This window comes from Schistocerca cancellata, chromosome 1, assembly GCF_023864275.1.
Source record: "Schistocerca cancellata isolate TAMUIC-IGC-003103 chromosome 1, iqSchCanc2.1, whole genome shotgun sequence".
Lineage (NCBI taxonomy): Eukaryota > Metazoa > Arthropoda > Insecta > Orthoptera > Acrididae > Schistocerca > Schistocerca cancellata.
Window position 1 is genome coordinate 432,980,064 of NC_064626.1, and position 144,179 is coordinate 433,124,242.

The window sequence follows — 144,179 nt, forward strand, 5'->3', positions numbered from 1 at the left end:
AGCCAGCTAATCTGTATCCTGGTAAAGGAAGCCTCTGAATTGTCAGATTATTTAAGTGGTGCTCTGATATACCAAAAAATTCATAGTCAACATCTATAAGCAGTTCACTAACTTTATCTCTAATACCTCTTATATTTTGATGAAATATGCTAATTCCTTCTCTACTTGGAAACGTGATGTCCTTTGAAGGTGATCTCTTAGAGCGACTTCCTTTAAGCAAGTATATATGTCAGCTGACTTCAATGTAAAAAAGGTGCAGCTCTGACATCAACTACTTCAGGAATTTTTCCATGAGTGATCCCACCACCACCCACTACACTGTCACCTAGAAGTTCTGCCATCCTTCCCTTCCCATACCTATTGAGGTATGCCTAATAAAACCTGATCTACTGATAGACCCAACTGTCACTACTGAAATGTGATCCATGCCCTCTGCTATCAGCACTCTCTCCAGCTCATGTTAACATGTCTAATGGCCAATTATTTGACAGTAGTCAGGGTGATTTCTGTTTACAAACATTAACTTACTCATCTCATATTCAAGAACAGCATTCACAGAGGGGCTGTATCATGGCTGCTGCAATTTTTTTACAAGACAATGGACTAATAACTTTAAACTAAGCCTGCTGCTCATCTTTTAATCTGTTGAGCTAAAACTATTACCAATTCCCTTTAAGAACTGAAGCAGTTAATACATAAAATGATATTTCTATTAAGGCAACATAAAAACCTGTGGTAAAAATTACTAGTTTTCTAAAACTCTCTGAGGTTATAGTGAGTAAAAAATTTGAAACTAGCCCTAATTTATGGTTATTGTAGACAATACACACTCTTCTTGAAAGGGAACACTAGATATGACCTTTTATATGTTAGTTATATAATATATGGTACAGTAACTAAATCACAATTGCCAATTTACTATGAAATAGCTCATCCATACAACAATAACTTTCAAAAATTCTCAAAAATGTATGTTTATTTGTGCTGATATACACTGCAGTTCTGACTTAACTATTTTTTGACACTAACTGTAAATAAGAAATACCAATTTTCTATGAATAAGTTATCGACAACACTCATAATTAATGAAAATTTTCAAAAATATGCTTTTGTAAGAAAGTGATATTTCTGTATGCTCCATAGTTAGTAATAGTTTTGTGTTAACCTCACTCGCTAGTATCAAGCTTCATTCCGCAAGCCTCCCACCACCAGAATTCCACACAAGTACAGCAAATGCCATTTACATATTCAATGGCTAATTTCTTATTCAAATAGTATTTCATGTGATTTCATAACTTGTCTCAGAATTTAGCAACTGTTGATGATAGTGTTATATTTAGTTTTGTTGAAAACTTTATTAATCAACAGAAATGGATAACTGAAATTGTTGCAACAATGTTCAATGGTGAAATCCATATAAGCTAATTGGTGTTCTGAGAGAACTGACACCACTTAATGGAAAGTCCTCGTATCATTGTTTCTGGTAACCTGTTTCATTTTTCTGAAAGCTAGTTAAGTTGAATGATAATTATAGTTAAAGATTAGTCATGCCCAGATTTACTATTGCCAGTTGAACCATAATGCTTGTTAAATTTCACGATCTGATTTTATATTTCTGTTACGCTAATTTTTGTGAACTAGATAATTCACTTCACTGATCAATTATGCCCTTGATCAAAAATATGCATAACTTAGCAGAATTGCATACACGGCAACTTTACATGAAAATAGGTAATCAACCATGAAGGCAAACAGTTTGCTAAGCAGATAGTATTGAGAACTTTTATAATTTTACAGCCAACTATCTTTTTGTTAAACTAAATAACTGCTTGAACCTGTAGGTTGTTGACATTATTAAATGTTCACCCTGAAGTTTTATAAACTGTAATGTTATTATCATGATTACAAAATACACTTGTCTTCACATACCAACCACACCACAAAAATCTTCAGTCCACATCGAGTTCACACTCAGTTCACATCTAATGAGAGTCTACGCAAGGCAGTCAACTGGTTAATTCCATATCTCTCATTTCAATAAAACCCTATAACATCAGTATCACTGGAGTCCCTATACCACCACATCAAGCTAACATTTTGATACAAATACGTGACCACTTATGATCATAAAAACAGTCAGTGATATTTGTATCAATGAAAATCAACGGCTCACTTTGTACAGTAATGTTTATTACAGACTGTATGGAGCTAGTGTCATTAACTTTTCTACTGGAAACATCAGGGCACATATGGGCAAACGATAAAGAGGTGTTTTACTATTTTTGGCAAACTGTGACTTGAAAGATACTTAGGCTCACTGTCACTAAATATTGAACTGGGGCAAAACACACCCTGATAGGTAATTTGGCAGTTTAGCAGTTTAGGTTTGGAGAGAATATCTTCAAAATGATGATATAAGAAAAAATGTTTCTTATGTAATAGCTCATACATAATTAACATTCTTGAAAACTGTACAATCAAATTTTGTAATAATTTGAAATTTTGCACTACCATTAATTAATTTTTAAAAATGAAAACTTTTGTTATAACATAAATTAAAGTAGCTTTCAAGCTACATATGTACAGGTACAGTAAAGCTGGTTTTTGAATAAGTTGTACACAATGTGGTGACAGAGTTTTTTCAACATATCTAATTAAATATCTAAATATCCATTATCAATTGAGTTATTTACTTTAGTTATATTTGTTTTATATTTTAAATTATTTTATGTATTACATTCTTCTTTTCTTGTTTTTTAGTTTACCATTTCATACGTGCATTTTGTTAACTTAAAATAATAAGTAACTCATTATTATGATACAAAATCAGTACAATAATGACAATCTATATTTATATGTAAAAGGCAACGTCTTGACTGACCCATCATTGCCCAGCTCAATCCACTAAGGGTAGAAACTTAAAATTTGGGGCGGTTGTCGAGCTTGAACTGTAGATGTCATTTAGGAAGGAATGTTTCAAAATTCCACTCCTAAGGGCATGAAGTATGGGATGAAACATTTTCTGAAAATACATCACTATTAAGGGAATTTCCAAGCTAGAGTGAAGAGTGGTGTCTGATTTGTCAGTCAGAAATAAAGAAATATGTTTTTCAGCATTTTTTGAAATTTTACCCACATGGAGATGAAGTAGTGGGTGAAAGGGTTTATTTTTTTAATAAATGATTATTAAAGAACCTTTCAAGCTACATCTATGAAAATTGTTATACTCAGCAAGAAATAAACACACACCGTAAAATGGGGTTACTTTGAACAGTGGTGTAACACTGAACAGTTTTCTAGAAAGTTGTATATACTACTATAAATACTATTCAAACAATATTCGAAGATAAATTTCTCTTTGGGATATTTAGGGTAATTATATTGAACATGTTGGTACCAATGTCTGTGTATGTTAGCATTTGTATATATATTCTTTGGCTGGAATTTGAAATGATGTTAACACTTGCCTAATTTTTTCACACGTGACCTCTTTTATGTGCATACAGCTTAGCATTGACTTTAACCTTCTGAAAATATTTGTATAATAACCTTTAATAAGTTCTTTAAATGTAGCATGCATGAGTTTTGCATTGAATTTGTGTATCTTCAGGTTATGTCAAAAAATATTTATTGGGGGAAGTTTCTAACTCAAAATGGGGTAACAATGAACACTTTTCAAAGCTACCCCACAAGTTAAATTATCTGCCTCTCACATTTCCTGCCATTTTGTATGAAGTTAATTGTTACTTTATACTAAAGTTAGTGTTTTTTTGGCATTACATGGTGGATTTTTTGTGTTTCAGTTTTAAAATGCCAAGGATATACCTCTGTAAAGTTGATTCCTGTCCATACAAAAGGTACTCTATGCAGATCTTGGAGGAAGCTGTGAATGTAGTAAGAAATGGTAAATGATTATAAGAACAGCTAGCAGACATTTTTCCATTTACATAGGAACTCTCAGCAATAAATTGAGAAACAAACACACCAACAATATTGGGTGGCCACTGGTATTTTCTGATGAGGAGGAAAGCAGCTTTGTTGATCATTTCTCAACTGTGTCCAACTGGGAATTTCCATTGGACCTGGTAGACTTACAAATGATAGCAAACTTCTATTTGACAGCACAGGGATGTAAGTTACCTGCATTTAAAAATAATGTGCCAGGTACAGATTGGGTTCTTGGATTTCCGAAAAGACATTTGGACAGAATTTCACTGCGCATGAGTCATAACATTACAGCAAACAGTGCTTCCTTATCTGCAGGAACTGTTTAAGATTACTTTAACAAGCTGAGTTTCACTCTGCAAAATGATAATGGCTCTGATGTACCACATGATAATATATTTGATTATGACAAGACCAGTTTATTAGATGACCCTGGCCAGAGACATTGTATATTTAAGAGAGGAGTCAAATGCCGAGATAGAATCTGGAACAGTATCAAAAGCTACATTTCACTCATGTTTTGTGGTTCAACCTCTCGGGTTTCATTACAAGCTTACATTGTATATAAGGCAGAGCAAGCTGGTCTACTTGGACAGAAGGTGGTCCACCAAATACATGGTATAATCAGAGTAAGAGTGGCTGGTTCAATGTAGTTGCATTCAGTGACTGTTTTGAAACAGTTTTTGTTCCTCATGTCCGAAGTAGTCCAGGGAGAAAAGTACTAATAGGTGACAGTTTCAGCAGTCATTTCAAATAATATGTTCTGAAACAGGCACAAGAAAATAATATTATATTCACAGTTATCAGCAAATGGAACACACCTGCTGCAACCACAGGATGTTGCCTTTTATGGATCTTTATAACTTTGCTGGCGAAATGTACTAGACACTTGGAAATCATCTGGATGAAAGAAATTTCAAACACTCAGCAAAAATCAATTTTCATGATTCCTCAATCAACTTTACAAGGAGTTATATTTAACACAACATGAAATAAGTGAAAATCTAGTGTCTGGTTTTGACAAATATGGAGTATGTCCTCTCAATGCCAACAAGGTGCTGATGCACCTACCAGATGAAATTCATGACCAGTCCTCCAGCAGTTCTGGAAATGGTGAAAAATATTCACCATCACATACTGTGTCCCAGATAGTAATTGACATGCTGTGAAAGTGAGAGGGCTGGAAGAACCAATAAAGATGCAGAGAAAGAGAAGAATTAATGTTACTGCTGAGAGAAGTGTCAATGCTGAAGAAAAAGCAGTACTCTTTGGAAGGAGATTTAAAAAAAAAAAAAAAAACAAAAAAACAGTACTCTTTGCAAGGAGATGACTCTACTAGTACAAGTACTGATGAACATGAGAGAAAACTCCTGGAACTCAGTGATGATGAGTACAGACTGTCAATCAGTGATGATTCCAACAAAAATTCTGGAAAATGCTCTTTGGGTACTAACAATATTCCTGAAATTGGAGACATTTGTTTGGTTCATTCTATTGCCAAAAAGACTCCGAAACACTATGTAGGTAAAATTCTAAACATCAGTCAAGGTAATGAGTGAATAAGTTATAATTTAGCTTTTCTTTGTCACAGTCATATAGTACAGTTTAAATTTTACTGGCCTAACATATCTGATGAAGAAACTGCCAGTGAGAAGGATGTTGAAAGGTTTTGTGGTGCTCCACATGTTGATAGGCAGGGATTTTTACTTTTCAGCATGAAAGAATTTAAAGTGTACCAAAATACAATTCTATATACAGCAGCAAACTAATAATTTTATTTTACTGTGTTCTATTTTAGGACATCAAAAATGACTGCTAAACATTTTTTACAAAGTTTATTTTCCAATTTTAATTAAGTTAAATTAAATTGTGATGGTATTTCATCTTAATAAAGTATTATTAAATCACTAATTTCATTTAAAAGCAATATTGTTCCACAAAGTTACTGTCAAAGACTTAAATTCTGAACAGCATTACAAAGGTACTGTGTGTTCAAAGTTACCCCATCTCAGGGTAACTTTAAACACTGCCTTTTATTTTTATTACATATAATAAGCTCATGTATGATTATTTTTGGCATGAACAATCTTTTGAGGTCTCTAGTCCCCTTGCATAGCTACACTCCTTACGTTAAAATAATAAAAACTATTTCTGTGGTAATGTCTCTAGTCCCCTTGCATAGCTACACTCCTTACGTTAAAATAATAAAAACTATTTCTGTGGTAATGAAAGTGTTCAAAGTAACCCCATTTTACAGTACATGTTTAAGCATTATTGGAAATTCAAACCTTAAGAGGGTGAAACAGGGGATGAAATGTTTCACGAAAATATTTCATTATGAAAGCATTTTTAAAGCTAAATCAATGGAAATTTGAATTTGAATGAAAATTTAAAAAAATAAGTATTTCGCTGCTTTTGGAAATTCAACCCCTAAGGTGTGAATAAGGGATGAAATATTTCATGAATGTATTTCATTGCACAGGCATTTTTGAAGCTCTCTCTATGAAAATTTGTATTTGGCTTCTCTATCAGAAATAAAATAATATGTATTCACTGTTTTTGGAAATTCAGTCCCAAAGGAGGTGCATTAGGGGGTGAAATGTTTTATGAAAATATTTCACTGTGAAAACATATTTAAAACCAAGTCTTTGAAGACTGGCATTGGATCCTTGGTTAAAAAAAAAATAATAAAAAATAAATAAAAAATTTAAAAAAATAAAAAATGGACATTTCACTGTTTTTGGAAATTCAGCTTCTAAGGCAGTGAAACAGAGCCAGACTGATTCACTGACTCATCATTGCCCATCCCAGATGACCAAGGATAGAAAATAGAAATTTGGAAAGGATGTTGATTTTATACTATATGCATCATTTAAGAAGAAATTGCTTGAATTCCACTCCCAAGGGGGTGAAATAGACGATAAAAGGCTTTGTGAAAATATGTCACTATTAAGGCAGTTTTGAAGGTAGAACTATGAAAATTGATTAATAAAATCCTCTCAGTTTTCAAGCCATGTCAATTCAAATAAAATTCTTGAGCTTTCTGCCATCATTGTCAGGAGTAAAACTACAGACTGCCAGGGCTGGGTCACTATTATGGCTACTGGCACCAATCACAGAGGGCAGAAATGATGCATGCACAGAAGGTGAGTTGGGCAGCTCATAGCAGCTCTGGCCTGCCACAAGACTGGATGACATGACATGGCGCAAAGGGACCACGCCACATTTTAAATTGCTACTCCCAACTCCCTTCAAGTGTTAAGCATATGTTATTGCTTCCTTTCAACATCCAAAGCCCGCCCCCATGCCCTACTTAGTGTATACCTCTGGTCTCTGTTAAAATTGTTGCTGTTCATTGTAATCTCAGCTGCCTCTTTTGTAACAGGACCCCAGTATGGTGATGCATGAGCCAAGACTCTCGTTTTCTCAAGCTATATTTTGTGTCCATTTTCTAACGGCTCAGCTATGGCCAACTTGTCAAGCTCCTTTGTTTAATATTCTCTTGGTACAGCACTCTGCAACTGCATGAATTGTCTGGCCTATATAGATGCTGCCTCATTCACAAGGGACACCACACACACTGGGCACACAAAGAGCTAAGACATCTTTAACAGGGGGCAACATATCTCGTATCTTGGGGGTGGGCCACAACACGAGTCTGCTGTACACATCCTAACTTGCTGCTTGTTGACACACAGCATGATAGGAAAGCTGCCAGCTTGGCTTCTTCTGCCAATTCACAAGGTGTCCTTCTTTGGTGGCACCTGAAAGCATTTGCAATGTCTCTTCTGCTATAACCATTATCTCTGTGTCTCAAGTGCTGCAATTCAGACTATAGGTGGTGATCGTCAGAAATAACTTTGGCTCTGTATATTAACATGTTCATGACTACTTTCTTGTGTACAGGGGGTTTAAAACTATTGGCACTCAAATATCGATCAATGTGCATTGGTTTTCTGTACACTGAATGAGCCAGCCAGCCTCCTGCCTTACACTAAACTAAAACATCAAAGAATGGTAGTTTGCCATCCTCCATCTCGATGGTAAATTTAATGTTGGGATGGACACCGTCCATGTGACCCATGAACTGCTACAGTGTATTTTCACTGTGGAGCCATATCTGGAAGGTGTGATTGACATGCCTTAGGAAGCAATATGAATGCAACACCACAGAGTTCAGAGCCTGCTCCTCAAAGTGCTCCATGAATAAATTTGCAACTGCAGGAGACAGTGGTGAGCCACTTGATGTGCCATCTGTCATTTCATAATATTCATCACAGTACAGGAAGATAATTGTCATTAGAACATGGTGGAACAACTTGACAATTCCAGGTGGAAACTGCTGGGCCAAAAGATCCAGCATGACTTATATTGACACCTTCAGAAAAAGTGACACCATGTCCAGATCAACCAATGTTGTAGTGGTTGATATGGACCAAACTCAAATTTGTCAGAAGCTTAAACCTAGTGCAGTCACTCATATCACAGTGGCTATGTGATCCACTAAATATTTAATATAAAAGAAATAAATTCCTTACAAACAATTTTTATGAAGATTCATTAACATCATAATAAAATAATGAAGATAAAAATGAAAAAAAGCTGATTTAACCAGGAACATTTAATACAACAAACAAACGCCTTCTATTGACATAAAACTTCATACATGAACATATTGTGTAGTTGCAACTGCTTTATGCTGTTTGCAGAAAGATGATAAAACAAACTGCCATTTTACCTATTGTTTAGACTAAAACTGAATAATGATTTACTTATTTGGTGGTAAAATAGATGTAGCATTGGGTAGCACCAACAAAATGAAAAACACCATGATTCTCTAATAATAATGATCCTCTAATAATAATAAATTATATTCTCACATATTATCATGCCAAGATCTGTCTTTTTAAAGGCAGGCTGAAATTCCTATATCAGCTCCCTTCTGGGTCCTGACATCTCTTGCAATGACACTCACGTGCTTCATGGCAAGAGGCATCACATCCCAGGGGGGAGCTGATATGGGAATTTTGGCCTGTCTTTAAAAAGACAGAACTTGTCATGGTAATATGTGAGAACATAATTTATTATTATTAGAGGATCATTTTGTCTTCCATTTTGATGGTACTATCTAATGCTATATCTATGTTACCACCAAACATGTAAATCGCTATGCAAAAAATGGTTCAAATGGCTCTGAGGACTATGGGACTTAACAGCTGTGGTCATCAGTCCTCTAGAACTTAGAACTACTTAAACCTAACTAACCTAAGGACATCACACACATCCATGCCCGAGGCAGGATTCGAACCTGCGACCATAGCAGTCGCGCGGTTCTGGATCGTTATGCAATTTTAGCCTAAAGGATAGGGGATAGGTATAATGGCAGTTTATTTTATTGCCTTTGTGGAAACACTAAAAAGGAGTTGCAACTGCTCAATATGTTTATGTATGCAGTTTACATCAGTAGAGGGGATTTGTATATTTTATTAAATGTACCTGGTTAAATCAGCCTTGTCATTTTTATCTTCATTATTTTATTATGATGTTAACAGATCTTCATAAAAATTGTTTGAAAGGACTTTATTTCATTTTTATTAAATATTTTGTGGACCACATAACCATGATGATATGAGTGACTACACTAGGTTTTAGCTTCTGATGAATTTCAGTTTGGTATGTAACTTTATTTTATCAAGACAGTTATCAACAAAAACTTTTTAATTCGTTAATTTTTATTTCTAAAGTGATGTAATAATTCTGTGTAAGATAATTATATGAGTTTATTAATGATCCTTTGATTACTTCACCACTAAGATATGAGAAAGTACATTGTAATTTGGCATTTCTAGTATATTTAAAAGTGATATGCAAATATACTTTTTGATTTTATACAGGGTGTTACAAAAAGGTACGGCCAAACTTTCAGGAAACATTCCTCACACACAAAGAAAGAAAACATGTTATGTGGACATGTGCCTGGAAACGCTTACTTTCCATGTTAGAGCTCATTTTATTACTTCTCTTCAAATTACATTAATCATGGAATGGAAACACACAGCAACAGAACGTACCATCGTGACTTCAAACACTTTGTTACAGGAAATGTTCAAAATGTCCTCCGTTAGTGAGGATACATGCATCCACCCTCCGTCGCATGGAATCCCTGATGCGCTGATGGAGCTCTGGAGAATGGTGTGTTGTAACATAGCCATCCACAATACGAGCACAAAGAGTCTCTACATTTGGTACTGCGGTTGCGTAGACAAGAGCTTTCAAATGCCCCCATAAATGAAAGTCAAGAGGGTTGAGGTCAGGAGAGTGTGGAGGCCATGGAATTGGTCCGCTTCTACCAATCCATTGGTCACCAAATCTTTTGTTGAGAAGCGTATGAACACTTCAACTGAAATGTGCAGGAGCTCCATCATGCATGAACCACATGTTGTGTTGTACTTGTAAAGGCACATGTTCTAGCAGCACAGGTTGAGTATCCCGTATGAAATCATGATAATGTGCTCCATTGAGTGTAGGTGGAAGAGCATGGGGCCCAATCAAGACATCACAAACAATGCCTGCCCAAACGTTCACAGAAAATCTGTGTTGATGACATGATTGCACAATTGCGTGCGGATTCTCGTCAGCCCACACATGTTCATTGTGAAAATTTACAATTTGATCATGTTGGAATGAAGCCTCATCCATAAAGAGAACATTTGCACTGAAATGAGGATTGACACATTGTTGGATGAACCATTTGCATAAGTGTACCCGTGGAGGCCAATCAGCTGCTGATAGTGCCTGCACACACTGTACATGGTATGGAAACAACTGGTTCCCCCATAGCACTCTCCATACAGTGACGTGGTCAGCATTACCTTGTACAGCAGCAACTTCTCTGATGCTGACATTAGGGTTATCGTCAACTGCACAAAGAATTGCCTTGTCCATTGCAGGTGTCCTCGTCGTTCTAGGTCTTCCCCAGTCACGAGTCATAGGCTGGAATGTTCCGTGCTCCCTAAGACGCCGATCAATTGTTTTGAACGTCTTCCTGTCGGGACACCTTCGTTCAGGAAATCTGTCTCGATACAAACATACCGCGTCATGGCTATTGCCCCGTGCTAATCCATACATCAAATGGGCATCTGCCAACTCCACATTTGTAAAGATTGCACTGACTGCAAAACCACGTTTGTGATGAACACTAACCTGTTGATCCTAGGTACTGATGTGCTTGATGCTAGTACTGTAGAACAATGAGTTGCATGCCAAAACAAGCACCGAAGTCAACATTACCTTCCTTCAATTGGGCCAACTGGCGGTGAATCGAGTAAGTACAGTACATACTGACGAAACTGAAATGAGCTCTAACATGGAAATTAAGTGTTTCCGGACACATGTCCACAAAAAATCTTTTCTTTATTTGTGTGTGAGGAATGTTTCCTGAAAGTTTGGCTGTACCTTTTTGTAACACCCTGTATATTATATAAAAAGGCTTTCTAAACTATTGTATTGAAACAAATTATGTTACATAATTCATAACGTAGAGGGTGTTTCTTGTATTACATGATGTAAACTAAGTCTATTGTACTTGCTGTAAACAACCACCTCAGTTTCCTTCTACCTATACACCTGTAAGAACATATGGTGACATGAACTGCAACAAGTCTGTTGAACTGTAACAAAAATGGTATGTTGACCAGAGTGGATAGCTGCTAGTGAATGACATGGTGTTTACTTATGGTCCTATATAAGATAAATTAATTTTGTTTCTGTAATTTTTCCTTGTATTTTAGCACTAAATATGGCTATTTATAGCCTAAATCTAGATTTGCAAGAATAATAAAAAGTAATGAGATTGCTATGTACCTCTCCTTCCTGATCCTCTATATCCTAATTTGTATCAGACATATTTCAGGACACTGTTTAGCACTGACAAAAAGAATTGATTATGTACTAGTGACTGCAGTTTAATTACATTGTTTCTCAAGTGGAAAATGACATCAAAATCATGAAAATCTTCTCACAAGCTTCTGCCCACTTTGAAAGACATATACGTACCACATCTGACTTGTAATGTCGAGTCTTTTGGGATCACAATATGAACAAGTTTCTTATTCTCAGGTATGATAGTTATCATTATTTTTTTCAAACTGACTACCCACTGTTTCATAGTTTTAAAAGAAAGTAATGGTGAGTTTGGACCAAGAATTTGAGAGTCTCTTTTTGAAACCCCAAATATCCCTTGACAACATTGAAATATTGTCAACAAACATCTGACCAGGTCGAAACATATTTGAAAATGACTTATACAAATCAGGATACTTAGAAGATCACCCACAACAACTTGAAATCCTGCTGAAATTTGCTTTATGAGTATATTGTTCTCTCTGCCGTGTATATTATGTGAAGAAATTTCATTCATTTTATGCACATGGACTAAGAAGAAGGTAAGTTTTAAGTATGTATTTACAGATTATCATTATTGAAACGATTTTGTGTTATAATAATGACTTTCTTACATTTTCAGTTAGAAAAATACAAACATGTGAAATCTTAAAGTAAAAAGCTAAAAAAAGAATGTAAAATAATCATTTAAAACATAAAACAAATATAAGTAAATTAAAGAACTAGGCTAATAATGAGTGTTTAGCTGTTTTAACTATGTTTGCTGAAAATATTCTGACAGCACATTGTGTACAGCTTATTTACCAAAAATTGTGTTTCAGAAACCAGCATTGTTACACATGGATCTATGTAGTTTGAAAATTTGTTTAATTTATGTTATAACAAAAGCTCTATTTTTTCACAATTAATTAATGACAGTGCAGTATTTTTCAAAATTTCAAATTATTACAAAATTTGATTATGCAGTTTTCAAGAATGTTAACTGCGTATCAACTCTTACACGAGAAATATTTTCTGTATATTATTGTTCTGAAAATATTCCCTCCAAACCTAATATGCCAAATTACCTTTCAGGGTGTGTTTTACAACTTAAAAGTGAAACTGGGCACAAACAATAAATACATATTGCATTATTTTGCCCCCTCTTCACACCTGTCAAGTTTCCTATAGATTGTTTATTGACACTTGGGAATGTTCTCTTAGTATTGTTGCTTTTATTTAAAACTTCAAGAAGTAAGGATGCTTTGCTTGATGGCTTCACAACAATGTTTTGTTCAAAGTTTGACAGGACAATTTTTATGATATCTACTAGTCGATGATAGGTTACTGTCAATCATTAGAGACTGGACATCAGTCAATTCTGTGTTGTAAAGAATAAATTTGCATACCAGTGAATCTGAAATCACATGGTGTTGCAGTCATTATTGCTGAACTTAATTAGAATTTCCAAATACATTTTCCAGTTTGATACTACAGGCTTTTGGTGTCACCAAGGAAGAAGACATCACAGCCAACTAGACGTACAAGTTAAATTCTTGGTGGTGACATGTGGCTGACTTTGTTCCATTTATTAGTATGCTAATGTCATCAGTTGTTGGAAAGCACTTTAGTATCATTGGTGGACTATTTATACGGGACAAAACTGGAAGCAAACCAACAACCAAACCTTACTTGATGCTCTGAGAACATGCTTATTCCTACAGTGAAGTCTGTTGTCTTGAAGTTTCATTTCCTGTTCAGGAGGTAAGATTCCAGCCACACAAATGGGGTTTTGCTGTAGCATAACAGTGTATCTATGTATTAAAATATTGTTCATTCATTTATTCATTCATCACAGCCCACAGGGGAGTAGAACAACATGAGATATAAAGTGAAGCAGCCATTACAAGCAGCATTAACAGTTAGCTATCAATAAACCATGGAAACTCTAAAAAAAACTTCAGCTTTTCCACTTAAATAAAACAAGCTGTTGTTTATTGTCCTTGTCCTAGTACTTGCTTCATATGTCCATGACTGTATTACATTTATTATAGAGTAGTGTGTGGGCTATCTGTTTGTCATCCAATCAATGCCTATTAACAATGAGCATTGCAAATATCATGCAGCTGACATGAATCACCAATTCTTGAATTTAGATAATCAGATAACTTCAAGAAAAAGAAGGTAATAAGGCATGCTTTTGATTTGCTTTGAATTTATTTCTCAATTTCTTGTTTTACATCAAACAGGAGTTTGTTGAAGATGTCTTTTCTTTAAAGAATAGCAGTTGTATATTATGCTCCTTATGATTTATTAGTTATATATTAATCTTTGGCAATGGAGAGTCTTTAGCTTGTTCTGTACACTGAGTACATATTTTTAATGTTGTAAAGTATGCCTAATGTGTTGAGCTTTCTTCAGTGAACAAATTAATTAAAACTGAAGTTTCTCACTCACAGCTACACTCCTGTACCAGGAAGTTTAAAAATTTTTGCTATTGCACAAGCATTTTTGTATTTTTGTTCCATGACCTTCGAATGCCAAGAAGTCAGAAGAATGTTAAAGTAAACATTGAGTTCCACTTTTTGATGAATACAGTTTTGGAAATTGGAAATTTTGGATGCAATGTATGCTACACAAATTAGATTTGCAGGATCTCACTGCAGAAGAATACACAGATAGCGACACAGAATAGCAACAAACTCAGAAAGACTACCAACTCAATTCTTACAGAGCGTGATAAATGTGTCATTCAAAAACAACACAACAAACTGCAGACAGCCACCTGGAATACATGGAAGATTGCAGCATTACATTTTAATGTAGAAAAGCTTGTGTGACACATCTAGAAAAAAGCATTGTCAATAACCTCTAGGTAAATAGTTACTGTAACTGAAAATCCATAAAGCAAGAAAGTACATTGGGTGACCATTCTCTAGAGTGTGACAAGCTGCTTTGTAATCTTCAGTGGGAAGGAGTGACAGCTGAAGAAACAGATGTTTTGTGCCATCTTTTGTTAATAATGCTACAAGTATATGATAATGCTGTAAATGGAATCAAGATATTGTTGTTGTTGTTGCAGTCTTCAGCCCTAAGATTGGTTTGATGCAGCTCTCCATGCTACTCTAGCCTGAGCAAACCTCTTCATCTCCAAATAAGTACTGCAACCTACGTCCTTCTGAAACAGGTTGCTGTATTTGTCTCTTGGTCACCCTCTACAATTTTTACCCTCCACACTTACCTCCAACATTGAATTGGTGATCCCTTGATGTCTCAGAATGTGTACCACCAACTGATCCATGCTTCTGGTCAGGTTATGCCTCAAATTTCTTGTCTCCCCAGTTCTGTTCAGTATCTCCTTATTAGTTATGTGATCTACCCATCTAATCTTCAGCATTCTTCTGTAGGAGCACATTTCAAAAGCTTCTACTCTCTTCTTGTCTAAACTGTTTATCATGGATGTTTCACTTCCATACATGGCTACATTCCAGACAAATGCTGTCAGAAAAGGCTTCCTAGCACTTAAATCTATAATTAATTTTAACAAATTTCTCTTCTTCAAAAATACTTTTCTTGCCATTGCCAGTCTACATTTTAAATCCTCTGTACTTCAGCCACTGATTTTGCTGCTCTGCTTTAAATGTCTCATTTCCTAATCTAATTCCCTTAGCATCACCTGACAGCTGACGACTGTCACTATATAACTAGCTGGTCCTTGGCTCGAGATGGTGCAGTTTAGATGGAATTGTTATTCCTACAGTTCCTAAGGGGGAGGGATTCAATATTACCTGTGTTCCTGATTTGTTCTTGCTGGTAGAAACCTGTAGACAATGTAAACACACTCTGTTGGGCGATTAGTAAAACTTAATCCTTCAGCAGGTCAGGCCAATGCATGGTTGGCCTGTGGTGTGGTTGTTGGCCCAGTCTCCTTATGAGTCGGTTGCAGGAGCGGCTCGCTTTCTGGTAGAGCCTCCTAGCAATGGCACGGATCCTATCTCAGAGCAGCAGGATCCCAGTGTCCTCATGGAGACTCCTCGGAAGATGCGTGGTAGTCTTCAGGGTGCGATTCTGTATCCGCTGCAGAGTCACAATGTGAACATCTGCGGCATTCCCCCAGACCATGGCCACATACTCTAACAGTGGGTGAACCAATGTTAGGTATAGCATGATGCCGTGTTGCAGTGGCAATGATGACTGTGGGTTTAGCGGTGGATACAGTTCACGAAGGCATCCTATTGCTCTCCCTTTGACTCGCATTTGGGAGGACGATGGTTCAATCCTGCGTCCGGCCATCCTTATTTAGGTTTTCCGTGATTTCCCTAAATCACTCCAGGCAAATGCCAGGATGGATCCTTTGAAAGGGCATGACCGACTTCCTTCCCCATCCTTCCCTAATCCGATGAGATCGATGACCTCACTGTCTGGTCTCCTTCCCCAAACAACCCAACAACTCACTCTCCCTTTGACATCAAGAATGTGATGCTTCCAGGTGAGCCTGCAGTAACCCATAGGCATTTCGCCGTCCCACTCCATGGGATAGGTTCTCCCAGGATTTCGACTGGCATAAGCCCTGGCGGCAGGAGACTTCGGGTGAAGACAGCTGCCTGGCTCCTCATGGCATTGAATTTCAGCTGCCACTTTGTTGTACATAAGCCCAAGGCATCAAACCCACATTGGAGGTGGTTTCTCAGCACTTGGACATTCATTCTGTGAGTGAACAGGGCTGTATCATCTGTGTACAGTGCCAGTTCAACTCCTGCCACTTTTGGGGCATGTCAGCAGTGTAATAGGTTAATAGCAAGGGACAAGGTGCCATCCCCTGTGGCGCCCCTGCACATATCTGCCAATCTGTGGACGTACCATCGTTGACCCTCACGTGGGAGGTTCATTCAGACAAGTACAACCACAGTAGCATCATATGGGATGTCGGTATCCTGTGTTCAAAAAGTTTGAACTCAAGACCATCAAGCCACACTGAAGCAAATGCTTGAGAAACATCGAGGAACACTGCCCCAAGATATTCCCTTGTTTCCAGTGCTCTCATCACTGGTTCTACCACTCACAGGGGCTGGTGGGAAGTAGCATGTTCTTCTAGAAAACCGAACTGTTCATCCAGGATTATGCCCTTCTGGGTGACATGCTGCATCTGTCTTCTCGCGTACAGCTTCTCGAAAGCCTTCAGGAGGGACGGGAGCAAGCTGATGGGTTGCAGGCTGATGGTTCAGTAGCTCTTAGCACCACTTGATTTAATTCGACTAGATGCCATTATCTTTGTTTTGTTGATGTTCATCTTACATCTTCCTTTCAAGACAATGTCAATTCCATTCAATTGCTCTTCCCAGTCCTTTACTGTCTCTGACAGAAATGCAATGTCATTGGCAAACTTCAACGTTTTTATTTCTTTGCCTTGAACTTTAATTCCTACTCCAAATTTTTCTTTCTTTTCACCTTTGCTGCTTGCTCAATGTACAGTTTGAATAACATCAGGGATAGGCTACAAACCTGTCTCACTCCCTTCTCAACCACTGCTTCCCTTTCATGCCCTGGACTATTATAACTGCCTTCTGGTTTCCGTACAAGTTGTATATAACCTTTTGCTCCCTCTATTTTACCCCTGCTACCTTCAGAATTTCAAAGAGTGTATTCCAGTCAACATTGTCAAAAGCTTTCTCAAAGTCTACAAATAATTGTCCCCAAAGTCGATTTCTACCAGTTTTTTCATTCTTCTGTAAAGAATTCATGTTAGTAGTTTCAATTCATGTTAGTATTTTGCAACCATGACTTATTAAACTGATAGTTCAATGATTTTCACACCTGTCAGCAAGTGCTGTCTTTGGAATCGTAATTACTACATTCTTCTTGAAGTATGGGGTATTTCACCTGTCTTATACATGTTGCACACCAGATGGAAGAGTTTTGTCATTGATGGTTCTCCCAAGACTATCAGTAGTTCTGATTGAATATCATCTATTCCTGGGGTCTTTTCTCAACTTAGATCTTTCCTCTTATAGTATCATATCTCCCATGTAATCTTCATCTATGTCCACTTTCTTTTCTGTAAGCTTGCCTTCTAGTTTGTCTCCCTTGTATAGACCCTCTATATACTCCTTCCATCTTTCAGATTTCTCTTCTTTTCTTAGAACTGTTTTCCCATCTGAACTCTTTATATTTGCACAGCTGCTTCCCTTTTCTCCAAATGCCTCTTTAATTTTCTTATAGGTGGTATCTACCATTCCCTTAGTGAAATATGCTTCTAAATCCTTACTTTTTCCTCTAACCATTCCTGCTTAGTCATTTTGCACTTCCTGCCAGCTCATTTTTTAAACATTTGTATTCCCTTTCATCTGCTTCATTTGATGCATTTTTATATTTTCTCCTTTTAATGATTAAATTCAATCTCTCTTGTGTTATCCAAGAATTCCTACTGGGCCTTGTCTTAATACCTATTTGATCCTCTGCTGCTTTCACTATTTCATCTCTTACAGCAACCCCTTCATCTTCTGCTATATTCCTTTCCCCACTTCTAATCAACATTGCCTAATGCTCCATCTGAAACTCTCAGCAACCTCTGGATCTTTCAACTTATCCAGATCCCATCTCCTTAATTTCCTATATTTTTCCTCTTTCTTAAGTTTTAATCTACAGTTCATAACAAACCCACTGTGATCAGAGTCTACATCTGCCAGTGGAAATGTCTTACAATTTGAAATCTCACTCTGTAATCTTTGTATTACCTTTATATAATCAATATGATACCTTCTGGTGTTCCAGGTCTCTTCCATGTATACAATATACTTTGATGATTCTTAAACCAGGTGTTAGTGAGGATTAAATTATGCTCTATTCAAAATTCTATCAGGTGGCTTCCTCTTTCATTCTTTTCCCATCGGCGTATCCATCGCCTCGGACGGGCACGGCGATACCGGCTCATCATCCTCATCCGACGATATACATACAATTTCCTCTTCGGCCTCAATGTCCGACGCGTCCGACGCCATCTCCTCCTTCACATTCAAACAATGAATTATATGGCAATCGGCATGTACTACATGAAGTCTCGATATTAATGCTTCATCACCAATATTGAACTCATTAGACACAAATATGACAGGTCCTCTATGTTTAATTGTCAATCCAGGCTTGTTTTTAACATTAACTGTAACAGGCCGCCCTTCAACAATTCGTTTCAATATAGACGCATACGGACGCCAACGCAACCAATCAAACTCCTCGAATAATATTACATGATGAATACGGGCATCATAACCCCCAAATCCGAATTCGGAACAGAAGGGCATATACATATGCTGCTTCCGAGACAAAACTTTCTCAATCAAAGTGGATTTGCCAATGTTTGTGTCTCCGTACAAGTAAAGCTGTTTCTTACGTACCACTTTGGACCGAAAGGCCTCATTATACCACCGGACCACGCGACCCGCCCAACCATTATAAGTGGATTTGCCAATGTTTGTGTCTCCGTACAAGTAAAGCTGTTTCTTGCGTACCACTTTGGACCGAAAGGCCTCATTATATCACCGGACCACGCGACCCGCCCAACCATTATACGTAAGATGGCACTCGGTTAGGCTACGTGCTACACACTTCTTAGCCTGAAACGATTCAAAATACTTTTCTATAAAATGAACACGTGACCAATTATTTACAAGAAAAGGATCGGTGTAATCAATATAATCAGTACGCTCGGCCCAATGGCGGATACGTACATTAAAGAAAAATGCAGATTCATTACAGTTCGTTATTGGTACGGCATCCGATTTTGTTATGTAAATTAATGCATTCTTTCTACTTTTGCATTTCTGAACATCAAACATGCCATTTATAGAACCGAACATAAATTCTAAACCGCAACGAACTTCCGACAACAATTTACTTTCAGCTAATTTAAGATACGCATGAATATGCGACGAATTACCTTTCGCAAAAAGTTCTTTTGCAACACAATACTCCAAAATATTCCAAACAGACAAAACAGTGTTGATAAAATGTTGCTTGCCACCAACAGAACCAGAGTCAACTGTAAGTAAAAAGACATCGCCACGTCTTTTATACCTGCCCCTAGTGCCGGTGCTGCAAGCGTCTGGAACGTGTCCAAGCCTGTCCGGCACGTCTAAACCTGCGTGCGGCCTTGAAACAGTTGCGCAATCGTGAAAACGCGTACTCGGGCCACTGGTAATACTAGATGGCCCGGAGTCGCTTTCTAAAGGGGCCCCCACTGGGGCCACCGGCGCGGGTGCCTCTCCATCTCCGAATAGGTACGCTGGCAGGCGCGACATCGGCACGTCCCATCCATCGTCAGATCCAAGTTGTGTAGTGTCTTCTTCAACCCCATCTGCCTCTGAACTAGAATTTGAGTGATGTTCTTGGGCTTCGGCTTGTTGTACACCACGGGAAGCATCTTCATACATTCCTCTTCTGTATCCCACAGCGGGACGCAGGTGGTAAGCCATCCTGAAATGTCCAAAACATAAAATAACCTAGACAACCACTGCACACGGTAATGAAGACATAATTCGTAGCTACATTTGCAATGCCACTTCTTCTTCTCAGTAGACAACTTGTGTACAAGCCTATATTTTTGTTTATCCTGGCAAGGAGACCTCACTACCCGTGAGGCCATTTTCTAGGATGGCCTACGGCTGTGTGTCTGAGAAGGACTTTGTGCAATACTACTGAGGTTCTAATATGTGTACCACAGAGGTCTGTATCTACCCTGCCTAAAGTCAAAGTAACGGTGAGCACATCTTATACCGTTTGGCATAAATGCAAATTCCCTATACGCTTCTCTAAACTGATTAATTAATTCTTGCAGATTAGGCTTGTAAAACCATAGTTCTTCAAGAACAATCACAGCAGCAGAATAATTAATTTTGTTTCCATAAAATGTTAAGGCAAGGTCGTCGATACGCTGCTGATTGGTAGGTACCAGGAAGGCGAGGCGCAGGTCGTCAGGATAGTTTCGGATGTGCTCCCAATTTGAATAAAAAAACTCCAACGCAGACATGAGCTGTAAGAAAAACCTTTATTTAGAACGTGACCATTCCCTTCCTTTTACAAAATGTCATATAGACTCTATTACGTACAATAAAAGTAACATATTTAACTTCACTCTGCACAACATCTGTCTTATCAGGTTCATCACCAGCAACTTGTACACCTATATAAAACGGATTCACACCTTGAAATAATTTGTTTTTACACTTACATTGATTCTCTAAATCTACCCATGATTTAATTTTTGCAACTTCTGCACTGGTTTCAGGTTTACAATACGTTACAAATTTAAAAGCATTACGCCTACTATACTTTCTCCATGGTACACCAAACGACTTGTCCGGTTTCAAACAAAACGGACCTAACTTATTAGTACAAGCTATTCTGACTTTTTCTATTGCCCCTTGATCCTCATAAAACTTTTTGTTAGCCCTATCATCCAGTGTTAGTCGCTCCACTCTTACGTTAATTCTATACACATATGTAACGATTTTATTAATAATAACACCATTATACTTGTTAGCAAAAAACTTAAACTCATCCGATATGTCATAGTGCTTAAAGGTACTAAAGTTTTGAGCATTCTCGTCATATTTTTCAATTGTTCCCATTTTTCCATATTCGAATCTTGCTGCATCAGATTGTGTATATTCAGTACGCCATTTGCACATACGTCCGAAAACCGGTCTAGTCAGAATGTTCCGTCGGCGTATCCATCGCCTCGGACGGGCACAGCGATACCGGCTCATCATCCTCATCCGACGATATACATACAATTTCCTCTTCGGCCTCAACGTCCGACGCCATCTCCTCCTTCACATTCAAACAATGAATTATATGGCAATACCAAATATGGCAACCAAATTTTCATCTCGTTTAATTATCTGAATAATTTCTTTTATCTCATCATACATTTCTTCAATCTCTTCATCATCTGTGGAGCTAGTTGACATGTAAAGTTGTGCTAGTGTGGTAGGCATTAGCTTTGTATCCATCATGAATATGATAATGCATTCACTATGCTGTTTATAGAAGCCTACCAGCATTCCTGTTTTCTAATTCATTATTAAACCCATCCTTGTGTTACCGCTATTTGATTTTGCTGTTGGGCTGGGGGGGACTGCAGTGAAAATATATGTTCTGAAATTTTCTGTAGACACCTGTGCAACTTTTCTATTGAAACTCTGGCACTAAAGGTTAGGATATTTGAATTAGACCTATCTAAAAGTGCTTGCAAAATATGTGTAAGGAATGAACATTGAAGATATGGAGACACCATAATCGTGCATCACTTGCATGTAAGGCAAGCAAAGCAAACTTTCACGCATTATAAGAGCACAAGGGTAAAACGTCCACTGGAGCTAGCTCGCAATAGCACCATGGATACTATTAGTCTAACAAATTACAATCGAAAGAGGAACATAAATATGTTTATGGATGATTATACCCATTTCACAGCTGTATATATAAAGAAATTTGAAGTAATGGAATACATTAAACAATATGAAGTTATAGCACCTGCTCATTTTGAACACGAGAATTGGTAGACTCCCCTTTGATAGTGTGAATGTCAATGGTTTTAGTACTGTTTGAATTGTTTGTGGAAGTGTTTTCGTGGAACTGTGTGTAGCTTGCGTGATTTTGACTGAGCAGCTATTTTAATGCTGTCTGAATGCTGCATACAGTGAGTTGGTTGGGATGGTGCAGCAAGCAAGTCTCCAGGGTGGGAGGCCAAGCCGGGGCCACTGGCGGTGTGCACGCGCTGTCGGATCGTGAGGCGCTAGCTGCAAGAGCGACAAGTTCATTGCTCACTGAACCTGCATGCTGAATTTGAGTGATCAGTTAATCTGTTATGAAACCTCAACTATTGTGAGATTTCTTCGTTCATTTGCAGGTTGCTACCCCCTTGGCCGTTCGGGCTAGCAGCATCATATGATGTGTTAGAGTCGATGAAATCTTGCAGCCATCTTCCTATGTTGTGATTAATTATTAAATTGACTATTACTTATAAGTGAAGTGCACCAGCGGTATTTTCTGCCCTGTGGCCATTAACACTCCAGTTACCTGCCCTGATCATTAACGTAGTTTGTAGACAGTGTGCCTTTTCCTAGTCATGTTTTTGCTGTCCAGCACGGTGTGTAGTTCGACAGCCTTTAAGTTGTTTGCTTCATATTTGCTTAGAGTGGTTATTGTTCCCCTGGCTGTTTTTAGACACCAATTTCTGTAGGCATAGTGCTGTCCGTATTCTCGTTCTCGGCTGATATTCTCCATCATCACGGGCGCTAATGACCGTAGCAGTTTTGCGGGAAAAAAAAAAGAAAAAAAAAAAAAAAATCTCCATCGTGGTACCATTGGTCAGATGGAAGGGAACTGGTTAAATTGTTGGTCAGTCCTTGGGCCATACCTAGTTTGGGTTGCCATCCGATTACCTAACTTCAACTCTTGGCTGCCTGTCTCACCTCATCTTAAGTTTGAGCTACCTTCCCAGGCCGACCCTTGGAACACTTCTGAGTACCACTTGTTCTGTTTGTTTTAAATTGTGATTTTCATTTTAGTTGAAGTATTGTGCAAGGCCATTGGCACTGTGTTAATTCAGTTTTTTTTTATTTTACATAAAGGCCTTCAGCCATGTAAACTAAAATTTTGAGCATTGATTGTTTTAGAATTTTTTTTTTTAATTCTTAGAAATTATTCTATCTGAAATTGTTTGTAATCCTCGTCCTAAGCCTTTAGTTGGTCCCTGTGTTATGTATGGCTTTCAGCCGAGGATTGCGTGAACCCCTCAACAAGGCCTTCAGCCACGTGTATTCTCTAAAGGAAATTTTTTTTATAAGGAGCAAGGGGTTTATTCTAATTTATTTATCTGACTTGTTTTTCAGGCCTTCAGCCATTGTTTCAAATTTGTTTGTGGTCTTCAGCCGTGCAATAAGTTAATCAGGCTTTGGCCGTTCTGTTGTAAGTTTAAAACGAAATTTTCTTGCTTAGAAAAAAATTGTTTATTAATGTGCCTTAATTATAGTTGTCTTTCAGATGTGTAGTGTAGGCCATCAGCCGTTAATTGTTTCCATTGCATGTTTTTTTAAATTTTTTTACCTTTTATTTTTAATTGCTTTTGATTTCTAAGGCAAGCCTTCAGCTATTCTTGGGTTCGCTCTGTGGTTTTGGGCCTTCAGCCCAGAAAGCATCTCAAGTTTTCTTTAATTAGGCCTTCAGCTGTATTGTTTAGTTGTGATCTTTTAAGCCAATGTGTAAATAAGCGGTTCTTAGAAAAATAAAGTTGTATGTTTGATTGTGCAACTCACATAATTTTTTACAGCCCCATCCACGACCGTAACCTTATCCTGTGAGCTCTCTGACTACCTACCAATCAGGTCTTGTAGATGTTGTTGAATTGAAAAATTGTAAAATCATTTTGTCAGAAGCAGTACAGACTGCTGTTTACTTGATAAACAGACAGTGAGTGCATTAAAATGACAGTTCCTGGTTCTCTGTGGTATGGTGAAATACCAAAGGGGAAGAAACTGAAAGTGTTTGGTTGTGTGGTATATTTGTGGGTTCCTTGAGAACCGATTGTGGGAGGTTTGATTCCAGAGTAAAGAAGTGCTTCATGCTTGGATGTTGTGTTTAGGGATATCAGCTGCAATTTCTGGAAGAGAGACGCATCTTTTTTGGAAGAGATATCAAGAAGACAAAAACTATTATATTATTACTGATGAAGAAAATGTCAAGTCTCCAAGAATGCAGCTGAAGATATGAAATCTCCTGCACTCTGCACAATTGTAAAGAACTAAACTATCTGGTGTGGACGGAAGACCATGCTGTATTAGTACTGAATGCAGGAATGAACATTTACAATATTCTGAGGTCAGTGACGTCCACAGCATATCGGATAAAGAGGAGTGGCATCATGCTGTGGCAGAAGAAATGCAAGCAATTGATGAAAACAATACATGGACAGTGTGTGTCTGGTCTAAAAACAAGATGACTACTGACATTAAGTGGGTTTTTGAAGTGAAACACTATGATGTAGGCAACATCAGTAGTTATGAAGCTAAACTAGTTGCTTGTAGTTTATCTCAAAGAAGAGGTTTTGACTATAATGAATGTAATATATTTATATTTGTCCTACACACGCAAATGAAAGTGATGGGTGCCTTTACATATGTACTGGCTTTTTAGTCAAGCTTGAAGATTGCGATAAGTGCTTGAAATTACTAACCCTAGCTAATAGCACAGAAAGTAAATATATTACAGCCTGAATGGACCATGTTCTCTTTCCTATAATGAAACATATGCCCCTGCAGCAAGATTGACAACTTGCTGCTATGAATAAAAAAAAATCGATTGCAAATCGAATGGATGTAAAAGGTGCTCTTCTCCATGGAAATTTAGGTGAAGAGATACGTAAAGATATCAGTAAGATTCAATGTAGAACCAGGTAACTCACTTAGTGGTAAACTAAGTAAACTAAACAAAGCAAGTTGTAGTTTCAAGCATGCCTCAATATCTTGGCATTTAATGTTTGACAAGTCTGTTTATGATCTAGACTTTCTTCGAATTTGAGTACTAAGATTTGGGTTTTGTTATTTGTAGATGATGCTTATCATTTTAGGAAATTACAAGTTAAAATTTTAAGAACTCCAATCAACTTTAAGAAATAAATTTAAAATGAAAAATGAGAGTGCTCTTAGGGATTAAGGTACATAAAAGGGAGGATGAAACAATTTTGAGTTGCAAAACTTATTTGGATACTCCGTTGAATGGCTGTGGTATGAATGAATGCAAGCCAAGTAATACATCCATGTAACTGAATCACGAAGAAGTTGAGGGTGATAAGATACCACAGGAGAAAGCGCCTTACAGAGAATTATCAAGATGTTTGTTTAATGGAACTCAAACTACACAACTGTTAATTATTTGAATAATTATCAAAGTCATCCAAAGGAATCACATGGGAAAAGTTTAAAGAGAATACTGCTGTAATAATGAATTAAATGTGATCTGTAAAAAAATGTTTGAACAAAATCAGAATGTTGTGTCTGGAACTCTGCTTGTGAGTGTAATTTTATCCTACCAATTGTGTTTCCAACTTGTATCATTAATCTTTGTTTATTGTCCTTATGGAAAGTAATGTAATAATGAACTAAATGTTTTTGACTTGTTCCACATCCATGCATTAACATGCAGAACTGGATCTACAGAATACATATTGCAATAAATAAAAACAAATAAAATTAAATAAAAGCCACCCTAGATTATGGGATGCATTATAAAAATGAAGAAAACCATGAAACTGTAGTAGCTTATGCTGATGCTAGTTGAGACAATAGCTCTTTGTCAGACAGAAAAACAGCATCAATTTCACAACAATATGTTGGGGAGCTAAACATTAAGTACTGTGACATTCTCTTCTAGAGATGCAAAACCTGTTTTACTTCAACTTGCATGTTGCAGGATATTTGTGATTTGAGAAGCTGTTCAATAACCTAAAAATTTTGAAAACTGAGAAACTTATAAGTTATGGGACAATCAATTTTGTATTGCCTCTCTTTGTGAGTAAGTATATAAATTATTAATACACATAAATGTTAAGTATGAGTTTGTTGTGAGGCTTACTTTTTAAAAGCAAAATAGATGTTAAGTACATTGCTAAAGAAAATCAATTAACTGACATTTTTACAAAATTGCTGTGCAAACAAAAATTTCAAAACCTGTCATGAGGATCGGGATTGTATAAAGTTGTACACTGGAATTATACAGCACAGAGGCCAAGTGAAAGAATAACAATTTTATATTAAAATCTTTATTTGTTTGCTGTGCATTCATCTTTGGTAATGGACAGCCTTTGACTTGTTCTGTACACTGAGTGTATATTTTTGTTATTGTTATAAACGCATCTAATGTATTGTTCTTTCTTCAGTAAATAAATCACTTAAAACTAAAGTCTCTTGCCTCTCATGACAAAACTTTACTCTGAATGCTAGACAAGAAAGCAAAGTCTTTGTGGAAATTATTTTTCTGCCTTGTCTTGAACACTTTTGTCCACAAGTAAATCATGATAATACTAGAGATTTACAGCTGAAGCTGTTAGACTTTCAGCCTCTTCTGGATCATTTCACTGATTTGGCAGGCTTAACCCCAAATCAGCCATCTGACCCAACCAGATACCCATGCGTGTGAAAGTGCTACTTCTGGGGTGACAAGATGTTCCAGCCCAGGATCAAATCAACCTGGTGGATTTACGAGGGTGGTGTGCCGGCTGCCTGGATGTAGTTTTTGGGTGATTTCCTAGATCCCACTAAGTGAGTACCAGGTTCATACCTGAGCCAAGCAAAGCATACATGATTTGCAAATGCTCGAAAACTTTTACCCGCTTTCACATGAATAATACTGCATGCAGACAGTTGAGATACGCACATTGTCCTTGGGGGTAACAGGGTGGCAGCAAGAAGGGCATCCAGCCACCCCTTAAACCAACCATGTCAAATTCATTAATAACCATGCCGACCCTACATGACTGTGGGACAGTGCCACAAGAAAAAGAAACACAATTAAGCCATATCACCTATCCCTAAAAGTACTGATGCAAGTCGCAGGCGTAACTGTGTTAACTTCGCATGCAAAGTTCAAATTTGAGTTGCTCTTTTTCTGGTATTATCAAGGAATAGTGACAATAACTGCATCACCAACAATGGCAAGCAATGTTCATGTGGGTTGCAGTACAATATCCCACCGACACATTAAAATATGGGCAAAATTAGGCACACTTATAGTTCACATCATGTAGGAAGGCGGCCCTACTTTTGGCCATTCTGTGCATCCCTCGCCATTAACTGCTAGCAGCCAATAAGATTTATTCTCTTTCCAAGCAGCTAGCCATGAGTTACAAACTAGACTGCGAGAACCTCTCTGCTGTGTGCTGTGCTGTTGCTGTATTTTACGACAATGCAGTTTCATTCACAGAGCAGCTGAATTATTCATTCAGATGTTGATGTTACTTTCTTGTAGCAATATAGCTGTGAATGTATATCCGTAAATGTTTTAGTGTGATTTAAAAATGAATATGTCAGGTGACGGCAATGAACGTGAAGTTCCTCACAAACGATTTTAATTTAATTGCACGCCTGTGGAGTATCGTCGTCTTTGTGAGACTGGATTCATGATTTCCTGCCAGAAAGGTCATAGTATGTAGCAAACAATGGAAAATCATCAAGTAAACTAGAAGTGATATCTAGCGTTTGTAAGGAAGTGTTATAGGCACTCTGCTGTTCCTGATCTAATAAACGATTTAGAAGACAATCTGAGCAGCAGCACCCTTACACTGTTTGCAGATGATACTGTGATTTACCATTTTATAAAGTCATCAGATGATTAAAACAAATTACAAAATGATATGAATATAATAGAGGGAAACATTCCACATGGGAAAAATATATCTAAAAACAAAGATGATGTAACTTACCAAACGAAAGTGTTGGCATGTTGATAGACACACAAACAAACACAAACACACACACAAAATTCAAGCTTTCGCAACCAACGGTTGCTTCATCAGGAAAGAGGGAAGGAGAGGGAAAGACGAAAGGGTGCACTCTAATTACTCGCAAGAATGCAGATGGATAAATTCATCAAAAACTCCAATATTTTGACATGAAAACCACTGCCATTTTCAAGGCACGAATTGGGAAGTGCCTTAAAATGAAAGGGAGGGTTACCTGTTGAGATACTGGTGGTTTCTGATGTTATTGGTGAGCATTCCATCAAGTTATTCACAGAAGATGGTTAATTGTTGGCTTGTTCAATGGATCATGAATGAATGCGTTCTCCTACTGCCATGTGTAATGAATTAGTTTAAACTCACAATGTCACAATGCCTGTTGACACTGAAAAAATATGATCAGATACCGACAATTTTTACGGTAGTCTTTTGCACTAGTCTCTGCTACCATTAATTCTTTTTTATACATAGTGATATACACTGAACTGCAGTGAAACATACCCACATACGTTCATTATATACAAAGCAAATATAATGTTTTGGTTTGAATTTGAAGTTTATTTTGTTGTGTATTGCAGTTTCACTTGTTGTATAGTCCAAATTGCAGTAAACAGCAATTATTGCAACCATTTTTGATAATCTTGTCATTACACAATCATCATTTTGAGAAAAATTGTACTTGATGTCTTCACAAAGCTGCGTCAGCTCTCCTCACCTTCCGACATCACACGGACAATTGCTGTGGAGCAGTGGACACACCTTCAAGACGAAGTAAGATTTCTTGCATGTAGACGACTGATCATAATTGGTTTTAAAATGTATTATGCCCTCATAGATTTGAATGTATGAGATGATGTGCCAAAGGCAAAAGAACCTGATTGCTGTCCACAGCAACACAGTTTGGCAACATGGACTTCGTTTGCCCACACTCCGCCGGCAGACACACGCAACCTCATTCCTTCCACACTTTGCTATCACCCTGCCACAATGCGTGAAAAGCGCCATGCTACATAATGCGGGCTATAGGAGCTCATCATGAGCATTTAATGCACGACAGCATCAGCATTGCAATCATCATCAAATCCTAGCAAAAGACCACTGACCAGCAGGGGACATTAAATGACTGGCAATGCCACTGCTGTGTTTTTGATGAATGTCTACTTGCTTGCTCCACTACAAATATTGTTACCAACTTAGTAGTTGTTTGGAAGAGTTTACTGTTAACTTGGCAATGCTTTTCAGTTACAGATATGGACTGCCTTTGTTCTCATTAGGATAAGATAGTGCATTAGTATAATATAGATCTAAGTAATCTGTCTTTTTTTGCCTTTGGTACATCATCTCATACATTCAGATTTGTTACCACTGTCTAGTCATTTAAGTACACATAAGACTTAGTGGCCACCTAGGTCAAATTTATGAAACACTATGAAGGAAAGATGAATAGGAGTTGATGTCCCATCAACAACTATGTCATTACGGACCTGTCACATTCCAAGATTGGGAAAGAATAGAAAGGAAATAGGCCATGCCCTTTCAAAGAAATCATCCTGAATAATTGCAAAAAACCTTCACTGTACTGTGCTGCCTGGATTACAGACTTCAGGAGAGACTGTCAATTCGGATGTCAAAATTCTTTGAGCAGTCTCTTAAAGGCAACCACTTTCAGGGACAAAATAATCTGCCTGGCATCCAATGCTGAGATTAGAGGCCTGGCAGACTAGCTTGGTACTCATTAGAAGATATGAGTGCATTAGTATCTGATGTGATAGCAATTCACCTTCTGTAAAGTGCTGTTCTGTCACTTTTCAAGGCTGGTGATGATGGAACTGTGGAATATAACAATTATGAAAAGTAAAGTTGCTACTCACCATATAGCAGAGATGCCGAGTTGCAGATAGGAACCACAAAAAGAAACTCACAAATAAAGCTTTTGGCTGTTAAGGCCTTCAGCAACAATAAAAAATGGACAGAGAAACACACACATGCACAACTGCAGTCTCAGGCAACCAAGTATGGTTTCAATTGCCTGCCTGAGACTGCAGCAGGTGTGTGTGTGTGTGTGTGTGTGTGTGTGTGTGTGTGTGTGTGTGTGTGTGTGTGTGTGTCATTTATTGTTGACAAAGGCCTTAATGGCCAAAAGCTTTAATTGTGAGAGTCTTTTTGTGGTTCCATCCATGACTCAGCATCTCCGCTATATGTTTAGTAGCAAATTTACTTTTCATAATTGTTGGATATGAAATATCCTGAATTCCTCACACTGGTTTCCATTACTGATATTCTGCTGCAGTGTCCACAATTACTCATTTTGACAGTAAAAATATTGTTCTAAATCAGTTAAAAATGGTTATTCAATGTAAAATGATACCTCTGGAATTTCGAGGCCTGAATATATTATTTCAAAATAGTTCTTAAGTGAAGTACGTACTCAAATGTGTTGGAAAAGTCAGATCAAACTCCAACTGGTTAAGAGTTGCATTAAGATTAGAATAGTGGCTTAACCTTATCAAGTAGTTGAAACAACATTTTCAATCACATTGAAATGAGAACACAGAGGTATTATAGGAGAAATAATAATAATAAAGACTCCTCAGAAAAAATAATTTATTTTAGCTGTAGCTGATTTGTTCCATATATTCTGCACAAAAATATAGCTAATCTTTCACGTAATGTTTGGTAATTTGACAAACTGTTTTTCAAAGCAATTTCAGAGATCAAGATATGTACATTATTCCATAAAATACAAAAACTTTTATATCCTAGCATCAGTACACAGCCACTGGAATGAAAATTGTGCAAATCAAAATTTCATAATCATTAGTGAGATTCTTCATGTTGCAGTGAAATATACTAAATAAAATGATTTAGTGCTTTCAGAAGACTGTGCAAAAGTTTGTACTCCATATCATATTATAGCTAGCTCTTAAGCAACCAATGCAACAGATACTGGTTTTCTCCATCTGCACAATAAAACAGGAAGTCCAAGAATAGTTTTAATAGAACAAGTACCAAACGTAAATGTAATTTTAATATCTACAGTAAACACTCTTCATTTATATAGCTTGAATTTTTGCTGATGGTTAGTATTATAAGAACAAAATGTTACTCTCAATTACTTCACAACACACAGGTCCTTCATTTCTGAAAGGAGAGTCTGGTCATAAATCACAATTTTTGGTCAAATAACTTTTTTAAATTAATAATAATAATAAGCTTGAATGCAGCAAATGTCAATTTCCAACAGTTACTGAGCAAAGAATATTGTAAAACTGCACTCTGCTACCATAAATTCACTGTGTTCTGAGGATAACTTGTGTCAACAATTTTTAGGACAAACCTTATTTGTGCAACAATCAGGTGAAAAGCAACAGTGACCCATTACATTTTTGCTACATGGAAACAGAATGTAATGTTTTTCCTCTTAAGATAAATTTATCATCATGTCATTAACAAGGCACCTTCCAGAAACATATTGGTACTGTAATTAGCAAAAGGAACTGCTTTCACATCAAGGCACTAGTGGTGTAACATGGAAAACGGGACTGGGGAAAACCATAATTCAAAATGCAGCTATTTTTGTAGTTTTACAGTCAATAAAAAGATTTGGCACCAACAGATAGTTTTGGCGACAATATTGTCACACATGACAAAGTAAATGAATTTCAAATAAAAATGAGAAATGTGAAGAATTATTTTTTTTCCTGCTGAGCAAAGCAGAGCTTAATAAGTACATGTTTGGTAAATGTGCATTTCTCAAAGAAATCTGAATGCAGCTTTAAATAATCTATAAACAGTGCACAACATCTAAATGCAAAAATATTATACAACAATTATTTCTCATAATTTCAGCTTGTTTCTACCATTCAATATCACAGTAATCAGCAGTATTTCTATATACAATCATCTGAAAATTCAGTACAAAATAATAATAATAATATAGTACACTTTTATTGAAAATAATGTAATTATATAATCTAATGTGACACCTGAAAAATAAATATACACCCCTCCAGTAAAAGCACCAAACTGAAGAAAAAATTGGAATTTTTCTTTTTAAACATAGTAATTTATTAAATAAACCATTTCTTCTTTGTCTTTTTCTCCTTAGTGTTTTCAGTCAGCACTTCTGCCTCATCAATATCCTTATCAGCATCAACAGGAGCTTTTGTGGCTTTCTTATGAAGAGCCTTTTCTTTAAGTTTTTTAAGTTTCTTGTCCTTTTTTATTGCTTTTGTTTCTGCCTTTACATTACTGATGACTTTTTTCTCATTTGCAGCCTTGTTCTTGGCTGGAAAAAATATTACAGTATTTGTAGTAATTTGATACACAAATGAAAAGACAGGACATGAAACATAAGATGAGCAACAAAACTGCAAGTTTCGCAAATTACAGTGGTTTAACCCCCCCCCCCCCCAATAAATAGTGATGATACAGATATGCCATGACAATAAAAGTCTCAACTTTACAGTAAGTTAGCAAACTGTCATCTTGGTGTCATTTCTTGTTTTTTTGTAATAAATTTTAGTGTCCACATACATATCTTCTATTCAAGTAAAGATACTAGTAATTTTAAACAACAACCATTCACCTGAAGAAATGCAATTACTTCAAAATGTCAGCTGCTCTTAAAGTAGCTGGCAGTTAATTGCATTACACTTTAATATTGTCTGCAAAAGGTTCAGAACACAAAATATGCAGTGTCTCATTAAAGTGTGATGTGGAACTGGGTGTAAAGGGGCTGACCAATCACTTCCCCATTATTTATTACTTATGAGAATATCAACAAGCACATATAAGATTACCGGGTTTTTGTGATTCTAGTGTTCAGGCAGACAACATTACTAAAAATTTTCTATAGATTAAATTAAGAATGGCTAGCCATCATCCCCAAAAATGAGAGACAGTCTACACACAACTGTTCCCACTCTTTCCGTGGTCGTATTGCATCACCTATTCAATCTATGAAGTAATGCAGTCTGTCCTTACATCATATTTAATACCAAACCCCATGCCACATACCACATTGTATGGACTATAAGAAGCACTTTCTTCAATTTTATACTCAAAATTAATGAAAAATGTCCACTGTTTGATTTAAATTTTCCACAAGTCTTAAAAATGGCGATATATTTGATGTTACAGGAAACCTATCTCTATCTGGCAACAATGGATTCAACTGGCAGCAGCAGTGCACAGTTGCTATGAACATGAATTGTGGGGATTAACAAGCTTGCTAACACTACGAGGTCTGTCTAAAAAGTATCCAAACTTTGATTTTCCTGCACAAAATAGAGACGATAGCATGGCGCCACTCGCAGTAAAGGAAGAGACCTTTATGCACAAGCGTGAATTTTGTCCCTGCCTTCCAGAGCGTCAGTTGCTGCCTAATTAAGAGACTAATGATTATGCTACCTTTGCATGGTCAAAATACTGCGGCTCTTTAAAAATCCGCTCAGAGTGAGGTGCTACACAGCGTATTCATCAGGTTACCGATTCTCTTAAGATGACTGAGCATGTTGAGCAAAGATACTGCATCAAATTTTGTCAAAAGCTTGGTGATTCTCAAAGCGAAACAGTTTGTAAGATTCAGCAGGTGTTTGGAGAAGATGCGATGGGTGTAACACAAATTAAGGAGTGGTTCAACCAATTCAAAAATGGCCGCACATCAGCGGAGAGTAACCAGCGTTCTGGCAGGCCCCAAATTGCTTTTAGTGCAGCTGTTGTTGAGAGGGTGCAAAATTTGGTGATGGCACATTGTTGCTTGAGCATACAGGAGATTGCCCAAGAGGTTGGAGTAAGTAAATATGCTGCACATGCAATTTTGCATGATAATTTGAACATGAACTAAGTGGCCGTGAAATTCATGCCCAAGTTGTCATCACCAGAGCAAAAAGATCTGTTTTGATGCTGCACAGGGCCTTCTGGACACCACCAACACTGATCCTGAGTTTCTGAACACTGTGACAACTGGAGATAGTCATGGGGTATGGGTGCGACCTAGAAACAAAAAGGCAGTGGTTGCAATGGAAGCATCCCGAGTCTCCAAGGCCGAAGAACGTGCGGCAGGTGCAAAGCAAAATCAAGGTGATGTTGACTGTTTTCTTTTATGTCCATGGAATTGTGCATCACGAATACGCACTGGAAGGACAAACAGTGACAAAAGAGTACTATCAAGTTGTTCTCCGCCAACTCGGTGATGCAGTTCAGGGAAAAAGACCAGAAATGTGGACGGGGAAAAACTGCAACTGCATTACAACAATGCCCCCGCACATTCATCCCACTTGATCCAAAATTTCTTGGCTGAACATGGAATTACAACCATTTGCCAACGTCCCTACTCTCCAGGCATGGCTCCTTGCAACTTTTGGTTGTTTCCAAAATTGAAGACACCACTGAAAGGATCCTGTTTTGAAAGCAGAGAAGAGAGAGTGCGGAACACGACGACGGAGCTGGACATCATTCCAAACGTGGACTTCCAGAGGTGTTTCCAGCAGTGGAAGGATCGGTGGGCTAAGTGTGCGCAAGCACAAGGGGCCTACTTTGAAGGGGATTAGGATCCCAAGCCTGTCAGGTATTCGAAATATTTTTTTTTTTTTTTTGGCCATTGCAGTCTTTGGTGCCAGTGAACCTGAATTGAAAGTGATTTGTGTTATTGGTCAAAGTACAATATTTTTGTTAGTAGCTAGTTTTGCAGTGGAAAAAAAATATTCATTTTATGTGGGCTAGAAACTGAAAGTAATAGCATATGCAAAAGGACATGGAAACACAGCAGCTGAGTGGAATTTTGGGCCTCCATCAACAGAAAAAAACCAGTCGCAACTGGTGGGCTATTAAAGAAGAACTGGAAAAAATGAGGAAGATTAAATGTGCAGAGTACTGAATGCAAAATGGCCAAAACTAAAATATGGCAAACTGAAAAGGATTTAAGGACACTGTCCAAATTACATTGGAATTAATATAAAAATGATTCAAATGCATGCTTGTAAGCTAGCACTATAGTGAAACTTCACAGACTTTGAGGATGGAATTGGTTGGTGCTACAGGTTTATGAAGCATCATGGACTTTGCATGCAAACCACAGCCAAAATATATCAGAAAATTCCACAAGAGTATAAAGTGAAAATATTATCTTTCCATCGCTTCATTAATCAAAATCGTTAGAAAACTAATGTGGAAACAAGCTGAACAGTGAATATGGACGAAACTTCTCTGACATTTGATGTGCTGAGTAACAATAGTTCCGTTATGAAAGGTGCGAAAACTGTAACTATAAAAGCAAGTAAACATGAAAAATTTCACTATAATATTGTACTTTCATGACATGCTGGTGGTGTGTTGTGTTGTAGTCCTCAGTCCTGAGACTAGTTTGATGCAGCTCTCCATGCTACTCTATCCTGTGCAAGCTTTTTCATCTCCCAGTACCTACTGCAGCCTACATCCTTCGGAATCTGCTTAGTGTATTCAACTCTTGGTCTCCCTCTATGATTTTTACCCTCCACGCTGCCCTCCAATACTAAATTGGTGATCCCTCGATGTCTCAGAACATGTCCTACCAACCGATCCCTTCTTCTAGTCAAGTTGTGCCACAAGCTCCTCTTCTTCCCAATTCCATTCAATATCTCTTCATTAGTTATGTAATCTACCCATCTAATCTTGAGCATTCTTCTGTAGCACCACATTTCGAAAGCTTCTATTCTCTTCTTGTCTAAACTATTTATCATCCATGTTTCACTTCCATACATGGCTACACTCCATACAAATACTTTCATAAACGACTTCCTGACACTTAAATCTATACTTGATGTTAAGAAATTTCTCTTCTTCAGAAACGCTTTCCTTGCCATTGCCAGTCTACATTTTATATCCTCTCTACTGCGAACATCATCAGTTATTTTGCTCCCCAAATAGCAAAACTCCTTTACTACTTTAACGTCTCATTTCCTAATCCAATTCCCTCAGCATCACCCGACTTATTTCGACTACATTCCATTATCCTCATTTTGCTTTTGTTGATGTTCATCTTATATCCTCCTTTCAAGACACTGTCCATTCCATACAACTGCTCTTTCAAGTCCTTTGCTGTCTCTGACAGAATTACAATGTCATCGGCGAATCTCAAAGTTTTTATTTCTTCTCCATGCATTTTAATACCTACTCCAAACTTTTCTTTTGTTTCTTTTATTGCTTGCTCAATATACAGATTGAATACCATCGGGGATAGGCTACAGCCCTGTCTCACTCCCTTCCCAACCACTGCTTCCCTTTCATACCTCTTGACTCTTGTAACTGCCATCTGGTTTCTGTACAAATTGTAAATAGCCTTTCGCTCCCTGTATTTTACCCCTGCCACCTTCAAAATTTGAAAGAGAGTATTCCAATCAATATTGTTAAAAGCTTTCTCTAAGTCTACAAATGCTAGAAGCATAGGTTTGCCTTTCATTAATCTTTCTTCTAAGAGAAGTCGTAGGGTCAGTATTGCCTCGTGTTCCAATATTTCTATGGAATCCAAACTGATCTTCCCCGTGGTCAGCTTCTATCAGTTTTTCCATTCGTCTGTAAAGAATTCACGTTAGTATTTTGCAGCTGTGTCTTATTAAACCGATAGTTCGGTAATTTTCACATCTGTCAACACCTGGTTTCTTTGGGATTGGAATTATTGTATTCTTCTTGAAGTCTGAGGGTATTTCGCCTGTCTCGTACATCTTGCTCACCAGGTGGTAGAGTTTTGTCAGGACTGGCTCTCCCAAGGCCGTCAATAGTTCAAATGGAATGTTGTCTACTCCCGGGGTCTTGTTTCAACTCAGGTCTTTCAGTGCTCTGTCAAACTCTTGACGCAGTATCATATCTCCCATTTCATCTTCATCTACAACCTCTTCCATTTCCATAATAATGCCCTCAAGTTCATCGCCCTTGTCTGATTGTACTAAACTTAATTCAATGACCATCTTCAAATGCAAAACAATGTCAGGTGTTGTCGATGATGTGTATGACAAGGGTTGGATGGAAGAGGCTACTATGAAATTATGGATTACCAGAGTGAGAGAGAGAGAAGGAGAGGGGTTCTATAGCAGAAGAGTGCTCTTCTTGTATTAGATCAGTCTAGTACTCATTTGAAAAATTTTGGGAAATACAGAGCTTGCTGTTATTCTGGGAGGACTCTCCACAATTGCAACCTCTTGATGTCTTGATAAATAAATCATTTAAAATGTATATGAGAGAGGAATGTAACAAATGGACAATGGATGAAACCCAACATGAATTCGTGTCCAAGAGAGCTTTAAAATGACCTACAATGAAACAAGTGTGTCAGTGGGTAAAATGTTCATGGTCTAGAGTGGGGAAATACATTATTGTTAAATCTTTCAAGAAGTGCAGCATAATTAATGCTCTAAATGGCAGTGGAGACCACCTTATATATGACTATGACTATGACTATGACTATGACGATGACGAGGAGGAGGAGGAGGAGGAGGAGGAAGAAGAAGAAGAAAGTTAAGATTACAATTATTTTAGAGAGGTCAGTTCAGTTTCGTAAACAAAGAAGTTTTTTGTCTGGCTTTGCAACCTAATAATAAAAATGGTAAAAACGTGTATTTTTTTTTACAAAAATTGCTGAAAAATTAAGGTGCATCTTATAGTCTGTAAAATACAGTAGAGCAAATTACTGTGGAAGCTCCAGGCACAAGACCTGTCTCATAAAACTATCCAGCACATCTGCTTCCAGTACCATCACAGGCATATCCCATCCTATCACAGGTCAGGCCACCTGTGAAAGCAGTCACATCACATACAACCTCTGGTGTAACTTCCATACAGTTTTCTGTATGGGCATGACCAACAAGCAACTTTTCAAACACAATGAATGGTCATTACCAAACTGCGGCCAACAACAGTACTGACTATCCATGATCAACTTCAATGGCTGCCACAGGGCCTCTGCCATCTAGATCAGTCCCTCAGAGATGCATTCGCCAAATTATGTAGATGGGATTTGTCCTTACACTATATCCTTTGTTCCTGGAATCTCGTGCCTGCAATCTCCACAAGCCATTGTCTTACACCTGCCCATTCCTATATCTGTGACCTGCGCTTCACTGATTCTATATTCACATCATCCTTTCCTCAGTCTCCCTCTTCGTCATTCTATCCCCCCATTCCCCTATCCACATCATTGTGGGCCACATACAATTCCTCATGCCTGCACCACAATGAGGTCACTGGTGCCACATTCCTATTTTGTGCACTTGCTAGCTCTCCCTTCCAGCCAGATGTCAGTTGCTCCTTCCTCCTCCTTCCCTCCAATTCCCTGCCTCCTTTTTCAACTTCTCCACTGCACCCGATACACCTTCTCTGCTCTGTTAAGTTGCAGGCCTGTACAAGTGTACTTGGGACAACATAGTGCCCCCCCCCCCCCCCCCCGCCCCCCGCCCTCTGCACATACTTGTGTGAGTGTGCGTTTTCTTTTTCCTGTTAGCCCTGAAGAAAGATTTTGTGGAAGCTTAGGAATATTCTTAATTTTGTTTATGGGCCTGTCAATGATTCAACACCTCATTTACAGAGTGAGTTGTTACCTTTACTTCTTCCATTGTATCTAAATAGTTTAATAAGTTACAAATAAAGAATCAGTTATTAATTTACTTTTTCTGGAAAAAAATGAAATCAAAGAAGAACTGCCAACAAAGGGTTGCTCTGTGAGAAAATTTCATAGGTATACAGTTCTGTTGGGAGATCATTCTCCTGTATCATACTCTATGAAAATTTTTTTATGAGAATTTCCTTTGCCTTCTACTTCCTATTTCATATTTATGCAAATCAAGCAACAATAGGTGGGCACTGATGCAGATTTCCTTCTACCTGTGTTGAAAGATGAAACGAAACCAAGTCACTCAAATTTTTAATAATGTTCTCCAATATTTTATTTGTGGGTCCACAGTTGATGATGCCAAAGTTATAGCTTGATCATTTGGCTGGCAAAAAGGATGAGTGTTAAAGTGAAGCAGCAGCAGCAGCAGAAGAAGAAGAAGAAGAAGAAGAACAGGGGGAAAAAAGAGTCACTGAAAACTTATCAGTACTCATGTCTTGTATAGGGCGGGTGTGTTTTCCCGTAGAAAGAAAATTGCTTTGAAAGCAAAACTGAATTAGATTTAGTGTTGATGGACCAATCCAATGTGAGACATCATCTTTCCACAGTGCTTGCTTGTCTCTACAAGGAAACCCATTTTCTGTAACCTAGATGGAACATATACCCACACTGGATAACACACTACAGAGGCTATATAACAATAAAAGTACTAGTAATGATGATACTGTCAGAAATGTACCCATGTCATGCAACAAGTGAAACATCAGACTACTTGCTGTATGTGAGCTTCTGTGAAATAATGTGATGATAGTTGATTTGACAGGTTTACCTGCAAAGATGCCGAGCTGTGTGTGAATACTCTGGTCCTCTTCTGCTTCACGTATACGATCCATTTCAAGACATTCAACAATTTCATTTCGTCTTTCTACTACTTCCACAAGGCGTTGAATCAGCTCTTCCTCACGTGCTTTGTCTGAGTCTGTCTTTGTATGTTCTGGCCTCTCTAACAAGCAGCGTATCTGATATTCCAGATCTGCATGTTCCTCTTCCAAACGTTGTTGTCTGCGTCTAAAACAATGTACAATACAATGCTAAGGAATATAATTGTGTGTACAGCTATTTTGTAAAGCTGAAAAACTTAGCTTTATGGGAAATATTGTAGTGTGATTTGATAATGGACAACTGAGATCTATAACAGAGATAATTTATACTGCCGGTATACACAATTAAATTTCGTTATGAATATCAGTAACTTCCTAGATTCCTGCTCTACATTTGCTAGTAGCCTGTTAATCTTTGTTTTAAAAATAAAAAACATTGACTTAGATTTTGTATCCTTGCTAGCTAAATCAGAACCTGTAGATCAGTAGTGTTCTCTGTTACTCACACTGACACATTCAATGTTCTTCCACACAAGTATAAAAATGTTAATGGTGCCTTGAAAGGGCCACTGCATGTGTCTAGTGTGTTTTACATAAGATTCTTAATGGTTACCTTTCCACATCAAATATGTGATCTACAAGCCAGCTGAATGAGAAATTCTTATATGTGAAACATAAATTAAACTTTCTTCAAACCATATGATAATTTTCTGCATTTTTAGGCCAATAAGGGTGCACTTATTATCCAGTACGTACCTTCCACAGGTCCCCAGGTGGAAGACCGTCTCTCTCTCTCTCTCTCTCTCTCTCTCTCTCTCTCTCTCTCTCCCTCCCCCTCCCCCCCCCCCTCCTTTTTTAGTGAACATTATATGAAATGATCATTTCACAACATTTATTTACTAAGATCGCATTAATGCACTGAATTTTAAAAAAAAACTTTTATTTATTTATAAGGTAATAAACATATAACAGAACTACTACAATACTTATTTACAATGAACACATTACTGCACTGAAATGGTGCAGAAGTTAGATTGTACTTTAGACACACACACACACACACACACACACACACACACATACATACATACAAATCAAATGAAGCTAGGTTTGCTACCTTTCTGTCTGTACCCAGTAACATGGAAAAATTCTGTCTCGCCAGTCATTCCTTGCAATTTTTAAATTAGATAACTACCTGTTACTGACAGCTTTTAGTTGTTTACCAAACAAAAGCTTTTAAGTAGCACAGAAACAGGAACCTAAATTTGCTTATTCAATTCACACATTACTTGGATCCCTTCTGTAAATATGATTGTCCCTTGAGGCTAGTGGTATCCTCTCACAAGAGCACTGCTGATTTTGAAGCAATTGCAAACTATAATATTGATTTCTGCACTTGACCATCCTTCAGCTATATTCCTTGATATACAACAAACAGCTATCCAGATCCAGAGAGAAGTAACATGATGTGGTATGATAACAAGGAAAAGAAGCCTTGCAATCACTGTGTGGCTGTCATTCACTCACAATTTAAAGTCAGGCGCAAAAGGCTGTGCATAGCACCAAAGCTGAGTAATGAGCTAAGCACTACAAAATGAACAAAGTCTGTGCCTTTTTCCGCATAGTGAAAGTTGAACGCCCCACAGCCATTATACTGTATAATTGTACACACCCAAATCTAATTACCTGTACCTACATCCAACTCTGAGCCACTTGTAAAATATTACAGCTGAATCTCTATGACTACTGGCTTTCGCATTCAGAAATTTGATTTTACTTTTTAATGTTTATTCTTGCTAGAGTTTTGTCTCATAATTGTTTAAATAACTGGAAATTAATACCATACTCATTTGAAATTAACATATGACTTCTTCTGCTGTCATACTTACAGGTACATCAATTCTGCCTGCCTTCTGAACAGTTCATTTTTCTCATTTACTAACTCAAATAACTGCAGGACTAAGTCTTCAACATCAGGTGTCATGCTGGCCTCTGCAAATCAAAAGGATATGAGAAGATACAACCAAGCATTTGTCAGGCAAATACAAATAAATGTATAATTGAATGATAGGTCAATATTAAAATGCACTACCTTCTTCAGTTGCTGTCATTTCAAACTTGTCTCTGATGGTTTTTTCCAGTTTCACTCCTTGTCTTTCAAGCTCTTGTTGTTTCACTTCAATGTCCTCCAGTTCACGCTTGACTTCCAGCATAGGCATCGATTTTATCTAGGAGAACAACAAACAATATAACAGATAACATAAGGAAAAAGAAAATCTCGTTATGAAATGTTATTGATTGGAAAATACAAAAACACCACTTTATTAATAAAGTGGTTTTACTTCTAACATATTGCAAGTTGCTTCTATCACTGTCGAACATCACATGATTGAGAACAAAGTTTTTTGATGACACACTTGTATCAAACATTCTCAAACTTCTCTCCCATCATTTCTGGGTAATGTCTCAAGCTCTACACATTACCACCATCCTGTTCATCAGCGGGCAGCCACAACAATCAGCTGATCCTAACAAACACAATAGTGGTAATCATCAAGAGTTTGAGGTTTTACACAGAACTGACGTGGCAATAAGTTAAATAATGTTTTACACAAGCATGAGATATAGTCCAGAACCAGAATTTATTGTGGGACAGAAAATTATGTGAAATGGGAGACAGGATTAGTCCACAAAGATGTGGGGAAAAAAAGATAAAGAAAAAGAAGAAGAAGAAGAAGAAGAAGAAGAAGAAGAAGAAAAATAAAAGAAAAAAGAAAGGAAAAGTAAGATATGGTTAAGAACTGTCGATAAATGAGAGTTATGCACTCTTGGGGCAAGAGAGTTATGTCCAAAAAAGATAAGAAACTGAGGAAGCAAGGCAGGTAATACAACCATGGTCAGATCAAAAGAAGGATGAATGCATAATACATTTAAGCAACATGAATAATTTATGTGAAATGAATCATAAATCAAAGAGGAGACACTGATAAATTATTAATTATTAACAAATGACAGTACCAAGTTGTAATCACTAAAACACCAGACTGTGGAACAAATTATACAGAATGTTGTTTAAATACTGAGATTTGAAGAAAAAGTGAGGAAATAAATGAAACTGCTATATGTGCAACACCAGAATGAAGGAAGGAAAAAGAAGATTTAACACCTTGTCAATGTTGAGGTAATTAAAACCAGATTCATGTTCTGATTGAGGACTATGATGGCCACTGGCAAGCTTTTGCCTTTATTGATTTCAAGACATCACATAAAAACTAAATCTAGATAGTCTCATGCAGATTTCGGCCTCACTCCTCCTGACAGTGAGTTTAGTAGGTAAACCAGTGCACCATGTACAGAAGATGATTTGATAGCACAGAAGTGTAGGATGAGCAGGAGCACTGTAGCATTCAAAATTAAAAAAACTGTAACTTAGTTAAACTCCACCCAAGTCTGATAATGAAGACAGCAAAGTGCTATGATGAACTACGAGTGTAAATAGATGGAAGAATGTTGCTTACTGGAGACGTGAAAAATAAAAAAAAAAAAAATTGAAGAAGGGCTGTGAACATTGTAATGTTGTTCCAAATTGTATTGGTGTCCCTTCAGGTATGCACCTGGTCTGGCTATAGTAGACTTTATAAATAGAAATACTATACTTTTACATATATTTTATAGTTATTTTTATATATTAAATTATTGTTACTAGCTTTGTGATCAACTATCAGAAAATTAAGAAATGTTATGCAGATTTATGTATACTTTACCTGTCTCCTCTGTGGCACTGGTCTTGGAGGTGCAGGACCTTTCTTTCTCTTCCACTGCCCAAAAGTACTTTTGTTTGGTGCTGATGGTGACTGGTCAGTAAGAGATGTTGAATCTGAATTCAGGAAGAGAATATTGTTCTTTCACTATCAAACTGATATAATCTTGTTACAAAAAGTATTATGCCTTAATTTTATAAAAATATTTACCACCTGACTTCTTCTGATGTAATATTACAACTTACACTGCATTCACTTTTGAGATGAAATTTTCTGTTATGATGCAGGACTCTAAGAGATACCTATAATGACTATACTAGATTTTCTAGTGCCATATAATTATGAAAAGAATGTAAAATATTTTTACCTAGTGTTACACTGGTTTGACTCTGCCGGTTTCGATTAGCTGCTTCTTTCTCAGTCTTTTCCCATTCAGCACCTGGTGTCGCATTTGGTGGCAATGATGATGGCAGTGGTGGCGGAGGAGCTGGTCTCGACTTACGTTGCTTACGTGCACTTCGTGGTGAGAGTGTCTGATAATTATTAACGTAAACATTATTCACAAGATTGGAATTATATTAACTGCTTGTGGAACAGGTTGAAACAAAAATTTAATAATCTATAGGTTCTTCATTTTCTGGTGTTCATTTTTATATGTTTGTTATAATATGTACATCATATGTTCGACAAATTTAAATCATGAAAATACACAATAAAAATGAGAAAATTATGGCAGCACATACAGGGCAGTTATAATTACACTTGTGGCACCTGAGAGCCCCCCCCCCCCCCCTCCCCCGCAAAAAATGAATGAATGTAGGAGAATGAAACTTAATGGAAAAAATTTGTAAGGTCATGCAGAAGAGAAATAATGACTGACAGAAACACATTTTAATTTCCACACGAGTGGGTAAATTTGTTAATTGTGTACATGTTTATGTTCTAGGTTATAAATGTTGCTTAATGTGACAAACATCTGCATCCACAAAATCCTGGAACCACACTAGAGATTGGTCTGCTGCTGCCCAAAAAATCTCAGTTCGGATGTGGAGCACGGAATGTTCAGCTGTCAGGACAAAGTTTGTACACTGCTTGAAGAGCAAACACGTACATCCAGCATTGTCAGCCACAGCAACAGTAAAGTAACTTCAACAATTTGTGGCACAACTAGCCATCAGACTCTCTCAAGAGCAGTTCCCAAACGGCCAGTTAATCCGAACTCCTGAAGTACGTTCAATGCCAGTGCAGAAAGAGGACCTCACATTTTCCTTTAATCCATCAATACTTGTGAAGAGCAGCAGCAATATTCCTGTTTTGGTAAAACTGCTTCATAAGTAAAGGCCTGCTCAGCTCGTCCAGACCTGCATGGACTGACTGCAACTGTAATGCATGCTGATGCTTAAGTTTCAACCCCTTCTTGCTGTACCCGTACCAGTGACTAAGGCAAGTCATGACACTAACACTACTAACAACACAGATCCCGGAGTGCACAGTCTGAACATAATTCCTATAAACTGGGTGACCATTTGGTAGATACTTTTCCATCTACAATGGCTACGGTAGCGGAAGTTTAATTATAACCATCCTGTAATTTAATGATTTAGAAACTATCATTCCATCACTAACACAATGTTTCTTTTATGTCATCTTACTGAAAAACAAAGAATTTAACTTGCAAATACACTAAGCTTCTATAAACTTTGAAAAAGGGTTTGACAATGTACTTAGAGAAAAGAACTGCAATATAATGAAGCAATGAAGATATGCCTTACTCATGCTATTATTATGAATACATGACAATTGTGATAGGTATTGATTGAAACTCAACAGATCCAGAATCAGTAAATAAGGGTGTGAACTAGTATTATAGTTTATATCCTGCAGTATTCATTACATCAATTGTTGATGCTACATACAGATGGCACTGTACATCAAATGACTGCTGAATTCATTTCCTTATGCTAATGAACTCACTCTACATTTTAGAAGAGGATGATCCATGAAGAGTATTATACGAATTTAACGAAGTATGTACTAAATATAATATGAAAATATTAATATTATGAAAACAGCAAAGGCTTTTCGGGTGAGAATCCCATCTGAAATAAAACTGTTTTTAATTATAAAATGTTATTCCTCATAAACTAATTAAATTAACTTTATTGTGGTTTCTCTTATGAATGTCATAATGACATATAAAGTAAAATCAACACATTTAGCATGATATGCACAGCAATTAACTGGCACCTAGAAACTAAAACATGAAAAGAAAGCCTAAGAAATTTTTCAGTGTGGTTGCTCTCTAAGCATTGTTATATGGAAGTGATTCACTAAAATTAAATAAGAAATATGTATTCAAAGAGCAGAAATGAGATCTCTCAGAGTATGGATATTTAAAAAAAATAAAATAAAAAATTAGAACTTTACGGAAAAACTCTCAAGTAAGTATTGTATGAGAAAAGTTATAAGAAAATAGCAGAAGATATAATGAAAATATCAAGAGAATGGATCAACAATAATTTACCAGTAAAGTTAAAAATATTCCACATCAAAAGCAAAATAAAAGATAAGGAAAGATATTGGCAGACCAAGGAAAAGATTAGAATTACAGTAAATAATAAATGGCTTAAAAAAATCAGAAATGAAGAAGAAGCTATAAGCAAAAACTCACATATGACTGATGGCAGTGTTTGGAAAAAAAAAAAAAAAAAAAAAAAAAAAGACAGGCAGACAACAGAGCTGTCTGAAGTACTGTATTTACTCAAATGTAAGCCGCACCTGAAAAATGAGACTCAAAATCAAGGGAAAAATGATTTTCCCAATTCTAAGACGCACCTGAAATTTGAGACTCACAATTCAAGGGGAGAGAAAAGTTTTAGGCTGCACCTCCAAATCGAAACAAAGTTGGTCCATTGTAATATGAGACACAATTTAGGTCAAATGAATGACGATACAGCTACAGTAGTTTGGTTCGAGTCGTAAGCTTAGCAGTTAAGCTTTACCATGTAGCCATTGCTACGTGTCAGGCGCTCCGTCCGTATTTATACGGGTACCCTTCCTTTTTCACGTGCTTCGTCTGGTTTGAATTGATTGCTTATTTTTCTTTGATCTGATAAGTGCCGTTCTCTTTGTTATAGGTGTTTACGTCACTCTAAGCTGAAGATGCATTACTGTACTGTGTCATTCATTGTTTGTCGCATTCTGACAATGAGTGTTTACGGCCTGTCGCCGCTCGTGGCATGACTTAGAGAGAGAGAGAGAGAGAGAGAGAGAGAGAGAGAGAGAGAGAGAGAGGAATCGTCTTGGCAAGAGACTGCTATTTGTTGTTACTTACACTGCTGCTTTCTTTGATAATTGTCAACAAGAACCAAATAATAGACTGCATATGATAGAAGATGTTCTGAACAAGAGTTTAGCGAAAATTTTTCTACATTTGAAAATCTTTGCAGACGCCTCTTTAGTACTTTACATTCTGCACAGAAATTAGAGTCATCTTAGATTTAAAAATCTAGTCAATTGCAGTGCTTCATTTCTGACTGTATCACTATTATACATAAGAATAATACGAATATAAACATGACATGATATGTATATTCTTCCACGTTTTCTGTTGTCGCACTCTAGTTTCATAGTTTATTGGGCAGACAGGATTTAAATGAGATAGCAGCAAACACGAAACAATACATGGTAAAATGTTTGTATTCGTATTATTCTTATGGTGAAGAGAATACTGCATGTGATACAAAATACATAAAAGTTCCTATTAGCAACCATCTCTTCTCACAGTTAGGAAAAAATTCAGAACATAGAATTGGCCATATTGACAAACATCCCAAACAGTCTTGCCAGTCGGATTTTCGTTGTACATTGAAATGCTGCTACATTCGAAGATGAACAATACGGAATTTGTATTTACTTCGTTGGATAATGTATGAAAATGCAGTGGTCGAAACTGGGGGTGGAGAAAAAAAGCTTATCTTCCACCTTTTTTTTAAATGTATTTACTGACATAGAGGTTTTGGTGCCAGATTTATCTTTGTGCCTGCAAAGCATGCCTGTGTAGCGCTACATATATTCGACAGCAGGAATTAGTTGTGGCGGCACCTACCAACATTTTTCAGAACTTCTGCTTACTTTGCACTCGATTCTAAGCCGCAGGCGTTTTTTTGGATTACAAAAACAGGAAAAAAAGTGCAGCTTAGATTCGAGTAAATACGGTACTGGTGTCACAGAAGATGCAATACTGCACACAAAGTCTGACTGGCCACTGAATTATCTGATTATTTTATCCCAAACAAGTCAGCTGCAGTCTTTCTGATACCCAAAATTAGTGTGGTGTATAGGAAATTGAAAGTTATATTATCTTATGTTCAGAATATATCAAACAGAACACCTACCAACAGATTTGCAAGAAGTATTGTCATTGCACTACCGAAGAATAAACAAGTGGACAAAGTGGAAACTACTGTATAATTAGTTTTGTGCCACTCACTCCTACAATGCTGACAAGTACATTATACAAAAGTTTACAAAAAAGTTCATAAGGAGCACTGGATAAGAAACATCAAAGCCAAATATGCGAAGAGACAGAGCTAGTTTCTTGATCTTACGAACAGAAAAAAAACTGTGGACTTACAGAAAGTCTCATCAGTGTACTGAGGAATAACATGTTCAATACCATGAGAGGATGAAAGTAATCTACAACACCTACAAAAACATGCAGAAATAATAAAAGTGATCTAAACAGTGAAAGTTGTGTTGAGAAGGCTGTAAGGCACAATTGTAGTTTAGCACCAATATTGTTTAACCTGTACATCAAAGAAGCAATGTTTAAAACGTGCTAGAACAGCATACATGAAAGTTAAGATTTGAAGCTGACTGTTTCTCTGGCTGTAAGCAAGGAAAATTTGAGAGACCCTTAGCACTGACAAACTGAAAAATTATTTCATACTTTTTTTTATACAACCACAGATCTCAATGAATTCCATGACACTGATAGCTTTACTCAATGCAATTCTAACTGTACAAAACACAGAGTGAAGCAAGAACACACAGGGCACCTGAAGCAAAGTACTAGAAGTACAAAAGCATAAACCACAAAAGCTTTCTTTAACAACATATTGTTATGGAAAAGTTCTGGTCACCACATGGCTCTCTTCCACCCTAAACATTGCATCATCCATCCTTCGCTACAGTTTCATATTTTACATTTATGTTATCTCTCTCTCTTACTGCCAGTAATCGCACAAATTACCAGCCCAAACCAGCATGGTTGTAGGTGTCTTTTGTGGCCACCTACTGCAGTGGTTGCAACTGCTTCGATTACAAGTCGTGCTATACACCTACCCACTCAACCACTGGATCATAGCTAAATATTACCCATTATTCGTACAAAAGCTACCAGAGTTTTCCGATTTGTTTACATGTCTGTTGACAATTCAACACTTCTAATATTTGGTGAGCTTCCAGTTTTATTACAGAACTATTTCTGTAACTAAAGAAATTTACTGGTATTGGTTGTTGACAAGAATTTGCTAAAACTGTCACTCCTCAATACATCATTATTTGGATGAGAAGAATGATTAGTTGTAAAACCAAAGAAGAAGAAATTGGAAACAGCTGTAATATGTTGTTACACACTGGTAATAGACACTGGTACAGGAATGCATATTCAAATACAAAGATATGTAAACAGACATAATACAGTGCTGTGGTCGGCAACACCTATATAAGACAATGAATGTCTGGCACAGTTGTTAGATTGGCTATTGCTACTACAATGGCAGTTTGTCAAGAGTTAAGTGAGTTTGAACGTGGTGCTATAGTTGGTGCACGAGCTATGGGACACTGCATCTCTGAGGTAGTGATGAAGTGGGGATTTTACCTTATAACCATTTCATGAGTGTACCATGAATATCAGGAATCTGGTAAAACATCAAATCTCTAACATTGCTGTGGCCAGAAAAAGATCCTGCAACAATGGGACCAATGACAACTGAAGAGAATTGTTCAACATGACAGAAGTGCAACCTTTCCGCAAATTGCTGCAGATTTCACTGCTGGACCAACAAGTGTCAGCATGCAAACCTTTTAATGAAACATCATTGGTATTGGCTTTTAGAGCCAAAGGCCCACTCATGTACCCTTTATGACTGCACGACACAAAGCTTTACACCTCGCTTGTGCCCGTCAACAATAAAATTGGACTGCTGATGACCGGAAACATGTAGCCTGGTCTGACAAGTCTCATTTCAGATTGTATCGAGTGAATGGACATATACAGGTATGGAGACAATCTCATGAATCCATGGACCCTGCTTGTCAGCAGGGGACTCTTCAAGCTGGTGGAGGGTTTGTAACGGTGTGGGCACATGTGGTTGGAGTGATATGGGATCCCTGACATGTACAGATATGCTCTGACATATGAAACATATGTAAGCATCCTTTCAGATCACCTACATCCATTCATGTCCACTGTGCATTCCAACAGATTTGGGCAGTTCCAGCACGACAACACAACATCCCACACATCCAGAATTTTCACAGAGTGGTTCCAGGATCACTCTTCTGAGTTTAAACACTTCCGCTGGCCACCAAACTCCCCAGACATGAACATTATTGAGCACATCTGGAATGTGATGCAATGTGCTGCGCAGAAGAGACCTCCACCCCCTCGTACTCCTATGGATTTAAGGGCAGCCCTGCAGGATTTGTGGTGTCAATTCCCTCCAGCACTACTTCAGACATTAGTCAAGTCCACGCCACGACATGTTGTGGCACTTCTGTGTGCTCACGGGAGCCCTACACGATATTAGGCAGGTGTACCAGTTTCTTTGGCTCTTCAATGGAAAAGGTCTTCATAATTAGGCAGCAAATAAATCATGAACTCAACATTAATTACACAGACAAGACAAAAAAGAAGTCTCTTGAAGAGCTATTAGACATCCTACTGGCTGCAGAACACATTATTTTGAAAAGGAAGGAAGGCTAGGCTTTATTGCATTGTTGATAGGATCATAGGAAATTTAGCACTAGCTCAGAATGGAAAAGGATGGATAAGGGAATGCCTTGTTCTTGCAAAGGAAATGCCCCCACATTTCCTGTAAGTGATAAAGACAAACCACAGGAAACCTGAATGTTGATAGACAGATACAGATTTGAAATCTATACCTCTTAAACAAAATCCAGTGCCATAACAACTGTCTTCCATTGTCTTGAATCCATGGCACAGCTAGCCATTGCCTTCAGCTTAGTGCAAATCAGGAAGGCATACCAAACACAACTGATCAATTGATAAGAGGCGTCCAATTTAATCATTCATTAGTTTGCTTCCAGTCATAAACGACACTCTTGGTAACGAACTCTTGCAGGTCTTTTTCATTCATTCATTCATTTTGAGCAATGCTGCAGTTGAAACAAACTTCTAAGACTTTAAAATCAGGGCAAATACATGTCAAGTGTAATTTAAAATAAATTCATACTAAACCCAAACTATTTTATTCATCATTTAGCTCAACACGTACCTACAGATAGCATGTTCCTGCGAAACGTGCTTTTGCATATGGCAGACTGAATTCAGATAATAGTTGGTTTTCTGTAACAGTAAGAAATTTTTGTAGTGGAAATAGACGATTTTCATGAGTATCATTTTTGTAGTTAGAATAAATTAATGTGATGACAACCATATGAATACATTATTGACCCATTAGTACTGTGATTTACAACAGTCTAGCCAAATGGTAGGGCCACATGTAAAAGCAGCCATGTTACATACTAGCTATGCTGCAATTACCAATTACTGCTCTCTCTCTCTCTCTCTCTCTCTCTCTCTCTCTCTCTCTCTCTCTCTCTCTCTCTCTCCCCCACCCCACTCTGTCTCCTCTATCTTTTCCTCACTGCATGACCCTGCTACTCTCTCCTTGCCTTGTGCATCCTTCTGCACATCAATTAGCCGTTGTAACAGAAGAAGGGCTCAAGCTCGAAAGCTAATATACTGGTTTCCATTCCGCGTGTGTATGAGCCACTTATCAATCTGCTACAGGTGAGTGGTTGTCTTCCCTTATTTTACATACAGTTCCATCAAGGAATTTCCAGTATTCTGACTGCTTCAGCCTTCCACTTTGCTCTAGCTGCAAACAGTTCTCATTGACATTTGTCATACATGCAACATGTGTGAAAACTTTGGAGGAATGCGCAGATTCTCCACCTTATATGCATTCTGTGCTCTTACACCTCTTACATGCATATTGGATATTATTCCCGTGGATCACAGCATGCTTTTTACTTTAGTCTCCTCAGCATTTGTTTTCCTTTCTAATATTAGGTTATGTTTTGAGTCAGAATCTATAAGAATTGTAGATTACAGTTCTGGCATAATATCTACTGTTGTGTACAGCTGTACACAAATCAGGATGTCAATAAGAGAATACTAAAGAGTAATAATGAAGTTACAGAAACAGCCAATGAATCTGTATGCTTAGGGCAATTGAAAACAACAAGCAGATGGATACTCAGAAGGATACATAGGAGAGTGAAAATTTACTTGGAACTCATATGAGAAAATAAATTCTGTATTCCAAGGAAATACCCAATTGGCCTTAAATGGAAAGTCCACAACTGCTGAAATACTGGCAGTATTAATGTCTGGAAGAAAAATGATGTTAAATGATCAATACTGTGGATAGCCCAATCAGCATTGGAGAAATGCATGTTGGTCAAGACAAGAAGTGACAGATAAATTTAGACATAGAAAAAAGAAAGGATGGAAGTTCAGGACATAATAGTGGCTCTTACAAAACTGAACTGGAGATGGGCTAAGCATATAGTGAGATTAACAAATATGAGAAGGACTAAGGAAATTCTGTGTTTGATTCCTCACGATAAGGGAAAGGCTTAGATGCTGACATGATGGAAGATGGAGTAACTATATAAGGAAACATGCAGGACTAAGTTGGATATGAAAAGCAAAATATTATAAAGTATGGTGAAATCTGGAGAGGCCTGTATTTAGCAGTGGATGATCAATGGCTGATGATAAATGGCGGCAATGGTGATGGTGAGTTTTATCTAACTCTCTTATACATCTTTTCATCAAAATGTAATTAAACTTATATACAACATATTTACATAAATAATTTATTGTGCATTGTAATGCAGCTACCACCCAATGATGATTGGAAGGCCATTAATAGTAGCAGAATAAATAATTTTAAATAGAAGCAATGATGGATAAAATTTATGTTGTATGAAGACATAGTAGCATGTCTGTGTCATTGAACATATGAGTACTCAAACCCATGTGGAGTATCTTTAGTTCTTAAACATTCAATTTCTTTTTTCAATTAATGGGAGTAGGGGTGCATTTGAAGCTCACTTTTGTACGTTTTTCTTGCGTAAGTTGAAAACCAAGGCCTCTAGCAAAAGCATATCCCAGTAAAAAATTTCCTACACTGAAGGTCCAACGTTCAGGATTTTTAATTGTTTTTCATGTCACTCTTCTACCACTGCACAAAAATTTGTGTCTACTTGAATTACCTCCCATACTCAATCTTTTTTCTCATCTTCGTTGACTGGGATATTACATCACTGGCATAGTCACATGTTTCATTAGCATTGTTGATCTAAATGTGCCCTTCTGGGTTCCGAAAAAGAATTAACTTTTGTAAATGTTATGAGAAACATTGACAATTTGATACAAATGTAATCCTAACAAACACAGTAGTTGCTGAGAAGGCCAGACAAACACACTGACATTTAATTGTTAATTTTATGCTGTTACACTTCACAAAATCATTATGTACAATTTACACAAATATATGCCAGTACCAAATTGAACTACATTAAATTCCCAAAAAAAGTCCTCTTCATTTTTTTCTCTAGACTAATACTCTGTAGATAGTGAGTGAGAAAACACGAAAATTCGCATGACACATATGTGCTGTAGCTTAGGTGGTCTTAGTAGGCTAGTCTGAGGTACTGTCCCAAAATGACAGATCACAAGTGTCCTGTATAAATTAGTTTGGATCAACTTCTTTTACACCACTGTGGTAAACTATAAAACAACTAGTGTTTACAGCCAGTACAAGCAGTTACTCAGGCAGGTAAACAGAATACAACAAAACATTCAGTTCATTATGGAAATGGAAACAGAAGACAATACATTATCACAAGATGTAACAACAGGTACAGCTTCAACATTTGCAAAAGTAACAGCTACAAACATGAAACCATGCACTGACATTCACAAAAAATGGCAGTGATCAGAAATCTGGAATAAACACTATGCACAACACCTCTAAGTAAAGATAACTATCAAGATGAAATAAACATGATTATCAACACAGCACAAAACAATGGACACAAAAGAAGACCACACACAAAGCTAAACAACACCATTAAGATGAAAATACAAATAGAAGTCAGCAGATTTAAAAAATCCAGATGTATCAACACACAACAGCAACACTCAATGCGCACTCGCAAAGGAAAGCTCATCCCTCAAAATGAACACAAACTGGCACAACCATAACATATCACAACCAACTCTCTCACAAAAGTAGTAACATCTTCTAAAAACTTAGAACTTCTTCACAAAAAACAGCACAACACAAAAGAAATTGAAAACTGTGACAGAAGAGAAAGATGAATACAAGAGTGTAATCATTGGAACTCTATAAATATACAGTGATGACTGCAAGATATTTTAATATCTGGTCCTAAGATCATAAAGGGGCACTGAAGAGTACGTATCCCAACTCCACTAATGCAGAACTAATAAAAGAAAATTGCCCACTTTCACGATCCATCAGTCAGTCCTTCAGCATGAGGAAGACAATGTGCTATGCGCAACAGGAGAGCTGATGTGCATCTAGTATGTACAGAAAAACACACTGATAGATAAACATGATATATAAATTAATGTAATGAGAAAAACACATGACCACATGTGCTGCCATGAACCATTGCAGATATCCTACCAAAATATGTAGAATTAAATAATTTCATATACATACAGGATGTTCATTTTAACTGAAGACACAGAAATATCATGAAAACTACATGAAGGATTAAAAAAAGTTAATATTCCAATTTGTTTGTCTCAGAGGGGGACAACATTGATACCACATTTGACCCCCATCTCCACCCTACCCCTTGAGTGGGTGGTGGGGAACAACTTTTAAGTCTTCAATGGGAACTCCCATTTTTTACTACAGATTAAGATCCTATGGCAAAATCTAAAAAAATGATTCAAATGGCTCTGAGCACTATGGGACTTAACATCTATGGTCATCAGTCCCCATAGAACTTAGAACTACGTAAACCTAACTAATCTAAGGACAGCACACAACACCCAGTCATCACGAGGCAGAGAAAATCCCTGACCCCGCTGGGAATCGAACCCAGGAATCCGGGTGCGGGAAGCGAGAACGCTACCGCACGACCATGAGCTGCGGACGGCAAAATCTACATACTTTTTTGTCTGAAGCATTTTCTTCATTTTGCCACAGATGGCACTGTAATCAGAGGAATAGAAATGGATGCACACTCATTATTTATGATGTGCTACTCAATGGTCCTTGAATATCCTATGGCACGTGGGACCCCACCTTCATGCTGTGAGGTTAGGACAGGCCAGTATTCATAACTTCTAATTGGAAATCTCATTCGCAACATTGTATTCCTCCAACATATCAAACAGGGGACTACTCAATGCACCACTGTGGCTGGTGCTTGAGGTGAACGCTACTCTAGTTTTCAAATTAGAGTAAGTGTTCAAATGTAGTACCACCAAATTCAATACATTTAGTGATCTGATTTTCAAATGACCCTACACAGGACAAAAGAATAATCTGCACGAATGTCAGCACAGGCATTTCTGATGTGGTCAACTATGTCTTCAGGGCCCACTGGCACTTGGTGGTACACCTTAACTTTTTAATTATCCCCATGGAAAGAAATCCAGTGATGTTAAATCTGGCAACCTAATGTGTCATAGTTCACTACACAGTCATGGTGGTGCATCGAGTAGTCCCTTGTTCCATATGTTGGAGGAATACAACAATGCGAATGGGGTTTCCAATAAGAAGTTATGAAGTACTGGACTGTTCTACTCTCACAGCATGGAGTTGGGATCTCATGTGCCATTGCATGTTCAAGGGCCATTGAGTAGCATGTCATAAATTACAATTAAATTAGAATTGTGTTCCCACTTCAAATCCTCTGATTACAGTGTCATCTGTGGCAAAATGAAGAAATGCTTAAGAAAAAATATATGTTGATTTTTCCATAGAATCTTAATCTGCAATAAAAAATGGGGTGTTCCCATGAAGATTTAAAAGTTGCCCACCCCCACCACCCATGCAAGGGGTGGGGTAGCAGGTCAAGTGTGGTATTGTTGGATGTCCTCCTAAGAGACAAACAAATTGGAATTACAGATCTTTTTGATCCACTGTGTAGTTTTCAACATAATTCAATGTCTTCGGTTAAAATAAACATCCTGTATATACCACTGACAATGCCTAGCATGAATAAGTGAAATGTGTTTAGGGGAGACAAATATAACATTCAGTTGCAAAAGATGGAATTTCTTCATAACTATATGATAGAGTATAACATAACTACAGTGCTTTCTAAAACTAAAAATAAGCTGACCACTCACTCACAAATAAACAAGAAACAGCTTATTAATTTTTGGACTCAAATTTATTTAAGATGCTAATGATTCTCGTAATTATACCATTACTTAATGGCATAGGAAGTAGTACAGGACATTTACCACACTGAGTGTTGGTGAAGATGCACGAGATGAGCCAGCTGAAACTGGAGGGAACAGCTCTTGGGCAGAAGGTGGTTGTGGGGCTGGTTTCTTCTTTCTTCGTGGAACACTACCCACTGGTGTACCTGAACCCCCCACACTGGACAGTGAAGTGTTCGAATCATACCGATCACTGTTGCCACTTATAGTATCCTTCCGCCCTGCGGTTTTGCGTGGCAGTGGTTCAGGTGTAGATAGCGTCCTAAAAAGTAAGATAAACAGTAACCTTGAAACACTGCATTTCATAATGAATGAACTTTAAATATTTCATTACCTGCATGAAGGAAAGGCCTTTACAAATATGAATGGAAGTGACTGTGATGGTAAAAACAAGCATTATTACTCCAATTCCCTCACATGGAGGGAGGGAGGGAGGGAGGGAGGGAGGGAGGGAGGGAGGGAGGGAGGGAGGGAGAGAGACTTTCATATGTCTTTCTTTGATTTTATATGTGAAATTGACAGCAACACAAATGTTCTACGAGAAAGTAAACACAAGCATAAAGGCATTGAAGGTAAGGTTACAGAGCTAGTAAGATGCATCTTTGGCCTAAAAAATTATAGATTTTCTTCTACACCATTCCTTTCTATCTAGTGTAATAGCATTGATCTGAGTAGTGCTACACTCATTAATGGACATGACAACTTTTACAGATCATTCACATTGAGATGATGCATCATCATATTACATATATGCATGTTGATCACATCATTGCCTCTGGTAATTAGTAACAAATAAATCAATGCATGGCACATCCTCAAATGTGTGTTTCCGGGTATGAAACTGTTCTCTCAAGTAAAATGGAACTTTGCATCAACACAGGAAAATAATTTTTGTGGTGCACCCTACCCATTTACCTGTTTCTAAAGTTAAAAATGCCCCAACTATTAATTTTCTTCTTTCCCACTGGACAGAAGTACAACATATGTTTTGTTTCTTTTGTTTGCTGGAGATCATAGCTAACAACTTATTCTCACTTTCTGATAAATTAAATAAGCTTCATGATCAAGGCTCAGATTTGGTCTCCATCCAAGTTTCTGTTAGAACAATTTTCTAATGTGAGCATCATTTACATTTTCACCCTGTACAGAAACATGTATTCCAGTTACTATGTCTTCATGATAAAGAGAGGATAAAAAGTAACAACATGCACACATTCACCTATCCTTCATTCAGCTGTTTCCTTTGAAACAGAATATTAATATTATAAATATTACGCCATACTGTGTCAGCAAATTTATATATTTCACAGGCCAACTAGGTAGGAAAAAAATTATATATGAACATTTTACTTCACGCTAGCAGCTATAATGTTGCAAATGGTTTCAATTTCGTCTCTTTAATTTTTTTACTTTTTTATAATGTCAAAAATGTAATCATACTAGTGTTGCTGTAACACTGCACTGGAAACACTTTCATGTTACACCCTGCTTACTTGTGCTTTGTAGAACAAACTGGGTAATTCCAATAAATAGACATTTCTGCACAGTATAAGTAATGTATATAAATAAAAGTTTATCCTGTGATAAATGTACATGAAAGGAATGGTGTCAGAAATAGAGCTATACAGTGTCCTTAAGTCAATAAGAAAGGAACATGTTTTATGTATCTTTAATGGCACTAATGACAGAGACAGAGAGACAGAGAGAGAGAGAGAGAGAGAGAGAGAGAGAGAGAGAGAAGTTGTTTCTTATATTTTTAAAATGACTGCACAAGAAATACACAAAATAAATGTGTACATTGACACATTCAGTAACAGTTCTTCTTGGTTAACAGCTGAGCAGAAGGAAAGGTATGATCTAGTTGGTGACTATGATCTAAAGACACAAATTCATTACTGTGAGAAACTGGACCACATTTGAATTAAGCTGGTCATTTATTATCAAACAGCTAGCAATACTGTCTTTGCCACAACTCAACAGGCACACAGTGTCTCATAGTACTAACTGCTCACAGTGTGTACCAACAAAGAGATTATTCACACATGATGAGTTTGTTAAGGGAAATTTATGGTACAAGTTGCTTGATATGGTCGAGGCGTGATGCAGTACATAGTGATAGGCCTTGAATTCAGAGAAATGTGAAGTAAAAAAAAGTAAAACTTGTAAAATAGGATAATTCTGTTAACTTTGTGAATTACTCGTGATGTGAGATAATATAAATAAAATACCCATTCCAGTTAACTGCTTCATAAGCGAATATTAGACATCAGGTCACTGGTAAAGCATGAGAAACCTGCACCTCACACCGTACATGAGCAGATAAGGTCCCTGCCATGCTAGATCAATAGCAATGTATGCAGCAGCAACATGATCATTGAGTAATTGGTAACCCCAATACTGGAGCAATAGAACACCGTACATTGCTTATCGAGTTACATCTCACGGACCAGCATTGTGAACTGAATTTAAAAATACTTTTTAGTTGTGGTCCGCTTTGAATGAAATGAGAGAAATATTGACTAGAAAAATCTATATATAATGATGTACTTCTGGTGTATGTTGACTGACATAGTGCAAGTGAGGATGCTTAATGTTTTCAATGCTAGTCGGTACTATGTCTATAGCAAAGTTTTTATTTTTGTCAAAGTTTTCCATTTCTTTTATGTTATCACCAGTGTAGCTGCCAGCTATGGAAGGTGGGTGTGAAAAGTAATGATACACTACGCAAAAAGATTATATCTAACATAGTAATGTGGGAATTAGACTTACTGTATTCATTAATATTCAATGATGTGTGTGGTCATGTTATGGTACTTTAATAATTCTCAATAAAATGAGTCTTCCGTTTAAAAGACAACTTAAATTTTGTAGTCTGTTGTTTATATGTAATGGTGATTTGGTTGAATTATTTTTATTACAAAACAGTTTATTTCCATACATAACACAGAATTGTACAGCATTACTTCATTTCTAAATTCGAAAACCTGTAGACACATCACTTTTAAACCTGAATGCAGGTTAAAACATACAACTCCTTAAATGCAACATAATCACAGTCACAATTTTTTTATTTTATCTATATTTGATAAACTTTATTTTTTATACAAAGTATGAGCAATTATGATACAGATCTTTCATAATTTTCTACACTAACAGTAAAAACACTTTGGTATATGAAGTTACACTACTAAGTTTAACATATATGTAGCTCTACTCACTTCAGATTCCTAGGCAGTGGCACAGGGGTTTTTGCAGCCTGTTCCCGTACAGAGGGTGGAATTTCTTCTTCACTGGTTACTTCATCATCATCATCTGAGAAAGGATTGAGACTAAAATCTGGGGCTTTTATTAATCTCCTTTTGTCCTTAGGTGAATCCAGCTTTGTATCTACCCTGGGAGGGTTCTTTTTATTTCCTCCTACAATATTTTCACTGTGTTTGAGCTCATTGTCATCATCACTGGATTCAAAAGGATTTATATATTTTTGTTTATTAACTGGGGTGGATGTTTTTATCTGAGATTTACTCTCACTGTCATCATCACTGTCTCCAAAAGGATTTAGTTCTTCAGGATAATCTGATAAGTTACTTATTTCAGTCTGTGCTGGGAGGTCTGCTACAGTGACAGCAGTTTCTGGACTAGTTACAATATTTCTGCTGTCACTTATGGAGGATGGTTTATTGTCAAGATTACTATCCTCTGGCTGAGTACTCAAAACACTTATGTCCGAGGTGTCACTAGTGTCCTTCAGATTGGAGAGAGGTGAATACATTTCTAAAGGCACTTCAGAATGTTCACTTTTTCCTTCTACTGGCAGTGTGGGTTTCACTGAGGTATGAACAGGTACCTGTTTGGAGTTATTTTCACACTCAATAGTTTTAAGTTTATCAAGTTTTTTATCTACACTATCATCATTTAAGGGCAAATTATTACTAGACAGTGCAGGAGAAACTTCACAATTCAATGTCCTTAAATTTTCCTCGGTTTTACTTTCCTTTTCTTCCTCAGAATTTTTTCGGTAATTAGCATACTTTTTATTTACATCTGTTTTTGATGCTTTTGAAGACTCACCATTTTCAAACATTTTAAGACGCATTTTCACTAATGAACTAGGTGACAGGATGTCACTTTCTTTGGTATTTTTTGAATCTGCTTTTCTGTTTTCCTGAGGCAAGTCTTTATGCAGTTCAACAGCAGTAAGAGGTTGGCTAACTTCACTTTTAACAGTACTATTATTTTTACTGATATCACTTTCACTGTATTTCAGATCTGATCCAGCAGTCCTTTCAGATGAACCTTCTGTAATTTTTGTTTCAGTTTCACCACTATCACCACTATCACCAACTTTACTTACAGAGTCCACAGTAAAATCGGCAGTTCCTGATTTCGTATCAGATGTCCTAGTTTGTAACTCATCAACTGCAGGACTCAGTGGTGACTCAGAAACAGAAGAATTACTTGCTTGGTTTTTCTCTGCAGATGAACTTACGTCTGCATCCACAAGCCTACTTAAGAAATTGGCTCTTGCTCCAGTGTCCTTTACATGTGTTGGAGGAAGGTGTACTGAAGATTTGGATGGAGTATCATTTGCTTCCTCTTCTGCCATTACTGATTCATCACTGCTCTCTGTAGGTGGTGTGTCAGGAATGCGAACACCATCCACAGCAAGCACTTCATCAGGGCATGTCTCACAGCAGTAGCTGCCACCTTCCGTTTCATAGCAGTTGGCAACACTCATCTGGTTATGACAGCGGGCACAGCGAAAACAGGAGCGATGGAACAGACGTTTGTCCACAATGAGTCGCTCTGCCAAGAATACAGGCATACCACAGCCAACACATGGTTCACGGCCTCGCCATGATGCTGCTCTTACTGCAACCTGGAACACAATAAAAACAAGAATTAATGTCAGTGGCAGTGAATGACAGCTAAGTTTCCATTTATTATGTACAGGCTTCTACATTGTGTTTAATGGGCAAAAAATGAAAGCTGTCAATTTTCTATATTCATTAACTAAAACATACTGAAGCCATATTTCCAGATTTTCATTCAAGTTTCAAATTCCGTTTCTGGACACAATATTTCTCTTTCACTTTCAGTGATCAGGGGACCATGAGTCTGCTTACTACCTGGGTTCTGATGAGATGGCAGGTGCAAAGGACAAAAAAGACCATCACTTATATACCCTGAAGAAGACTACATCAGTCAAACATTTTTAGTGGAATATCATAAACATAAACTTATATGAAGACACCAAAAGACGCCAGTCATTGCCATCAATGAAGACCTCAGAAATCAAAACATAAAACCTGTTTTTTTTAAATAATATAAAAACAAAGTCAGTAAAACTCATAACCCACTTTGTGCAATATAGTCATAAAATTAAATATCAATTATTTAACAACATTTAAAATCATAAGCATATTTGATTCTTCCAATGGAATTGCCTACATGAAACCATTACACCATTTTGACTGAATTGCACTACTCAAAAAAGCAGTCATCCTAAGCAACAGTCGCTCTGGCTGAAATAAATATCATTTGGTGTGATACATTTTTCATTCACAGGAACTGGGGAATTCATTAGGTGAAGAGTTACAGTATTGGTCTGATACACTATGGGAACTACAAAACAATATAGTAGTCTGTAGTTCTACAAAATGTACTTACATAATGTCCCTAGAGCCTATGCAGTTTGATAAATTTGAAACTTCGTTTCACAAGAAGCTGTATCAAAATTTATTCCCTAGGGTCTTACAACACAGAGCAATTATAGGATGATCCCCTGGATTAAATTACGTAAATTTCAAAACTCTGCACAATGTTTGGTTGACTGAAACACTGGAATTCATTAACACTCAACAGATATAGTTTTTAATCCTTGGGTTTCAAATCAAAGTAAGTAAATGGGTGTAGCCATTTTTGGAGTCTTATTTTATATGATTCAGGAAAATATGGAAAACATCTGTATTTGTAACTTTGCATTATGTTGCTTTTATCAAACTTCCTACATAGAATGTATTAGCAAATTTTATCATCACATAATGAGTCAAGAATGAACCACATTCCTGCACCAGAATTTGAATTCACACGATAAACTTACTGCTTTTCCCCCAGGAAACAGTGGATGAAGTTACACCAAATATGTTGATAACCTAGTTTTCAAGTATGTCATACCATAAATTACTTATTTTGGTGTAGTTTCTGTCCACCACTGGTCTGGATTGTGTGTTTGTTGAAGTTAAAATAAGGTAGCAGTTACTTCAGACATTTTCAGAATGTGATGTGTTTCAAAGCTTCACTTTGAGTCCTATGGATGTATCAGATGGTGCTAGGTCAGGATGGTCAGGTGGACACTGTGAAGTCTGCCAATGAAACAATTAAACTTTGCCTATAGTGTCAGAACAAATAAGTGGTCTTACATAGTTGTGAAATTAATTAAAAGAAACAGAACAACAGATGGCTCTTTCTACTTTTAAGAAACTACAGCAGCCAATCTCTAAGCTTTCTTTACAGTTTCAATATAGCACTTTAAACATACTGTGACTCTTTGACCCAGGAAATCAGAATAAACCACTAATTCCACAACCAAAATGTCACAAGTCATTATCTTTCTTAGCAGCAGTAAACTTTTGGGAGTCCTCTTGCTTTGTAAGGCCAAATGTCACCATTCCATGGGCTGGTGTTTTGTCCAAAGATATGTCGTCACAATGATCAATTAAAGTCTCTTCCTCCCTCTAACCAGTATAATATTTCAGCTGATATTTTTTTCTTTGAGCTGTTATAGGCCTCAGCCAAAAATTTTAGGACCTATCATGCAGAAACTTTCAAACAATAACCGATGCAACAGACAAAACATTGTTGAGCTTTCAGACCATGTTGCTGTTGCTGGCTGGGACAATGTCCCTATAACCAGCTGGGACGATTGAGCTGTGCATGTCTACATGTGTGTTCTGTATGTGTTAGCACTGAAAAACATTGTCTGAAGGCTCAGCAACACTTTCAGTATTGTGAATGTGCCATTGATGGCTCAATGCCTTTAACTACCTTTGCTACTCCTATTATATGTATTCCATCAAGTACCCTGCAGTGTTATGTTGATGTGACATAGTTTACAAATGGACAATAGACAATACATTTCATCTTTTGTTACTTTTCTGTTTGTAGGGCAATCAATGCGTCAGATGCTGTGACGAATTATTATATTGAGAGGGCAAGTGATGTTGCTTCCGTCAACTAGTTACACTGTCCCATGCACATGTGTCATTTGATGTACATCCATCATTTAACAACACTCACATTCTTTAACACAAGATCACAAATGTTAAGTAGACTTCTTAACCTAGGAATTGGCTAACAAAACAGTTGACCACCATACACTTTTGAAAAGGAGGGGAGAGGTATTTTTTGATTAATCTTGTGTGATACAGTAGTAGAATATTTATCATCATTTACATAATCTATCAGCATATTACTTTTGTCATACATCTCCACCTTTTCACTTTTTGTCAGCAGGTTCTTGATTTCTCTATTTGGGTTCCTTACTCTGTAATACTGGAGCCTCCTCTGTGGCAGCCTTTCAAAACATTTTACTTTATTATTTGTTAAATGAGATATATTATAGACGAACAAATAATAAATAGATTACATTTGTATACGTATATAAAACTGCATCACTATGTCACTCGACCACATAATTCTCTGCTGCTTCTCTGGTTTTCTGTATGCATTTTGTGAAAAGTGCCAATTTCTGTTATAAAGTTTGAAACAGACCAAGGTTGGATTTGCTCTACAACTCTGACAGCACGGCTGGTCTAAGCACTGTCCATAATGTTTCATTTGCAACATAAATCATATACAATTAAGAGAGTTGCTGAGAACCAGAAGGGCCCAAAGCACAGAGACAAATTTTTGAGAAAAATAGATGTTTGTGAGAATCAGATGTATAGGCAAAACCACCAGTCTCATAGGTTTGACATGTTTTTTAACCAAGTCTCAACATCTTATATTTTCTATAAAAAATGTGACCACTTTGTTTTGCAATTTTTATTCATATTTAGAGTTATTACTGTTAATGTTAATTAATAAAAATTTTGTATATAGACTAGTGACAATATCTTTTTGATGGTTGTATGGCTTGTAATTAATGTGAAATTAGAATCAGAACATAAATAACAGATAATAAATGCACCACACATACAATTATGACCTATCCCAACACTTCGAAGTCCTCATTATCTGCATTTTCAATAAGCACACTTTCTGCATTGAGGTTCAGATAAAACTTTCTGTTCACTCCAGGCATCTAACTGTTTTAAATTGGATCTAGTAGTTTTGTTAAGTCTTTGTGTTTCAAGGTTGATACTTGCCTTCTACCTATGTATTTGGGCACTAACTGTGGTAATATGACAAACTGTGGTCTCCCTTAATGTGACTTGAAGAGAACTGCGACACCCCACAACTCCAATGAAGAATATGTTGCTTTAAGCAACAGTTCACAGCAACCTTGTGAGAACTTCATCCTCGTAATATTTTTGAAACATACATTTTTATGATGAAAATTAGCTTTTGGTTTGGTAGTGAGGTAGGTAACACTCAACGGTTTGGAAATCCTCAGTGCCTCATTTTAAACACTTTAATGCTGACACTATGGAATATGAGGTGGTTGGGGAGCATTCATTCAGGAGCTTCCAATTTTTATGTAGAAATGGGCATCAGTGCAGCCACTGAGTATCCCTACAGCTCCATTGACTACCCCTACAGCAATGAAAATTTTTTCTTTGGGCACATATGAAAGTGAATATCAGAAAATTCAGTGACACTGCTTTTTGCAGTATAAGGGTATAGCACAGATAAAGTTGGTTCACCATAAGATAAACATATGCCAGGAACAAGGATACATGTTACAATCTCAAAATCTATGCCCTCATTGTTCTCAGCACCTCATATATTAATCCTCTTTTGTTCATGGTAGTTTCAGCTCAAAAATGCTGAGCTCATCAAAATTTTGTACTTGTCAAATTAAGCAAAGACAGTTTTCGTGAACTTCATTATGTAAATGGTTTAGCCACAATTATTGAGAATGTTCTTAAAATTTACTACATGCAAAATATAAGTTTTGCTACAGTAAGCTCCATGACAAACAAAGAGCAAAATTAAGAAGTTCCAGCTTCAATTACTGATTGTGGAGAAAGATCTTCACCAAAAAATTTTAAGTCATATGCATTATGTATGTCAGCTGGTGCCATAATTTATATTATTATATGAGATTTAACAAATTTTTAAGTTATTATGTGATAACAATCTATAATGATGATGTAAATATTAATGTCATCAGTGTATTTTGCACAGGCAGTGAAGTCAGTGCCCCACAGCTCCTAAATACTTTTTGGACCTAAATTTCTTTAGAGTATTGATCTGAACTTCTACAACAATAAGCAGTATTCAAGTGTGAAAACAGTGAAAGGATCAGAGTTAAAATTTGACAATTTTTCAAGATTAACTGCTTTCATTGATTGTGAGAAATTTCAGAGTGGATGCAAATTTGTTCATTACCACAGAAGCCAACAATATATAACACCAACACACACAATATTAACTTTTATGAATAATTCTGATTTGTTAAATTGTGAACTCTGGTGGTTTGATTGAAACTATGTAACATATTTCTTATGAATGGACTGTCCAAAAGAAAGTGGCAGCAAATATATTATGGTACTGACTACATGCTGAGAAACTGACCCCAGTAAGAGACTTGTTTTTCCAGCATTAATAAACTATGAGACACATATTAAAAAAAGATGAGAATCATTGTGCCACAGTATAACTTACTTGTGTAACATCCTATTTAGAGAGCCAATTTCGATATCTGTGTTTAATGAATTCATTATTAAAGACTCCAGTAATTTGAGTGGCTCTTGCATTAAGATGAAATTGCAGTCTACAAAATTTTTAGTTACTCCTCTCTGATCTCCTTCCCACAAATAAACACCTTTCAGAAATTCTGTTTCACCAGCTGGGATTCTCATTTTCTCGTAATTATTTATACTTGATATCAATGCCATTACCACTAACTGGAAAAAGAGCTTCACATAATAATTAATGGTGCAGGTGAATACTACAGGACTGTAACTGTGACACAACAGTACTCCGTTTTACACTGGTACATGAATAGAACTTTTTTTGTTGTGACTATTTAAAACATTGTAATGTCTGTACAAAGACTGCATATTTCATGTATCGATGATACTTCTACTCTCAGTTATTTTAAAATTTTAGTAATTACTGCAACAAATGTGCTGTTTAGTACTTCTAGAGCAACTCAGAAATTTTCGCTCAAAATTATCCACAGAATGTTGACACTAAAATTTGTTACTGATTACTAAAGCACCAGTGTGCAGTGAAAATATATGACCACCATAAAACAGCTTAAACTCTCCAGAATTGAAGGGAGAGAGAATGGCTGGCCAGTACTCTGATCAGGAGGTGGAACTCCTACACAATTTTGATCAGCTTCTGATGGAAAGTACTGGCTAGCCATGGCAGGTTCAAGAACATTCTTGCAATCAAGTTACATATCACTTGGTGACACCATCCCCTGCTCATTCTTATACTTTCACCCTACAAACGAATTTTGCACTTGACTGTCTCTGGCACTCCAAACAGCTGCTTGTGTCACTTGGGGGCTTGAATCAGCCCTGTGGCTAGCCATTCTCCTTGTAATTTCATAGCTTTCTGAAGTGATTTCCCTTTTGATATAGCACACTGCACAGTTAGGTATTTGCAATACAACAAACAGTTAATAGAGTATTAGGAGCGTACAGAAACAATTTATGGCAACATCCAGAGATAAAGCGGAATAGAGACCCACATCCAAAGTTGTAGATAGAAAGTTTCGAACACCAGTAAATATTGGTTCGTACAAGGACTGTACAACACTTTACACAGAGAATATATAATGAAAATGACATTATTAAGGTGGTAACTAAATAATGTTTGTCCAAGTCAACTGCTTTCTTTGCATGAAAACATCACTTGGTCTGCCTGATCACCCAATTACATGCAGTGAGATTTTTATCCCTGCACCAAATAAATAAACTTAATCTTATTATCGCCAAACTACTGTAGAATAAAATGTGAACATTTTATACAGTATGTTTTATACAGAAAACAACATTTTTATTTCCTCCTATTTAAAAAATAAAAGAAAAAGTATGCTTTAATGTCCTTGAAAATGTATGATTAATTCCTGAAGCTTCAATTTCTTTTCCGGTGTCCCAATTTGTTGCAATTTATATCAGATGTAGCGTTTCTATAACTATACAGAATGTCTTCAGCAGTATAACTTTTTCCTGAAGGTAAAGTGATGTCAGAAACAAATATTTTTCATGATGTAAGTTTACTTGCTATTACCTGAGATTTTCAACTATTTTAGTCTCATGTTACACAGAAGGTTCTGTTAACAATCCGTATGTTATGTAGAATAGAAAGTTTCATTTCATGTTCCTTATTACATATTGACCATTGTCTTCTTGAGTCATGCACACTGATCAATTTGACCATCATTGGGAGCAATAATGAAAATAATGATTTATTTATGCATCTAAAAATTTCAGTAGACTAATATATTTATTGCAGTCTGAGAATGTCAGTTTGTCAAGCTGTCACAGTAACGACATAAACAGGTTTTTAATGATACTGTGAGTACTACAGCTAACCATAAATCTGTGATCAATATTTCTTTAATGTGATCATTAAATTAGCCTTTATCTATAATTTGGATTTAATTTCAGATCAGGTTTCTAGTGTTTGTCCTGACCATAGATAGCATGTAATAACTGTTACTAAAATTAGTATATGAATGTAAAATTACAGTTAATCAACAGAGAAATGGTTTTCATCTCCTTTTCCAGATTCCATCTGATGGGTCCCGTTGTCCACCAATGAAACAAGTATGTTTAGGGAATATAGTATTTGCTTCCTGATATTTTTTGGATAACACAAAATAAACAGATTTTGTTTTTCCTAGTTGGTGAACTCACTAGCATGACATACATACTAACTGGTAAGCAAAGTGTTCTAACTATTTTTGCACCATGTCGCATTTGTTCTAAGATGCTATCATGTTTATTTGTATTGTGTACATGAAGGGGAAAAAAGTCACAATACGTGAAATTTCAGCCTGACTCGGACAACTGATTATGAAACAAGTATTTATATGCTATCTTTTCAAAGTGAAGCTGCAGTTACCCATAGTTTCACAGTCTTCCTATATAACATGGACACACACTACTTCACTGACAAAAGTCTGTCATTCCTGCAGAAAGGAATGAGCTAGAAATATCCAATAGCACATACATTTTAATTTCTCTGTAAAATGTAAAGAGTTTTCTGCACAGGCCGAGGTATTAACAGTCAAAAGATTTTCTTCAGGCTTTCTTAACTGTCAGAGAGAAGCAACTGAGCAAAAATATTTATCTGAGATTTTACAGCAGCATGTAAGCTGCTTGATGTACAGTGAAGTATCTCATTAAATGATATATGAAGATGATCATTCCAAATTGAAATTCAAAACGAATTATTGAAAAATATGTCTGTTTTGCAGCTCACAGAAGACCTGTAGACATATACAAAATATGAAAAACTGATTAGCTTTCAAAACAAAGGGTTCCTTAGTTTATCAATAATGCAGGAAAAGACAGATTGTAACTTACCATAAAGAAGACACATTAAGTTGCAGAGATGCACAATTAAAAGGCATTTACACAAGGCTTTAAGCCACAGTCCATACACATGTACAAGCAAGCACACCTCACACACATGTGACCGCCAATTCCAGCATCTTGGGCCGGAATGCAACTAACATGTGGAATACAAGCAGCGATCTGGCGGGGCAAGCAAAGGGGAATGGACATTAGAGTATGAGTGGGGAGAGAGACAAACACCGTTTGGTGGACTGTGCAGGGAAGAGAATGCCAACAGGCACACCTCGTGACACAACGTGGAGCTGAACGTAACGCACTTGGTTTCAATGGCTGCTTCACTATCCAACCATTTGGATTCTTTCCTATGCAACCAGCTTTTCTGAGCTACGCAGATGGGAGTTATCCTTACAACACATTCTCCACTTCTATGATTATCCTGGCCTCAACCTACAGTAACATACTGTCTCCATATCCACCACCCAACAGTTTCCAACTCCTCTGTCCTATCACTTCTATCCCATTCTCATCTCCCATCCTGTTTATGTGCTGCCCTCTGCCAATGCATCCGCCCATCTTCCCCCCCTCCCCCCCACTCCTCCTCCCCTTTTTTTCTCCGCCTCCCTGCCCCACAACATCCTGACGCTGCACCTGTTGGCATTCTAATCCCTCCACTCCACCAAACAGTGTTTGTCTCTTTCCCCACCTATGCACTACTATTCCTTCCCCTTCCCCACCCCCTCCAGATTACTGCTTGCATCTCATGTGATAGTTGCATTCCCGCCCAAGACGCTGGAATTGACTGTCACGTGTGCATGAGGTGTGCTTGCTTGTGTGTCTGTGCTTGTGCGTGTGTGCGTGTGCGTGCGTGTGTGTTTTTTTTTTTTTTTCCTTCTTCTGATAAAGGCTGTGGCTGTAAGCATTGTGCAAGTGTCTTAACTGTGCCTCTCTGCAACTTAATGTGTCTTCTTTACAGTACGTAGCAATCCTACGTTGTTGATATTCCTACCTAGAGTTTCTGTTGTTAGATTCCTTAGTTTGGTGCAAGAGAAGGAGTAATGATATTTTGAGGAAATAATCAGACTTTACAAGAAATAAGCAAATGAAGACTTTGTCAATTAATCTTTGTAAAGTTATGCTTTCTACAAACATTCTTCTGAGTCCTGTTATCTGTAGATGGCTAAGTTCTAAAAGTTAGTGAACCTAAATTTTCCATAGTCTCCCATGTCTTGCCACATTATTTGCAGGTATGTTTGTACATTCCAAATATTACCATTACATCACACTCCTAAGAGAGGACATATGCAGCTACGACATGTTAAATACAGAGCTGCAGAAAGGAATAAAATTATGCTACCATAGCAGTCATATTCAGAAGACTTTAAACTACAAATTTACACAAATGTGTGGAATGCTAATGAAATAAAAGTTCAGTACTAATAAGAGCAATAGAACTTTCATAGCGGTCTACATATTCTCAATACAGATGTTGGCAACTGAAAGTTGGCTATTGTGCAGATGATGAAGCTGTAACTGTGTCACAAAATTATTACAACTTTTATAGTCAGCACACTTCATTTGTGCAGTAACAGCAGTTTAGTTTTGATGCTAAAAAGGCTGTTATTAGATGTGAAGGTTTTCATGAGGCATGACTGACATTTGTACTTTTAAACTATTAAATGTAATCTCTGATTAAGTTTCAAGGACACAAGAAATATTTTGTAATCTATAACACATGTACAAATGAATAAACATACATAAGTTAAATTAAAACAATCATGTAAATGTCTTATGAACTAGAAGCAAAAAGTAGACCCACAACAAAATTATTTTAATGTTACAATAAAATTAGAATGAAAGCACTATAAAAGCAGACTGGTTAATGTATTAAAAAGCACAAGGGAATGCACAATACTTGGTTAAAATTAATGCACACAATAAGTGTAAATATAGAAAAGTAGTTAGTTACATAAAAAAAAGATTCTACTGTGAAGCAAGTAAAATTTATGTAATGATCATTACGTCTAAAATAAAAAGTAAAACAAATGGAACAAGTAATTTACCTTCTAGCAGAATATTTCAGGTTTATACTGGCCAATTATGTCCAAGCTTTCTTCCTGAGGAAATAAAAAAAAGGTACAGTGTGGGGTTAGGCTCTTAGCCAATCAAGAGTATATGTATGTGTTAGATAATAATTTTTACAATGCTTCAGCAAAACATCTATTTTGTAAAGAGAACTAGCATATCTGTTTACTATCTATTACCCATACACACTTCAGTGAACACAATAAATATGAAGAAAAAATACATCAAAGTGATGGACGCCTTAGGTTATTGACTTCCTGTAACAGCAACAGCATTCCAGCAAATGAATCAGTAGGTTGTCACAAAATGACAGGTTATGCAATTATTCTCACATAAGTAACTGAATTTATAATCTGTTATTTATTAGTAACTTTATTTCCATAAAGAGGTAGTACCCATCAGCCACACAGAACTATAAAACAATGTCTTTATAGGAACATATTAATTACAAAATTATATTTTTCCATTGAAAACCAAAAAAGTTAAAATCCAGTAACTGTTTTTGCAGAAATGCTTTTTCCATTAACATTCCGAAGGTAACTAGTTGAGTCTTATATTTGATTAATAATTAGCTAAAGCAATATTATATTTAACATTCCCAACAAAGGATGCAAATTAAATACATTTTATTCTGCATTTAGATAGTGATGTAGTGAGGCTGAGCATCTGAATGTGTGGCCACTGACTTCCTCTGATCTGCATTTCTCCTGACATTTTCTGCTATATTATATAGTTAAACTGATTCTGCAGTGTTTTCTGCTGTAGTTTCTGCAAAACACTACAACGTCCACTTTAATGAATTAAATTTTTAATGCCAATGCCATTTATACTCAAATGTACAATACAGAGAGAAGAACAGTTATCTGAACCTATCCCCACACTGTATTTGCTTAGCTCCCAAGAGATAGAGAGAGAGAGAGAGAGAGAGAGAGAGAGAGCTATAATTTGGGGACAGGCCAAATTGCACACAAACAATGAAAGAGATTTTAGTACAGTATAAAAGATTTGATACATACCATCCACCAACATGCAACAAAGGCCATTGAAAGCTATCAACATTTTTATAAAAGCAGTAAATGTTAATTGTACATCAAAAGCTATGAAGCAACAGTGAACATGGAAATGAAGAACAAACAACAATTTTTGAAACTACGTTCATGAGAAGATTACATACAAACCAGGTGCAGGGCACTCTGGTAAACCAAAATATATATATACAGGTAGCAGTTTTCAAACAATAAATAATTAAAGAACAAATAACAAAAATAATGAAATAAAATTAAGAAATTTACTTTTTTCGAAATTGTATGTTCCTGGACCTGTTTAACCTAGGACAACCCCTTTCAAGCTGCATACAGAAATTCCACGCATGCACAACATAGCACAAATAGACCTACTATGCCCAATGGAGCGATCCTATGGGAGAAATAACTTTTACCAAGCACACTACATGCAACATGTTTAAGTGTATTAGTAGCATTTCCTCATGCATGCAGAACTAATGAAGAAAACTATATTATATAAAAATAGGAATGAGCTATCTAAAGCAGCCACAATAAACATAAAATACTCTCATTATAACTAACATTTTCTAAATCATTCTTAAAATATAAGATGATAAAACACATAAATCAAGACTGGAAATAGAAAGAAATGATAATCAAATATACAACAGCACAGATTAGGGTCATTTGATTTTGTGGTGGTGGTGGTGGTGGTGCTGCTGCTATTGCTGTTCCTACTCTTACTTCACTGTTAGTTGGTTTTTGTGTTAAATCTATAGACAGTCAATCATTTGGTATTTGTGACTCCCGCATGGTTCCTGTAGGTGAAAAATGTCAACTTGTGGCATGGTTTCAATTCTGCTTTAAATTATAGATTCTGCTGTGATCACTGTTTTAATACTGTATCAGCCAAGATCCCTGATTGTGTCGTTTCTCACATGTGTAAGACAACAGCAGCAATAATGACAAATGTCATAATGTATAGATAATGGGACTTTGTACAGGTCTCTAACTTTCTGTCTTTACTTAACATTTCACAAGATTTTCTGTGCCAGAAATTTCACTGAACACAACACACCATCCTGCATATTATCTTGGAGTAATGTACCTTGACTTGCATGCTAATCTGTACAACTTCCAGATGTATATGAATCTTGTAATGGTTATAATTACTAATTTACATTGCTTTTTATATTTCTGGAACAAATGTTTTATCTTAATTAAAATCTGGAAATTATGAGGTGTAAAAGAGTCAAGGTAGGTGTAAACACAGTTGTCGAATATTTTAAAAAGTTTAAATGTTTACGACAACAATGGAGAACAGGAGGGTACCTGGTGATGAACTTACTCTTATTAATTTCGTGTATTGTTCACACTTCTTGAAACTAAATTTCCAGTCTTGATTTTAAATTCAGCTATAACATAGAAAGAAATTCACTTACCTTTGAAGGTGGACTTTCAGCAACCACCACTTTTTCTGGTGTACTTAATGGCCTTTTGTTAACAGACCGCCCCAAAGGAGAATCTGCACACAAATAAAACATATCACTAGAAGCAGGTTCAGTTTTTAAGCAAATACTGTTAACTACAGAACATTAAATCTGAAAAGATATTTTATTCTGAAGTCATTGATTTAAAGATTACAATTTCCAGGAATTCAATATTCTTTTATTTAAAATTATACGTGTCAGTGAGGCATGATTTACTTTGCAAAAGAGATGTCTTCAAATAGCTAATAAAATATTTTTGCTTTGACAGTTATCCATGAAAAGTGCTCACTTTGCTGGCTCCCTGCGAATGCCTGGTAGAACTGAGACAAATAAGTCAAAATTGACAATCTGTCAGGTACTTCATATTCCACCATGTCTTCAGCATCAAGTAGAGCTGGAATACCAAGATGAAGTTCAGCTGTGCGGAATGCCAGCTCATTGTTATGGTATATGTCATCTTTATTGAGGCTGTTAAAATCACTGCAACAAAAAGCAAACAATACATTAAGTCAGTAAATGAGTAATTGTGATCTCTTGGTAGTGGTTTGTCCTTTTATGTAAGACTGCAACTTCGATATCAGATGTAATGGTTATTAGTTCCAACATGTATCCCCTTCCAAATATGAACAACAATTACAAGTAGTGAAATTTATGTTTGCATGAGGCAGCTCATTTAAACTGAGAATCTGAATTATTACATTCTAAAGACTACATCACTTCCACTGAAAATAATTATTACAATGAGGCTAAGTTATTTATAATAATCAATTAATAAAGAGAAACTCCAAGGTGGTTTAAAGCTAACTTATGCTTCCAAATAAGTAGAAAAAGGTACAATTTTACATGTTCATGATGGGGAAATTCCGAAAATGTGCATGTGTCCAACTCTACACTGCCACAAAACAAGATCACAGCCTTTACTCAATTAAGGACAAGTTCACAATGAAAAAGGAAAGAGAGAACCTTGCAGTTACAATATAGAAAACCATATTGATGCTAACACTAAAGAGGTGGAATATAGTGTCTAAATGCCTCCATTATCTACAAATCAAAGAAACTGTAGCTTACATTACATATATTCCTGCATCACGTTTCATGCATATTTTGAACTCAATAGCAGTTTGTAGCACTAAATCCACATTTTAGGGGTTATGCCAATGACCACTGACAAAAACACGATACCTTGATGAGACTGCTCTAAAGATGAGTATAATTCAATGCCAATCAATGCCTAAATCACAATTGCAAAATCAAATGTACCTAAAAAGTTTAATCATAATTATAGTTCCACTGAAAGCCAGTGTTCCGAGAGTATGGATGCCGAGACTGGGTATGTTTTAAGTTGTGAAAATTAAGAAATGTTAAACAAAGTACTTATATTCATGCAATCAAGTAAACTAAGACTCTTTACACTGTACAGAATGGCAGGCAACTTATTTCATTAATTTAAGTGATGATGGAGTTGCCTTAGACAGAAAACAATGATACTACAGATGGAAATTACAGTTCTCAATTCAACAACAAATATCTATCCTGGTGGTATCAGTTTAGCTCTGGCTGAGTAAAATTCTCGATCAGAAACAGTTATTTAAATGGAAAATGGCTGAAGACAGCCATAATTCCTCACAGACAGGGAGGTCATTAGAGAAAGAGCATTAGCTCACATGGCGAAGAATGGGAAACCATTTTAGCCATTATATTTGATAAAATAATGAAGTAATTTATGGAGAAAGTACATTGGGGAATAGGAACACACATGATCTTGTCACTGTCATAACCACAGTAGATAGTTTATTTTTAGTGATTCGTTTTTTTTTTTTTTACACTTGTATATACTAAGCAGAAACCTGATTAAAATAAGACAACAGGATTGCAAAGAAATTCTTTAAAAAGAGAAATGAAACTAGTAATATGCATTTTCAGAGCACTCAACTGTTGTAATCAAATCATTATGAACTCATTTATGCATAGCAAAAATCTCAATTCACTGCATATTCACAATGCCATTACTTGGATGCTCACTTCCTATTGTTACAAGCTAGGTTGGTTTCCCAGTAGCCAATTAGCCCACTAATCCTCTGACATTTTACATTTAAACTACAGCCCTGGATAGAAAAACTGTGACACTATTCAAAAACAGGAAATTTATACCACATATGAACACTAGTGGTATAAATAAACAAATAATCTTAGATCAAAAGAATCAATTTAGGGCTTGATGTCAATATTGTGTGATAGGTTCATGAAATTACATTTCAATTGGTTTATTTTGTGATCTTAAATTGGAGAAGTGTTTGCAGAATATTGTGCATTTACTGTTGTACTACTACAATTAAGGTTCACAGTTGTTTTATTCTGAACTGAAGAGAACAGTACAAGACATGTTACTGAATTTCCTTGACTGTCTTGTCAGTATAATAGAGATTGAGAATAGGCAGCAGAAGAAAACTAGCTTCCCTAAGATTGATCCACCCACTAAACACATAGCAGACTGTCAGTGATGGTATTCACACCACACTAAGCTGATAGTCAGCATGGTCACTGATGGAATTTCTCATTTACGGTTGCTCCCCTCAGATACAGCATCAAGTGTTGACTTTGTTTGCACGAATAGTGCTCTACTGCATCCTACACTGGCAGTAATTTGTTCCAAAACAGTGGTCTGAAGTACATGTTAGAGCATATATTGAATGGTTAATTACAGTCCTCATGTTTTGGATTCACATACAGACAATTCTGTAGAGACAAGCCTCATTTATATTTTAGTAAAATTGTGGCCACGTTTTTGACACTTAACATGGTATATTTTATTATTCAAGTTAGGGTACTGTGATAAGTAAATGTCAAATGAAATGGTGTGGGCAGTCACGGATTTCATCAATGCCCTCATTGGCACAAATTGCATGTGACCTCAACATCAAAGATGACCTGCCCTAAGTGATTTAGGATTTAAGTTCAAATGGCACTTCCTTCGGCAATCTTCGGCAAAATTTTAAAAAGACATTGCCCAACTGGATCAATAAGGATTTTAGAGTATTAACAACTACTTCTAGTCTGTTTGTTGGCCAGGTATGTCATCAGTTACAATTACAAGAGACCATGAGCACCCCAACAGTCAATGCCAAACAACTGAGCAAGCTGTGGAACATGGATCGAAGCAGCATGACAGATCAAATCCTGAGGAGATAGCTGAAGTTATTTGAGATGAGACGATGACATGCTGCTACACTTACTGCTGTGCGCAGTAACTTTACTAAGCATTTACATCCACAGGGGTTTCTGCAAAATTTAAGAAAACATACAAATGTAACAATTCAAAATTTTTTATCTCTGTTGTAATAAAACTGAGTCAACATGAGAAACATGTGACGCTGCATGCATAAAAACTGAACACATTTCAAACTTTGAATGTTTTTAAAATGTTCAAAATGCTCTCATCGTTCTCATATTTCACATTCCAGTATGCTGGGTGAGATTCTCTAACAGCAATACTGTGATGCTATTGATGATGCAAGTCTATGAGATCCATAGAAAGTAAATTTAAGTCTTACTATGTAGCACAGCAAGAACCTAAGGAGTAGGACAAGCATTCCAAACACACTGGGTATCAAGCTGACCATTTATACGCTCTGAATTGTTGCTGTTGAAGATTTATCACACACAGGATCAATCCTCTCATGTCACAGACTGTTGACTTGTAAGATGCAGTTGTCACATGTTGAACAAGAGGGAGGTTGTACATAAGCACTAATGATATCTCCTGTAGACTTGTGCAGTTCCACTGCCTTCTGGAGAATTGTATTATACGCGCAAACAAAGCTGACACTCGGCATGGTCTGACGGGAGTAACTGCATATGGGAAACGCCTTTACAGTCACTCCCAGCGTCCACTGCACCAAATGTTAACCTAGTTTGTGGACATTTTACATCTAACTAGATTCACGATCCTACGTCTCACCTGGCAACCTCCATCTGATTTTAGGCTGTCAGTGGCTGTCTATCAGTGGCCTTACGTGACAGTCTGATCTCAAATGATGCCCCCAACATTAAGCTGCAAAATATCAGTACCAACTGTCATACTGTTATTAAGATACACAGTTGACCTCTCCAGAACAACGGAAGTGAACTGAAATTCCACTGTTTTCTGTGAACAAAAGTACTGTGGCAATATCGGGCTCAAATCTGGTGCCAACTACCCTGTGTTCCTCTTTTATTACCACTTCGTGAGATTTTGTTCAAAGTATCAGTGTGTGGGACTGGCAATGTCACAAAACCTAAATGGATTCTGCCGATTATTTGTAACAATTCTGCTGCTAAGTGGCAAAGGTTTCGTGCTTTCCTGACACTAACTGGAAGGTATGTTTTGAGTCTTGCAATGTTTTGCATTGAATGCTCCTTCCCGCGCAAACATTCGCAGTTTCCACGAATCCATAAACGTTTGCGAGGCATCAACATGAAAGCAGTGGAATACCGTACCGAACACGTAGGCCGGCGTCACCTACTCACGATCTTTGCGTAACTTGTAAGAGAGAGAGATTGCACAGCGGCGCGCCGGCTGTCAGGCAGGGACTGAGGGTCACGCCGGAAGTGACTTCCTGTCACAGCGGTACTCACATGAGGTCCGGCCGGAAGTGGTGTATGAGCGCGCAGAAGGCGAGCCCGTCCCGCCAGGACGTGGTCATGTTGTCAATTCTGACGCCTGGGTAGCCCGCCGTCACGCGCTTGCACCACATCTCCAGCGCCTTCATGCCTCGTTTCTCTCCCATCTTCCTGCAACACACGAAAATATACAACTGAGTTACCTGTCAGCTCTGCGTAGCAGCTAACGAAGCGTCTTTCCTGCGGAACTTAAAGTAGGTTAGTAAAGCGTATATCGTTATTCAGTCAATCATTTTCATTCATTCACACGAAGTTCCACCATGGAGGGGAACATTCATATTCAAATCAAATCACAGAAGTAACTGTCAAAAACTACTAACAGAAGCACAATATTACTTGGCCCTTTTGCGGCCGACGCCATGAACGTAGGCAAGTTATTGCCGTCTAGTTTATTGTGTGCCACCAGGAGAAAGGGGTGGGGGTAAAGGGAGAGGTGGCCCTGGAATCAACATGGCATACCACTGCTACAACAACGCTACGGCGTTTTGTATTGTTACGTAGCTAATGTTGGCAACAGGTGGAAACACTTCGTATCGGCCCGAAGTCATGCGATTTCTACAGATTTCTTTGCTCCCAGAAAAGAGCCCAGCTACACTGTAGGATGCATTACGAAAGACCTCTGCTACACTGTAGTAGTTCTTTCTTAGAAAGGCGACACAGCTATCACATCATCAAATAATTTTTTAACATTACGCACCGCCAGTCTAGATAGAGGTTTATATAAAGTAAAAAAAATACATGAACTTAACTGTTGCTGAGTGCCATATATACGATTTTTCAAGGCGTCACACGAGCTCTGAAAAATAGTTTCGAGGCATACAATTCATTTCACGGCCGGTATTTACTTCGTTTATGATTTCAGTTGTATGGACAACAGGCCGAAGTGTTTGCCTAATATTTTTCTCTTGATGCTGGAGACATCGTCATAAAGCTTCTGAAGATTGCCTCTGGAATTTATAGACGAAACGTCAGGTCGCTGACACGTGCGTCAGCGATTTTATATTCCGACAGGGTGATAAATAATAAATGTCGTGTGACTAGGGCCTCCTGTCGGGTAGACCGCTCGCCGGGTGCACGTCTTTCGATTTGACGCCACTTCGGCGACTTGCGGTTCGATGGAGATGAAATGATGATGAAGATTAGTACAACACAACACCCAGTCCCTGAGCGGAGAAAATCTCCGACCCAGCCGGGAATCGAACCCGGGCCCTTAGGATTGACATTCTGTCACGCTGACCACAACACAAAGAAATACCTGCTCGATAGAATTTTTATCTGTAGCTCAAATTTTGACGCCTCCCATATTTTACTTATGCTAAGATACGCTAAATACGGTGATGGTCGTACGTAACACAAGACGAGAGTACCTCAGGGAGACTAGAGGCCTTACCGCCAACTGCTTACCATTACTTCCTACATCACGAAATATATGTTGCAAATTCCGTGGAAGGAGTAACAATGGGATAACATCTTACTAAAAGGCAAGAAGTTGCGAAGTCGTTGCGGTATATTAAAGACAGATACAAAAAATGTCTCACTTTGCTAACCGGAAGTGGAGCGAAACGTTCGTATGTTGCTGAGGCTTTCGGATGATGTCACAATTTTTCGACGGAGCGACAATATTGGACGCGAACCCAGAGAGCCGCAGAAATACAAAAACAGGGAAAGCCTTATGTAGCGCACTAAACATGCTGTTTGCTTGAAATTTATGAAGTCTGAGGCGAAACTGACTCCGCGATCCGACGCAGCTACATCTCCTCTGTAACGCCGTAAACGATTCATCAGCCGTCTGTGCAACCCTGGTTCCCTTAGCGGTGTTCTACAGTACTGTGGTGCGGGGATTTAGAGTAGACCACAGATATGCAGACATATAACTTGAAACAAAAAATTCATTAAGTAACTATTTTTTCGAGGTTATAATCAAAACTTTACGATTACTGTCACTCGTATATCGACTGAAAGATTGGTCCATTTAAGGAGCTGATGGTAGAGTTCGAATGTATCGCAGACCCCACGAAGCCATGAACCCACGCTGTCAAAAAGGCACTATGTAAGCTGATGGTGGGTCCATAATGGTGAGGGCTGTGTTAATATGAAATTGACTGGGTCCAGCTGAACCGATTATTGTCTGGAAAACTTTACGATTACTGTCACTCGTATATCGACTGAAAGATTGGTCCATTTAAGGAGCTGATGGTAGAGTTCGAATGTATCGCAGACCCCACGAAGCCATGAACCCACGCTGTCAAAAAGGCACTATGTAAGCTGATGGTGGGTCCATAATGGTGAGGGCTGTGTTAATATGAAATTGACTGGGTCCAGCTGAACCGATTATTGTCTGGAAAACTTTACGATTACTGTCACTCGTATATCGACTGAAAGATTGGTCCATTTAAGGAGCTGATGGTAGAGTTCGAATGTATCGCAGACCCCACGAAGCCATGAACCCACGCTGTCAAAAAGGCACTATGTAAGCTGATGGTGGGTCCATAATGGTGAGGGCTGTGTTAATATGAAATTGACTGGGTCCAGCTGAACCGATTATTGTCTGGAAATGGTTAACTTAGGCTACTTGGAGACGATTTGCAGCCATTCATGGGCTTCACGTTCCCAAGAAACGATGGAATTTTTATGGATGACAATGCGCCATGTCCCCACAGTTGTTCGAGATTGGTTTCAAGAATATTCTGGGCAATTCGGGTGAATGATTTGGCCACCCATAGAACATTTTGGGATCGAGAGGTCAGTTCGTGCACAAATTCCTGCACCGGCAACACTTTCCCAATTATGGACGGCTATAGAGGAAGCATGGCTCAATATTTCTGCCGGGGACTTGCATCGTCTTTTTGAGTCCATGCCACGTCTTGCTGCACTTCGTCTGTCGTAGTGCATATGAGACTCACATCTAATGGATCCACGATTAGTGTAGAAACTTATATCTTCTCTCTTTCGGGTTAACGTGAGATCGTGTACAGTGGTGGTGGGTATATAGCCTTATGAAACTGCCCAATACCTTGTGACACCTCTGTACAGTGGAGTTCAAGACATGCGGTGCCCGTGGCAGCCAGGAGCGGCGGTGAGAGGGCGCACGTATGAGGCGGCGCCCAGCTGTCTGCGTGTATAGCGGGCGGTCTCACCAGCAGGCAGGCACCCGGTGGCCTACTTCAGACCAAGCTGGGCAGCCTCTCTTCCGTGGACCAGGCTGCTTGCTTCCTGCCCAAAATTACGCGCGAGGCAGTCGCTAGCCGCGAGTTCCTTCAGCAACGCTTTCAGGTGTTCCGCCGAGTTAATAGTCTACTTCCGGCTGTTCTGCCGAGCTGCTGTTCCAATTTCCTGTACAGTATTTCAACAACCGACCCAGCATCCTTCTGTGCTGCCACTTCTGCTGTTTTGTGTACTCGCTGCTTGGTTTGCAACCAGATTGATCTATTGGTCTCACATCGCTGTTTATAGCCGCTTTCGATTCCCGCCGGCCATTATGCCCTTTTATGCTCTTTCGTTCCTCACTCACGAGTGCGGGCCGTCGAGCCCCTGGGAAACAGGGGACTCCAGCAGCGAACTTACGGCGTCGCACTAGTCGCTCTATCCGACATACACCACGATTCGTCCGGGTCCAGGCAGGGAATCACTATATCAAAGAAATGGCACCAAGTCGAGACATATTTGTCACATGTTTAATGAGAGCAGCTACGAAGTATTAAACTGGTCTCAAATAGTAAATCGCTTTCTGCTGGAGACGGTCGCTGCAGCTCGTAAGAGCTGTAGTGTCACGTGCTATGACGTACGCGCCGCGGCCTGTCTTTCTCGTGGGCCTTGCCGATACTTATCACGTCGTCACGAACCTGAAGTCGCCGTCCGCCTATCAGCTGCAGCAAAAATTGTCCTCCGTTGGAAGCCTTTTGATAAAGAATGCCAGCTTGTGCAATTTACGTACTTACCAATGATTCTGATTATTATCTAAAGTGGTAAGGAATCACATTTCATGTGTAAATGGAATTGTTTCACCAATGTTTTTCTTACGTACATGAATTTTGCTTGCGCTGTTTAATTTTACCGTAGTGCTTTTATTTTCGTCATTTGACTTTACATTTCCCGCCAACCCAACTCGAAAACCATTCTCGGCCAATACCGTGGGAAGGAAATATTGGAAATCAGCCAAACAGATTAAAATATGTTCTTATCGTTTTCTAGAAAACGTAGGCCAAATCTCAGCTTCCTCGGTCCGTATTTAGGAAAATGCTGAATTACGAAAGCTACTGGGTCAATATGCATGTCAGACCATAAAACGTCTGAAAATGCCTTCCAGACACGGTGTTATTCACGAAAGCGCTGTAACATTTGCTATTTCATGCAACTGTTGTGTGTACACGAGAGAAATTAAGAACAAAAAAGAATCGTAAACAGTAGTCTGCTAATGTTTTGGAGTATCTCACATGGCGGCAACGACGTCAAAGGAAGGTGCAGCCTAAATCTGTAGCGCCATCTCCCTTTACTGTATCACCATGTCTCGCACTAGGGCAAAAGTATTCATTGTCTCCGAAAGACCCGCGCGTATCGCATTCCATCCGAATGTGGCAGAACATCAGAACAGTCGAGGAGAGACGCATGGAACGTCAGCGACCAGACTACAACAACCAAGAAAATCAGCTGCCGCCGAGCACTCCCTGGAATACAACAATGAAATAAAATACAATGAGATCTGTATCATCGTGCAAAAGCCAAATTTCTGGGCCAGTATAATTAAGGAGACTGTCGAAGTAAAGATGTCGGAACTCTTCACAAGCAGGGACGGAGGTTTGAATTTACATAACGCCTGGGGGTCCGGCACTTAATTTGTTAAAATCTCGCCGGCCACCACGTCAAACATAGTAGGCAACCGCTGATACAATTTGTATTTCACGGAGCATCAGTGCGAGCTCTAAAAAAGTGAGATAAAAGGGCGTAGTAGGCGCCAGGAATCGAACTCTGCCATATATTTCGGCGAGAGATTAGTCCAGACAGCGAGTAACCAACGGCACTCGCGTACGTGAACAAGACGGGTGGGTAGGTCGTCGAAATCCTGTGCACAAAATGGTAGCGCCACCTCGGCATAACACCCGGAAGAATGTCATTAATCAGTAGTAGCGAGAAAACCTGACAGATCGCTTCAGCCGAATTGATGATTTTATTTTTATGTACAATATCCCGAAGGCCGAGTCGTCGTCGTCGTCTTCAGATGCTGCGAGCTGCGTTGGACTCCAGTACGCGTAACGAAGTTGCAACATATAAAGACAGTGTCAGACGCCGAAACAGTGTGCAGAAAAATAGGATCAACAAGTAGGGTGAACAGCCGAAATCATACTCCTTCAGTCTATCACCCCGAGAAATCAAAACACATGTTGGCTATCATCAAAAGCCTCAAAGGTGAGGACGTATTTAAAACTGTCTTATGTCTCGAGAGGCTAGTAAGATGACTCCTCTCTCTTAAGACGTCTCGAAATTGATAAAATAACAATCCGCTCTTAAGACGTCTCAAAATTGATAAAATAACAATCCGAAAACAGATAAAAACTACCGACAGTAAACAATATTCCTAACAGGGACGGAAGGCTATTGCAAAACATACAGATTTGTTAATCGCATAGTTTAATACTATCCGTTTCTTGGATGGTAGGTAGCGATTTTTCTACTCTACCGGTAATAACTGGTAGCATTCAAACATTCAGACTGTACTATACGCACAATAGGGCCTATAACTCGACTCCTTTTCTGGAAGCGAAGGAATCGGTGGAGCTCGTATGACTTCGGACCGGTAGGCAATGTTTCTCCCTGTTGCCAAACCCAACCACTAAACAATGCAACACGCCGTAGCACTATGAACGCATTGTTCTTTGCAACTTACTTCCTGCCCTGCGAGCTTTTGACTTTAAAACGTCTCAATCGATGTCGCGTATAGGGGCGCAATCGCACGCAGATGGGCTACAGATACGTGGAAGTAATTTCAAACGTCATTCATTCGGCTAGGAATAGACACAGCCTTTCAAGCCTCCTCTTGTACACGAAATATGAAATTTGGCGTCAGTACAGTTTTAACATTCGTGGTTCTCGAACGTCGCGAACTACGCAAGCGCAAAATGAATTCATCATTGTCAGCTTTAAAGATGTGACACTTGTCTAGGTATCATATCTGGAACACTAGTTATCCAGTTGGAACGAACAAATCGTTATTTTGAATCGCAATGAATGTACGACGCTTCCGAATTAAATGAAAGTAAAGAAATGAGGCTGTTGAATTTAAGAAGCCGGAGACTGGCGATTTTCTTAAAAATGCCACCATGTATCGTGGAGGGGAGGGGGGAGGGGTGGAGGGTGAAAGAGTATTTGGTGGTCATAATGTTCTGACTACTCGATAATATATGGAGGCTCTCCTCTTGTGCTCAGTTAAATGAATACCGCGGTGTTACAGGATGCGCCATACGCGGGATGGGCGAGGCGGACCAGAAGAGGGCAACCGTCGATAGCTGCGGTGCGACATCCGCCCACACGCGGCGATGACGTAACCCAGATGCAGCAGCCGCTGCGCTGGGCGCCGAGGGGCGGTCGATCTTCGGCCTGAAGCGAGCGGCCGCCCAAAGCCCGACAGTGGACTGCCTGGCTCTCCGGACCACGTACACACCACTGGCGGACCACGTACACACCACAGGAGACGGCAAGAAGCCAAACGGTTTTCCACAGCACACTTCAAAATAACAAGATGCCTCGCAATTAAAAGTCGACATCGAAAAGACATTGTAACGGCCCTGCCACAATCGAGCAACGGCATCTCACACCAAATGAACAACTGAACGTCAACTGTCGGCGGTGTAACCTTGTCAGCTACGAACTGTCATTAAACATTTCGATTCTGATAGGTTATCGATATTTCAGAACTATGTCTCCTCGAGTTTCTGCCGTCGTATGCTGTTTCCATGGTTTGGCTAACGTTCTTGACTTGTGGCCGGATGTGCTTCCTGTCGTCAACTAACCTAAGCATGTCTGTCATCTTTTTGTGAATCGTCTAAACTTAGATCTGCGTGTTTTTAGCGTGTGTCACGTCTTTCCTGAAGCGTACACTGGGGGACTAGCCCAGAATATGCCTAAAGCGAGCGTGGAAAACCCCCTAAAAACCACATTCAGTGTGGACGTACTACCAGACCAATATAGTCGTTAATCCGCAGCGGGGAATCGACACCCATCTGGTCTACCTTCCTGTCTCCCAAGCTAGCGTAGGCGTTAAGCTATACGAGCAGGTCAGTTCCATTGCACTAATGACACGGGTTAATCGATAATGTTAAGCACGCCATTGTCAAAGACTTAAGGAACTGAAATCTGTTTGCATAACTCCGCCTCTTTGCGCGTTGCTGAAGGGAACTGTGCTTTCAGCTGTGCTCTGTTGTCCTAATTTCTCGGTTCGGATAGTTTATAGTCGTTAAGAACAACGTTTTCCACATAATTTTTATTCTAACTTCTATAAATAATCCCTCTTTACGTTAGAGCAGCTTTGGCGCTGTGCAAGTAGGGCACGCACGTGTTGATAACGACCGACAATCAATACTCAAGCCTTATCGACTCAACCGAAAAGTGTGTCGGAAAGTATTCGTCGAGGAAGATCCAAACGAGCCAATACATGAGATGGTTGGTGTAGTTATCGAGGCTCATTTATATCACTCACATCGGAAGCACGTGGCTCATTGATTTAATGGTTAAACGCCAGACAACGGATCTGGTGTTCGATTCCCCGTTAGTAGTAGCATTTTGATCTGTCACTTATCACTTCTTTCACCCCTGGCAATATTTGTTTACCTGAAAAATGCCGAGTTGATACGCGGTTCGGAATCCACGTTCAATTCCCTATAACTGGGGTGTGAGTCGGGAGAAGAACAAGAGCACCGCATCAAAATAAGGCCACGCCTTGTAAAGCATGATTGTGTTCAAACCATCCTTCGGTTTGATGACAGCTTTACATTTTATCGTAGGAAACGCCGTCACTGATGCTCGTGTAGTACCGCCAGAACAGAAAACCACAAACTTCGGAAATGTTATCTAATACTTCACCAGCTGTGCAACTTGATCATACACAACACTACTCAAATAGGGAGAATGTGTTTAATTTCCTTGATAGAACCTTGAACAGCCCACCAATTTAAGCAACATACTATGAAATAGTTCCTGCAGTTAAACAAGGACTTCAAGTGCAAACAAAAAGGACCACATCCTCATCGCCGGCCGTGGTGGCCAAGCGGTTAAAGGCGCTACAGTCTGGAACCGCGCGGCCGCTACGGTCGCAGGTTCGAATCCTGCCTCGGGCATGGATGTGTGTGATGTCCTTAGGTTAGTTAGGTTTAAGTAGTTCTAAGTTCTAGGGGACTGATGACCTTAGAAGTTAAGTCCCATAGTGCTCAGAGCCATCTGAAGCATTTTTGAACATCCTTATCGCGTTGTTATAGAGTAAAGACAAGGTAGTTGTTCGTACATGAGGGCCTACTTCCCCTGTCCCCGCTTCACAGTACAGGTGCGCGAATTCTCACGGAAACTTAACACCTGCCTTGCTTCCGAGTCTTACATCTGTCTAACGCGTCGCTACAATACACACGAACAGTTTAAACTTTGCGTTCTTTCAATATCGACGAACATTGTCCGAAAGAAGATCGTAATAGCGAATCTTGATTCCGTAGTGGACCAGAGCTGAAGAAATATCTTCCAAGCAACAAGTCCAACAGCAGACATCCTCAGAGACACAACTACTACTTGTATGTGCCGTATACTGCAAACTAATCTTAGTGTCATATTATTTACTAGAGATGACGAAATAGCAACAGGGCATCTGCAGTTTAAAACTCTAAGAATACTACATATCAATGACAGAAACGAGTCAACTCGACGTCATCAAATCGTATTCAATGCAGCTCCTGAAAAACGGAAGGAAAGCAGGAGTACACATTACTTCCTTTACATGTTTTACCACCCTTTCTCTTCCTCTGGTATCAAGCGTGTTTCACGTAAATGGGATTTCCTCATTGAACAAGGCTCAAACTATACATGTTAGTTACAGCTGCCCAGACGGAAAATGTCCCTGTGCGCCGCCGGCCGGGGTGGCCGAGGGGTTCTAGGTGCTACAGTCTGAAACCGTGCGACCACTACGGTCGCAGGTTCAAATCCTGCCTCGGGCATGGATGTGTGTGATGTCTTTAGGTTAGTTACGTTTAAGTAGTTCTAAGTTCTAGGGGACTGATGACCACAGATGTTGAGTCCCATAGTGCTCAGAGCCATTTGAACCATTTTGAACCAAATTTGTAAAGCAAAACGGACGGAAACACATAATGTGAATACGCAGCTATGTTTAAACTATGGCACCTTTTTTCCTAGCTAATCACTACATAACGGCTTAAAAAGACGAAAGTAAGTAATTGTGAAACAAACAGTCTAAGTGGAAAACGCTGCATCCATTTAATAAATTTTTTCATGTTGTACTTACAATGTAGGTAATGAAAGAAGGATTAGCGTTAAAATTCCCACTGACGACGGAGAAACTATAGACGGACCCGCAGTATCGATTGGGGAACGAATTGTAACGGAACCGGCTATGTCCTTTTCGAAGGATCCGCCCAATCATTTGGCATGAGTGAGTCAGGTATACCAAGGAAAAACCCTAAATTGGGATGACTGGACGGAGATTTGATCCAGCGTCGTCCTGAATGCAAGGTCAATGTGCTAACCATTGCGCCACCTCCCAAATTAATTTACAGACGACGCATAAGACATTGCCGCCGTTAGGCCAAAGTGACGGTGTGGCGTCGGGAAGGGTATGTGCCCACACGTAACTAAAGCAGAAATGGACCACACTGATAAATTACCGACAATCCCCGCTCAATGAAAAACCGGCAGCACGCGAAAGCCAACGAACGCCGATCGGACTGAAGTATTCTGAACAGTTAGCACTAATTGTTCTACGAACGGACTCAGCTCTACGGGGAGGAGTAAAAACGGAAAGAGAGCTGAATTGGCTCGGAGCTTGGGCTCTTTATGGCGCACTTCCTGCTGTTTCACGGAGTCCGTCGACCCGCCGCCGGTTCCCAAGCAGAGCCGCAGCGGGCCACGGCCGGCAAGAAACACTGCCGCGAACCGAAGACTACTTCCGCTGGCACCGCGACTCCGTGCTACAGCCACTCCACAGCTTTTTAGCGCTGCCATGACCGGCAAATTTAATCGCCGTCTACCTTTGGCGCCATCACCATAAAAACTTGCTCCGGTTCCTTGGGCGAAAATGTACACATTTTCACGCAGCGGCTACAAAATTTCAGTTCACAATAACGATAAACACTGGCTTCAAACGGTAACAACAGTTTATTTGAACATAAAATGAATACATACGCCGCTGATAGCGCCTCAAAGCAGACAGAAGGTATCACTACTGTAGGAGGGAGGTTAGGGTTTAACGTCCCGTCGATACGGAGATAATGAGAGACGGAGCGCACGCTCTGTTAGGAGAAGACTGCGGACACAAATCGTGCGAGGGCTAGTCAGTAGAACCATACAGACGATCTTCTCTGGTGGTTACACCGACAGACAACCTACGTTTTAATGGATGGGCGAGCTTCTGAACCTGTTACGAATTCACATCGCGCGTTTTAATCACTGCGAACACGCAACTCAATGCTGCAACAAATACCGTTTTTAAACGATTTTTACATTCCTACTTGAAGTGTCAGCGCAACAGCGTGACCCCAGAAAGTTCAACATCGTTATAAATAAGGCGAAATGCCAGTAATCCAGTCTTTACACAAAGGCCACAAGACGAATAAATCGTTCGCCTTTTGACTAAGAGCACGTCGTTGAAGCTTCGAAACTTTAGTGAAAGTTTTATATAGGAAAAGTGAAAATAATGTTCGGTTTTTGCTCATTTAAGCATACCAAGTCAGGTACCTATGAAGTTCGAAAGCAGAAAATCACAAAAAATGTAAGAGACTATACACGGAATCAGTGACTGCTACCATTCTAGCACACTCTTTACTTTAACACAGTTGTAGAATCCCTCTGTCGCCTGTAAATATTTAAAATACTGTTAGTCGTCACTTTCATCTGAGGTTTCATCGAAGTAAGATTTGCATCTTGATTGCAGAAGAGGCGAAAGAATAAAGTAAAAGGTGTAAAATTTTGCTATAGCCTGTTTCAAATTTTTTACAAACAAATAAAAAGTTTTCGCCTCAGGTGGTGCAGATACCATGGGAACTAATGTCAGGATGGGGATATGAACTCTGAACTTCCCGAAAAACAGATGACTGGCTTAAATTTTGTGCTATCACGATCTGTATAAACAGCCATTCACTTTTTCTACGTGCAGTATAAGCAGTCGCATCCATTTGCGTTGGCTGTCGAATGTTATGAATGTGATTACATCATACTGGGTAACAACTGTCACTGGAAATGATCCGAGTTTTCACGACCTGGTGGCTGACCTTGTATTGTAGCGACTATCCTACAGTAGGCGCAGCACTCCACCCTCCTGCGCCTAGAAAAAACTGCACAGGGAATAATCATACGTTTACTTTTAGGATACTACTACAGATTTTCTGATGAGCGATTTATAAAACCTGGCCCATGGATGCCCCGAAAGACTACACGCACGACTGTCTATCACATGGATCACAGAATCGGTGGAGGATACTCCGCAGTACCTCGATTATGTCCGTGGAGTCTTTTCAGGAAACTCGTTCGTTTAGCTGCTAGTTTTTTCTCGGGCACCTGCGTAAGACACAACCTGGCGACAGAAGAGGAACGAGAAGAAAAAAAAAATAGCGGTTGAGTTCTCGAGGCTATACGAAATTGCACTTCCTCACCTCTCAGTGCATTTAAATTACAAGCGACCTTGAGCGGAACAGACAGCGGTTCCATCAACAGAATAATGTTCTTGGCAACTTCCAGTCTGTTCGTAGTTGCATGGCCCTCTTTTGGTTCTTAACCAGTTTCCCCCTGAAGGATGGAAGGGGGGTGGCGAGAGAAAGACCGACTTAGGCTCCAAAACTACAATACAATTACACTTATATGTAGCGACAGGACTTTGAATCATTGTTAATGGGCTGGCGATCATCTGTCCTTTTCGGAACCAACCAAACGATCGGAGCATCATCAGCGCGTACCGGACGTGGTTGTGAACGCCCTATAGCAGTGGCCATTATGTAACGGGTGCGAAGTCACACGCACAACAAAGCAATGCGATCGGCAGTAAGGAGGGTGCAGGTCAGTTGTACCCCTAGGGAATCAATACACAGGTGCGTCGCAGCAAGGAACGTGGATCGCTCTCTGTATTCCATTTAACTAGCCGACGGACTCTCCGGTACAGTTTGCTATTTCCAGTTGACATCAAAATTAAGCTCCCGTGTCACGAACAGATTGAATACGTATGAAAATTCAGATGGGATAATATCTAACACTCAGGAAATTCAGCTTTAGTCTCCTCCCCCCCCCCCCCCAAACCGCGCGCATATGCACACGCACACAAAGTTATAAAGACTAAGGACTCTTAAGGTTGGAACTGGGCCATTTTAGTGCTAAATCTATTTCACAGCACTCACGCGACTTTAATGGAAATGGAATCCTGAGACTGTCTGAAGAGAAAGAAGGCCTCTGAGCCAGTAAGCTAAGACCATGTGACCAATCGAAGCGTTCGTACTGGGAGAAGAATGGCAAAAACCACTTAGCACAGGTCGTTCGCTGTTTCGTAACGTATCTATTTCGGTAACTGACCGCAGATGAATGGTTACATCCACTACCCTGTTTCTTCGAAACCTGCTTATCTGAAAATCCCTAGAACAATTACAGAGCTGTTACCGATAGATAAGGCTGATGAGAGAACAAACCCACGCTTTGATAAGTCTCACGTATTATCAAAGATTACTGCAAGATTTCAATGCTCGATGAATATAGAATTCGCCAGTACGGAAAATCAACTCTAACACTTCAAGATACCTACAGAAGTACTGAGTGTAAAGGTACGAGCATTTTACTGCTTGCTTGATTTTCATATCACTCTAACAAGAGACGCTGAAAAAACTATGTATTTGTTTGAATAAATAACATCGGGGGGCTGTAAAAACGGGTTTTTAATGACTATAAATGACCCCTGCTGTGGGCTATTGTTGATTTTTTCAGTTTCTTCAAATATTAGATGTGATCACTTTACGCTAGACCCTTACATCTGCTTACGATATACGGGATATCTGCTGTAGTATTTCTGATTCTGACTGAAGTTTTTGGAATTTTTTTTTTTTTTGCTAATTCAGAAATTTGGATTGCTTCTCCCTCAATTTTCTGTTAACAGAATCAAGCTGAAAACATCCACAAGCTCTTCTGCAAATAGTGTGGAATTCAACCGTAGCTGATTACGACGTAATGTGATGTCCGAGCGACAACATGGTCGCCAGAGACGGAGACCATTTCGTAATTTGTAAGCTAGGGAATCAAGAGCAGTCTTTTCAGTCTAGCGACTGCCTGGAGTGATTTAGGAACAGAGCAAAATCTAACTTGGGATGACTGAACGGCAGTTTGAACGCGGTCCTCCTGAACACAAATCAAGTGTGTTGACCATTGCAACACTTCACCTTGTTCCAACTGGACTGTTTAGCGAGAACGAATTTCGCATGCTGTGTCAAGCGTTGTTAAAACTGTGTCGATAAATTATTCTCCAATGCCTATGTAACCGCTTTTTGTGGCCACTAATATTACCAAAGAAGCACCGTGCCGAGTTGGCGCACTTTAAGACACTTTGTTTCCAGAAACTGCATGTAAGGCAATTGCCGGGACGGTTCCTTTAAAAAGGATAAGACCGATTTTCTTCAGAATCTGTGGTTGTTTGACGACGCCACTGGTGCCGTCGACCTGACTTCAGAACTCCAATACTCGTTCCTCCCTATCATCGAAACTTAGATTTGCCGCAGTTACCTAACTCGCTTCGGGTGAATGCTGGTCCCTTTGATGAAACAACTGGAGACAGTCTGTCCCTGCCCAATCAGAGGTAGCGTTCCATCTCTAATGGTATCAACATGCATGTAGCCAAAATACTAAGTTTCTGGTCCTAGAAACCTTCACACTCACAAGGGAAGCATACATCCAACGGATCACCAACATTTAGCATTCTTCACACAACTGTAGTACAAACAAGATTTTTAAAAAAGCTACTCTCGTACGATAGACTTCTCAAGCGATTTCTAGAAGTCGAGATTCGAAGTTCATGCTCCTTCTGAAAACTATAGTCGCGCCATAAGATGCCCGCTGTCGCAGAGGGGCACAGAACGCGGTATGTTCAGCGTGCACATTAGCAACAAGGGAAACTGGATCCTAGCGGCAAACAATTTTTAACTGTGGTAAGTGGACGAAACTTGGCAGCTGAGACTAGCGTCGGCGCCAACTGACATGCCTACAAGATGCTACGACTTCCCCTAGCGCGGGGGTATACAGTGCCATGCCCGCAAACTGCTGCGATAGAGCGTATCTGCTGATTGAGTGTTTAAGGAGGCGAAACATGTAAGGTCATCAGTCTCCAGTTCATTCATCAGAACGAAATGTGTGTGTCCCATCTGTTTGAGTTGAAAGTGAATTCGATGTGCAAGTGTGAGAATGTTTTCTAAAAGAATGAACTTTTCAGTCTGCAGCGGAGTGTGCAGTAATATGAAACGTCCTGGAAATTAAAATTGTATGCTGGATCGAGACTCGAACCCAGGACTTTTGCGTATCGTGGGCAAGTGCTAGCCGAGCACGACTTACGACCCGTCCTCACAGCTTCAATTCTTGATTGTCCCCAGGCTGTGGACAAGCTACGCCTCCGCAATACCCTTAACTTCCAGGAGTGCCAGTCCCGCAAGTTACGCAGGAGAACTTCCGTAAAGTTTGCAGATTAGGGGGTGAAGTACTGGCGGAAGTAAAGCTATGATGAGTTACGAGTCATGCTCGGGTAGCTCAATTGGTGGAGCACTTCCTTGAGAAAGATAAAGATCCCGGTCCGGCACACAGTTTTAATGTACCAGTAAGTTTCACTTTTCTAAATGCGTAGCGTGTATCTGAGGCGGGACATGGGTATCAGCCCGGTATTCACATAGTTCGATGTAGGAAGCCGCCTAAAAACCACGTCCACGCTGGCCTCAACACCGATTCTCGTCAATTCGCCGGTCGGTTTCGAACCGGGACTGGAGCGCCTCATCGTGTCTCGGAAGCGGGTACTTTGACGCGCGGGCTAACCGGGCGGGTGTTACAGAGTATCACACAGCACAGTCATACTAGGATGTACCTGCTGTGAATAATTTACATTGTATTCCGCGTACACGCACCAATTAATCGATAATTTCATAACGATCGTTATTATACATAACCAAATATGAATCACAGTCATTATGGTTATTCCTTTCCGAAGAAACATGATACAAGGGTTTGCTAGATAAGGAAAGAAAGAGACACTTGAAACGAACGCGGCACGAGCAGAGTTCTGCTGTAGTATGCCGACGTAGTCTGTTGTGTTAACGCTGCTGCTTGGCGCTCTGTATGCTAATGAGTGGGCTTGTAAAACACTGAACCACCATTTCTCCGAAACAATCGAGAAGCGCATCGCCCTACAGCAGCGTTCGTTACATCCAACAGCACGCACTGTTACCCATTCGGTGAACATTTTCCTTGTCATATGGTAGCCTACGGGGAGAGCGCGACATACAACAAACTGGCAATGTGTTTTCGTCCAGCAACTGTCAATGACGTAACACACTGTACAATATGCAAACACATTTCGTAACGGTGAACTAGGCCAGTGGTTTCCACCTGCGAAAACGCTCACCATGGTGGGAAAGTGGCGTTTCACTGGCGGCTGGTATCACATGCAAATGTCCCCCCTGGGCGCCGTATCGGCGGCGTCGCCTGCAGGCGCGGCGCGGCGGGACTACTTTCGAAACGGGACCAGGTCGCTGCTGCTGCCGCCGCCGCCGCGGGCTGACCAAACAAACAGAACGTAAGCGCTGCCTATTACGAGCAAACGGGCCTGTGGTCACCGTCGTGAGGCGCGTCCAGAAAAACGCCGACAACCATCGCCGCACACATGTCCCTAACCACACGGGCGACGAGCACAAAAAGCGGACGGCAAACACAATACATGACGAGATCATACGCGATGCTCTGTCAGCTTGCAAACAACATAGTGGTTCTACGGACAGATTATTACGTCTTTAACGTTACTGGTCCCCCTGCAACACAAGGTTAGCAGAGTTCGCCGTCTCGTCGATATCCAAAATGAAATGAGCGTACGGCATATTCATTAAGGACAGATTAATAATGTAGGAGGCAAACTTCCGCGGTCTAGCCGAAGGGACCATCCCAACAGTAATTTGAAGTAATGCATCAAACGGGAAACGTTGAAAAGGAATTTGAACGCTGCTCCTCCAAAATTCGAATTCCGGTTTTTTAATTTTTTTTTAAGCAGCACGTCACATCGCACGTTGGGATTTACCAAGGACAGACAGGAGTGCCGTCAACCGATCCCCAGCGCTGTAACCAGGTTGGTTCTGCAACACACACAAATGGACACTTATAAATGACTCAAGACAACAAAACTGTTTTTTGCAAGTAATAGTCCACCCAAAGCAGAGAATATTCTTTCGTACGATTAATAGCTTTACTGGGAGATGAAGAAGCTTGCACAGGATAGAGTAGCATGGAGAGCTGCATCAAACCAGTCTCAGGACTGAAAAACAACAGCTTTGGCTTCTATCTACGAAAATACTGCATCAAAGACGGCGCATAATAACGATTCACTTCATTTAAGACATTCGTGTCGTCATAATAACGGTAAAGTAGAATATAAATGCTAATACCTTTTATTTTGCATAAACGTCTCAATTTCCAACACAGCACAGTTTTATCCCCAGTACCAGGAAAACATCGCGTAACAGTGCTACAGCAACGCCGTGCTGCAAACTTCAGGTTCAGGTCCAGCCCAGCGTTATCAGACGTCATATACATATACACCCCACTTTGCTATTAAAATGTGAGTCGCGCCATTAAACAACAGATTCAAGACTGAGACAAGTACAACACTGAGTCTTTAGTATATTGTTGCACGAAAAATGTCGAGGGCGTAAAACAAAAATGTCCGTAGTTGCTACAACGATAAAAATGCCGTTCTGAAGGGAGAGTGAAATATTAGGGATGCCCATTTTAGGTGGACATCATATTATGGTGGGATGCACTGCACTTCAGAGGCACTTAACCGTTTACACAATAGTTTCATGAGGTTCGTTTAAGGATTCAGTGGCTCGGTACGTGAAAAACATCTACAGTAAACTGCTGCAGCTGCATTGCACAGTACTTGGTAAGTACACCTGACGGCATGCCCGAATATTTCGTAAAAGTCAAGGATTCTCGAATAAGTAAAGGAAATATTAACGAAGACTGGTATTGGGGTAAGATTTTTTGAATGTTTTAATGTTTTTAAGTGACTTCATGTTCGCTTTTAGCTGTAACATTATTATTTCACAATTGTAATCTCGGCATTTGGGATACAGCTATTAGTCGTTATTAAAAATACAAGTAGTAACTGCCTGGTAGGTTTAATTCATTCAATACGAGGCAGATCACAACCTACATCAAATATGTACAACGCTTGGAACTGGTACAAATAGTGACACTGCACTTGTGAAATAAAAGACAGTTACAACTTGAAGCGAAAATGACGAAACAAACAAATTACAGAAGCTGTGAACCCACATTATGTCAATCAACAAATGCAATTCCGATGCGTGCATAATTAACACCTGTTTGAAGCTGAGTAAATGGCATTTATGAAACTCGTATATATTTCTTCGAATATGAGTGGAATTTAGCAATTTACTGCATTTCTGACACTACCTCCATTTAGAGCTTGAGCGTAAATTACATCAGAATAGACTCATTGCTAATTATAAACATAACTCATGGATTCTTTCTACGACGCCGGCTACTCTCGTAGCCTGTTGCCTACGCTATGCACATACGCCATCTGGGCCTTTCTTCCTCACTTTCTTTTCACTTAGTGAAACAGTTGGCAAAGGTCTCCTCACATCTGACAAACATCCTATGAAAGTATCGTACTGCTGAGCAGCGCACTGGATAGAGCCGCAACGAGTGGATCGATAATGAAGTAGCTACCTCCCCAAAACAGCAATCGTTTATATTGCTCCAGGGAAGCTGTTAGGCGTTGCAAAACAGCCGAAACTTTAATCAATGTTGCAAGGCCTGTCCGATGTCGAGTCACTACAATAATACTATCACACTGCGACAAGCAAATGCAGCTAAAGATTGAGGATCCTCTTAGGGCGGCACGATTCTGATTAAAACTTCTGGCAATATCCGCAAGTTTGACATGATAGTCACCTTATTCTAGTGCAATGCGGGGCGGTGCAGTCAATTTCTTTCATGTGTCTTGAACAAATATTGAAGCAAAAGTGAGATGTTGATACAGATCTGTGACGAAGGAAAGGAAGAATAATGCATCAATTTTTGTATGCGTTACCCGCAACATCTATTCATCTCGAAAGCGAAAAAAAGGGCAGAAATCCCTTCCTCCTAGACTTCATCAAAACTACCACGCTACAGACTAAATACCAAGCATTCATGTACACAAATTATAGACACCCCGCATTAAACACCACTGCTGCAAAACATAAATGCTCTCGATTACTACTTTCCCGTGAAAATTTATCCTGATTTCAGTAGGAAAATATTATCAGTGCTAACTTCTTAACAGCAAGATTTGGGTAAAAAAAAAAAAAAAACAAAAAAAACTGCTTAGTTTGTGAGCTTGTCTGGCCTATTATTTATCACGAAGCAATATCCGTCTTCACCTCCTTGCTTATACAACATTTAGGGAAACTCTTGATAACACTGAGAACAAATGTTTTAGTGCTAAAACAACAATCTCTTTCATCACAATGACCAGAGCAAAACAGCTTATTTTTGCCTCAAAAGGCAATGCTGGCGCACGTCAGCCGCAACTAAGGATTTTATTTCAAGCAATAAATTATACTGTAGCTATTGTTTCAAAACAAGAATATTCTGTGGACAACTTGCAAACTACGTAGTGCTGTACCGATCGAATAGTGACCAACACACACACACACACACACACACACACACACACACACACAACAGTGATCACCTGTAGTGGCGCGTTATAAGTAACACAGAACTACAGATCAAGTCAATATTAGGTAAGAGTCAAATTACTTCTATTAGACGCAAGCCTTCTAGACAGAACCACCTAGTTGTTCACTCCTAAAGAGGGCAAGTGACAGAGTACCATTATACACTACTAACTGAGCAATCATGTGAATATGCCTGCAGTAGAAAACGAATATACCTGTTTTTATTGTGCTTACGTTGGGAATAGATACCCTACAAACTATAGAACTGGCCTAAATATAAAAAACTATTTGCCATTGATGATGTAAACAAGTCGTCGATATGTAGCTTGCTGTGTGTAATGACCAACAACATTTTTCTTCTTGCAAACGTTGAAGCAAATTAAAATCTTTACCAACTTTGCAATCAAGAAGATGCTGGAAAAGGAGAGACTGCACCCCTACATGGTCTATCACTAAGCACTTCACTGTAGACTAAGTGTTATTCACTTTTTATAGGTAGTATGCTGCGTGCATAATTCGTCTTGATAATCCAATTTAGTTGCCAATTTCACGCATTATTCTTATTGTGTTGTAGCTCATGCGAATATGCTGATCTCTGCTATGCTGATCTCTCCCTGAGTCAATATTAGCATATAGCGTGTATGGATAGAAGAATACAAGAGATGCAAAGACTGTAAATTGGAACATTTAGACGAAACATTCACGGACACTGAACATAAAGTAGTGTGCCGCGTAGCAGATGGTCAAGCAAGACGTATCTGCGACAACAGCCTCAATAAGGAGTCATATCACGAACAGCCTACACTCTTTCGAAACGACTAATCCAGACGCTACACACAGACGTACCTGTCTGGCTGAAATAGGTACGAAGAGGTTAAAATATCGCGTCTTCAGCAAGAGCAGGCTTCCCGTTGTGCACAGCTACGTAGCATCATAGTCTCGATCCCGTCCGTCATGCCGGCAGCGAGCTCCTCAACAGCAGTCGTCACTTCGGATTTCGGTTAATGTCGAAGAAGCAAACGATCCGCCAGCTCCTTCTAGCAGCTGCGCACGCGCTCGCGTCCCTGACTCAACTGAAGGCTTTTGTCAAAGCGGCGCCAGTGCCGCAGCAGCGCCAACAGTGGAGAAAACTGGAAACTTGACTGCTGCAGGCTGCGCTATCGCAAAGCGACTGAAGGTGAGGTGCGCAGTCCGTCCAGCTGCCTAGCACGCAGGGGTACTCCAGTAGCCTGTCTCCGCTCGCGCACCCTCGATATGCTGTGGAAGAAGGCGTTCCACAACACCCGATGCTTCCTCGTCGGTGGCTAGCAACGCACTGGTGCGGCGACGCCGACTTCTCGCGTGGTAGTTACGGCGGCGGCAGCCGCTCCGTGTTATCTCCTACTCCGCCCCCTCTCCCCCGCCAATTACCGCATTCGTCCGACTTGGTGGGGAGGCGAACAACACTGTCGAGCAGTCTCACGCACACATGCACGCACTTGGGCTGCTGGCTCCGTCCGATGTGCTCCCCTTCCTTCGACAACCAGCTGGCAGCCGCGTTTTCGCTTTCGCCTCGTCCCTGGAACGGCACCTGACCCTCTCGCTGCTTTGCCCTTGGTCAGGACGAATTAGGAAGAGGCCACGTTAATAGCACTGCAGGCCGACCTCTGAAGACATCTGTTTTGAAAATGAAGACTGTTTACACTGATAAGAATGAGTATCAGATGGAAACATTTAGACTGAAGTTCGGCAGGCATTGATAATGCAAGGTCTGGAGCTTTATTGTGTTACGTTGGGAGGTAACAACAAACGACGTCGCAATATGAAGAGCAAGGAAACACACCAAAGTCGGGTGAGTCGCCTTCCGCAACCATGTAGGGAAAGACAGACGTCCGGTAGCTACTGACGCGTTGTTTTTACGTGCGTGAGTTATAGGACAGGACGCCAATATTGAGGAGGGAAAGGAAAATGAGCGCACGGCCATCAGGTATGGAAAACACTTCAAGAACACTCTTTCTTCGATTAGAAAGGATTTTTTTTTTTTACTTGTTACTTAGTGCACAAATTTTAAAGTCATGCTTCAACAAAAAGTATTTTCCATTTGCTACGCGTCTTCCGAGGTTAAATTGATGAATCAGGTAAAAAACGACAAAGAATTGTACTTATTTCTATTATATCTCAGCACATCCTTCTTCGACGACAACGCGCTTGAAGTGACGAGATTCTCACTCTTCCATTCTATCGGAGAAGGAGTTTATGTTGAACTACGCAAAATAGGCCATTGGAGAAACGATTATTATCTCATTGATGAAAATTTTAACACTAAAAGCCAAACATTAAAACTACAGAATAGGCTTGAGTCAAGAGAATAAGGTGTACCCACTCGAATATAAACTGGTGGTTTTTCGCCACTATTAGACGCAGCACTATCCTAGTGAGACAGAATAATCTTGTTTGGCAGACGAAATTGTCTTTCAATAAGCCCCAGTTTCAAACAGTTTAATAAACAACCACAATAGGAGCCAACTATTGTTCTTTTGCTTTTGTCCGTGTAATATATAAGCATTATACCTGTGAATTTCAAAATGCAATGACTTTTCATCCGACAAAATGATCTTCAAGTTAATAAAGCTTTCTTCAAGTGTTTATCTTCAACCGCTAAATATTTGTAAAAAAAAAAAAAAAAATGCCGGTCGTTGTGGCCGAGCGGTTCTAGGCGCTACAGTCTGGAACCGCGCGAGCGCTACGGTCGCAGGTTCGAATCCTGCCTCGGACATGGATGTGTGTGATGTCCTTAGGTTAGTTCGGTTTAAGTAGTTCTAGGGGACTGATGACCTCAGCAGTTAAGTCCCATAGTGCTCAGACCCATTTGAACCATTTTTTTAAATAATTTTTTGTGCCAACAACTGTACAATTTTATTTATTCACTCCCGGCTACCATCTTCACAGGGGATACTAATGTACATCATTTGGTCAAAAATACATCTCTGCCAAATACGGCAACATCAACTGCAACATGTGACGAACTATCACAATAATTGTTTCATTGAATTTCCACTTATCGAAGTGTGATAACATGTACACACTTGATCACACTACCACAATAATTGTTTCACTGAATTTCCACTTATCGAAGTGTGATAACATGTACACACTTGATTTTAAACATCGAATAATCATCAGAAGCTCATTCAGAGCATGATCTGTATTTTTGACCAACTGATGAAGATGATACCCAGTCCCGAAACAGGTAGAGAAAGAATAAAACTGTACAGCTGTTGGCATAAATATTTTTTTTCCAGAATATATCTTCAAGTTGTTTGGCCAACTCTCACAAACTGTTGACTACAGCATTGTTGTTTCTTGGATTCATGAATATGAGCGTGGGTCCGAACATCGTCTACAGTCATGAAACTGCGTAAATAGTGTCCGGATTGCCAGATTCTACGTTGAAAAGTTCTTCCGCGTGAGCTATTGTCTCTTCCAAACGGCAATTATCGTGGGACCCCCAATTCAGACAGGATTTTTTCACGACGACTTTTTCGTGAAGAATTTAATGGAGTCATTCAGCTGAAATGCCTTCAATGTGTGTTCTCACGCAACCTTCCATTACCTTATCACTTATTTTTTTCAATGCTTTGCCGTCTGATAATCTCAACTGCTCGGTCGGGGCGCGCTTCGACTTCTGTGTACACGATTAAACTCATTTGTTCCGAAAGAAATAATTTTGCATGTAAGGGCTGAGTCCACATGGACATAATTCAGTTCCATTTTGATCTTTGCATCTATTCGTATAGCCAAATGAAAAATACCTTCAATAACAGCACGAAACTGACAGTCCTTCATTTTCTACAAACGCTACTCTGTTCAGTTGCGTACGGCACCTAGCAACTGCTTGTCATACAATATTTGTGACTTTCTATAAAATCATCATTACACACACACACACACACACACACACACACACACACACACAAAAGAAACTATATAGCACTCCAGTGGTTTAACAGAATATCCCACTCTATCACTGACATTAGGGTTTAACAGAATATCTCACTCTATCACTGAAATTCACGACGTAACGTAAGAGACGGTAAATTCTGTTTTCTTTTATTGCTATAAATATCGTTGCACCATTTCCTATACCACTAGGAGCGTGGTACACAGAAAGATCGACGATCATACTGAAGCACAAGCTCAATTCATTTCAGACAGGTCACGTATATTATTTCGCTGGCACGTAAATATTTAGGTCACATCATCGACACCATGGAGTGTGGTGACCTGGCTGCCCATCTGCACTCCAAAGTGCTGAGTAGAGTCCTACAGCTCTTTTTAGTGAGGGTGTGTAACACTGGTGATCGTTATACGTGTGAACTTTTAGATCAGTCGCCTCCTTGATTATACATGCCATCTCCGACTTTGATGCTCTCCCTTCTTTTCGTTTTTGTAATCATACACAATAACGCAGTACTACACTAGACCGCACAGATATTCATCAAATCCTCACGGTTCAAAAATCACAAAGTTCAGGTAAACACCGCTCAAAAGAATTAGGGGAACCCGTGTATCAACGACCAGTATGTTAAATTTATTTAGATACTGGCAGTGCCTGTGGTCTTGTTGCATAGCATGAGAACTTCGCTGTAGGCCACAACTTAAGTCATTCGTCATCTATATTCAGCGTTATGCATTACAGTGTCAGGTGACTCCTAAGAAGGAACTCAGCACCGGCGTCCTAGTGTTTTCTAGTGAGGTACATAGACGACATTTGTCATTTGTGGACGTTGTATTCAACCAAGCGCATGCAAAGCAACATCCTAATGCATTGCAAATTGTAAAAATAGTCTGTATGATTCAAGAAGGACGAACTTCCCGTCATGTTGCTGCAGATGCTAATGTCCCTCCATTTGTCATCCATAGGCTGTGGACACTGGACAGGCTACAAGAAGAAGACAGGTCGCCATACAAGGCGAGTTGGACAAGGTCGCCGACGCGTTACAGACCCAGGTGAAGACCGATATCTGGCCATCTCTGCATTGCAACATCGTACAGCTAACTCTAGAGCACTGCAAGACAGTGTCTTAAGGGCCACTGAAGCCGCTGTGTCCAGTCGGACTGTAAAGAACACGTTACGAGGAAGGACCTTACGACTCGGACGTCCTGTTCGAGTACCCCGCTTGACACATCATCTCGCAGCTCGCCTTCAGTTCTGTCCTTCCCATGTCAACTGGCAAAATCGTCATTGGTGAAACGTGATATCTACAGACTCCAAATTTCTTGCGGCGCAAGGTGATGGTCGTGTTCATCTGCGGACACGCAGCGGTGAGCGGTAGCTGCCAAATGTTGCCAAGGAAATCGACAGATTTGGCGAAGGTCCTGTGTTGGTGCGGGGAGGCGCCAATTTTGATAGGAGTGCGAATCTTGTTCGTTGTCCATGGTCGTTTTACCGCCAGGCAATACATCAACAAGATCTTTGGTGGACCTTTTGGTGGCTGCTGAATACATTGGTGGCCCTGAGTTCCTTCTTATGCACAATAATGCCAGGGACGATGTGGCGGGCTTCAATGGCGGGCTTCAACAGGGATGTCCTGAGAAGCCTGGACATTGAAGTAATGGAATGGCCAGTGATGACTTCCGATGGTGGCTCCTGACCTAAACCCCATCGAAAACATGTGGGACATGCTTGACAGACGTGTTCGTGGTTGTACTGTTATATTGCTGACTCACCGAGAACTCTCATTGCAGAATGGGAACGAATACCACAGGGTGACCTCCGTAGACCTATATGGGAACACGTCACTTAGGTGTCGGGCGGTGATTAACAATCACGGAGGGCATACATGTAACTGAAGCTTTCAAAGTCCATTGAAAAGGATCCAGGGTGACGGGATGAATGACTGTATCCACTTTGTTTGCAACACTTGTCGGACGTTTCAGTTCTTATTACGAAAATGAACGAGGATGTAGTGGTGTGTTGTTATGCACTCAATTTGTGAAAGGTATAGGTCTAATTTGGTAGCAAAACCAGTCCTCAATTATTGCTCAATGGAGGATGGCAAACGTCAAAAGTCATGTTAACGTAATTATTCTGAGCAGTGTTTAATATTCACATTTCGGACGACGACAACGGCAAACCATTTCGACCACGGACATACCCCCATAAAAATGCGGTACGTCCATTAATGACAATACGCTCATTAATAAGCACTATGATTTGGAAACTCATTGGTCGAGGTAATTAAGTCTCACTGATGAGCCCAAGTGAAGCGACATGCTGTTCAAGACACTTGTGTTACAGAGTTATATTTCGAGGGGGGAGGGCGAGGTGGGAGAGGGTTCAACTTCAGGTTTTCCGTGATCAAAAAATAAATCACAACTGACTTACTCACCTTCTCTTCACCAAGGGTTAGTGCTCCATTTCTAACGAGTCGGATGTGAACGATTCGTTAGCCTGTAAACTAACTCCCTTCACTCTCTTCTTAGTGGGCGGTGTGATGCAGTGATTAGACATTTGACTCGCATTTTGTTGGACAATAGTGTAAAGTCTCGTCCGGGCATCCAGATTTAAGTTTTCTGTAGTTCGCCGTAACCGCTTCGGGCAAATACCGAGATTATTTCTTAAAAAAAAAAAAATAGAAAAACACGGTCGATTTCGTTGCTCATCCTTCCCTAACAGGCTGGAATCCTGCAGGAGAAAGTAAGTTCAAATCCGTAATATCATCAGAAAGAGGAGTAGAGCGGATGGTTCGGATCTTATGTTGACCAGGTTGGACTCCCATTCCTGTATTTAATTCAAAAACATTACGCAGTGTGTTATGGAATAAAGATACAAATATAATTAGCGGTAACCCGTTCATCGGATTGGGAAGTGGGGTAACGTTGTACTTTTCGAGAGGACGAAGCTACCACCGAGTTTAGCTTTCTTTCCTTCAGCAACTGTCCAACAGTTCAGCATATCGGAAACACTCAAAACCAGTTTCTCACCGACACTGCCTATTGCAACTATATGCAATGCACCTAACGTATGTTTACATTAAGTATCAGAATAATGTTGACTGATTATAAATTTCATCAAATAGTTTCCATGTTCAGATTTTTTTCATAGAGGAACAATGGGATTCTTATACTCAATGAAACCCCCTATGAATAAAGCTCAAACATATCACAAATAGCGGTCTACACAAAAAAAGTACCTAATAAAGTAATACAAGACAACAAAGACCAACCTGGTATAATGGTATGTTTCGAAGAATGCAGCGAATACGGATGTGGTCCCACAATCACAACTAAGAGACTGTAGGAAAACTGTTAGAGAGGACTTAAGGGCAACTCGTTCTTTCATAAAATGAGCTATGTGTGGAAACATTCTTACAAGGAGACAGCGCCTAATCGCTATCACCAAATTCCTCCAAATTTGTGGCGTGTGTGGGGCTTGGCTAGAAATGAAAGTAACAGAAATGAGAGCTCCAGATGGGCAAGTGTTTAGAGAAAAGCATTTTTGGCGCGTGCTGGATGCAGTTCAGCCATTTGTGTAAGCTTAGTTTCCAGGCAGCAGAGAAGAGTGCAACGGTCGAGTTCCTACGTATGAACTTTTTTTTGTTTTTAGCTTTTACGTTACACTGCAAATAAATGGCTCTGAGCACTATGGGACTTAACATCCCCTAGAACTTAGAACTACTTAAACCTAACTAACCTAAGGACATCACACACTGCAAATAAATCCAAATAATGTCCAATACATTTCATAAAAGCCATGAAAAGGTGAAGGAAAATTTAGGATTGGTAATAAATTTCCGGGATGAGATTACAAGACGTGTACGAGAACTTCGTATAGAAAGAGATACTTTTTATTATTTTACGGTTGACGATTTACACGTGCTGGGCGAGGATAGCTGGACGAGGACAGCTGATGACCTACAATGGAAAGTACTTTGAAGAAGTCTTCTCGGCTAGTAATTTCTGTTTCTCTTTCGATGTGATAAGAACAGTTTCGAAGCTTTTTGATAGAATTCTTTACCTGATGACAAAAATAGACATCGTAGGGTTGCACTAGCGCATGGCATTTGGGAGAAATCACTTTAATACTACACGATGGCAATCTGTCTTCAGCTTGAAAAATCTCGTCGTATAATTTTGGATTTGTTTGTGTTTCCCACGAATCAATTAACACAAGAAATTTGTTCTGCACGTCGAGTTTCATCACATCGCTCAGACATTTTTTATACGAAACTGTTGTAAGTTTCCCAGATTTTGACGAAGTAATGCCAACATTCCTATAATTTGCCGCCTATTCATCCAGCGTTTGTTGACTCCTCAGCCCAAAAGAACCAATACTCTCTTGTAGGCCTGATTTTCCAGAAACGGTTATAGCATACTGCGTTGTCGGTTACTTCATTCATATCTCGGTGTAAGTAACATAAATATTTAAAATAAAACAATTAAAATAAGTTCCTTCATAGGCACTCGACCCCACGACCCTCGTATTACCGTTCTGCACTCTTTCCCCTGCGCCAACTACTGTCTGGAAACTTAACTGGCTCATCCCTCACCCGTCCCGCGCCAAAAATGCTGTTTCTTGCTAAACGCGTAGCCATCTGGAGCTTCCACCTCCGTCATTTTCATTTATGGCCAAGCTCTCTATATATCACAAATCTGGATGAAATAGGCGATGACTAGTAGGCATGGCCTTCATGTTAGTCAGAAATCGTGACTAAAGTTTTATCCGAAAAACCCAGGAACTTGCAATCCTGTGTAAAAAACTAATCCACAAGTTATGTTAAGGCTTTAGAGATTCAGTCTCGTGCTGCAACGAAAGACAAGAGACAGAAAGGCAAAGTGTTACATTCTGCACCTAAAATGCTTTCTCGCGTGATGCTACTATCACCTAAAGAATCTCTGACCGTCACAAGCGAGATAGTTTGAAACAACACTCCTGGTAATGAAAAACAAGGTACGAAGCACTAACGAAATTCCAGTTAGACATTACATTGAATATGCTGTGAAATTAACTCCTCTCCTAGTTCATGGATGGATGGATCTAAAAGTTTTAGACGTTAAACAGCTTCGTCATCAACACCCTTCCACAAGATGGAGGTAGTGCTGAATGAGAGCTACTCTTAATGAACGGAAAGCTAAGGCCACATAGCGATAGCCACAGCAATAGAAAATGCTACATATAGATGTTCCAGGAGACTCAGGCATACTGTTGTCACTTATTAAAAGAATTAAGAAAACAGAGGATGTCTGCGAAACTAAAAAGAGGAGCCAGCCACTAGAAAACACATTAAAACCTATATCCAATGCAACTGGGCAGGAGTCTGATGCCACACGAAGTGTCAATTATCGTGCCATTGGTTCGTAATCGCTAAAATGAACGGTACGTCCCTCGCTAGGCCAAAGGCTTTCCTCCTATCAGCATGCAACACACAGAACGTTAAAACATGGTGCACCGTGCTTGTGACGCCGTGAGTGCTGTATTCCGGCGGATGTTCTTGCTGCAAAAGATATGCAAGCGTCATTACGCAGGGGTCGATAGGAAGGCGAGTGAGACTCGAAAGTATGTGCACCATGGGTGAATAGTCACTCTGACCGACAGTAGCTTATTGTTACCCACTGCCGTTCCCACTCAGCCGACACTCGCTTTGTTACCCACTGCCGTTCCCACTCAGCCGACACTCGCTTTGTCACTCATGACGCAACAGCCTGTATGGGGATGCTCTCTCAGCCTCGTAATTCCTCTCCTACACCATACTTAACGAGGATCTCTCCCATTCCAAGAGTCTTACCTCACTAGGAACGGAAGTAGGTCATTCCCCTTTATAGAAATAGTACGAGAATGGTTATACAGAATTGCAGAGCAATACTGCTTAAGTCCGTCTGTTGTAGGATCCTAGAGCATATTCTAAGGTCAAACATTCAGACTTTCCTGGTAGGAAAGTAACTTATTTCAAAGAAGCAGCACGGGTTCTGGAAGCACCAATCACGCTAAAATGCAATTCGCTACCGAACGAGGTGGCGCAGTGGTTAGCACACTGGACTCGCATTCGGGAGGATGACGGTGCAAAACGCGCGTCCGGCCTCCCAGATTTAGGATTTCCGCTACTTTCTTAAGTCGCTTAAGGGAAATGCCGGGATGGTTCCCTTGAAAGGGCACAGCCTATTTCCATCTCCGTCCTTCCCTACTCCGAGCTTGTGCTCCGTCTCTAAAGCCCTCATTGTCGACGGGACGTTAAACACTAATCTCCTCTTCCACAAATGGGTTCTTTCACACACGATATTTTGCAAACAATAGATGTAAGTCAACCGATAGATTCCACCATCCCAGATTTCTGAAAGTCAGTCGAGACTGTACAATATTGTCCAGTGATAACTAAGAAACGATTCTTGAAAAGTAGCTTCAAAAAATAAGTGTTGGCTCGAAAAATGTTTGACCAACAAACCTCAGTGCGCTATACTGGATGGCGAATGTTCAACAGAAACAAAGACAACATCGCGTGTGCTCCAGAGAAATGTATCAGAATGCCAATGTTCGCTTTATACGTAAACGATGTATCGGGTAGGGTCAGAGGCACTCCCAGATTGCTCGCTGTCGATACTTTTGTCTGTAGGAAAGTAAGATCGTTCAGATACCGTAGGGAAATTCAGATTGACTTAAAACATATTTCCACTTGTACTAAACGGAGCCTTTTTTATAATGTGGATGAAATTAAGTGAATACCCTGGCAAACAGAATTGTGCAAATTGGTCACAAATTGATGTTCTGCGGGTATAGAGGGAAAACAGGAAATTGTAAAGTTTGGCGACCGATGGATGAAAGTGTGACGCTGCAGCACAGTTTCACCGCGCAGCTCGCGAGGACAGCGAACAGCGATTTAATTCTTTTTACTCATTTGGGCTGTAATTATGCATCGGAGATGGGAGCATGAACAACATATGCAAATATCTGCATTTGAAAAGTACGTGTAGCTGGGCTCAAAAGACGGTTGGAGTAATCGGCGAATCTCTCGAAATTTGAATACGAGCGATGCCAATAGTAGTAGTATGTTGGCTGGAATGAATGAACCACGGCCGAACATAGGGACAAAAGGGAAACGGTCGACCTAGAGAGACGAAAGAACTTTAGGACTCAGAGGCCCGGATTCATCATTATCATCGATACGACGTGCAACTGGTGCCTTAGTGACCACAAGGATCATTAATAGGCGGTTCACAGAAAGGAGGCTGAGCTCACGGCGCTCCCTGCGCCGACTACAATTGACTTCAGTACACCAGCAAACCCATTTGCATTGGTGTCGGGCGCATTCGACCAGGAATCTCATTGACTGCAGTACAAATGTCTTTAGTTATGAGTCCTGCTTCGAACTGAGCCCTGAAGGCGTGTTTAAAGACGCCCCAGACAGTGGTGGGGTACAAACCTAACTGTCGTCCCCAAATGATGGTCTGGGGTGCCATTTCATTTAATACTAAAATGTAAACTTTCACGGCCGGAAATATCATGTCCATTATAATTATCCGGGCTGTTATGCCGTGGTCGGTTGATGGATGCTGTGGTGCTTCCCAACGTTTCGTCTCCGACTGCGGGAGACATCTTCAAGGGGGTCCGTAGCTCGATGGAAGGTCCAACACACACACTGGCTCGCTACTATGTACGAGGAACTTAAATGTAGTTCTTTGGGAGGAATGTGACGCTGATAGTAACTTGTTCCATAGATCATATTCACGATAAATGTTATGACGTGGACCTTATCAACAGAACAAACATACAAAACACACACACACACACACACACACACACAAATGTCGAAAAACATTATATGGCTACACACTGGTCATTTACTGCTTTGTAAGAATGACTAATTTTTTTCTATCACGTCTCCTCTATGATACAGAAGAAGAAGCTAAGGAGAATTATCTTTACATTTGAAAACAAACACTTCTGCTACCTGCCAGACATTTTATTTTTATGGTTAGATTGTCACAGAGATTTATGGCTTCATATTTAACCCCACTGTGTGCGAAAGTTAGATTCATTAAAGGGTAATGGAGATCGTTTCTCCTTCTAATGTTGCACTTGTGAATATCTCTGTTACTCTCAATTCCTTTTTGCCTTTGAAGTGAGGAGTTAGCCCAGAGTATTATTCCACAACACAACAGTGAATCGAAATATGCAAAACATGTTAAGTTCTTAATTTCTACATTCTCAAAGTTAGCAATTATTCTTAAGGCAAAAGTAGTCTAACCTAAAAATTTTAGCAGGTATGTTACTTTCTCGCGAAATCCAGATGGGTACATTTACACGAGCGATAGTTAAGGACGGTTTTACTGCCTACCTCGTATATTTAGAGTATGAAATACGACAATAAGACAGGTTAGTGCACTTAAACGGATGCACATGAACTGTCTTTTTTTCCTTCGCACGCTATGTAAACGGAATAGGAGACACAGCCTTCAAAACTGGTACGAACTACCCTTCACCACGTACCGCACAGTAGAGCGTGTGGCATGTTGGTGGATCAGCTTCGAAGATAACAAAAGAGATCTGATTTATAAATAAGAAATCAGTAACACTCTCAATCCTAAAACACGGCGATTACTTACCAACACGCTTCCATACAACCGACAAACTTCCGAGTGAAGACTGCCATTGCGCTCCTTTAGTAAACAATACTCTCTGCAAAAGCACATTCACTAACTATTCTACTCCCTTGAATAGTTGTTCAAAATTTCAGACTGAACTCACAACTGCATTTTTCTGCGCTTTGTTTCAAGTTGAGAATCACCCATTGTAGTCGTCGCTGGCGTGGATGCATTTTCTCTTACTTTCTTTCCGCTGAACAACTTGCGTACAGATTTCCTGGAATTAACGCATAGTAAATGTTGTGAGGCCACATTATTCTTCTAGTTTTCAACGCAGTATACATATACAATACAATAACAGCTCGACACACAGCTGTACCTCATCTGTTTCACGTAAACTGCTTTACTTCCTGTCAATGAAATTCCTTTACTGAAAATGACATTTTCCACACGCTTTGGTTGTGTACATATGCATACTGTTATACGAAGCGTCCGAAACAGTTGCGTCTGTTACCTCTTTTACTTTCACTGTGTTGTTCCACTTTTCACATGTTAAATGCTATTCCTGTTCTCCCTTTAGAAGGAAATTTCTCTTCAGTGTGATATCGCTGATCTTACTGTCACATGTCGCGTTGTTACAATATCTTTGGAGTGATCTCACCGCAATATGAAAATCTGTGGTGAGTGCGACACCTATCCGGTTACTTCACTTGATTCAACACCGATCAGACAAATAAATATTTACTTTTCTTCCCAGAGATTACATATAGATTTGTTTTAATGAGATGGTTAGGTAAACTTGTGCCAAAACAACTTTGCCAATTTCGATTGATTAAAGGTGTCCAGTGAAGGCTTCGAAATCGATAGCATGTGAAACTAGCACCAACATAAATGTAGGGAAATGAAACGTATCTTTTGTCACTATAACAAAGTTTCGGGAAACGTCGACTTCAACGTATCAGAACCCGGAGAAAAATCTACGTGAAGATTAAACGCCACGGTTCTAGTAAAGGAGGTGTCAATACGTCTTTTTTAAAAAAAATGACATATTGCCATTTTTTAAAATAGTTTTACATTATGGACCACAGAACACATGATGTAGAATGTCGGTACGTTATCCTCCGGCTTCGCTTGTGTTTATCCTCTCCGTCTCAATCCCTCCTCTTCATTTTTCTGTACCCCTCGCTCCTATATGATTTCATGATATTTAAACTGCCTAAGCATATTTGTTTGTTCTGCACGAACCTTTTTATGGACAAAGCAAATCTGACGATGGTAACTAATAGCTGTTCCCAGTAATGTGATTTTTTTTACACAAGGTAGTCAGAAACGGTCTGCTTGTAACAAATGTTGCAGAGTAGATTGTGCTGAGAAATAATTGTTGAAATAAATCAATATGTTGCGCCTTTTCCGAGTTTATTAGCATTGGAGTTAACCAATCAGGCCCGCCAGAGGCGCTGTCGCCAAAAGTGTTCTTCGTTTGGTTTCGTAAAACCGAACAAGGGAGCGATACAAAAGGAAAAAAAAGAACAAGATGGGACGATAGTAAGGATCGAACCTGAGGCTGAGCAGTCTCGTGCGCTGTCATCCACTCTATGAGAACAACAGACTCGAAGCCGCGCGGTCTAAGGCGCTGCAGTCATACACTGTGCGGCTAGTTCCGGCGGACGTTCGAGTCCTCCCTCGGGTATGGGTGTGTGTGTTTGTCCTTAGGATAATTTAGGTTAAGCAGTGTGTAAGCTTAGGGACTGATGACCTTAGCAGTTAAGTCCCATAAGATTTGACACACATTTGAACAGACTCTAATTTTATCTCGTGGCGCGCTCGAATTTGCGCGCGCAACGGCCTGATTTGCTAACTTCAATGCTAATTAACTTGGAAACGGCGTAACATATCGAAATTTTTTTCTCAACAGTTATTTTTCATGAAACCTACCCTGGCCGGCCGGTGTGGCCGTGCGGTTAAAGGCGCTTCAGTCTGGAACCGCGTGACCGCTACGGTAGCAGGTTCGAATCCTGCCTCGAGCATGGATGTGTGTGATGTCCTTAGGTTAGTTAGATTTAATTAGTTCTAAGTTCTAGGCGACTGATGACCTCAGAAGTTAAGTCGCATAGTGCTCAGAGCCATTTGAACCATTTGAACCTTTCCTGCAACACTCTTACAAGATTTTCAGACTGTTCCTGACCACACAGTATATCTAAGCGAGTGTGACGTAATAAATAATTATACAAACGTCTATATGTTATTATTTATGTGACTGGTACCTTCGTAACGCCCAGTTCCATAGATTTTCGGCCATACTGCGCTGCTGCAGCACTGCGATATGAGTTAAGACCGTATTACACATTAAAAGAACTTTTTCACAAATCGTTTATAAATGATATTTGATGCAATGTTTGACGTTGTGTTTAGGTACTTCGAAGACGTCTTTTAGGGAATTTGGAGCGAAGTTTCTTGTTTAAACAAAGATTATCAAAAATTTTGCGTATAACACGGATCTTTGATGAGATCCTTCTTCCGTTATTCTTATCTTACGATATCATATGACTTTACGTGGCATGAAAGTCGTCCACAGAGCGGAGTGTGTCCGTTCACTGTCAAAACAACAAAGCCGCTGTTCTACAATCCCACGGGAGTTGTAGGCTTTGGGGATGTGAGGCAGTACCATTGTGTATGCCTGCTCGGTTGGCCGTGCGGTCTAACGCACGGCTTTCCGGACGGCCCGGCTTGAGTGGCCGAGCGGTTCTAGGCGCTTCAGTCCGGAACCGCGCGACTGCTACGGTTGCAGGTTCGAATCCTGCCTCGGGCATAGAGGTGTGTGATGTCCTTAGGTTAGTTAGGTTTAAGTAGTTCTAAGTTCTAAAACACCGTGGCCGGCAACGATATGAGTTGAGTGCGAATACTAACGCTTATACTGATTTGTAACGTAGTTCTTAAAATAGGGAGTGTATGTACTGCCATAAATATCGACAATAACAAAAAATTAAACCCGACATATGTAATTGTGTAGTTTCCTCAGGACCTTGGGAAACACGAAACGGTACATTACAGGACAGTTTATTTACGATGCTCTGTAACGAACAGACGTTAACTAAACAGTGTCATTTTCCTTTAATTACAAAAACTGACAGCAGACACTTTTACTGGAAAACGCTGTATATCTATTCAACAAAGCAGAGTTTTGTTCGCTACGCTTTCAGCCAAATCAGTGAATATGGAACGTAGGACACCAATACGAAATGTAATATGCACATTAGTTAACGTACCAAATACGCCACCATAACTGCAGGCTAAGGAAAACTATGCAGATGTGATAGTAAATCGTCAATAACAATAAAACTGTTTCCCAACATAGGCAGAAGCAAATCCACAATTGTTGCTAAATCTGAGCCACAAATTAGAAGTATCTTCAAAAATTTCACTTTTGAAGCAAAAGTAATTACATTTACAAAAATATTCGCAGATTACAAAGCCAACTGAAGTGTAAGGAAGGGCGAATCACTGGACTCCACGATTTTTTTAAACGTCGACAAAAGTGCCAATGATAATAACAACGGAAAACAACAGAAATATATGCTTCACATGCTTGAAATGTGTTTATATTCTCTTGCTTTCAGCGGAATAAGCTGCAAATATCGACAAGTTCTAAAGTATTTCTTCATGAATGAATTGTAGCTTGATTCTGCTGTTTTAACAAGTATTTCACGCTAATTTATGTCCCTTGGTAACTTATTAACGCGTGGAACGCAAAAATGTAACCACTGTTCCGTTGATTAAGTAGAACATAATTAAAAACAAACAGTACCCATCCGACGCAGGTCTCGTTTCTCACCGCTTGGTGCGCTAGTGTTGCTCCAGCTGTCAAACGGCAACAGCTTTCGCAGCAGAGAGCGTCGTGGCTGTATTTATTAGACTGTGGTAGTACCGTCTGAATAACGGCTACTCCCTGGAGGATAACACGTAGTGTCGTTACTTTTAGTGGAGCCAGGTTGATGCGAACGATAAACTGCTTCTTTATAAACATGTCGAAGATTCGACGGGTAGCAAAGAATTTTCTCAGAGCAGAAGTGCAGAAGACTGAAAGCATCTTACCAATACTTTTTAAACGAGGAATTTATTCTGGTAGAGGAATGGATGTTCTTGACATGATAAGACGCTAAACTTTGCTATGCTGCTGTAGAGTTGTGCCAAGTGGATGTTCCAGGTAACTGATACTACGTCCGTTTCCAGCAGCGAACAGACCCATTCCACCAAAGCTTGAGAACGTTCAAAACTGACAGAACTGCATGTACGTTATTCCACTTACCAGACTGTTTAACCGGCACTGCTAGATTCCCCATCCGTCTGATACCCTTCACCATCGCTGTAGTTACAGTTATGCTGATGCTGTCTGGGAAAGTAAGCGAGGGGGATGGTTCGGTAATTGCTGGGACAGTCGTTTGAGGTATCGAGCCACGCGTAGGAATCTCTAGTGTCCACGTTACCTTCTGAGACCGATGTAGCTCCTAGGCAGGACGGGTAGTCCACAAAACTGTCTGTAACTATCCAATCCTGGCAGAGTTCCCAGGAAAAAGGGTGTTTACAGGCAGTATGAGATATGGGACAGAGGTAGCGCGCAAGCATCCCCGACGCTTACTCGTCAAACATGAGAACATGACTAATCATTTGGGGGAACCTGGGCATTACTGGGCTAAAACTTTGTGAGCCTAAAGGAATCTGTGCCCGACGAGAGGTTGGTCTCGCCAACTGCGTTCTTCAGTCAGCCGTACTTCCGTTTGACGCGTTGCTTTACGGTACAAAGACGTAGGCTGACTGACCTGACGGAGCGTGACTTGGCCGCAGTCATTGGTGAAGGGCGCTCCTCCAGCATCTCTAACCGTGGGTAACACTGATGGTGGATGTAGGTCGTAATTTACTGAAAAAAGTGGAGCAAACATAGAAGAAATTCAAGTTATCAACTTTAGCTGCTTCTGCTGAATAGAGCTTTCCTGACGACTAGTTTCGGTAGAAAGTACCATTTTTACGTCAGTATTATATAAAGGACATTTCATATTGGTTTACACTTTATTTTTTCCCATCATGCAAGTGCGCCGTTTACTCATCCTTGCAGTTGCAACTATGTAGTACTTCGTCTGACCGTAGATGGCAGGACAGTCACTAGAAGTCTAAAACCTGTACAGTACAGTTCATTTTCCCAACTGCTGTCATTGCGTGAGCCGACAACATTGAGTGTGATCATCAAGTACAGTAGCGGACGACGTTGTTTTTTGTGGAAGGAGGGTGTGAAAAAGGCGGATATTTACATCCGATTGGTGTTAGTGTATGGAGACTGTGCACCGTCATCAAAACTGGGCTTGCAACACGATAACAGTCGGCCCCATACGATTCGGAAAACCATGGTTGCCATCCCTGAAACGGGGTTTCAGGTACTACCGCATTCTCTGGCTTGGCCCCTTCTGATTATTACCAATTCGGAACTATTCACAGATTTCCAGGAACTGAGAGCAGCTGTCCTGGGGTGGACGCGACAGATTCCAGAAAAGTGGTTCGAGGCGAGGAGTGTCTACAGAAGTTAAAGGGGCCAAGTCAAGAAATACAGTGGCTGTATCAGTACCTAGAACCGTATTTCAGCGATGGCAGCCGTGGTTTTCTGACTCGTGTGGAACGAGTTTTGTCATGTCGCAAGAGCACTTTTCGTGACGGCGCACTCTCTCCACAAACTGCCACCAATCGCCAGTGAATATCTACAACCTTTACATCCTTCCTCCACAGAAGTCATGTGATCCTGCGCTGCCTTTATGATCAAATTCCCTTTGTCCCCTCACGTAATGACAGCAGTTGGAGAGTGGGGTGCGCTGCGCAGGAATTACACTTCTAGTGACTGTCCTGCCACCTACGGTTAGACCAAAGTACTACACTGGTGTCCAAAATTAAAGCAACAAAGGGAAATTTTGGAAAGTTGCGTTTATTTTGCCACGAAACAACACAAACAGGCGACAGTAAAGTAGAAACAATGTAAAGAAGGCAGAACGTAAACAACAGTAACATACATAACAGTAGACAAAAATGTTCTTCGTTTTTTCCAACTTAACAGATTTGCATACACATTCCGACAACTCGTTAATGTGCTCCGTTTGGGATGTGGCCACCTCTGGCAGCGATGCAAGCCTGAGAACGACGGAGCCTCATGTTGAGGCAATAACGCCCATTCTTCCTGCAGAGCTGCTCTTAAGTCTTGGGGAGTGGTTGGTGGATGCCGACGTGATGCAACCTATCTCCACAGTGCATCCCAGATATGCTCTATGAGGATATCGAAAGAGCGCCCACGCCACGCCATGCGTGCAATACCATCCCTTTCTAAGAAAACATCAACCACCCCTGTTCTATAAGGTCGAACATTATCATCCATCAGCACCTCGCAACAGCCGCACATGAAGTCCCAAGATCTCGTCACGATACCTGACAGCAGTTGAACGTTGCCGATTTACATGTACAGTTGCATACAGGTGTTCGAGTGGTTAACATGCATAATCCCTTCCAACACTATTAGGGATCCTCCATAATATCAGGCTTTATCCACAATGTTTGGGTCTCGAAATCTGTTCCAATTTTCCTAAGGTTGCGAATCCGTCGAGAATCACTCTCCAGACCATATCGGAACTCATCTATGAAACGAACATTGAGCCACTGTTCAACCGTCCAGGTGCCATGTTGAGACTCCACTCTAGACGCTCCCTTCTGTGAAGACGCGTCAGAGGTATACATACAGCAGACCTCCCACAGTAAAGGCCACTCTGCCGAAGCCCTCTGTACACCGTTTGCCTCGATACAACTCGTCCAGTGAATGCTGCGAGGTCACGTACCAGAGGCTGTGCAGTACTAAGGCGGTACTGTTGTGCCCTTACAGCCAAACGACAGTCCTCTCTTTCTGGTGCACACGTGTTGGACCCTACCCTGGCCTTCGGGATACTGCTTCGGACTCTATAAACTGTTACCACTCCGAGAAACAACAGAACGATTCACATTAAACCACTGGGCCACAGCAGTTGCAACTGTCCTGGTTCCATTCTTCTTATGGCCACCAAAGCAAAGAATCTAGTAAGCGTCTTCTCTGTGCCATACCGCACCGTCTGTGACTACGTACACAGCGACTGTGGATGTGGGACTACCCGGCAAACACTACCCCGTTAGATACGCGGCCTGACATCATCGTTGGTGGAGTTGCCCATTGGCCGGAATGCCATCTTCCGTGCAGAAGAGGATCGTATGGACATGTGTCGACAGTTTGCATAATTATGTCTCGAGTTGGACACAGAAAGGAGAAATAGTGGTTTGCTGCTTTAATTTTGGACACCAGTGTACATACTTGCAACTGTAATGAAGCGTCAAATTTGTGAGACGATTTTTGTTGAAGTATACAAGTCGCTGTTTACGTCATGCGTTGGGCTCTGTAACAGGGGTCGTATTAAATCATAAATCAATACGCAGTATCCTCTTTTAAAAGCACATGTTTGTAACATCGCCGTTTTTAATTCGACAGCAAAAGTCCAATCTGCAGATGCTAGAACTTTTGATGTACACCGTGCCGCTGTGATGGGCCAGTGTTGACATGTGGTGTGGAGAAAATTTGACTGTAGTGCAGAAGGTTTTGATGTAAATTTTCTTGACAAAACCACTGTTATTATAGATAAGGTGTTTTTATTATACTTTTTTTTCACGTCGAATTGGAAATGGAACTACCTTACAAAACTAGTCGTCGCTAGATCATTATTCACTAAAAGCAGCTTATGGTAGAAATATGAACTTCTGCAAAAATAGATCTGTGGAGAACGTTTTGCTAAAAATAATTAAAATGTGCGTAATCACGGGGTTGTGTGGTATACAACAAATGAAATTCTGATCGATTTTCCCGGAAATACACCAAGCTCCGCACGCGGCGACAAGGAAATCACAACTGCTCTGGGTACGGTCGTGTGGTGCGTCCAAAGAACCAGTGTTGTAGTGCTTTTACTTCTAGACCAGTCTCGGCAGCAGGAAGTGTACAGGTCGCGTCCGCTGTAGCCCGCCTCCCAGCAGAACCACTGCTGCCTCCTTTAGCTGAGGTCTCAGGTTCCATGTGGAGGAGAACCGCTTTCATCGCACCGCCACGCAGCGGTACAGCTGTAGTGGACGATGTATATTTCTTCTCCTTTCTCTGCAGCGTTAGTCGCGCTTTTTCCTGAGTGTATTGGGAATCCGTGAGTGGCACAGCAACAGGGGTCACAAATGATGAAGTAAAATAACGCATAAGCATCATGTACCTTAACTGGGCCGGTTATGATTTGGTGACTTTTTTTTATTTACTTAGTACCCAGTCTTTTACCCGCAGCGTCGTCTACGTGCGCATATGTCACATATACTGCACAATCTTCTCCTCCGCTCTCTCTCTGTCCATCTTCTCCTCCGCCCACTCTATCCTTCTTCTTCCCTCCCTCTCTCTATACATCCCCTCTTCCTCCCCTCTTCCTTTTCCACCTGCCCTCTATCCTTCTCTACCTTCTACCTGCCTTCTACACCTGAAGCTCCTCCCTCCTCTCTCTTCCCATGTCCTGCCCCTCTCTCCTTCCCCCTCTCTCTGTACAGCTCCTCCTCCTCTATCTGTCCATCCCCCTCGCCCTTTTTCTGATCGTCCCTTTCTCCCCCTCTTTCTGACTATACCTCCTTCCCACCTCTGCACCTCGCTTTGCCCCCTCTCTCTGTCCATCTCTTCTTACACCTCCCTCTGTCCATCTCCTCCGTCCCCCCCCCCTTATCCATCTTTCCATCTCTTCGCCTCTCGCTGTCTGTCCATCTCAAAGTTCTATCTTCACATGTCCATCCCCTCCAACCCTGTGTCGTCCGTCTTATAATCCCACCGCTATCTGTCCTCCTCCTCCCCCTTTCTCTGCACATCTCATGCTCCCCCAGCCGTCCAACACCTCCTCCCACCTCTCTCTGCTCAGCCTGCCCATCCACGCATATACTCACTGGAATGCACTCCGATACCAACTGCACAACATACCAGTCATTCAAGGCAGACTAGACGTCAGAGGCTACCAACCTTTTTTCCTTCACCTCTGCCCCTACGGGACCTACGTGGTACTTATACCCACAGTATTTCTTTCCAGACAATATGTAGGGTGTTTCCAAATTTGATTGAAATCAATCCAGTGGTTTTGTGGAGATGTGGAATATAGTATATAGATACATAGAGAGAGAAAGAGCGAGATTTTTATGCTGTGGCTGGATACCTCCCTCTGTCCATCTCCTCCGTCCCCCCCCCCTTATCCATCTTTCCATCTCTTCGCCTCTCGCTGTCTGTCCATCTCAAAGTTCTATCTTCACATGTCCATCCCCTCCAACCCTGTGTCGTCCGTCTTATAATCCCACCGCTATCTGTCCTCCTCCTCCCCCTTTCTCTGCACATCTCATGCTCCCCCAGCCGTCCAACACCTCCTCCCACCTCTCTCTGCTCAGCCTGCCCATCCACGCATATACTCACTGGAATGCACTCCGATACCAACTGCACAACATACCAGTCATTCAAGGCAGACTAGACGTCAGAGGCTACCAACCTTTTTTCCTTCACCTCTGCCCCTACGGGACCTACGTGGTACTTATACCCACAGTATTTCTTTCCAGACAATATGTAGGGTGTTTCCAAATTTGATTGAAATCAATCCAGTGGTTTTGTGGAGATGTGGAATATAGTATATAGATACATAGAGAGAGAAAGAGCGAGATTTTTATGCTGTGGCTGGATACCCTGTCACTACAAATGTCGCCTGTCACAAGTACTCGTGACTTGCGCTCTCTCTCTCTTCGAAGCATGTAACCAAGGCAACCAGCTGCATATTTGCCTTGAAAACTGTGAAAAACCACCACATTTAAGGTTGGCCGTTGTTCTCAGCAACATCTACACATGGTGAGGAAGCTACGACAAGCGACGCCATATACATCCACAACTAGTAACCCTCTCTAAAAGGTTTCGCTAAGTTATAGCAAACAATGTGAATTTTCTGACGGGTGCTAGTAATCTTTTATGTTTTTGCCGCATTATAACACGGATTTAAAAAAGCAGCTATGTAACTTTTCTGTGGCACTGCTAAGAGCCTTCAAAGAGGGCTTCAACGACGTAACATATGCGGAACAAATAGTAGCGTCTTTGATTAGTATTCAATATGTTCGCGGTCATCATCAGCATTCCGGCATAAGAGATCACCCTCATTCCGCCAATGACCTTTTCAGAGAGGGTGGTGGAGCAGATTGAGGTTCAGGGCACTCCCTTACCCTTGGGGTCGAAAACTGGCCCTAAATGCGGAAGAATCATTGATGATCAACGGCATTAGGAGATAGCAATGGAAACCACTGCATTAAAGACACATAATGCGTATCCCCAGGACATGTGGCCTTTAATTGAAAAAGTGATACGATGATCTCTCCATTGGCAAAAGATTCCGGAATAGTCCCCCATTCGTATCTCCGGGAGGGGCCTTTAAAAGGGGATATGACCATGAGAAAAAGACTCAACAACCAACAAAAGGATAACGTTCTACGAGTCGGAGTATGGACTGTCAGAAATTTGAACGTGGCAGGTAAGCTACAAAATCTGAAAAGGGAAATCCAAAGGCTCAATCTAGATGTTGCGGGGGTGAGTGAAGTGAAATGGAAAGAAGACAAGGATTTCTGGTCAGAAGAGTATAGGGTATTATGAACAATAGCAAAAAATGTTATAGAGGCAGTAGGATTCATTTGTATAGGAAGGTAGGGCAGAGAGTGTGTTGCTGTGAACAGTTCAGTGTATGAAGATGAAGAGACAGAGAAAGTATACGAGGAGACGGAACAAGTAATACAGTATGTAAACGGAGAAGAGAATCTAATAGTCATGGGGGACTGGAATGCGGTTGTAGGGGAAGGAGTAGAAGAAAAGGTTACGGGAGAATATGGGTTTGGTACTAGGAAAGGGAGAGGAGAAAGTTATTGAGTTCTGCAATACATTTCACCGAGTAACAGCGAATACTCTGTTCAAAAATCACAAGAGGAGGAGGTATACTTGCAACGGCCGGAAGATACGGGGGGATTTCACTTAAGATTACATCACGGTCAGGCAGAGATTCCGAAATCAAATGCTGGATTGTAACGCGTATCCAGGACCAGATATAGACTCAGATCACAATGCAGTAGTGTTGAAGAGTAGGCTGAAGTTTAAGATATTAGCCCGGAAGAATTAATAGGCAAAAAATGCGATATGGAAGTACTAGTGAATGAAGAGATACGCTTGGAAGTTCACTACGGCTATAGATACTGCAATACGGTCTGGCTTTAGCGGTCGCCCGGAGTGGACGTGCCGTATTTCCGCCTGCGGAGCGTGTGAGCTTGTATTTGTTTACTTTGCGACTTAGCTTGCGCACGGGCTTCGCGCACTGAGATAACGGCAAGTAAGTTCAGAAAATCGACATTATGTTTCAAATGTTTTTTATTCCAGTCTTTGATTACAATATCAATTCTTCTGACGATGACCGGTTTCAGTCCGTAATGACCATCCTCAGATCTACAATATACAAATACATACACCTAGCCCGCAGTGTGTCTTTCAACACAATACAGCAATACGTATCACAATATACTATAATAAAACCAGGGAAATGTACAGATAAAAATACGGTAAAATGTACCTTTTCTACACCATGTCCTAAAGTGATAAGGCCATAATGGCACCGTCAAAACACATAAATATAGTCAGCACAGCATCGTCACATAGATCTAAAATAAGGTGTAGAATAGGCTACATCGTCCACACAGTCAGTATTGCTACTGGCTACTAAAGTACAGTAGGTACCAGAAATCTGTTTGTGTACATCCTACCTAGATGTCGCTACTGTGGGCTTAGATGTAGTCATCATTTACGCAAAAATCATAATCTGATAAAAACACATTAGGTAAAATACATGTAGCAGACTTTAAAATATTGATAACTATCATAGAAACCAATTGTGATAAAGTAAAAGACGAATATAGTTACCCACATATAATTATTAAAAGGAAGTATATGAAGATAATAGGTCCGACCCGTTTTTTGGTGAATTTACGGTCAAAATTTAATATATGGAATTCATTGCCTGTAGCAACCTATAAATTACCTATGAAGGATAAATGTCTATATGACAGCTGAAAAAAGACAGATCAATGATCTGCGCCCTCTGTTGGGTCGGTCGCCAGAACGTTATGTTGGCGCGCACCGATCGTAAGAACATAACCACAGAGGGCTTTACATACATCGTGATATGTGTGCCACAGAAATAAAATTATATAGTCTGGCCATACATTCCATGAATAAGTAGGACATAATCAGTTACAGGATTAGAGCGACTAATGTATGGAAGTAAGGCAAATGCCTACTGTTCTCGACATAAATCATCAAGCAAGGCTGTACATTTCCCTGGTTTTATGATACTATATTGTGATACGTATTGCTGTATTGTGTTGAAAGACACACTGCTCACTAGGTGTATATATTTGTATATTGTAGATCTGAGGATAGTCATTACGGACTGAACCCGGTCATCGTCAGAAGAACTGATATTGTGATCAAAGACTGGAATAAAAAACATTTGACGTTATTGGATCACTGTTGGTATACGCGACTATGTCGCAGCTGGTGAAATTATGTTTCAACTTTTGCCCGGACTTTGCACAACCGAAAGCCTTAGATGTCGAACGTTTCCCTCGTGAGGAGACGAAGATCCCGTCATCGGAACTTCTGGATATCCACCTCTCGATTCTCAGCAACATCGTTTGCGTTAAAATGATCAATGACGCAGCATGCGAGCGCGTTTTGAATGCGACCAAACAGTGAATCCGTTTCCGAACTGTGCCGTTGTGGTCAAAGTGGAACATTCGGAATTAGACGTTAGAACTATTAGGTGTTCGGATTGCCATTCGAGGTACCTGCAGAGGACGTCATAGCGGCTTTCCGGTCACAGGGCGCTGTTTACGATCATAAGGCAGAACGCTGGGCCCACTTCCGCACTTACGCTGTCCTTAATGGGGTGTGTCAGATCACAGTTGATCTGCGCAACCATGTTCCGTCTTATGTGACCATCAGCGGATGTCGGGCAGTGATCATGTACGAAGTACAGCCGCGTACTTGTTCTGCGTGAGGAAAAGAGGGTCACATCAGTGAGCCGTGGTAAAATTTGTTGTTTTGAAGAGCGCGCCGCATCGCGTAGTGTGAACAGTCGCTCTCCGTTTCTGGCGGTGGCGCCGCTGTGGCAATCGCAGCTTTGGTGTCTCCCTCTGGTGGGGAAGGGGAAAGGTAGCTTGTTCACGTGCTTTTAAGGGGCGCTATGAGCTTGCTAGGGGGCGAGTCTGGTCAGTTGGTCAGCCGGATCAGTGTGGGGCAGTCAGTGACTGTCTGTCGCCCGGAGTGCTAGTATGTGTTAGGCCGCCAGTCCGCTCGAGTTTGTTCAGGCAATGGTCATTGGCGGTTGGATCGATCGGTTGGTCGGTCCCGCACTGAGACACGAGATGACTTGTCCGCCTTGAGCGTCGGCGCATGTGAGGTCGCCACGTCAGTCCAGTGGGCCGCGCCGTATAGCGACACGAGAGCAACAGGAGTCAACCCACGACATCGGTCTGGCTGGCGCGAGCTGCGACGCCGTGAGACGGCAGATGGGCGCGCCTTTCTGCGTCAGTTGAAGCGGCTGGCAGCGGACGGTTCGGGAGAGCGTTTTGGGGGTGCTACGCCCGCCATGTCTTCGGCAGATATCGCAGTTCATTAGAAGTTAAGTGATTCGTGATATGTTGTTTCACTTACTTGTTAAATTCTACTTGTTTTCTTGGTCAGTCTCTCGTCCCCCAGCTTGCTCGTCTGTGTCCCGTCCGCATTTGTTAGGCAGTTAGTGTCTGTCTGTCTGTCTGCCGTACGTTATAGCTGCCTCTGTCATGTTTGTCGGATTCGTTGTTAACGAATTTATTGCTTAAGGTCTAAAGGCCGAATTCCTGAAATATATATTTTTATCTTGCCTTTCATACTGAGAGGCGGTTTATGTGTAATGTAGAGCATGTTTGTACATTTTATGTAAGACTGCATTTCATGGGTTTTTATTTAAATGGCCATTTTAGTATATAAAGTTGCCACCCTTCCACCGTAAGAGTTTTCTTTTAAAAACAAGTTGCACTTTCGGTGGCAAGTAATTTTTTTAATGTGAGTGTTTTGTACCCATTTCCATCCCTCCTACGGGGTGCATAGTTTATGTGTTTGTGTGAGTTGTTAAAATTTTTAGTTTAAAGTAATCTGGTGTGTTGCAGATTTGCACCAGTGTAGTGGTTCAAATGGCTCTGAGCACTATGGGACTCAACTTCTGAGGTCATTAGTCCCCTAGAACTTAGAACTACGTAAACCTAACTAACCTAAGGACATCACACACATTCATGCCCGAGGCAGGATTCGAAACTGCGACCGTAGCGGTCTTGCGGTTCCTGACTGTAGCGCCTAGAACCGGACGGCCAGCACCAGTGTAGTCTTTCAGAGGTTGTTGTGAGCGGTCGTGACTACGGCCGTGTTAAAAGAAGGCGGCAAGGTTTTCAGCCTGAAAGCTCATACTGTAAAAAAAAAAAAAAAAAAAATTCTGCCTTTGGATAAATTGTAACTTGATATTTAGAGGGTGCTTTCTGATTATACTTTTTAAATCTGTTTTTTTTAAAGAAAAGGGTTTTTAGGAATAAAATTTCGATTTGTTGAAAGAAAATTGTTTTCATCAGTTACCCACTGGCAACTACTTCCACGCTCACATAGTGTGATTAAATGTGTTAATGTTCTTGATGAATCGCTAGTAAATAAAGTAAATTCTTTAAGAAAAGGTTTTGATAGTAAATTCACGGTTTAATCAGATCTGGATGTCTGCAACGATGGATAACGCAGCTACCAACTGGAGGAGTGGTGCTTCCCTCGTCGTCTATGGTACTTCCGAACACATACGCGACGGCGCTTGATTGGCCGCCGGCTGTCCGGCGGCTTTCGGAATCACGTGAGCAGCTGATGGATAGTGTTCCGCTTCTTCCCGAACCGGCTGCGGACGAGGTGACTGGCGATGAGTCTTCAGCCGTGTTCTCAGCTCCGGTAATTGCTGCGGCTGCTCCTGTGGCCGACGCTGATGTTGAACGTGACTCCTTGGCCGACTCTTCTGGTTGTCCCGATGGCGGCCTTCCTGCCTGGCCGGCGCGAGTCTCTCCCGTCTTCGGACGCGGAAGGACGATTGCGCAAACAACGCTACTCTAAACGACACAAAGGCAGGCGCCGTACGACGTCGGAACGGGAAAATGATACACTAATCCACTACCTGTTGAGAAAATCAACGTTTTAGTGCCTGAGACCGTGGTTGTCGGCGTCGCCAGTGCGTCTGTGGAACGGCGGCCCTCAGTGACTCTCGCATCGACTGAACGGAATCTTCCTGCTTCTGAAGCCCCTACCGAAGAAGGAACGATACCAGCCGATCTGGCAGTGTCGGCCGCCATTAAATATAAGGATACCACGGCGACGGAGTCACCGCAGGCGTGAAGAGCGTTTTCTCCTCTACCTTATGTTATTCGTCTGTTATTGTTTGCTGGTTCTGCCTGCGGGTTTTCGAACTGTGTCGGATTTGTTGTTCATAGCAGGTAGGTCAGACGTTGCGTATGCGCCTTTTACCTCGCATGAATGCTAATGTTCAGGCCGCAAGCCCATCCATGTGGCCAGATCTTTACGCTAGCAACTGAAAATTATCCTGTATTAAACATGGTTCGTAAGGGTCGTTTCACACTTGTCCGGCTGCCGTACATACGGCACCAGTACACGGTTGTCGGGAGTTAGATTGTGTGAGACATTTCATACTTGTCCGGCACTGCCTAAACGGCGCCTTGGGGAGCCGGCAGCCCCTACTGTCAAACCCGACAGTCAGAAACGACAAACTGAACCGACCAATGGACTGGCAGCTGTGGCATTGCTGGCGTTCGCATCTGGCTGTACATCTACATCTACATCTTCATCCATACTCCGTAAGCCACGGGACGGTGTGTGCCGGAGGGTACTTTGAGTACCTCTATTGGTTCTCCTGCGGCTGGTCCCGGCGGAGGTTCGAGTCCTCCCTCGGGCATGGGTGTGTGTGTTTGTCCTTAGGATACTTTAGGTTAAATAGTGTGTAAGCTTAGGGACTGATGACCTTAGCAGTTAAGTCCCATAATATTTCAGACACATTTGAACATTTTATCGGTTCTCCCTTCTATTCCAGTCTCGTATTGTTCGCGGAATAAAGATTGTCGGTATGCCTCTGTGTGGACTCTAATCTCTCTGATTTTATCCTCATGGTCTCTTCGCGAGATATACTGCTTGACTCCTCGGTGAAGTATGTTCTCGAAACTTCAACAAAAGCCCGTAACGAGCTACTGAGCGTCTCTCCTGCAAAGTCTTCCACTGGAGTTTATCTATCATCTCCGTAACGGTTTCGTGATTACTAAATGATCCTGTAACGAAGCACGCTGCTCTCCGTTGGATCTTCTTTATCTTTTCTATCAACCCTATCTGGTACGGATGCCACACTGGTGAGCAATATTGAAGCAGTGGGCGAACAAGTGTATGTATGTATTTGGCGTTTGTTGTAGTCTCCAATGCTTTAATGTTCTTTCGCGTGAAATTGTTATATGTTTTTATCATGACGGACGTTGAAATAATTTTGGTTGGTTGGTTGATTTGGAGGATGGGCCCAAACAGAGAGATCATCCGCCCAATCGGGTTAGGGAAGGATGGGAAAGGAAGTCGGCCGCGCCCTTTCAAAGGAACCATCCCGGCATTTGGCTGAAACGATTTAGGGAAATCACGGAAAACCTCCTGTAAATCGGATGACCGGACGCGGGTTTGAGCCGTGGTCCTCCCCCCAAATACGAGACGAGTGTGCTAACCGCTGCGCCACCTCGCTCGGTAAACATTTCGGAAACCAACATTACTTAAAACGAAAGGAAGGAAACCAGACCCTGCTCAACTAGAGCTAATTGGCGTCCTTATGCAAAAGTCTGATCCGTGTGTGTCGTTTTTCAGTGGAATAACTCCGTCCTTAGACGGTTCCGACTATGGACACAGTTGAGAGTATGATAAATTGTTTCTGTAATTAAAACCCGCAAACAAGTTACTAAATGCAAACGCGACTGCTCATCGTAGGACATCCTATGGAACCATACAGAACAAACTAGCCAGTCAGCACCATATCCGCCAAACCCGTTACCAAGGCTTTACAAGGACAGTCTGTGTATCTCCCGCTGTCTCAGATCATCCGGTACCTCATAACTTAATTCAGTTTCTAAATTTAATATTTAAAATGTTTCTTAAATACTTTTTTCATTTAAGATTTTTGTCTGTTATAATATTATGTTTTAATGCATACGTCTTTGGTTTTTAAATGTCTGTCAAATACAGAATACTACAGTACATTACAATCCTTTGAAACAAAATTTAAAATCTTTTATGTTATGGCTGTGACTGTCAATATCTGTAGAGATTGGATATATTCTTCGATGTGTTGCGGCTTTGGATTGGATCCTTTATTCTTACATGCAGATCGTCGAAAGTTTGCAAACTCATTCTAAAACAATTGAATAATTTACCACCATCGTTTCCCAAGTCCTCAAAATGTACAAAGAATGCCCTGATGATTTTGACTTCATGAAGCTATTGCACCCTACTTCTCCTTTTCTTCAGGCAACTGTAAAAGAACATCGACGCAACTAATTTATTACGATCCATTTGTTTGGTTCTATTTCAAACTTGCAAAGCATGTGGCGTGTTGCTGTCGCTAAAGGCTGCCACCTGCTGTCAGCACGCTACCGCGCCGTTCAAAAAAATGGCTCCGAGCACTATGGGACTTAACATCTGAGGTTATCAGTCCTCTAGAACTTAGAACTGCTTAAACCTAACTAACCTAAGGACATCACACACATCCATGCCCGAGGCAGCATTCGAACCTGCGACCGTAGCGGTCGCGCGGTTCCAGACTGAAGCGCCTAGGACCGCTCGGCCATCACGGCCGGCACCGCGCCGTTCAACAGGCAGCCGCACTAGCATACTGAAGCGACCTTACTTGCTAGAATTCCTTGCCATTTTAAAGACACTTAGTTTTCGTGCTACTTTATCCTCCGGTGTTTAGTTGTGTGACCGAGCGGTTCTAGGCGTTTCAACCCGGAATCACGCGGCTGCTACGGTCGGAGGTTCGAATCCTGTCTCGGGCATGGATGTGTGTGATGTCCTTAGGTTAGTTAGGTTTACTTAGTTCTAAGTGTAAGGGACTGATAATCTCAGATGTTAAGTTCCATAGTGCTTAGAACCATTTGAATGTTTTATTAGTTGTGTATTAGGTTGGTGAGCAAGTTTTTGTTTTGCATGTTGGTCTTCTGGTTGCTATCGCTTTATTAATAGATTATCATTTTTAATTTGTAATTCACTGTTGCTATTTGAATTTACATATTGTCATTTTATCATTTGGAGATAGCGTGTGGAGCTATGGACGATAGAAAATGGAGTGGCAAGTGGAGAAATCTGCACATGTCCGACATATTCTTATGTTTGAGTTCAGTAGAGGTTGTGACAGCAGCGGAGGCACCCAGAAACATTTGCGCCGTGTATGGGGATTATGCCATTGGACAGAGCACGGCAAGAAAATAGTTTTGTCGTTTTAAGGAGGATCGTTTCGGTATTAGCGACTCTCCACGTTCAGGAAGAAATGCGGGTTTGATGAAGAACGTTTAAACGCATTAATCCACAACGACCCACGTCACTGTACTTGAGAACTGGCAAATGTGATGAACTGTGATCATTCCACCATCGTAAGACATTTGCTTACAGTGGGGAAGGTTCAAAAATTGGAAACCGCATGCTCTAAGCCAAAATCAGAAAAATTTGCGGGTGGCCATATGAGCATCTCAGCTTGTTCATCAGTTGGCTCGTGAACAGCACCGACCATTCTTACCCTGCATCCGTACTGGTGACGAGAAGTGGTGTCTTTGCATTAACATAAGGAAAAGATTTCAACATAAGATTATACAGCCAACTGGTTGCAAATAAGTGTTAGCTACATTGATCTAGGTTTCGACACCTACTAGAAAACCTACTAAGGGTGCCTTCATCAGTCTGATGTTGTTCCCAGCTGGGCACACGTAGCAAAAGCTGGAACGTTTTATATAAGTCTGCACGCTTTCGTGGACGTTGTCACTGAAGTTAAAATCTTATTATTTAGCACGTCATTTATCTGGCAAACTGAGACATCTAGTTGGTAAAACAAATACTTTTATAAGAGATTCGAATCATTTTTTTTAGAAATTATACGCACACGGAGGATATATGCAGGTGACATTCTTGTTAGCTTCGATGTGACATCGTTATTTACTAACGTCCCAGTATCAGATACAATGGAGATCATTAAAGAGAATGTTGCTCCAGATGTTTGTGACTTAATTGAATTATGTCTTCGTTCGAGCTATTTTAAATACAAAATGGTTCAAATGGCTCTGAGTACTATAGGACTTAACATCTGAGGTCATCAGTCCCCTAGAACTTAGAACTAACGTAAGGACATCACACACATCCATGCCCGAGGCAGGATTCGAATCTGCGACCGTAGCGGTCGCGCGGTTCCAGACTGAAGCGCCTAGAACCGCTCGGCCACACCGGCCGGCTTTTAAATACAAAGGTGAATTCTATGAACAGGCTGACGGCCTTGCTATGGGCTCACCCATTTCGCCAGTTGCAGCTGACGTTTTTATGAAACATTTTGAGCAACAAGCGTTAAGTAGTGCTCCTTTGAAGCCTTCTTGCTGGCTCCGCTATGTGGACGATACATTTGTTATATGGCCACACGGCGAAGAAGAACTTCATGTGTTCCACAATTTCTTAAATGGAATTCATCCCAAAATCAAATTCACCTTGGTGGTTGAGAGTGAGGTCGGTCTCCCGTTCCTAGATGTGTTGGTATACAGAAGATCTGATAACACTCTAGGTCACAGAGTGTACAGAAAGTCGATTAACACAAACAGCTATTTAGATGCCACTTCGCACCACCACCCAGCCCAGAAGCAAGCAGTACTCAACACTCTGTCTTCACGTGCCTTCCGTATAAGCGACAACTTGGAATCGGAGTTGAATTTTTTAAAGAGGACATTGAAGGCAAATGGGTATGATAGTTATTCAATCGACAGGGCTTTCAGGCGGAATATTTATGCCGCTAATAAGAATGACGAGGAACCGCCTTCTCACTCCGTCAGGTTACCGTTCGTTTCTGGGGTCACTGACCACATAAGTAGAATTTTAAAGAAAAATGGTATTCAGACATCTTTCTTTAGTCAAAACAAAATAAAAGACTTTTTCCGACGGAAGCCGGATGCTCCTGATTACCTCCACAATGCAGGCGTCTATCAAGTGTCATATGGCTGCGCCAAAGTGCGTATAGGCGAAACGGGAAGACCTGTTAAAGAACGCATTAAATAACACGAACGGCACAGGCGGCTAAAACAAAGTGCAAAATCGGCAGTAGCGGAACATCACGAGAACTGTGGCTCTGACGTCGAATTTAATAACGTACGTGTACTGGCTAAAGAAACAAACATTTGTAGAGGAAAGGTTCGAGAAGCGGTTGAAATCGATAAGAATGCATCTAATTTCAATAGAGAGGATGGCTATAGGCTTCCGGCATCGTGGCTCCTCGCCATCAAGGAAGTAAATACGCGGCCGCCGTGTGGTAGCGGCATAAACAACGCGCTGCAAGTCACCTCGGCGGACAATAATATTTTGGGTAAACATTCCCCCCTCTTGCTCAATCCGTTTCGAATCTAGCCAGTGATGACGACCAACCAATAGCGGTAGCAGGCATTTCAACCAATAACCCTTCTCCAGCATAAGTGTGGAATAGTGCATTTGTATCCAATGACGATGGACCGCCAGTGGTATCCACAGGAGATGAGCTACCAATGCCCCTTCTTCTGCATCAGAGCGGGAATATTAGCCTATGACTATAGCCCACCAATGGTATCCATATGAATTTTAACCAATACTATCATTTCTCCAGCACGAACGCGAGAAAACTCCCCCTTTATAAGTGGACGCAACACTCGTCTCTGGCAGTATTCTAGCAGTAGTGGACACCGAAAGATCCTGAGGAAGATACCAGCAGAGGGGTCGAAACGTCCAACATTTTAGAAGAAACATGAGGCGACCTAATAACCCAGAAGATTTTAACTTCAGCGGGAACGTTTTGTTTCACTTTTTACTTGAGTATAGGTGCTCTAAATTCTGACCATTACCTTTTTAGCAATGTAGTCTTACGATTTATTAAAATTTCATTCTGATGAAGACACCTTAGTAGGTGTCGAAACGCATGTCAATGTACCTAACAGTTATTTGCAGCCGGTTGGCTGTATAATCTTGTGTTGAAACTAGTGTACGGTTGCTAAGTAACGGCCACGTTTAAAACTATAAATAAAAGAAAGAAATGGTTGAGCCCAAACAAAGCACCTGCTCATCGTACAAATATCTAAGCGCATTCACAAAAGATAAAATGTTGTGTGTCTGGTGGAACAGCGATGGTATGGGTGAACTGTCAACTGCTTCCCCTAGGTGTAACTGTCGCTGCTGACGATTATTGTTAACAACTGAGACGTCTTGCACACGCAGTCCAAGAACAACGACCAGGAAGGCTGCGTGGAGTGATACTGCTCCACGGTAATACCTGCCCGCATTCTGATAGACGGACAAAAGACACTGTGCAGGAATTGGGCTGGGAAGACGTTCGCTCCCCCCCCCCCCCCCCCCCCAATCCTTCACCTTATTCACCTGATCCTACGCCTTTCATCTTTTCCGCTCTGTACCGAACACCCTACAAGAATCTTTCTTTCCGGATGAAAATGGCTCCGAACATGGCTCGACAACTTTTTATACCTGGGATTCACAGTCATGTAGAACTTTATAAAAGACATATTTACGCCAGTGACTGTAACACTTTCTTTATTTCACGAGTGCAATTTCGGCCTTAGGCCATTATCAAGTGCAAATTTTTGTGGCTTTAAGCCATGTCAACTCAAAATGAGCTGACACATTTATAAGTCATTGTCATTACTATTAAATGCATTCGTGACGCTGTTGCATATTGCGAGCACATATATCGATATGTCATAAAACAATATAGTCTGTAGACGCTCGTGTTCGTTAGCCCATCACTAGTCACTTATGCACTATTTAATAGTAACGACAACGACATATAAAAGTGTGAGCTCATTTTAAGTTGACATGGCTTAAAGCCAAAAAAAATCTGCACTTGATAATGGCCTAAGACCGAAATTGCAATCGTGAAATAAAGAAAGTGTTACAGTCAAATGGTTCAAATGGCTCTGAGGACTATGGAACTTAACTTATGAGGTCATCAATCACCTAGAACTTGGAAATACTTAAACCTAACTAAGCTAAGGACATCACACTCATTCATGCCCGACGCAGGATTCGAATCTGCGACCGTAGCGGTCGCACGGTTCCAGACTGTAGCGCCTAGAAGCGCTCGGCCACTCCGGCTGGCGTGTTACAGTCACTGGCGTATATGTGATGTTTTTTATAATGGCTCGACAAGTTGTTCTGCCCAAAACTATGTGACTCTTACGGTCGTGGGATCGAAAAGTTATTCTAGTGTTGCCTGTTGTAAATAGTGAAGGAGAATATATTACTGATGACAAAAGTCTCCTTATGCGTATCTGTTTTGTTTACTAAACTTACAGAAAAATGATACGAACTTACCGCACCAACCTAATACTTTGAAAAATGATAGAAATATGTAAAAATATAAATACTTCTACCGTTCTTTTTTTTGGGGGGGGGGGGGAGGCTGGGGAAGAATGTCATAACGAACCCCCACCCCCCACCATCCCCAGCCCCATCTCCACCCACGCCCGTTGGCGCCGTGCCTGTACGTACCATGCGCCACACACTATATGGAGCCGGCCGTGGCGGCCGAGCGGTTCTAGGCGCTTCAGTCTGGAACCGCGCGACTGCTACGGTCGCAGGTTCGAATCTTCCCTCGGGCATGGATGTATGTGATGTCCTTCGGTTGGATAGGTTTACGTAGCTCTAAGTTCTAGGGGACTGATGACCTCAGATGTTGAATCCTATAGTGCTCAGAGCCATTTGAACTCTGTACGGTAGTATGCATTCCTGGGTTGAATAGACTACTGTCCACGCCGTACTTGCGAAAATTAGTGCACTTGTCCGGCTAGCTCCGTGACCGCGATCAAGAGCGTTCATTAAGGCTGGGCGGCGGGTGGCTTGCGAGTGGAGCTTCCTCAGATAATGACGCTGGCAGCGTCCCCGGCGGGATTCTGGAGCACGGCCGAGACGAGCGACAATTACGCGCCAGTATGCGGCGGGGCGGGTCGCGTGGGAGGCAGTAACGAGCAGACCAGGCCAGGCCGGGCCGGGCCGTGGCTAATTATTTCAGACGAGGGCCATCGGCCGCCGCTGGCGGAGCACCCCAGCTCCTCAGCAGCGAGCAGCGCCGGAGGAAGGCCACCGAGGCGATGCGCCGGCCCGACAGGCAGCCGCCGCCGCAGATACATAGAGGCCCTTGTCGACAGTGGAGCTGAAAGAAGGTCAATACCGCATTTTTCGGTGCAGTTTTTTCTTTCGATAACCACATTTTTGTCGTACGTTTTCCCTGACATCGCGGAATCGAAGGGGACGAGGGCTTACGGATTATCTTCATCTACAACATACACAGCAAATGAGCATCCAGGGGACAGCGAAGGGGACTTTGTATTACTCCTAGCCATTCACTTTTCTGTGTCACTCAGAATTGGAGCGAGGGAAAAATGGCTCTAAGCACTATGGAACTTAACGTTTCAGGTCATCAGTCCCCTAGGCTTAGAACTACTTAAACCTAACTAACCTAACCATCACACACATTCATGTCTGAGGCAGGATTCGAACCTACGACCGTAGCACCAGCGCGGTTCCGGACTGAAGCGCCTAGAACCGCTCGGTCACAGCGGCCAGCTGGAGCGAGGGAAAACGACTGTCTGCACTATACGAGCGAAAGTACCCGGGCACCTCTGTAAAATGCAGAACTGACCACTAAATGCGACGAGAGTGGCACCCGCCAGTATAAAAAAAAGTGTTCAAATGCGTGTGAAATCTTATGGGACTTAACTGCTAAGGTCATCAGTCCCTAAGCTTACAGACTACTTAATCTAAATTATCCTAAAGACAAACACACACACACCCATGGCCGAGGGAGGACTCGAACCTCCGCCGGGACCAGCCGCACAGTCCATGACTGCACCGCCAGTATAAAAGGATTGTGTTGTTCGTAGAGAAATATTTAAAGCGGAAAGTATTGCTCAGGAGAGCTTAGGGACTTCGAACGTGCAGTAGTTATCGGATATCGACTGGGTAACAAGCTCATCGGGGACATTTCAAACCGTCTACAACTGGTCAACGTGACGGTGATGCGATTGTGAAGTGGAAACGCGAAGCAACAACTGCAGCTAAAGAAAGACCAAGCAGACCTCATATATTGACAGACAGGGACCGACGAACGTCGTGGAAGGTCGATTGTAAAAATAAAAAAAACCTCATGAAGTCAGCAGAAGAAATCAGTCGTAAGCGCCAAAGTACAGCCACTTCACAGAAGTCAAAACTCTCCAACCCACCACTATGAGATTTTCACTCTGCAGCGGATTGTGTGCTGATATGAAATTTCCTGGCAGATTAAAACTGTGTGCCGGAAGTCTGAAAGGTAGGAGACGAGGTACTGGCAGTGGTCAAGCCGTGAGGACGGGGCGTGAGTCGTGCTTGTGTAGCTCAGATGGAAGAGGACTTGCCTGCGAAAGGCAAAGGTCCCGAGTTCGAGTCTCGGTCCGGCACACAGTTTTAATCTGCCAGGAAGATTCACTTCTACCACTTATTACAACAGCAACAGTAAACCAACCCTTACCATGACTGAAGGTATCACTATTAACAATACCAAAATTAAAATTACAGCCCACATATAAACAAGGACCATGGTTCAAATGGCTCTGAGCACTATGGGACTCAACTGCTGTGGTCATAAGTCCCCTAGAACTTAGAACTACTTAAACCTAACTAACCTAAGGACAGCACACAACACCCAGCCATCACGAGGCAGAGAAAATCCCTGACCCCGCCGGGAATCGAACCCGGGAACTCGGGCGTGGGAAGCGAGAACGCAACCGCACGACCACGAGATGCGGGCAAACAAACAAGGACCATGAAGAATAGAGGTAGAAGCACCTCCTTTCACTTTATTTTTTGTGATATTCACTTCAGTGACACTCTTAGTTTCTAACAATGCTATTGAAATATTGAAATATTTGCGCGGCGTGACTAATTAGCTCAGTTCAATGCAGTTGCCTGTGCAGCGGCCCGAGCCAGAGTGGCTGCGCGACGAGATATGGCGGTCCGGCTATCAGCAGTTCAGCTAGCACAGTGACTGTGCTTACGATGTTGGAAAGAAGGGGGTGCATGGTCGAGCAGTTCTTCACAAGCCACACATTACTACAGTCAGTGGTAAGTGGTGCTTGAACTGGTGTAAAGAGCGACGGCGGCACGGAGTAGCCGCGCAGTTTGAGGCGCAACGTAACGGATCGGATTGAGCGGCCTCTCCCGCCGGAAGTTCGGGTCCTCCCTCGGGCATGGGTGTGTGCGTTGTTCTTACCATATGTTAGTTTAAGTAGTGTGTAAGTCAAGGGATCGATGACCTCAGCAGTTTGGTCCCTTAGGAATTCACACACATTTTGAAAGGGTGACGTCACTGGACAGTGGATCAATCCAAACGAGTGATTTGAAATATGAATGCTGCTATGCCCCGTGGCAGTCCGAGGGAAGAGTATGTGTATCATGAATGCCTGGATAACGATACCTGCCATCATGTATAGTGTCAACTGTGAAGTTCGGAGGAGATGGTGTTATGGCATGAGGGTGTTTTTCGTGGTTGGAGCGTGGTTCCCTTATTTCATTTTAGAAAATTTTAAATTGTAAGGTGGCACCGGTCTTGCCCCTTACATGAGTCCATTTAACGTAACTATAATCACTTTGCGAGCACTTTAGGTCAATAAAAACGACTGACAGCGGCGCAATCGCTTTGCAGATAATTAGTTATTGTTTGTTGGAGTAACACCCTCGCCGGCCGGAGTGGCCGAGCGGTTAAAGGCGCTACAGTCTGGAACCGCACGACCGCTACGGTCGCAGGTTCGAATCCTGCCACGGGCATGGATGTGTGTGATGTCCTTAGGTTAGTTAGGTTTAAGTAGTTCTAAGTTCTAGGGGACTTATGACCACAGCAGTTGAGTCCCATAGTGCTCAGAGCCATTTTAACCATTTTTTAACACTCTCGATTACGGTGTATGAAATGTCTGTGGAAACGCGTCGGCACGCTGGCTATGTAAGACAGGGAAAATTACGCGATTTTGTAATTATCAGATTTTGCGCCAATGCATTACATGCGAAGCACCGTGGATAGCGCTCGGCCATCAGCCTGACAGCGCGTCTCCAGCGCGTCTAACCTCTAGTGTTTACAAAACAGAGCAGTGGCTCGCTGGGCGTGATCTCGCCTACATTCCACAATTTTACGCTCTCGAGTAATTGAAGTGGGGCAGGCCAATGGGTTGCTGGGCGTGCTCTCACCTACGTTCCACTAATTTTATGCCTTTGAGTAATTGAAGTGGGGCAGGCCAGGAGTCGCTTAGGAATTTAAAATTGCGGAAAAATTGTTGTTGCCACAGCTGTGGATCTTCCCAGGTGACTTGGCCGGAGTTTACTCGTGAAATTTGGTAGAAATGGCTCTGAGCACTATGGGACTTAACATCTGTGGTCATCAGTCGCCTAGAACTTAGAACTACTTAAACCTAACTAACCTAAGGGCATCACACACATCCATGCCCGAGGCAGGATTCGAACCTGCGACCGTAGCGGTCACGCGGTTCCAGACTGAAGCGCCTAGAACCGCACGGCCACACCGGCCGGCAAATTTGGTAGAAAGGGAAGAATTGTGGAAAATAGTTCGATTCCCAGGCCGAACATTGGTTGGCACAGAGAAACTGGGTATTTTGAGCGTTTCTAGGGATGGGATTCGCTCGGTAAAGTTTTGGTGGGGAAAACAGAGGCGAAGAGCGATCTTGCTCGACTCTCTGTCGAGGTCTTCCGTGGTGGGATTTCGTTCTGAGAGGACGTGAGCCGTGCCAGCTCTTTGATCATGACAAGATTGTCGCAATTTGAGAAGTTTACGGACAGCAGTCTGTTGTCCAAGTATTGTAGGAGTGTAATTTCCAAGGTGCCCCGCCCGGACGCCACGGCCGCGCCGCCGCCTGCCGGAGACCGCAGCCCCAGCAGCAGTAGTACGGTGACATCGCTCCCGCTTCGGCCTGCGTTAGGAGTAGCGTTAAATAGCTGGATCATGTGCCATTGTTACTTCCACTGAGTTTTCACGATTCTTTGGGGTGTAGTGATTCTTCTTATTTTTCCTTTTGTGTCGATGTCAGTCGATCAGCCAATTTATAAGAGATCGCGTTTTTACCGATTTTGACACAATTCACTGCCAATCCCAGCTAGGAGGGTAATTTGTAAATGGTTCATTTGTGTTTTTATTCAGCATTGGTCTGAAGTTGATAATAAATTTATTGATTTAGTAGAGCTTTTACTTACAGTAATTTGATCCTGAATCCATCCTTTGCTTCATTTTATTTCTGTCTAATTGTCTGGTGTCATTGAACCCCCTAAGTGTTCGTTACGTTCATGTTTGAAATTAAAAATATGTGTCATTTATCGTCAACACTACCACCGCAGATAAATTAGGGGTGACAGGGCGACATTTAAATCTAGCGTTATCCATTCTTGCGTACATTTCCACTCCCAATTCCTCTGTTAGTTGTTTGACAGGGGGTGAACACACGCAAAGTCCAGACAAGGAACAGGTGTGGTGTTACAAAATCTGCAAGGATATGCACATATTTTACAGTATTGTGTACTGCATACAGTAGAGTAACAGTTCGGATAATGACTGTGCCACCATGACAATGCGCCCTGTCATAAAACAACATCCGTCGAGCAATGGTTTGTGGACAGTAACATTTCTGAAATGGAGTAGCCTGTCCAGATTTCCGGTAAGAACACAATGGACTTCGCTCCACGCCCCAGCGACCAAAATCACTGCCTCCTTTCGTTTTTGGAGCTCGAGGAAGAATAGGCTCCCATACTTCCAACGACTATCAGACACCTCATTAAAAGTGTCCCCAGCAGAGTTCAAGCCGTCAAAAAGGGGAATGTGGGCGACACCCCATATTAATGTCCACTAACAGCTGTCTGGATACTGTTTTCCAATTTGTGGACATACTACCATACAAGCCCTGATTTCTTATAGCTTATCTTTGTAGTCCTTAAGCGAAATGTGTGCTGGGGGGCAGTTTTCTAAATTTTCTCAATAGTGTTGCCTCTGCATTGCTCCCTCTTCCTTTAATCCGACCTGGTGGAAGTCCCAAACACCCGAACAGTACTCAAGTAGAGGCTGTACAAGTCTTCTGTTATCATTATAGATGAGCTGCACGACCTTAGAATTCTTCAAGTAAACCGAAGCCTTCCCTGCAACCGACGTTACCTGCTCGTATCATTTCCTGCCGCTTTGCAACGTTACGCATAGATGTTTAAACGACTTGACCATGTTAAGCAGCACACCACTAATATTGTATTCAAATATTATAAGATTGTTTTTCCGACTTATCTGCATTAATCTACATTTTTCTACATATAGAGTAAGCTGTCATTCATCAGACTAAACAGAAATTCTGTCCAATTCATCCTCTCTCCTGTTGCAGTTAACTAACGACGACACTTTTCCCATACACTGCAGCGTCATCGGCAGTTTTACCAACTACGAACGGAAAAAAGGAATAAAATAAAACGTCCTAAAATGAGCATAACTTCTCAGTTAACACTTGCATCTTTAAAAAAAAGACAGGAACTGACAATTGCCGCTCCACTGAGGCACAGGCTTTATTGCTTAACACTGAACGATGATTTACAAGTTCTAAGTTTTGGTGCGTCAATTCTAAAAAAATATTTACCCTTTTAAGTGTTCGTTCTTTGTAGCCTGACAATACATAACAAACACCTCTCACTGTTACACTACCGCTGATTAATTTCAGTCAACCTAATAACTGACATATAATTGCCCTGCAGGTACGCTGCAGTACCACAGCTAAGGTTTAAAAGCAAAGGAATAGTACAACACTGGTAAACATGTCACGTTTATGTATTTGTTTTCATACACATTCAATATCATGCAAAAAAAAATGGTTCAAATGGCTCTGAGCACTATGGGACTTACATCTCAGGTCATCAGTCCCCTAGACTTAGAACTACTTAAACCTAACTAACCTAAGGACATCACACACATCCATGCCGAGGCAGGATTCGAACCTCCGACCGTAGCAGCAGTGCGGTTCCAGACTGAAGCACCTAGAACCGCTCTGCAACACAGACTGGCTAATATTATGCAGAAAAGTATTGTGAATATATAAAATATTTACGAATGAATACTCATTCCATACTGCCCAGTTGTTCCCTGTAGTGCTGTGATGTTCACAGTGTGCTTCAAGCAGTGGTACAGCACTTGTGAGAACTGCATAGGTTACTGCACTTCAGCTCCTTAGTGACAGCTGACAGTGTGTACATCGTTATTCCGGCTCCAAGAATGGAGATATCCATAGACAGATGTGCTGCAATTATAGCACTGCAACAAGCAGGTTTGTCTGCGCCATAAATTGCGAAATAAAGTGGCGTCTGAAAGGGCAGTGGAGTATACGCTTCACCGCCAGACAACGACAGGTAGCTATAAGAACGCAGCATGACCAGGACGACCTCGTAAAACGTTAAGTGATGACAAATTCATCGAAATTCTAGTAAAGGAAACAGGTTCAAAACAACAACAGGGACTGGCACTGGATAAAGAAATAAACCAGAGAAAAATATCTGTTGCAACATTAAAAGAAAACCGACTGATTCCGGGCTTAAACGGACGTGTGGCAGGTCGAAAACGCAACTGAAGCCCTGAAATACAAAGAAAAGACTCAGCTGAGCTGGAAAACATACTAAGTGAGACAAGAAAAGTGACAGGAAGTGTTATTCACAGATGAGTCGAAATTCGAGATTTTAGGTACCAGAACGAGGACGTTTATTTGTGGATCTAAGGAGAAAGGGTGACCCAGCAGTGCAGTCTATCTGTAGTTAAACACGGTGGGGAGTACTATTAAGGATTGGGGGTGTTTTGCAGCAGACAGAGTTGCCGAAATTGTGAAAATAGAAGGGTGTACGGACCAGAACAGTACCATCGTATACTATTCGATACCATGTGGATTGCGCTTTATAGGGAAAGGATTCCCATTACAACAGGGTAATGACCAAGAACATCGGTTGGTGTTCTGTAAGAAGTACATTGCATCAAATGAAAAACAGAAGGTGCTGAAAGACACAGTGTGGGTGTCCCAAAGCCCTGACTGAACCCTATTGAAATGATCTGGGATGAAGTGGACAGACATGTCGGGGAAGTTCATAAACAAGCAATGAACATCTCTGGAATGTCGCTAAGGATGTGTGAAATCGCATGGACTCGGAATACCTACGAAAACTTATTGACCGCATGCCTGGAATTAGGTATCATTTCATAGGTCCTACATCGTATATATGAATATTTAAAGAAGACTGACATTGTCACGTACACCTTGTAAATAGTTGTTAACGCTTATCGCATGAAAGGTGATGGATTGTCTTTATTATCAAAACGGCGTAATGAATGATTGCCTATACTAGTAGAGGTTGGAAAGCCAGTGGAAATGAAACGGCAAGCGTAGCTCAAGCCCTGGGTGGAAAAGCCCGTACAGGTGTATTGGTCCTGCTTAATACTGGAAGTAGGCAAGACGGACGGTCGGGGCACCTGAACGCTGAGACACAATAGAGCGGCGGCTGGCCGGGTTGTAGCTAGGCCGGAAGGATAACCGGATACTCTGAAAATCTTGGACGCAGCACAGAGGAACAAGGAAGCGTTACTTCGGAAATAACGCAGGCTGGGTTATTTCTGAGGATTTTTACTCTGAGAAGCGTGCCATTGTATGAATTCATAATTAACAGGGATAGGTATTTCCTCGCAAACTTTTCGCACCGGGCGACAAAAGAATAAAGTATGGTCGGTCGGCGTTCAGAAGATTCTGTAGGGAGAGAATATTCCGTCGTTTCGAGAATACGGTTCGCCTTCTGCAGTTAAGAGGGAGGGGAGCCGAGCTTTGCTGGGAAGCCAGCGGTGGAGAGAAGGAGGTCTTCCATTTTGAGCACCCGTGTCTGACGGTCGCTCATTATCACCTTTGTTGCTACAGACGGAGGACGGGAAAGCAGTCTACTGTTGTGAACTTATACGATTCTGGACTTCGCCTTTGGGGAGGGTGTTGTCATTGAGTACGCAGCATTCAGTGATTGAGAGCACTTGTTCTGCCTATACACACGTTGATACGTTATCTGAACTCGTCCTAATGGCAGGGAGTTCGTGTTTCTCGCCTGTAGAGTGTAGAACACAGAGAGGAGAAGACAGTATTAGATTGTACTAGTCAGAGGACCGTCTTCTGCCGTCCTAGTATTTGAATGAGTTGTTTTTTTTTATTTTGTGGTTGGAGTTCTTCCGTCGTCGCAGACGTGTACCAGAACCAGCACTGCAACGTACCAGACACAGTACATATGATGATATTGCTAATTGCTTGGGCTTATTAGAGCTAAAGAGCTGTGATCACGTAGGTTTTATTTCCACTGTAGATCATCTTTGAAAAATAGTGTCGTCTAGTGTTCAGTGTGTAGGTGATGTCAGTCATCTCTCATTATTTATATTATCCATAGAAAAGGGCAGATTTGGGCAATTTATCACTAATACTAGTTAGGAAATTCAATTGTGTCTCTTTACGTCCATTGGGCATTGATATATCAAACATTTGTAATATATAATTGGGTTTTAATCTAAAATAAATGTATAAGCAGAAACAGCATTTATCATTTTGTAGTTACTAGTTCCCTTAATCATTCAATTATGTTTATGTTGCAATTTATATGTTAAAGAGCAAGAAGGAGGAGATAATATCATCACTAAGAGATCCTACGATCTGCTTCAGGGGGTATCAGACAGGGCCAAATCTTCATTTTTGCGTTCAGTATTTTCCGTTGTGCACATTCATTTTACACCCGCCTGGAGTAGCATATTGGAAATGAAATAATATATTTAGCGATGGTTTTATTCGCAAAAAAAAGTCGATGATTGCTGCTCACACTGTCCGTCAGATCGTTTATACAGGGTGAGGCATGCGGTTTTCCTCCGGTTTCTGGAGGAGATCGCTTAGGTTAATTGGAACAAAAAATGTAAATAAAGTAATGGGATCAGATCCATAATTAAGGGGCTACAGTAATTGAAAACCTCAGGAAAATGGCAGAAAATAGCTTTTATTGTAGGATTTCACAATCAAAAATGCACATAATAATTGATTTAAACAATTCTGTAGCAGTCTCTTGCAGTAAGAATGGATTTAAACCCAGTGTTCAAAATTTACTCCCTGCATTTTAAGGTAAAGATTCGCTCGGGAGTGAACCGCGCGAGTAGCTTTTTGTAATTTCACATGCTCGTTCCTTATTGACGTTGCGGCATCGAAAATGCGTTGTATCAACTCTTCTCGCGTTTCCACCTTAACTTCGTACACGAAGTCTTTGATCCATCGCAGCTGAAGTAATGTAAGGGTGTTAAATCTGGGGATCTGGCAGGCCAGTTGATAGGGCCCCCGCAACCTATCCATCGTTGTGGGAATTGCTGATTAAGATAAGCTGTTGCCACATGGTGGAAGTGTGCAGGTGCCCCGTCATGTTGGACGTACATGTGGCGTCTTGTTTCCAGAGGATCATCTTCAAGACGCTGCGGCAAGTCTTCTCGTACAAAGTTACCGTACATCTGACCACTTAAATTTCCCGGGAGAATAAACGGCCCCAGTAACTGGCCACTCACCAGACATTGACACTGAATCTGAGTTGAAACGGAGATACTACCGTGGCATGGAGATTTCCGTCTGCCCAGACATACATATTATGCATGTTGTTGATGACATCTCTTGTAAAGGTTTCCTCGTCACTGAACATTATGAAGCGATAGAGCTACCGATTTCCATTTAACCAGTCATTAAAGTACGAACGGTTGGCACAATGATGAACTTTCTGCACATGAAAAGGATATAGTCCATTCTTATGAAGAATCCCACATACCTTAGATTGTGAAACGTTCAGTCGGTTAGCTAGGCGTCTTGTACTTGAACGAGGATTGCGCTATAATGAATTAAGAATGTTTTCCTCTTCTTGAACGTCACGATGTCTTTTGGAGTGAATACGAATACTGGGACGAGTACCTGTTTCTAGCAATGTTCAATATGTCCCACTAAATGTTTTGGCACTCGGAATCCTACGATTAGGATACCGACGGTGATAATCGGCAAGAACAGCTTTCGTATTACCATCGCAGAAGCTTAAAATGTACACATCTCTCCATACTCCTGCAATGAAAACTTGAACGGCATCGCAAAGTGTACTGTACACAGGAGACAATAACAGTAAGCAGTGACTACAGTAACAGCAAACGTACCACTAGTGCACTTGTCTACCGAAGACTGACCGTGTGTTCAAATGGCTCTGAGGACTATGGGACTTAACATCTGACGTCATCAGTCCGCTAGAACTTAGAATTACTTAAACCTAACTAACCTAAGGACATCACATACATCCTTGCCCGAGGCAGGATTCTGACCGTGTGTCCTGTGAGCACAAGTGTAGCGCTACATACACCGTGGCATGTTTCGGAACTCTGTTGTAGCTCCTTATTTATGGATCTGATCACATTACTGTATTTGCACTTTTTGTTCCTCCAGCAACCGGGGGAAAACCTCGTGACTCACCCTGTACAGAGAACAAGAGCGGCCCTGTCATTCTTCCCTGTCGCACTCCTGACGGTATGTTTGTTTCCGATGAACACTCGTCGTCAGGACAACGTACTGGTTTCTGCTACTTAAGAACGTTCCAACCACTCAAATAACTGAGGACCTAC

The 144,179-nt window shown here is 40.4% G+C and overlaps 1 protein-coding gene across 1 annotated transcript; it reads right to left on the reverse strand.

The window, feature by feature from the left end:
* Positions 1–30,920: 30,920 nt before the first annotated feature.
* On the reverse strand, positions 30,921–98,750 carry LOC126176444 (MICAL-like protein 1). The gene is made up of 12 exons (XM_049923604.1): positions 98,272–98,750; positions 78,209–78,364; positions 73,884–74,074; positions 73,547–73,629; positions 59,533–61,193; positions 56,336–56,576; positions 43,928–44,093; positions 43,564–43,676; positions 41,892–42,027; positions 41,689–41,791; positions 39,748–39,986; positions 30,921–32,624 (listed from the first exon to the last, which is right to left on the reverse strand). Exons 2-12 carry the CDS (start codon positions 78,358–78,360, stop codon positions 32,407–32,409), a joined length of 3,303 nt encoding a protein of 1,100 aa, XP_049779561.1. The 5' UTR covers positions 78,361–78,364; positions 98,272–98,750; the 3' UTR covers positions 30,921–32,406.
* Positions 98,751–144,179: the final 45,429 nt, after the last annotated feature.

Bases quoted from the DNA above. Each gene is read 5' to 3' on its own strand.
- LOC126176444 (XM_049923604.1), bottom strand. From the start codon at position 78,360: ATGGGAGAGAAACGAGGCATGAAGGCGCTGGAGATGTGGTGCAAGCGC. The intron at 73,630-73,883 runs GTGAGCACTTTT...ATTTGTGTGCAG, and splicing joins ATTCGCAGGGAGCCAGCAAA to ATTCTCCTTTGGGGCGGTCT. The intron at 56,577-59,532 runs GTGAGTAGAGCT...CTTACTTTTTAG, and splicing joins CCACTGCCTAGGAATCTGAA to GACGCTATCTACACCTGAAC.